Genomic DNA, 121,896 nt, shown 5'->3' with positions numbered 1-121,896 from the left:
AGAGGTGAGGTCACTATGAGGTATATATATATAGAGGTGAGATCACTATGAGGTATATACATATAGAGGTGAGGTCAGTATGAGGTATATACATATAGGGGTGAGGTCACTATGAGGTATATATATATAGAGGTGAGATCACTATGAGGTATATACATATACAGGTGAGGTCAGTATGAGGTATATATATATAGAGGTGAGGTCAGTATGAGGTATATATACATATAGAGGTGAGGTCAGTATGAGGTATATACATATAGAGGTGAGGTCACTATGAGGTATATATATATAGAGGTGAGGTCACTATGAGGTATATATATATAGAGGTGAGGTCACTATGAGGTATATACATATAGGGGTGAGGTCACTATGAGGTATATACATATACAGGTGAGGTCAGTATGAGGTATATATATATATAGAGGTGAGGTCACTATGAGGTATATACATATAGAGGTGAGGTCACTATGAGGTATATACATATAGAGGTGAGGTCAGTATGAGGTATATACATATAGGGGTGAGGTCACTATGAGGTATATATATATAGAGGTGAGATCACTATGAGGTATATATATATAGAGGTGAGGTCAGTATGAGGTATATATATATAGAGGTGAGGTCACTATGAGGTATATATATATATAGGGGTGAGGTCAGTATGAGGTATATATATATAGGGGTGAGGTCACTATGAGGTATATATACATATAGGGGTGAGGTCACTATGAGGTATATATATATATAGAGGTGAGGTCAGTATGAGGTATATACATATAGGGGTGAGGTCAGTATGAGGTATATATATATAGGGGTGAGGTCACTATGAGGTATATATACATATAGGGGTGAGGTCACTATGAGGTATATATATATATAGAGGTGAGGTCAGTATGAGGTATATACATATAGAGGTGAGGTCACTATGAGGTATATACATATATAGGGGTGAGATCACTATGAGGTATATATATATAGGGGTGAGGTCAGTATGAGGTATATATATATAGAGGTGAGGTCACTATGAGGTATATACATATAGGGGTGAGGTCAGTATGAGGTATATACATATAGAAGTGAGGTCAGTATGAGGTATATACATATAGGGGTGAGGTCACTATGAGGTATATACATATAGGGGTGAGGTCACTATGAGGTATATATACATATAGAGGTGAGGTCACTATGAGGTATATACATATACAGGTGAGGTCAGTATGAGGTATATATATATATAGAGGTGAGGTCACTATGAGGTATATACATATAGAGGTGAGGTCACTATGAGGTATATACATATAGAGGTGAGGTCAGTATGAGGTATATACATATAGGGGTGAGGTCACTATGAGGTATATATATATAGAGGTGAGATCACTATGAGGTATATATATATATAGGGGTGAGGTCAGTATGAGGTATATATATATAGGAGTGAGGTCAGTATGAGGTATATATATATATAGAGGTGAGGTCAGTATGAGGTATATACATATAGGGGTGAGGTCAGTATGAGGTATATATATATAGGGGTGAGGTCACTATGAGGTATATATATATATAGAGGTGAGGTCAGTATGAGGTATATACATATAGGGGTGAGGTCAGTATGAGGTATATATATATAGGGGTGAGGTCACTATGAGGTATATACATATAGAGGTGAGGTCACTATGAGGTATATACATATAGGGGTGAGGTCAGTATGAGGTATATATATATAGGGGTGAGGTCACTATGAGGTATATATATATATAGAGGTGAGGTCAGTATGAGGTATATACATATAGAGGTGAGGTCACTATGAGGTATATACATATATAGGGGTGAGATCACTATGAGGTATATACATATAGAGGTGAGGTCACTATGAGGTATATATATATATATAGAGGTGAGGTCACTATGAGGTATATACATATAGAGGTGAGGTCAGTATGAGGTATATACATATAGAGGTGAGGTCACTATGAGGTATATATATATATATAGAGGTGAGGTCAGTATGAGGTATATACATATAGAGGTGAGGTCACTATGAGGTATATATATATATAGAGGTGAGGTCACTATGAGGTATATACATATAGAGGTGAGATCACTATGAGGTATATACATATAGAGGTGAGGTCACTATGAGGTATATACATATATAGGGGTGAGATCACTATGAGGTATATACATATAGAGGTGAGGTCACTATGAGGTATATACATATAGAGGTGAGGTCACTATGAGGTATATACATATAGAGGTGAGGTCAGTATGAGGTATATATATATAGAGGTGAGGTCACTATGAGGTATATATATATAGAGGTGAGGTCAGTATGAGGTATATACATATAGGGGTGAGGTCACTATGAGGTATATACATATAGGGGTGAGGTCACTATGAGGTATATATATATAGGGGTGAGGTCAGTATGAGGTATATACATATAGGGGTGAGGTCACTATGAGGTATATACATATAGGGGTGAGGTCAGTATGAGGTATATATATATAGAGGTGAGGTCACTATGAGGTATATACATATAGAGGTGAGGTCAGTATGAGGTATATATATATAGAGGTGAGGTCACTATGAGGTATATATATATAGAGGTGAGGTCACTATGAGGTATATATATATAGAGGTGAGGTCACTATGAGGTATATATATATATAGAGGTGAGGTCACTATGAGGTATATACATATAGAGGTGAGGTCAGTATGAGGTATATATATATAGGGGTGAGGTCAGTATGAGGTATATATATATAGAGGTGAGGTCACTATGAGGTATATATATATAGGGGTGAGGTCAGTATGAGGTATATACATATAGGGGTGAGGTCAGTATGAGGTATATATATATATATATATATATATATATACATATAGGGGTGAGGTCACTATGAGGTATATACATAGATATCTATAGATATATAAGGGTACAGTGTGTGTATATATAGGTCTATATTGCCGTACATACATGAAGCGGTGACAGTATACAGGTGTGCACAGGGCCCTGCGGTCACCAAGCGTTATGTACCCTTAGAGGGGGCGGGGCAGGCGCACAGCTCCAGCCTACATTTCCCTGCATGCTTCATGCGCGGTGACGTAGTTGTCCCCGCCCTTTCTGAAAAGCGCGGTATCTCCGCCCCCGTCGCCATTTTGCCCTGGGAACGCCGGCTCAGCCCCGCTCACAGGAGAGGCCGCCCCCTCCCGGTGCCGGCGCCCATAGTGGGGTGTACACCCGCCCGGAGCCGCCCGCTCACCGCCCACCATCAGCCGACATATCCCTGTCCCCGCTACGGACCGATGGCGACGGATTGTGACCCGTGAGGAGCCGGAGCCGAGGAGACGCCGCCAGGTGAGAGGACAAGATGGCGGCCGCAGCCGGGGACTGTGTGCGCTGTGTGTACAGGGTTCTGTCAGAGCTCAGTGCTGCCGGGTATATACCGTGTACTGAGGGCTGTATATACTGTGTACTGCCGGGTATATACCGTGTACTGAGGGCTGTATATACTGAGGACTGTATATACCGTGTACTGAGGGCTGTATATACTGAGGACTGTATATACCGTGTACCGAGGACTGTATATACCGTGTACTGAGGGCTGTATATACCGTGTACTGAGGACTGTATATACCGTGTACTGAGGGCTGTATATACTGTGTACTGCCGGGTATATACCGTGTACTGAGGGCTGTATATACTGAGGACTGTATATACCGTGTACTGAGGGCTGTATATACCGTGTACTGAGGACTGTATATACTGTGTACTGCCGGGTATATACCGTGTACTGAGGACTGTATATACCGTGTACTGAGGACTGTATATACTGTGTACTGCCGGGTATATACCGTGTACTGAGGACTGTATATACCGTGTACTGAGGACTGTATATACCGTGTACTGAGGACTGTATATACCGTGTACTGCCGGGTATATACCGTGTACTGAGGACTGTATATACCGTGTACTGAGGACTGTATATACCGTGTACTGAGGACTGTATATACCGTGTACTGAGGACTGTATATACCGTGTACTGAGGACTGTATATACCGTGTACTGAGGGCTGTATATACCGTGTACTGAGGGCTGTATATACTGAGGACTGTATATACTGAGTGCCGAGGACTGTATATACCGTGTACCGAGGGCTGTATATACCGTGTACCGAGGACTGTATATACCGTGTACCGAGGACTGTATATACCGTGTACCGAGGACTGTATATACCGTGTACCGAGGACTGTATATACCGTGTACCGAGGACTGTATATACCGTGTACCGAGGACTGTATATACCGTGTACCGAGGACTGTATATACCGTGTACCGAGGACTGTATATACCGTGTACCGAGGACTGTATATACCGTGTACCGAGGACTGTATATACCGTGTACCGAGGACTGTATATACCGTGTACCGAGGACTGTATATACCGTGTACCGAGGACTGTATATACCGTGTACCGAGGACTGTATATACCGTGTACCGAGGACTGTATATACCGTGTACCGAGGACTGTATATACCGTGTACCGAGGACTGTATATACCGTGTACTGAGGACTGTATATACCGTGTACTGAGGACTGTATATACCGTGTACTGAGGACTGTATATACCGTGTACTGAGGACTGTATATACCGTGTACTGAGGACTGTATATACCGTGTACTGAGGACTGTATATACCGTGTACTGAGGACTGTATATACCGTGTACTGAGGACTGTATATACCGTGTACTGAGGACTGTATATACCGTGTACTGAGGACTGTATATACCGTGTACTGAGGACTGTATATACCGTGTACTGAGGACTGTATATACCGTGTACTGAGGACTGTATATACCGTGTACTGAGGACTGTATATACCGTGTACTGAGGACTGTATATACCGTGTACTGAGGACTGTATATACCGTGTACTGAGGACTGTATATACCGTGTACTGAGGACTGTATATACCGTGTACTGAGGACTGTATATACCGTGTACTGAGGACTGTATATACCGTGTACTGAGGACTGTATATACCGGGGGCCGTGTGGGATGTGTATATATAGGAGGAGGGGGCTGTATAGGATGTGTATATAGGAGGAGGGGGCCGTATAGGATGCGTGTATATACAGGAGGAGGGGGGCGTATAGGATGCGTGTATATAGGAGGAGGGGGCCGTATAGGATGCGTGTATACAGGAGGAGGGGGGCGTATAGGATGCGTGTATACAGGAGGAGGGGGCCGTATAGGATGCGTGTATATAGGAGGAGGGGGCCGTATAGGATGCGTGTATACAGGAGGAGGGGGATGTATAGGATGCGTGTATACAGGAGGAGGGGGATGTATAGGATGTGTATATAGGAGGAGGGGGCTGTATAGGATGTGTGTATATAGGAGGAGGGGGCTGTATAGGATGTGTATATAGGAGGAGGGGGCCGTATAGGATGTGTGTATATAGGAGGAGGGGGCCGTATAGGAGGAGGGGGCTGTATAGGAGGAGGGGGCTGTATAGGATGTGTGTATATAGGAGGAGGGGGCTGTATAGGATGTGTGTGTATATAGGAGGAGGGGGCTGTATAGGATGTGTGTATATAGGAGGAGGGGGCTGTATAGGATGTGTATATAGGAGGAGGGGGCTGTATAGGATGTGTGTATATAGGAGGAGGGGGCTGTATAGGATGTGTGTATATAGGAGGAGGGGGCTGTATAGGATGTGTATATAGGAGGAGGGGCTGTATAGGATGTGTATATAGGAGGAGGGGGCTGTATAGGATGTGTATATAGGAGGAGGGGGCTGTATAGGATGTGTATATAGGAGGAGGGGGCTGTATAGGATGTGTGTATATAGCAGGAGGGGGCCGTATAGGATGTGTGTATACAGGAGGAGGGGGGCGTATAGGATGTGTGTATACAGGAGGAGGGGGCCGTATAGGATGTGTGTATACAGGAGGAGGGGGCCGTATAGGATGTGTGTATATAGGAGGAGGAGGCTGTATAGGAGGAGGGGGCCGTATAGGATGTGTGTATATAGGAGGAGGGGGCTGTATAGGATGTGTGTATATAGGAGGAGGGGGCTGTATAGGATGTGTGTATATAGGAGGAGGGGGCTGTATAGGATGTGTGTATATAGGAGGAGGGGGCTGTATAGGATGTGTGTATATAGGAGGAGGGGGCTGTATAGGATGTGTGTATATAGGAGGAGGGGGCTGTATAGGAATTGTGTGTATATAGGAGGAGGGGGCTGTATAGGAATTGTGTGTATATAGGAGGAGGGGGGCTGTATAGGATGTGTGTATATAGGAGGAGGGGGCCGTGTAGGATGTGTGTATATAGGAGGAGGGGGCCGTATAGGATGTGTGTATATAGGAGGAGGGGGCCGTATAGGATGTGTGTATATAGGAGGAGGGGGCCGTATAGGAGGAGGGAGCTGTATAGGATGTGTGTATAGGAGGGGGCTGTATAGGAGGAGGGGGCTGTATAGGAGGAGGGGGCTGTATAGGATGTGTGTATATAGGAGGAGGGGGCTGTATAGGAGGAGGGGGCTGTATAGGAGGAGGGGGCTGTATAGGATGTGTGTATATAGGAGGAGGGGGCTGTATAGGATGTGTATATAGGGGGAGGGGGCTGTATAGGATGTGTATATAGGAGGAGGGGGCCGTATAGGATGTGTATATATAGGAGGAGGGGGCCGTATAGGATGTGTGTATATAGGAGGAGGGGGCCGTATAGGATGTGTATATATTGGAGGAGGGGGCTGTATAGGATGTGTGTATATAGGAGGAGGGGGCCGTATAGGAGGAGGGAGCTGTATAGGATGTGTGTATAGGAGGGGGCTGTATAGGAGGAGGGGGCTGTATAGGAGGAGGGGGCTGTATAGGATGTGTGTATATAGGAGGAGGGGGCTGTATAGGAGGAGGGGGCTGTATAGGAGGAGGGGGCTGTATAGGATGTGTGTATATAGGAGGAGGGGCTGTATAGGATGTGTATATAGGAGGAGGGGGCTGTATAGGATGTGTATATAGGAGGAGGGGGCCGTATAGGATGTGTATATATAGGAGGAGGGGGCTGTATAGGATGTGTGTATATAGGAGGAGGGGGCCGTATAGGATGTGTATATATAGGAGGAGGGGGCTGTATAGGATGTGTGTATATAGGAGGAGGGGGCCGTAAAGGATGTGTATATATAGGAGGAGGGGGCTGTATAGGATGTGTGTATATAGGAGGAGGGGGCCGTATAGGATGTGTATATATAGGAGGAGGGGGCTGTATAGGATGTGTGTATATAGGAGGAGGGGGCCGTATAGGATGTGTGTATAGGATGTGTATATATAGGAGGAGGGGGCTGTATAGGATGTGTGTATATAGGAGGAGGGGGCTGTATAGGATGTGTGTATAGGATGTGTATATATAGGAGGAGGGGGCTGTATAGGATGTGTGTATATAGGAGGAGGGGGCTGTATAGGATGTGTGTATATAGGAGGAGGGGGCTGTATAGGATGTGTATATAGGAGGAGGGGGCTGTATAGGATGTGTGTATATAGCAGGAGGGGGCTGTATAGGATGTGTGTATATAGGAGGAGGGGGCCGTATATGATGTGTATATAGGAGGAGGGGGCTGTATAGGATGTGTATATAGGAGGAGGGGGCCGTATAGGATGTGTATATAGGAGGAGGGGGCTGTATAGGATGTGTGTATATAGGAGGAGGGGGCTGTATAGGATGTGTATATAGGAGGAGGGGGCTGTATAGGATGTGTGTATATAGGAGGAGGGGGCTGTATAGGATGTGTGTATATAGGAGGAGGGGGCTGTATAGGATGTGTGTATATAGGAGGAGGGGGCTGTATAGGAGGAGGGGGCTGTATAGGATGTGTATATATAGGAGGAGGGGGCTGTATAGGATGTGTGTGTATATAGGAGGAGGGGGCCGTATAGGATGTGTGTATATACAGGAGGAGGGGGCTGTATAGGATGTGTATATAGGAGGAGGGGTCTGTATAGGATGTGTATATAGGAGGAGGGGGCTGTATAGGATGTGTGTATATAGGAGGAGGGGGCCGTATAGGATGTGTATATAGGAGGAGGGGGCTGTATAGGATGTGTATATAGCAGGAGGGGGCTGTATAGGATGCGTGTATATAAGAGGAGGGGGCTGTATAGGATGTGTATATAGCAGGAGGGGGCTGTATAGGATGTGTATATAGGAGGAGGGGGCTGTATAGGAGGAGGGGGCTGTATAGGATGTGTATATAGGAGGAGGGGGCTGTATAGGAGGAGGAGGCTGTATAGGATGTGTATATAGGAGGAGGGGGCTGTATAGGATGTGTATATAGGAGGAGGGGGCTGTATAGGATGTGTGTATATAGGAGGAGGGGGCTGTATAGCAGGAGGGGGCTGTATAGGATGTGTATATAGGAGGAGGGGGCTGTATAGGAGGAGGGGGCTGTATAGGATGTGTATATAGGAGGAGGGGCTGTATAGGATGTGTATATAGGAGGAGGGGGCTGTATAGGATGTGTATATAGGAGGAGGGGGCTGTATAGGATGTGTATATAGGAGGAGGGAGCTGTATAGGATGTGTATATAGGAGGAGGGGGCTGTATAGGATGTGTATATAGGAGGAGGGAGCTGTATAGGATGTGTATATAGGAGGAGGGGGCTGTATAGGAGGAGGGGGCTGTATAGGAGGAGGGGGCTGTATAGGATGTGTGTGTATATAGGAGGAGGGGGCTGTATAGGATGTGTGTATAGGAGGAGGGGGCTGTATAGGATGTGTGTATAGGAGGAGGGGGCTGTATAGGATGTGTGTATATAGGAGGAGGGGGCCGTATAGGAGGAGGGGGCTGTATAGGAGGAGGGGGCTGTATAGGATGTGTGTGTATATAGCAGGAGGGGGCTGTATAGGATGTGTGTATATAGCAGGAGGGGGCTGTATAGGATGTGTGTATATAGGAGGAGGGGGCCGTATAGGATCTGTATATAGGAGGAGGGGGCTGTATAGGATGTGTATATAGGAGGAGGGGGCTGTATAGGATGTGTATATAGGAGGAGGGGGCTGTATAGGATGTGTATATAGGAGGAGGGGGCTGTATAGGATGTGTGTGTATATAGGAGGAGGGGGCTGTATAGGATGTGTATATAGGAGGAGGGGGCTGTATAGGATGTGTATATAGGAGGAGGGGGCTGTATAGGATGTGTATATAGGAGGAGGGGGCTGTATAGGAGGAGGGGGCTGTATAGGATGTGTATATAGGAGGAGGGGGCTGTATAGGAGGAGGGGGCTGTATAGGATGTGTATATAGGAGGAGGGGGCTGTATAGGAGGAGGGGGCTGTATAGGATGTGTATATAGGAGGAGGGGGCTGTATAGGATGTGTATATAAGAGGAGGGGGCTGTATAGGATGTGTATATAGCAGGAGGGGGCTGTATAGGATGTGTATATAGGAGGAGGGGGCTGTATAGGAGGAGGGGTTGTATAGGATGAGGGGTTGTATAGGATGTGTATATAGGAGGAGGGGCTGTATAGGATGTGTATATAGGAGGAGGGGGCTGTATAGGATGTGTATATAGGAGGAGGGGGCCGTATAGGATGTGTATATAAGAGGAGGGGGCTGTATAGGATGTGTGTATACAGGAGGAGGGGGCTGTATAGGATGTGTGTATATAGGAGGAGGGGGCTGTATAGGAGGAGGGGGCTGTATAGGATGTGTGTATATAGGAGGAGGGGCTGTATAGGATGTGTATATAGGAGGAGGGGGCTGTATAGGATGTGTATATAGGAGGAGGGGGCCGTATAGGATGTGTATATAAGAGGAGGGGGCTGTATAGGATGTGTGTATATAGGAGGAGGGGGCTGTATAGGATGTATATATAGGAGGAGGGGGCCGTATAGGATGTGTATATAAGAGGAGGGGGCTGTATAGGATGTGTGTATATAGGAGGAGGGGGCTGTATAGGATGTATATATAGGAGGAGGGGGCCGTATAGGATGTGTATATAAGAGGAGGGGGCTGTATAGGATGTGTGTATATAAGAGGAGGGGGCTGTATAGGATGTGTGTATATAGGAGGAGGGGGCCGTATAGGATGTGTATATAGGAGGAGGGGGCTGTATAGGATGTGTATATAGGAGGAGGGGGCTGTATAGGATGTGTATATAGGAGGAGGGGGCTGTATAGATTTTGTTTATATGTTTCTCGCCTCCCCATAATAGATTTAGGGCCCTATTCCACCGGACGATTATCGTTAAATCGAATTGAATCTAAACGATAATCGTTCGGTTGAAATGCAGTTAACGATTAACGACCGAACGAGAAATCGTTGATCGCTTTATAAGCCCTGGACCTATTTTTATCGTTGCTCGTTCGCAAATCGTTCGCATTGAATAAGACATCGTTCAGTCGTTCGCAATAGATACAAACGCAATAGCGAATAAATAGCGAAGAAAAACATTCTCAATTACGATCATAAGTAACGATTATCGTTCCATGGAAATGAGTGAATGTTTTCAGGTCTTTCACAATAGCGGTCGTTTGAGATTGTTAATCGTTAACTATTATGCAAACGATAATCGTCCAGTGGAATAGGGGCCTTACTGTTGCTCATCATCTTTTGTCTTCTCTTTGTAGCTCTTGAAGTAAGTGAAGAGGCTGGAGAGTCTGGCCCAGGATGAGGCAGAATCCCAGCATGCCCTGCAGCAAGTCTCACGCCCCCTACTGGAGTATCGAGAGAAAGACGTGTCTGTCAGACACCACACAATGGATCACTGCCCGCCCCGCAGGCACATGCCGGTGGGTTTCCTGGGGTGTGATGGGGGAAGGATTTAGTGGGTTAGCCTTCTCACTGGGGGGGGGGGGAGGGGATGGGAAGGATTTTATACATGAATTATATGATATTTATCCCTTGTCATGTCCTGGAGTTAGACAGCACCAGAATGGTAAATGTGAGAAGTATATCCGAATCCACACCTATAGCCGATGGCATAGTATCACTCATAGAATTGGGGGGGGGGTTATCACTGATCACCTATAGTGTGTGTGTCGGGGTGGGGGTAGTATCACTGATCACCTATAGTGTGTGTGTGTCGGGGTGGGGGTAGTATCACTGATCACCTATAGTGTGTGTGTGTCGGGGTGGGGGTAGTATCACTGATCACCTATAGTGTGTGTGTGTCGGGGTGGGGGTAGTATCACTGATCACCTATAGTGTGTGTGTGTCGGGGTGGGGGTAGTATCACTGATCACCTATAGTGTGTGTGTGTCGGGGTGGGGGTAGTATCACTGATCACCTATAGTGTGTGTGTGTGTCGGGGTGGGGGTAGTATCACTGATCACCTATAGTGTGTGTGTCGGGGGGGGGATAGTATCACTGATCACCTATAGTGTGTGTGTCGGGGTGGGGGTAGTATCACTGATCACCTATAGTGTGTGTGTCGGGGGGGGGGGGGGGGGGGGGGTAGTATCACTGATCACCTATAGTGTGTGTGTGTCGGGGTGGGGGTAGTATCACTGATCACCTATAGTGTGTGTGTCGGGGTGGGGGTAGTATCACTGATCACCTATAGTGTGTGTGTGGGGTGGGGGTAGTATCACTGATCACCTATAGTGTGTGTGTCGGGGGGGGGGGATAGTATCACTGATCACCTATAGTGTGTGTGTCGGGGTGGGGGTAGTATCACTGATCACCTATAGTGTGTGTGTCGGGGGGGGGGGGGGGTGGGGGTAGTATCACTGATCACCTATAGTGTGTGTGTGTGTGTCGGGGGGGGTGGTAGTATCACTGATCACCTATAGTGTGTGTGTCGGGGGGGTGGGGGTGTATCACTGATCACCTATAGTGTGTGTGTGTCGGGGTGGAGGTAGTATCACTGATCACCTATAGTGTGTGTCGGGGTGGGGGTGGTATCACTGATTACCTATAGTGTGTGTCGGGGTGGGGGTGGTATCACTGATCACCTATAGTGTGTGTGTCCGGGGGGGGGGGTGGTATCACTGATCACCTATAGTGTGTGTCGGGGTGGGGGTAGTATCACTGATCACCTATAGTGTGTGTCGGGGGGGGGGATAGTATCACTGATCACCTATAGTGTGTGTGTCGGGGTGGGGGTAGTATCACTGATCACCTATAGTGTGTGTGTCGGGGTGGGGGTAGTATCACTGATCACCTATAGTGTGTGTCGGGGGGGGGGATAGTATCACTGATCACCTATAGTGTGTGTGTCGGGGGGGGGGATAGTATCACTGATCACCTATAGTGTGTGTCGGGGGTGGGGGGGGATAGTATCACTGATCACCTATAGTGTGTGTGTGTCGGGGTGGGGGTAGTATCACTGATCACCTATAGTGTGTGTGTCGGGGTGGGGGTAGTATCACTGATCACCTATAGTGTGTGTGTGTCGGGGTGGGGGTAGTATCACTGATCACCTATAGTGTGTGTGTCGGGGGGGGGGTAGTATCACTGATCACCTATAGTGTGTGTCGGGGGGGGGGGGATAGTATCACTGATCACCTATAGTGTGTGTGTCGGGGGGGGGGGGTAGTATCACTGATCACCTATAGTGTGTGTGTGTCGGGGTGGGGGTAGTATCACTGATCATCTATAGTGTGTGTGTCGGGGTGGGGGTAGTATCACTGATCACCTATAGTGTGTGTGTCGGGGTGGGGGTAGTATCACTGATCACCTATAGTGTGTGTCGGGGTGGGGGTAGTATCACTGATCACCTATAGTGTGTGTCGGGGGGGGGGATAGTATCACTGATCACCTATAGTGTGTGTGTCGGGGGGGGGGGGTGGTAGTATCACTGATCACCTATAGTGTGTGTTTGGGGGGTTTGATAACAGTTTTCCCCCCTGACTGTAGGGGGCGTGCTCCATGTGAGATAAGTGTGTGAGTGCCCATGTTACTGACCGCTCTGTCCCTCAGGCATCGGACGTATTGACCAGCGGCCACCCCCCCATGTCTCCGGATTCCAGTGGGGAGCTGTCTCCGTTTGACCTTTCAGGTGACATTAGGGATATTTGCCCCGGCTCCCCCATAGATGAGGCACTCGAGGGGAACCAAGTGGATGGATCAGCTGGACAGAAATGGGACAATCACACAGAGATCGCAGAGCAGGCGAAACATGTGAGTGTCGTGTGCGGACTGCTGCCCTCCGCTCCGCCGCCGCCATGTCTTATTGTTCTCCTCCTCTTTATTTCTTGTGCAGGAAGCAGAGATAGAGAATAGAATAGCAGAGCTCCGTAAGGAGGGCTTCTGGACCCCGCGACGGCTTTCCAAGTTTCCAGAACCGGCTCGTCCAAAAGTTCATTGGGACTATTTGTGTGAAGAGATGCAATGGCTGTCCGCAGACTTTGGCCAAGAGCGGCGCTGGAAGAGGGGTGTAGCCAGGAAGGCGAGTACCTAAAGGGGTGTATCTGAGCTGGGCCGTGGGGGCGAGGATGTAGAGGGTCCCAGCACTGATATAACAGGTCCCTGTCTGGCTCAGTAGGCTTGGATTTGGTAGCTGGTGCTATAGAAAGTTCTCTCTGTTGTGGTGGGGTGTCCCTTGTGCAGACACTGACACATGGAGAGATGAGGACCCCCAGCCAGGACTGCCCTGTTCCATGCTGTATCCATGTATGTGTCATTTGGGTGATGCTGCTCTCTTGTCCTTATGGTCCTGCAGGTTGTAAGAATGGTGGTGCGTCACCATGAGGAGCTGAAGCAGAAGGAGGAGAGAGCTCGGAGAGAAGAGCAGGCCAAGCTCAGGCGCATTGCCACCTCTATAGCTAAGGAAGTGCGCCAATTCTGGAGTAATGTGGAGAAGGTGGGCTTCTGTTCATCACGGCATGGGGCTCCATACACTGACATGAGGCGCCAGCTCCTAGCTGTGCACCCTGCCTCCCGCTCACTATAGGAAGTCCATTGTCAGACTTATAAGGTGTGACCGATACCCGGGCTGAGACGCTTTCTGTCTCCTAGGTGGTACAGTTTAAGCAGCAGTCCCGTCTGGAGGAGAAGAGGAAGAAGGCTCTGGACTTGCAGCTGGACTTCATTGTTGGCCAGACAGAGAAATACTCTGACCTTCTAAGCCAGAGTCTAAGTGAGACCATTCCTGTCAGCAAGACTAGCTCCTCCTGTGTTGGGTCATCTCAGGGAGGTTCGCTCAGGACCAGCCCTGTCTCGTCCATCTGCCAGAGAGGTGAGCTAAGGGCCCGCTTAGGAGGCAGGGGACATTACCCAGGGTTCCTGACTAACCTTATATTCTCTGCGTTACAGTGGCAGAAGGAGATGGGGACTTCCTCCCCCATGAAGCTGAAGTTGAAGAGGAGGATGATGAGGAGACCATAGAGATAGAGGAGCAGCAGGAGGGGAATGATGCTGAGGCTCATCGCCTGGAGCTGGAACTTCTGAAACGTGAGAGCGAGCTCTCCCTGGACGAGCTGCTCCAGAACCTCCCACCTGAGATCCTGCAGGATGACTCCCCCATGACAGTACGTGCTCCCCGTGTACAGCGCTCACTGTCCCTCTGCATCACAGCTGCTCTGGGCTCACACCCAGGGGTCCTAGTACACTAAGCCATTTTTCATCTCCACCAATTAACAACTGCAAACGAGCGCTTTTAGGAAGGACCTAAAATCCTTCATTACAGTACATAGTAGGGATGTCACCAGAACAGATTTTTTAAGTTTAAAACCGATACCAGCTTTCTTATTTCGATACTCAATACTAATTTGATACTAAATAAAGTTTGAAAAAAAAAAAAACACGGAAAAATACAAATATAATTTCCCCCTTCCCAGACTGCGGATACGATGCCCCCATGTACAACATCTTTTATTTACGTGACTTTTTGATTGCTTTGTTACATTTTATAGTTCTGACAATTATGCATGCAATGGATGCCAAATACATGGATCTTCCCATATATATATATATATATATATATATATATATATATATATATATATATATATTTTTTTTTTTTTTTTTTAATGTTTTTACTTTTGAAAAAAAAGGAAAAGGGGGGATTATTAGAACCTTTATTATGTTTTTTTTTTTTTTGTTTTTTTTTTTTTAATCTTTTTTTATTTTCCCTCTACTTTGCAGCATACCTTCTTATGCACTACAACTCCCAGCATACCTTCATGTGGGAAGTTATAGTGCATAAGAAGGTATGCTGGGAGTTGTAGTGCACAAGGGGGGTAGGCTGGGATGTTGTCAGGAGGCTGCTGCTGCACAGCTGCAACTCCCAGCATACCTCTTTGTGCACTACAACTCCCAGCATACCTTTTTGCGCAATACAACTCCCCACAAGAAGGCATGCTGGGAATTGTTCCACTGTGCTGGCGGGCCCTGGGGGTGGGGGGGTGGCAACAGGATTGTGGAGGGACCCCACTACAGCGGCAGGTCCTGGAGGGTGAGGAACTGGTGGGGACCAAGCTGCACCGAATGGTTAAATGACTGCCGCCCGCGGGATCGCGGGCCACAGTCATTAGCAGTGGGGGCTGCTCCATATGTAGCAGACTTCTGCTGCATATGGAGCAGCTTGGGAGGGGTTAAATGCCGCTGTCAGGTGTGACAGCGGCATGTACAAATAGCCGACACAAGCGATCGCTGTGTGTCGGCTATTTGAATTTGGAGCCATCAGGGACCCGACAGTGCGCGGGTGGAGGAGGGGACACCAGGGGGCAGGGCGCTCAGATAGCCGCCGGCTGTGTTCTCTGCACTATACTTCATGTTAAGCTGCGCTATTATGATGCTTAACATGAAGTATCAATACCAGGAAATCCTGGTATCAAAAAGTTTTTCTTCTCGAAATATCGATAGTATCGATATTTCGGTGCATCGTGCATCACTAGTACATAGTATGATATTCCTTCTGACTGCAGTTACCATAGTTTGTATGCTCTAGTAATAAAGAACGACCAGTGTGTACAAACACCGAAGGCGAGCGATTAACAACGATTTTATGGTCAGCTCAAAGGATGCCATCAACATACAAAGCGATCATCACTGGTCTGCCTGCATACATGCCGAAAGGTTATCGATTGAATTTGAAAAGCAATAACCATTTTTGGCTCAATAATCTTTCCATGTTATAAGGCTCTAATGTTTTGCTTGTCATAGTAGATTGTCAGAAGTCCTACTGTGTCCCAGGTGTTCATGGGTAACCTTTCTCCTCCTGATGTTGCTGTGTGCACCCTCTTGTCTCACTATGTGTCCTGGAGGGGTCGTGTCTCCTCTCCTCTCTCGTCTCGCTGTGTCCCCTCTTCTCTCTCTCTCTCTCTCTCTCTCTGGTCTCGTCTCGCTGTGTCCCCTCTTCTCTCTCGTCTCGCTGTGTCCCCTCTTCTCTCTCGTCTCGCTGTGTCTCCTCTCCTCTCTCTCTGGTCTCGTCTCGCTGTGTCCCCTCTTCTCTCTCGTCTCGCTGTGTCTCCTCTCCTCTCTCTCTCTCTCTCTGGTCTCGTCTCGCTGTGTCCCCTCTTCTCTCTCGTCTCGCTGTGTCTCCTCTCCTCTCTCTCTGGTCTCGTCTCGCTTTGTGTCTCCTCTCCTCTGTCGTCTCGCTGTGTGTCTCCTCTCCTCTGTCGTCTCGCTGTGTGTCTCCTCTCCTCTGTCGTCTCGCTGTGTGTCTCCTCTCCTCTCTCGTCTCGCTGTGTGTCTCCTCTCTCTCTCTGGTCTGGTCTCGTCTCGCTGTGTGTATCTCCTCTCATCTCCTTCCCTTCCTGCTGTCATGGCTGCTGCTTGGTACCCTGGGAGGACTGTGTAACTATGTCACTCTCCGCTATTCAGCTCGGCGGCTTGGAGCTTATGGCAGATTGCTGATTTTTCTTCTGTTCTAAGGATCCTGTTTTCAGTGAGGGAGACACAGAGGAGGAGGAAGATGAGACTTCAGAAGAGAAGGTGGCGGAGGAGGACGAGGAGTTCACAGCCAATGAGGATGAGGGTGAGTGCAGCCCAGTGGCTGGGGGGTTGTGTGTGTGTGGGGGGGAATACCACTGTCACATGTCACTGTAGTTGCCATATACCCTAACTAGAACTTGGCTGAAATAGACAATAGAAATGTGACACTTGGCCCAGGACACTGACAGTGGTTCTGACAGTGTAGTGAAGGTGCATGTTCCTTACTGTATGCAGTACCTTTCTTTTAGCCATCGGTGCTGTAGTTTTTTTTATTCTTGCCTGTAACTTGTAGTGGTGAGGTGTTTGTGCCGCACTTAGGCACGCCTCACCACCGCTTCCTCCTCCCTCTTTGCTGCCAGGCCCAGCCTCCTGATGTTGCTGGCAAGGGCCTCGCGCCAACTTGCCAGTGTGCCCATGGTTGCGCCGCTCATCTGTGCTACAATGCATGCGCAATTAGGGACACAGGAGTGTGTAATACATGAGAAATCCAGGGCGCATGCGCATACTGGCAAGTCGGCGCACGGCCCTTGCTAGTTACGTCATCAGGAAGCAGGAGGCTGGGCCAGGCAGCAAAGAGGGAGGAGGAAGTGGTGGTGAGGCGTGCCTAAGTGCGGCACAAACACCTCACCACTACAAGTTACAGGCAAGAATAAAGAAAAAACTAATATAGCGATGGCTAAAAGAAAGGTACTGCATACATTAAGGAACATGCACCTTCACTACACTGTCAGCACCGGCAGTGTGCAGCACCGAGTATCTGGCCGTCTCCTCCCGGCAGTGTGCAGCACCGAGTATCTGGCCGTCTCCTCCCGGCAGTGTGCAGCACCGAGTATCTGGCCGTCTCCTCCCGGCAGTGTGCAGCACAGAGTATCTGGCCATAGCACGCCTGTGGGCCCAGAAAATAAGCCAATACACGGCCAGGGGAGGGCTTGTAGTTTTCTGCGACAGGTGCACTTAGTAATGGCGTCTGTCTACCATAAAGTAATGATGGAACCCCAAATATCACTTATAGGGTGAAATTGGGGAAAAAACTATTCCGCAAATTATGGGGGGGTTCCGTGTTTAAGTAAAGCACTTTACGGTAAAACTTAAATGATATCTTTATTGTATAGGTCAGTCTGAGTACAGCCATATGCAGGTATATAGGTCAGTGTGTATACAGGGATATGCAGGGTATATAGGTCAGTGTGTATACAGGGATATGCAGGGTATATAGGTCAGTGTGTATACAGGGATATATGGGGTATATAGGTCATTGTGTATGCAGGGTATATAGGTCAGTGTGTATACAGGGATATGCAGGGTATATAGGTCATTATGTATACAGGGATATGCAGGTATATAGGTCAGTGTGTATACAGGGATATGCGGGGTATATAGGTCAGTGTGTATACAGGGATATATGGGGTATATAGGTCATTGTGTATGCAGGGTATATAGGTCAGTGTGTATACAGGGATATGCAGGGTATATAGGTCATTATGTATACAGGGATATGCAGGTATATAGGTCAGTGTGTATACAGGGATATGCAGGGTATATAGGTCAGTGTGTATACAGGGATATGCAGGGTATATAGGTCAGTGTGTATACAGGGATATATGGGGTATATAGGTCATTGTGTATGCAGGGTATATAGGTCAGTGTGTATACAGGGATATGCAGGGTATATAGGTCATTATGTATACAGGGATATGCAGGTATATAGGTCAGTGTGTATACAGGGATATGCGGGGTATATAGGTCAGTGTGTATACAGGGATATATGGGGTATATAGGTCATTGTGTATGCAGGGTATATAGGTCAGTGTGTATACAGGGATATGCAGGGTATATAGGTCATTATGTATACAGGGATATGCAGGTATATAGGTCAGTGTGTATACAGGGATATGCAGGGTATATAGGTCAGTGTATATACAGGGATATGCAGGGTATATAGGTCAGTGTGTATACAGGGATATGCAGGGTATACAGGTCAATGTGTATACAGGGATATGCAGGGTATAGAGGGGTGGGCAGAGCGAGTGTGAAACAGTTGCTGATCTAGAGTCAAACTCCCGTGGCCAGGGCTGGATGTTCCCAAGTCTGGGAGTATCTGGAGACATTTATGTCTAGTAAGGAGCACCCGAGCACTAATCATTACATACAGCCTGCCTGTGGCCATAGCACTGATCAGTGTTATCTGTGATCATTACATACAGCCTGCCTGTGGGCATAGCACTGATCAGTGTTATCTGTGATCATTACATACAGCCTGCCTGTGGCCATAGCACTGATCAGTGTTATCTGTGATCATTACATACAGCTTGCCTGTGGCCATAGCACTGATCAGTGTTATCTGTGATCATTACATACAGCCTGCCTGTGACCATAGCACTGATCAGTGTTATCTGTGATCATTACATACAGCCTGCCTGTGGCCATAGCACTGATCAGTGTTATCTGTGATCATTACATACAGCCTGCCTGTGGTCATAGCACTGATCAGTGTTATCTGTGATCATTACATACAGCCTGCTTGTGGCCATAGCACTGATCAGTGTTATCTGTGATCATTACATACAGCCTGCCTGTGGCCATAGCACTGATCAGTGTTATCTGTGATCATTACATACAGCCTGCCTGTGGCCATAGCACTGATCAGTGTTATCTGTGATCATTACATACAGCCTGCCTGTGGCCATAGCATAGCACTGATCAGTGTTATCTGTGATCATTACATACAGCCTTCCTGTGGCCATAGCATAGCACTGATCAGTGTTATCTGTGATCATTACATACAGCTTGCCTGTGGCCATAGCACTGATCAGTGTTATCTGTGATCATTACATACAGCCTGCCTGTGACCATAGCACTGATCAGTGTTATCTGTGATCATTACATACAGCCTGCCTGTGGCCATAGCACTGATCAGTGTTATCTGTGATCATTACATACAGCCTGCCTGTGGGCATAGCACTGATCAGTGTTATCTGTGATCATTACATACAGCCTGCCTGTGGCCATAGCACTGATCAGTGTTATCTGTGATCATTACATACAGCCTGCCTGTGGCCATAGCATAGCACTGATCAGTGTTATCTGTGATCATTACATACAGCTTGCCTGTGGCCATAGCACTGATCAGTGTTATCTGTGATCATTACATACAGCCTGCCTGTGACCATAGCACTGATCAGTGTTATCTGTGATCATTACATACAGCCTGCCTGTGGCCATAGCACTGATCAGTGTTATCTGTGATCATTACATACAGCCTGCCTGTGGGCATAGCACTGATCAGTGTTATCTGTGATCATTACATACAGCCTGCCTGTGGCCATAGCACTGATCAGTGTTATCTGTGATCATTACATACAGCCTGCCTGTAATAGACTCTCTGGCTGCCGGGGAAGAGGTAGGAGACCTCCAGCAGTCAGTTACAACAATCGGGACAGAGACAGGAGCTTCAGCTATATCACACTGCCCGCTCCTCCTCACATCTCTCACACACACGCTGTGGCCCGGCTTCTCTCTCTCTCTCTCTCTCTCACACACACGCTGTGGCCCGGCTTCTCTCTCTCACACACACACACACGCTGTGGCCCGGCTTCTCTCTCTCTCTCTCACACACGCTGTGGCCCGGCTTCTCTCTCTCACACACACACACACACGCTGTGGCCCGGCTTCTCTCTCTCTCTCTCACACACGCTGTGGCCCGGCTTCTCTCTCTCACACACACACACACGCTGTGGCCCGGCTTCTCTCTCTCTCTCTCACACACGCTGTGGCCCGGCTTCTCTCTCTCTCTCTCTCACACACGCTGTGGCCCGGCTTCTCTCTCTCTCACACACGCGCTGTGGCCCGGCTTCTCTCTCTCTCACACACGCGCTGTGGCCCGGCTTCTCTCTCTCTCACACACGCTGTGGCCCGGCTTCTCTCTCTCTCTCTCTCACACACACGCTGTGGCCCGGCTTCTCCCTCTCTCTCTCACACACGCTGTGGCCCGGCTTCTCTCTCTCTCTCTCTCTCACACACGCTGTGGCCCGGCTTCTCCCTCTCTCTCTCACACACGCTGTGGCCCGGCTTCTCTCTCTCTCACACACGCTGTGGCCCGGCTTCTCTCTCTCTCTCACACACACGCTGTGGCCCGGCTTCTCTCTCTCTCTCTCACACACACGCTATGGCCCGGCTTCTCTCTCTCTCTCTCACACACACGCTGTGGCCCGGCTTCTCTCTCTCTCTCTCTCACACACACGCTGTGGCCCGGCTTCTCTCTCTCTCTCTCACACACACGCTGTGGCCCGGCTTCTCTCTCTCTCTCTCTCACACACGCTGTGGCCCGGCTTCTCTCTCTCTCTCTCTCACACACACGCTGTGGCCCGGCTTCTCTCTCTCTCTCTCTCACACACACGCTGTGGCCCGGCTTCTCTCTCTCTCTCTCTCACACACACGCTGTGGCCCGGCTTCTCTCTCTCACTCACTCACTCACTCACACACACACACACACACACGCTGTGGCCCGGCTTCTCTCTCTCACTCACTCACTCACTCTCACACACACACACACACGCTGTGGCCCGGCTTCTCTCTCTCACTCACTCACACACACACACACACACACACACGCTGTGGCCCGGCTTCTCACTCTCTCTCACACACACACGCACGCTGTGGCCCGGCTTCTCTCTCTCACACACACACACGCTGTGGCCCGGCTTCTCTCTCTCACTCACTCACTCACTCACTCACACACACACACACACGCTGTGGCCCGGCTTCTCTCTCTCACTCACTCACACACACACACACACACACACACACGCTGTGGCCCGGCTTCTCTCTCTCACTCACTCACACACACACACACACACACACACACGCTGTGGCCCGGCTTCTCACTCTCTCTCACACACACACGCACGCTGTGGCCCGGCTTCTCTCTCTCACACACACACACGCTGTGGACCGGCTTCTCACTCTCTCTCACACACACACGCACGCTGTGGCCCGGCTTCTCTCTCTCACACACACACACACACACACGCTGTGGCCCGGCTTCTCTCTCTCACACACACACGCACGCTGTGGCCCGGCTTCTCTCTCTCACACACACACACGCTGTGGACCGGCTTCTCACTCTCTCTCACACACACACGCACGCTGTGGCCCGGCTTCTCTGCTTCCATTATTGGTGTCAGTCAGTGAGCATTCGTCACCAGCTTGTGCCATCCCCCTCCTTCTCTTATACTGGTGGTATGGTTGGTATATATGCCAGTGGCCTGGTAAACATGGCTGCTGATTGCCGCCTCTAACGTTCCCATATGGGTCGGGGCGCCCTGCCTCCTCTAACGTTCCCATATGGGTCGGGGCGCCCTGCCTCCTCTAACGTTCCTGTATGTGTTCTGTTGGTGCAGCTGAGGATGAGGAGGACACCATTGCAGCAGAGGAGGAGATGGCGGGACAGCAGGATCATGCTGAAGAGCTCTCCCAGCTGGCCAGAGAAGGTAGGTGTGATACCCTCCAGGGTGGGCCAGGGGCTGTAACTCACAGTAGGCCCCTTTGTTACATGGCGTATGATAATATAGGGGCCTTGTGCTTATAGTAAAGAAGGGCTTCCCTACAAGTTAGAGCAGTGACCCCGGCTGGCAGAGGCAGCAGATACAGTGGCTGCTTTATAGGTGACTGAACAAAATGGCCACATTTCATTTTCACATTTCCTAATTATTTAATTTTCACAGGCGAGATGTCCTTAGATGAGCTGCTGCTGAAATACTCTGTGCTGTCATCAGCTCAGGAGAGTGCCAGTCTGAGTGAGCATGACAGTTTGGCCAATCTGGAGTCTTGTGGTGAGTGGCTTTGTGGAGAAGGGCTGGAGGTAGATGGCGGTGCCCCTGTCAGCTCCACCCCTGTCCTCAGGATGTGTGTGGTATTACAATTCAGCTCCATTCCCTTAAATAGAACTGATCTCCATAACCCAAACTGAGGTCAGGAGTGACGCTGTTTCTGGAAGAAGGCGGCAATGTTTGCTCATGGTTATTCTATTCTCAGACTCTTCAGATTGTGACTCATCAGACTGTGAATCTGAAGGAGTTGAGTTTCTGGTGAAACAGGATGACTGTGACCCCTGCAGTGACTGTCCGCAGCGTGAACACGCCGAGCCGAAGGAAGAGATTACGGATATCGCAGCCACGGCCGAGTCTCTGCAGCCCAAGGGATATACATTGGCCACCACTCAGGTACCGCTGTTCTGTAATACCGTAGTAAACAGTGTGCCACCACCCCTTGTGTATGCTGTGCCGCCCCCCACCACCACCACCACCATCATCTTTATAACTAATATCCTCCTCCTTCTGTAGGTGAAGACTGCGGTCCCGTTCCTTCTGCGCGGAGAGCTGCGGGAGTACCAGCACATCGGTCTGGAGTGGTTGGTCACCATGTATGAGAAGAAGCTGAATGGGATTCTGGCAGATGAGATGGGACTTGGGAAAACGATTCAGACCATCTCCCTGCTGGCCCATCTGGCGTGTGAGCGTGGTGGGTGTTGCATTGTTGCATAGCGTTGCGTTGCTCACATCAACTTTTCACCATGCACAGACATGGATTTAACCCTTCCCTGTCTCTTCTAGGGAATTGGGGCCCTCATCTGATCATCGTTCCCACCAGCGTCATCCTCAACTGGGAAATGGAGCTGAAGCGCTGGTGTCCCAGTTTTAAAATACTGACATATTATGGCTCCCAGAAAGAACGTAAACAGAAGAGACAGGTATGCGTGCGGCGACAAGGCCCGCTGGGGATTGGGTGTATGGTGACCGGGCCCGCTGAGGTGGGGATTGGGTTTATGGTGTTGTGTTGTGGGCCCGGGGGGGGAGAAGGGGAAATCAGGTTGTGCAATGACGGGGCCTGTCTGGGGGTAGCGTCTGTGCACTTTGGTACCAGCACTCACTTTTTTGGTCTCCGTATTAGGGGTGGACGAAGGCGAACGCTTTCCATGTGTGCATCACCTCTTACAAGCTTGTTTTACAAGATCATCAGGCTTTCCGCAGAAAGAACTGGAAGTATCTGATCCTGGATGAGGCTCAAAACATCAAGAACTTCAAATCCCAGCGCTGGCAGAGTCTCCTGAATTTCAACAGGTGAGCGTAGTGTGACCAGCGTCCTGTCCTGGGGCTGAGATATAACACAACAGGTGAGAGTAGTGTGACCAGCGTCCTGTCCTGGGGCTGAGATATAACACAACAGGTGAGAGTAGTGTGACCAGCGTCCTGTCCTGGGGCTGAAATATAACACAACAGATGAGAGTAGTGTGACCAGCGTCCTGTCCTGGGGCTGAGATATTACAGGTGAGAGTAGTGTGACCAGAGTCCTGTCCTGGGGCTGAGATATAACACAACAGGTGAGAGTAGTGTGACCAGCGTCCTGTCCTGGGGCTGAGATATAACACAACAGGTGAGAGTAGTGTGACCAGCGTCCTGTCCTGGGGCTGAGATATAACACAACAGGTGAGAGTAGTGTGACCAGCGTCCTGTCCTGGGGCTGAGATATAACACAACAGGTGAGAGTAGTGTGACCAGCGTCCTGTCCTGGGGCTGAAATATAACACAACAGGTGAGAGTATTGTGACCAGCGTCCTGTCCTGGGGCTGAGATATAACACAACAGGTGAGAGTAGTGTGACCAGCGTCCTGTCCTGGGGCTGAGATATAACACAACAGGTGAGAGTAGTGTGACCAGCGTCCTGTCCTGGGGCTGAGATATAACACAACAGGTGAGAGTAGTGTGACCAGCGTCCTGTCCTGGGGCTGAAATATTACAGGTGAGAGTAGTGTGACCAGCGTCCTGTCCTGGGGCTGAAATATAACACAACAGGTGAGAGTAGTGTGACCAGCGTCCTGTCCTGGGGCGGAGATATAACACAACAGGTGAGAGTAGTGTGACCAGTGTCCTGTCCTGGGGCTGAGATACAACAGGTGAGAGTAGTGTGACCAGCGTCCTGTCCTGGGGCTGAGATATAACACAACAGGTGAGAGTAGTGTGACCAGCGTCCTGTCCTGGGGCTGAGATATAACAGGTGAGAGTAGTGTGACCAGCGTCCTGTCCTGGGGCTGAGATACAACAGGTGAGAGTATTGTGACCAGCGTCCTGTCCTGGGGCTGAAATATAACACAACAGGTGAGAGTAGTGTGACCAGTGTCCTGTCCTGGGGCTGAGATACAACAGGTGAGAGTAGTGTGACCAGAGTCCTGTCCTGGGGCTGAGATATAACAGGTGAGAGTAGTGTGACCAGCGTCCTGTCCTGGGGCTGAGATATAACAGGTGAGAGTAGTGTGACCAGCGTCCTGTCCTGGGGCTGAGATACAACAGGTGAGAGTAGCGTGACCAGCGTCCTGTCCTGGGGCTGAGATACAACAGGTGAGAGTAGTGTGACCAGCGTCCTGTCCTGGGGCTGAAATATAACACAACAGGTGAGAGTAGTGTGACCAGTGTCCTGTCCTGGGGCTGAGATACAACAGGTGAGAGTAGTGTGACCAGAGTCCTGTCCTGGGGCTGAGATATAACAGGTGAGAGTAGTGTGACCAGCGTCCTGTCCTGGGGCTGAGATATTACAGGTGAGAGTAGTGTGACCAGCGTCCTGTCCTGGGGCTGAGATATAACAGGTGAGAGTAGTGTGACCAGCGTCCTGTCCTGGGGCTGAGATATAACACAACAGGTGAGAGTAGTGTGACCAGTGTCCTGTCCTGGGGCTGAGATACAACAGGTGAGAGTAGTGTGACCAGCGTCCTGTCCTGGGGCTGAGATATAACACAACAGGTGAGAGTAGTGTGACCAGCGTCCTGTCCTGGGGCTGAGATATAACAGGTGAGCGTAGTGTGACCAGCGTCCTGTCCTGGGGCTGAGATATTACAGGTGAGAGTAGTGTGACCAGCGTCCTGTCCTGGGGCTGAGATATAACACAACAGGTGAGAGTAGTGTGACCAGCGTCCTGTCCTGGGGCTGAGATATAACAGGTGAGCGTAGTGTGACCAGCGTCCTGTCCTGGGGCTGAGATATTACAGGTGAGAGTAGTGTGACCAGCGTCCTGTCCTGGGGCTGAGATATAACAGGTGAGAGTAGTGTGACCAGCGTCCTGTCCTGGGGCTGAGATACAACAGGTGAGAGTAGTGTGACCAGCCTCCTGTCCTGGGGCTGAGATATAACAGGTGAGAGTAGTGTGACCAGCGTCCTGTCCTGGGGCTGAGATATAACACAACAGGTGAGAGTAGTGTGACCAGCGTCCTGTCCTGGGGCTGAGATATTACAGGTGAGAGTAGTGTGACCAGCGTCCTGTCCTGGGGCTGAGATACAACAGGTGAGAGTAGTGTGACCAGCGTCCTGTCCTGGGGCTGAGATATAACACAACAGGTGAGAGTAGTGTGACCAGCGTCCTGTCCTGGGGCTGAGATACAACAGGTGAGAGTAGTGTGACCAGAGTCCTGTCCTGGGGCTGAGATATAACAGGTGAGAGTAGTGTGACCAGCGTCCTGTCCTGGGGCTGAGATACAACAGGTGAGAGTAGTGTGACCAGCCTCCTGTCCTGGGGCTGAAATATAACACAACAGGTGAGAGTAGTGTGACCAGCGTCCTGTCCTGGGGCGGAGATATAACACAACAGGTGAGAGTAGTGTGACCAGCGTCCTGTCCTGGGGCTGAGATATAACACAACAGGTGAGAGTAGTGTGACCAGCGTCCTGTCCTGGGGCTGAGATATAACACAACAGGTGAGAGTAGTGTGACCAGCGTCCTGTCCTGGGGCTGAGATATAACACAACAGGTGAGAGTAGTGTGACCAGCGTCCTGTCCTGGGGCTGAGATATAACACAACAGTGAGAGTAGTGTGACCAGCGTCCTGTCCTGGGGCTGAGATACAACAGGTGAGAGTAGTGTGACCAGCGTCCTATCTGGGGCTGAGATATAACACAACAGGTGAGAGTAGTGTGACCAGCGTCCTGTCCTGGGGCTGAAATACAACAGGTGAGAGTAGTGTGACCAGCGTCCTGTCCTGGGGCTGAGATATAACAGGTGAGAGTAGTGTGACCAGTGTCCTGTCCTGGGGCTGAGATAACAACAGGTGAGAGTAGTGTGAACCAGCGTCCTGTCCTGGGGGCTGAGATATTATAACACAACAGGTGAGCGTAGTGTGCCCCAGCGTCCTGTCCCTGGTGGCTGTCGATTTTACAACAGGTGAGAGTAGGTGTGACCAGCGTTTTCCTGTCCTGGGGCCTGACGATATAACAACAACAGGTTGAGGAGTTAGTTGTGACCAGCGTCCTGTCCTGGGGCAGGAGATACCAAACAGGTGAGAGTATTTGTGAGATGTAGTGTGACCAGCCTCCTGTCCTGGGGCTGAGTATCTTACAGGTGAGGAAGTAGTCGTGACAGCGTGTCCTGTCCCTGGGGCTTGAGCATTTATAACAGGATTGAGAGTAAGTGTGGACCCCAGCGTCCTGTCCTGGGCGACTGAGGATACAACAGGTGATGAGAAGGTAGTTTGACCAGCGGCCTGTTCCTGGCTCGGAGGGTTGGGAAGGGCTGCAAATATAACCCCACCAGGTGAGAGTTAGTGGTGGACCAAGACGTTCCTGTTCCTGGGGACTGAGATATAACACACAACAGAGTTTGAGGAGTAAGTGTGACCAGCGTCCTGTCCTGGGGCTGAGATACAACAGGTGAGAGTAGTGTGACCAGCGTCCTGTCCTGGGGCTGAGATATAACACAACAGGTGAGAGTAGTGTGACCAGCGTCCTGTCCTGGGGCAGAGATACAACAGGTGAGAGTAGAGTGACCAGCGTCCTGTCCTGGGGCTGAGATACAACAGGTGAGAGTAGTGTGACCAGCGTCCTGTCCTGGGGCTGAGATATAACAGGTGAGAGTAGTGTGACCAGCGTCCTATCCTGGGGCTGAGATATAACACAACAGGTGAGAGTAGTGTGACCAGCGTCCTGTCCTGGGGCTGAGATACAACAGGTGAGAGTAGTGTGACCAGCGTCCTGTCCTGGGGCTGAGATATAACAGGTGAGAGTAGTGTGACCAGCGTCCTATCCTGGGGCTGAGATATTACAGGTGAGAGTAGTGTGACCAGCGTCCTGTCCTGGGGCTGAGATACAACAGGTGAGAGTAGTGTGACCAGCGTCCTGTCCTGGGGCTGAGATACAACAGGTGAGAGTAGTGTGACCAGCGTCCTGTCCTGGGGCTGAGATATTACAGGTGAGAGTAGTGTGACCAGCGTCCTGTCCTGGGGCTGAGATACAACAGGTGAGAGTAGTGTGACCAGCGTCCTGTCCTGGGGCTGAGATATAACACAACAGGTGAGAGTAGTGTGACCAGCGTCCTGTCCTGGGGCTGAGATATAACACAACAGGTGAGAGTAGTGTGACCAGCGTCCTATCCTGGGGCTGAGATATAACACAACAGGTGAGCGTAGTGTGACCAGCGTCCTGTCCTGGGGCTGAGATATTACAGGTGAGAGTAGTGTGACCAGCGTCCTGTCCTGGGGCTGAGATACAACAGGTGAGAGTAGTGTGACCAGAGTCCTGTCCTGGGGCTGAGATATTACAGGTGAGAGTAGTGTGACCAGCGTCCTGTCCTGGGGCTGAGATACAACAGGTGAGAGTAGTGTGACCAGCGTCCTGTCCTGGGGCTGAAATATAACACAACAGGTGAGAGTAGTGTGACCAGCGTCCTGTCCTGGGGCTGAGATATAACACAACAGGTGAGAGTAGTGTGACCAGCGTCCTGTCCTGGGGCTGAGATATAACACAACAGGTGAGAGTAGTGTGACCAGCGTCCTGTCCTGGGGCTGAGATATAACAGGTGAGAGTAGTGTGACCAGCGTCCTGTCCTGGGGCTGAGATATAACACAACAGGTGAGAGTAGTGTGACCAGCGTCCTGTCCTGGGGCTGAGATATAACACAACAGGTGAGCGTAGTGTGACCAGCGTCCTGTCCTGGGGCTGAGATATAACACAACAGGTGAGAGTAGTGTGACCAGCGTCCTGTCCTGGGGCTGAGATATAACAGGTGAGAGTAGTGTGACCAGCGTCCTGTCCTGGGGCTGAGATACAACAGGTGAGAGTAGTGTGACCAGCGTCCTGTCCTGGGGCTGAGATATAACAGGTGAGAGTAGTGTGACCAGCGTCCTATCCTGGGGCTGAGATATAACACAACAGGTGAGAGTAGTGTGACCAGCGTCCTGTCCTGGGGCTGAGATATAACAGGTGAGAGTAGTGTGACCAGCGTCCTGTCCTGGGGCTGAGATATAACACAACAGGTGAGAGTAGTGTGACCAGCGTCCTGTCCTGGGGCTGAGATATAACACAACAGGTGAGCGTAGTGTGACCAGCGTCCTGTCCTGGGGCTGAGATATAACACAACAGGTGAGAGTAGTGTGACCAGCGTCCTGTCCTGGGGCTGAGATACAACAGGTGAGAGTAGTGTGACCAGCGTCCTGTCCTGGGGCTGAGATACAACAGGTGAGAGTAGTGTGACCAGCGTCCTGTCCTGGGGCTGAGATATAACAGGTGAGAGTAGTGTGACCAGCGTCCTATCCTGGGGCTGAGATATAACACAACAGGTGAGAGTAGTGTGACCAGCGTCCTGTCCTGGGGCTGAGATATAACACAACAGGTGAGAGTAGTGTGACCAGCGTCCTGTCCTGGGGCTGAGATATAACACAACAGGTGAGAGTAGTGTGACCAGCCTCCTGTCCTGGGGCTGAGATATAACACAACAGGTGAGAGTAGTGTGACCAGCGTCCTGTCCTGGGGCTGAGATATAACACAACAGGTGAGCGTAGTGTGACCAGCGTCCTGTCCTGGGGCTGAGATATAACACAACAGGTGAGAGTAGTGTGACCAGCGTCCTGTCCTGGGGCTGAGATACAACAGGTGAGAGTAGTGTGACCAGCGTCCTGTCCTGGGGCTGAGATACAACAGGTGAGAGTAGTGTGACCAGCGTCCTGTCCTGGGGCTGAGATATAACAGGTGAGAGTAGTGTGACCAGCGTCCTATCCTGGGGCTGAGATATAACACAACAGGTGAGAGTAGTGTGACCAGCGTCCTATCCTGGGGCTGAGATATAACACAACAGGTGAGAGTAGTGTGACCAGCGTCCTGTCCTGGGGCTGAGATATAACACAACAGGTGAGAGTAGTGTGACCAGCGTCCTGTCCTGGGGCTGAGATACAACACAACAGGAGAGAGTAGTGTGACCAGCGTCCTGTCCTGGGGCTGAGATATAACACAACAGGTGAGAGTAGTGTGACCAGCGTCCTATCCTGGGGCTGAGATACAACACAACAGGTGAGAGTAGTGTGACCAGCGTCCTGTCCTGGGGCTGAGATATAACACAACAGGTGAGAGTAGTGTGACCAGCGTCCTGTCCTGGGGCTGAGATATAACACAACAGGTGAGAGTAGTGTGACCAGCGTCCTGTCCTGGGGCTGAGATATAACACAACAGGTGAGAGTAGTGTGACCAGCGTCCTGTCCTGGGGCTGAGATATAACACAACAGGTGAGAGTAGTGTGACCAGCGTCCTGTCCTGGGGCTGAAATATAACACAACAGGTGAGAGTAGTGTGACCAGCGTCCTGTCCTGGGGCGGAGATATAACACAACAGGTGAGAGTAGTGTGACCAGCGTCCTGTCCTGGGGCTGAGATATAACACAACAGGTGAGAGTAGTGTGACCAGCGTCCTGTCCTGGGGCTGAGATATAACACAACAGGTGAGAGTAGTGTGACCAGCGTCCTGTCCTGGGGCTGAGATATAACACAACAGGTGAGAGTAGTGTGACCAGCGTCCTGTCCTGGGGCTGAGATATAACACAACAGGTGAGAGTAGTGTGACCAGCGTCCTGTCCTGGGGCTGAGATACAACAGGTGAGAGTAGTGTGACCAGCGTCCTATCCTGGGGCTGAGATATAACACAACAGGTGAGAGTAGTGTGACCAGCGTCCTGTCCTGGGGCTGAAATACAACAGGTGAGAGTAGTGTGACCAGCGTCCTGTCCTGGGGCTGAGATATAACAGGTGAGAGTAGTGTGACCAGTGTCCTGTCCTGGGGCTGAGATACAACAGGTGAGAGTAGTGTGACCAGCGTCCTGTCCTGGGGCTGAGATATAACACAACAGGTGAGCGTAGTGTGACCAGCGTCCTGTCCTGGGGCTGAGATACAACAGGTGAGAGTAGTGTGACCAGCGTCCTGTCCTGGGGCTGAGATATAACACAACAGGTGAGAGTAGTGTGACCAGCCTCCTGTCCTGGGGCTGAGATATTACAGGTGAGAGTAGTGTGACCAGCGTCCTGTCCTGGGGCTGAGATATAACAGGTGAGAGTAGTGTGACCAGCGTCCTGTCCTGGGGCTGAGATACAACAGGTGAGAGTAGTGTGACCAGCGTCCTGTCCTGGGGCTGAGATATAACACAACAGGTGAGAGTAGTGTGACCAGCGTCCTGTCCTGGGGCTGAGATATAACACAACAGGTGAGAGTAGTGTGACCAGCGTCCTGTCCTGGGGCTGAGATACAACAGGTGAGAGTAGTGTGACCAGCGTCCTGTCCTGGGGCTGAGATATAACACAACAGGTGAGAGTAGTGTGACCAGCGTCCTGTCCTGGGGCTGAGATACAACAGGTGAGAGTAGTGTGACCAGCGTCCTGTCCTGGGGCTGAGATACAACAGGTGAGAGTAGTGTGACCAGCGTCCTGTCCTGGGGCTGAGATATAACAGGTGAGAGTAGTGTGACCAGCGTCCTATCCTGGGGCTGAGATATAACACAACAGGTGAGAGTAGTGTGACCAGCGTCCTGTCCTGGGGCTGAGATACAACAGGTGAGAGTAGTGTGACCAGCGTCCTGTCCTGGGGCTGAGATATAACAGGTGAGAGTAGTGTGACCAGCGTCCTATCCTGGGGCTGAGATATTACAGGTGAGAGTAGTGTGACCAGCGTCCTGTCCTGGGGCTGAGATACAACAGGTGAGAGTAGTGTGACCAGCGTCCTGTCCTGGGGCTGAGATACAACAGGTGAGAGTTGTGTGACCAGCGTCCTGTCCTGGGGCTGAGATATTACAGGTGAGAGTAGTGTGACCAGCGTCCTGTCCTGGGGCTGAGATACAACAGGTGAGAGTAGTGTGACCAGCGTCCTGTCCTGGGGCTGAGATATAACACAACAGGTGAGAGTAGTGTGACCAGTGTCCTGTCCTGGGGCTGAGATATAACACAACAGGTGAGAGTAGTGTGACCAGCGTCCTATCCTGGGGCTGAGATATAACACAACAGGTGAGCGTAGTGTGACCAGCGTCCTGTCCTGGGGCTGAGATATTACAGGTGAGAGTAGTGTGACCAGCGTCCTGTCCTGGGGCTGAAATATAACACAACAGGTGAGAGTAGTGTGACCAGCGTCCTGTCCTGGGGCTGAGATACAACAGGTGAGAGTAGTGTGACCAGAGTCCTGTCCTGGGGCTGAGATATTACAGGTGAGAGTAGTGTGACCAGCGTCCTGTCCTGGGGCTGAGATACAACAGGTGAGAGTAGTGTGACCAGCGTCCTGTCCTGGGGCTGAAATATAACACAACAGGTGAGAGTAGTGTGACCAGCGTCCTGTCCTGGGGCTGAGATATAACACAACAGGTGAGAGTAGTGTGACCAGCGTCCTGTCCTGGGGCTGAGATATAACACAACAGGTGAGAGTAGTGTGACCAGCGTCCTGTCCTGGGGCTGAGATATAACAGGTGAGAGTAGTGTGACCAGCGTCCTGTCCTGGGGCTGAGATATAACACAACAGGTGAGAGTAGTGTGACCAGCGTCCTGTCCTGGGGCTGAGATATAACACAACAGGTGAGCGTAGTGTGACCAGCGTCCTGTCCTGGGGCTGAGATATAACACAACAGGTGAGAGTAGTGTGACCAGCGTCCTGTCCTGGGGCTGAGATACAACAGGTGAGAGTAGTGTGACCAGCGTCCTGTCCTGGGGCTGAGATACAACAGGTGAGAGTAGTGTGACCAGCGTCCTGTCCTGGGGCTGAGATATAACAGGTGAGAGTAGTGTGACCAGCGTCCTATCCTGGGGCTGAGATATAACACAACAGGTGAGAGTAGTGTGACCAGCGTCCTGTCCTGGGGCTGAGATATAACAGGTGAGAGTAGTGTGACCAGCGTCCTGTCCTGGGGCTGAGATATAACACAACAGGTGAGAGTAGTGTGACCAGGTCCTGTCCTGGGGCTGAGATATAACACAACAGTGGAGCGTAGTGTGACCAGCGTCCTGTCCCTGGGGCTGAGATATAACACAAACAGGTGAGCAGTAGTGTGACCAGCGTCCTGTCCTGGGGCTGAGATACAACAGGTGAGAGTAGTGTGACCAGCGTCCTGTCCTGGGGCTGAGAATTACAACAGGTGAGAGTAGTGTGACCAGCGTCCTTTCCTGGGGCTGAGATATTACAGGTGAGAGTAGTGTGACCAGCGTCCTGTCCTGGGGCTGATGAATAAACAGGTGAGAGTAGTTGTGACCAGCGTCCTATCCTGGGGCTGAGATATAACACAACAGGTGAGAGTAGTGTGGACCAGCGTCCTGTCCTGGGGCTGAGATATAACACAACAGGTGAGAGTAGTGTGACCAGCGTCCTGTCCTGGGGCTGAGATATAACACAACAGGTGAGAGTAGTGTGACCAGCGTCCTGTCCTGGGGCTGAGATACTAACACAGGTGAGAGTAGTGTGACCAGCGTCCTGTCCTGGGGCTGAGATATAACACAACAGGTGAGAGTAGTGTGACCAGCGTCCTGTCCTGGGGCTGAGATACAAACAGGTGAGAGTAGTGTGACCAGCGTCCTGTCCTGGGGCTGAGATATAACACAACAGGTGAGAGTAGTGTGACCAGCGTCCTGTCCTGGGGCTGAGATATAACAACAGGTGAGAGTAGTGTGACCAGCGTCCTGTCCTGGGGCTGAGAATAACACAACAGGTGAGAGTAGTGTGACCAGCGTCCTGCTCCTGGGGCTGAGATATAACACAACAGGTGAGAGTTAGTGTGACCAGCGTCCTGTCCTGGGGCTGAGAATAACACAACAGGTGAGAGTAGTGTGACCCAGCGTCCTGTCCTGGGGCTGAGATACAACAGGTGAGAGTAGTGTGACCAGCGTCCTGTCCTGGGTCTGAGATATAACAACAGGTGAGAGTAGTGTGACCAGCGTTCCTGTCCTGGGGCTGAAATATAACACAACAGGTGAGAGTAGTGTGACCAGCGTCCTGTCCTGGGGCTGAAATATAACACAACAGGTGAGAGTAGTGTGACCAGCGTCCTGTCCTGGGGCTGAAATATAACACAACAGGTGAGAGTAGTGTGACCAGCGTCCCTGTCCTGGGGCTGAAGATATAACAAACAGGTGAGAGTAGTGTGACCAGCGTCCTGTCCTGGGGCTGAGATATAACACAACAGGTGAGAGTAGTGTGACCAGCGTCCTATCCTGGGGCTGAGATATAACACAACAGGTGAGCGTAGTGTGACCAGCGTCCTGTCCTGGGGCTGAAATATAACACAACAGGAGAGAGTAGTGTGACCAGAGTCCTGTCCTGGGGCTGAGATATAACACAACAGGTGAGAGTAGTGTGACCAGCGTCCTGTCCTGGGGCTGAGATATTACAGGTGAGAGTAGTGTGACCAGCGTCCTGTCCTGGGGCTGAGATATAACAGGTGAGAGTAGTGTGACCAGCGTCCTGTCCTGGGGCTGAAATATAACACAACAGGTGAGAGTAGTGTGACCAGCGTCCTGTCCTGGGGCTGAGATACAACAGGAGAGAGTAGTGTGACCAGCGTCCTGTCCTGGGGCTGAGATATTACAGGTGAGAGTAGTGTGACCAGCGTCCTGTCCTGGGGCTGAAATATAACACAACAGGAGAGAGTAGTGTGACCAGCGTCCTGTCCTGGGGCTGAGATATAACACAACAGGTGAGCGTAGTGTGACCAGCGTCCTGTCCTGGGGCTGAGATACAACAGGTGAGAGTAGTGTGACCAGCGTCCTGTCCTGGGGCTGAGATACAACACAACAGGAGAGAGTAGTGTGACCAGCGTCCTGTCCTGGGGCTGAGATATAACACAACAGGTGAGAGTAGTGTGACCAGCGTCCTGTCCTGGGGCTGAAATATAACACAACAGGTGAGAGTAGTGTGACCAGCGTCCTGTCCTGGGGCTGAAATATAACACAACAGGTGAGAGTAGTGTGACCAGCGTCCTGTCCTGGGGCTGAGATATAACACAACAGGTGAGAGTAGTGTGACCAGCGTCCTGTCCTGGGGCTGAGATATAACACAACAGGTGAGAGTAGTGTGACCAGCGTCCTGTCCTGGGGCTGAGATACAACAGGTGAGAGTAGTGTGACCAGCCTCCTGTCCTGGGGCTGAGATATAACACAACAGGTGAGCGTAGTGTGACCAGCGTCCTGTCCTGGGGCTGAGATATAACAGGTGAGAGTAGTGTGACCAGCGTCCTGTCCTGGGGCTGAGATATAACACAACAGGTGAGAGTAGTGTGACCAGAGTCCTGTCCTGGGGCTGAGATATAACACAACAGGTGAGAGTAGTGTGACCAGTGTCCTGTCCTGGGGCTGAGATACAACAGGTGAGAGTAGTGTGACCAGCGTCCTGTCCTGGGGCTGAGATATAACACAACAGGTGAGAGTAGTGTGACCAGCGTCCTGTCCTGGGGCTGAGATATTACAGGTGAGAGTAGTGTGACCAGCGTCCTGTCCTGGGGCTGAGATACAACAGGTGAGAGTAGTGTGACCAGCGTCCTGTCCTGGGGCTGAGATATTACAGGTGAGAGTAGTGTGACCAGCGTCCTGTCCTGGGGCTGAGATATAACAGGTGAGAGTAGTGTGACCAGCGTCCTGTCCTGGGGCTGAGATACAACAGGTGAGAGTATTGTGACCAGCGTCCTGTCCTGGGGCTGAAATATAACACAACAGGTGAGAGTAGTGTGACCAGCGTCCTGTCCTGGGGCTGAGATATAACACAACAGGTGAGAGTAGTGTGACCAGCGTCCTGTCCTGGGGCTGAGATACAACAGGTGAGAGTAGTGTGACCAGAGTCCTGTCCTGGGGCTGAGATATTACAGGTGAGAGTAGTGTGACCAGCGTCCTGTCCTGGGGCTGAGATATAACACAACAGGTGAGAGTAGTGTGACCAGCGTCCTGTCCTGGGGCTGAGATACAACAGGTGAGAGTAGTGTGACCAGAGTCCTGTCCTGGGGCTGAGATATAACACAACAGGTGAGAGTAGTGTGACCAGCGTCCTGTCTTGGGGCTGAGATACAACAGGTGAGAGTAGTGTGACCAGCGCCCTGTCCTGGGGCTGAGATATAACACAACAGGTGAGAGTAGTGTGACCAGCGTCCTGTCCTGGGGCTGAGATATTACAGGTGAGAGTAGTGTGACCAGCGTCCTGTCCTGGGGCTGAGATATTACAGGTGAGAGTAGTGTGACCAGCGTCCTGTCCTGGGGCTGAGATATAACAGGTGAGAGTAGTGTGACCAGCGTCCTGTCCTGGGGCTGAGATATAACACAACAGGTGAGAGTAGTGTGACCAGCGTCCTGTCCTGGGGCTGAGATACAACAGGTGAGAGTAGTGTGACCAGAGTCCTGTCCTGGGGCTGAGATATAACAGGTGAGAGTAGTGTGACCAGAGTCCTGTCCTGGGGCTGAGATACAACAGGTGAGAGTAGTGTGACCAGCGTCCTGTCCTGGGGCTGAGATATAACACAACAGGTGAGAGTAGTGTGACCAGCGTCCTGTCCTGGGGCTGAGATATAACACAACAGGTGAGCGTAGTGTGACCAGCGTCCTGTCCTGGGGCTGAGATATAACACAACAGGTGAGCAAAGGTATCCGATTGGTAGGGGATCTCTTGGACTAGTCTGTTGGGGAAATTATTCTATGGGAGAAATTCGTTCATCAGTGGGATCTTCCTCCATCTCAGGTTCTCCAGTATCATCAGTCAGAAGCTACTGGAATGCTCTAGTGAAAGATTTTGCCTCAGTTGAAAAGAACAATAAGGCCCCATTCACACCACCGTGTCAGTTTACACTGTAAGGAATTCCTGATCAGGAGGCCTCAAAAGGCTTCAGGAAGGGAAGCATCAGGATTTCCTGACAGTGATCAGTTTTTACCTTCAGGAAACCATCTGAAATTGTCTTCAGGATTTCTTGATCCTCTTATAGAGTATTATGCCGCCCTCTCCCTCCCGTGTACCGTGCCACCTTTTAAGACTTGTTTGACAACAAAAGAGACAGCCATCGGAGCAGCCCCTAACCAACGTTGATAAGAAGACACTCTTGATACAATTTTCAGAATATCTGAATAGGACACCCCATGTAACAGTAATTCAGAGAAAACCATTTAACATTTACCGGTGTTGCAGAAAACGATGACAACACCCGCTCATGACAAAATTTACACCATCTAAGCCAGGCAGTCGCATACGACGTCCAAGTAGCAACGGAGAGAGCCTTCCTAAGGATCTCACATATTAGTCCCATATCAAAGTCCACAGTTCTGGTGGACAGGTTGGCCCCTCTTGAGCCGCATCTGGCACCAGCGACTGGAACCAGAAAAACTGTAGGAGAGACAATGCATCCGCAATTACATTACATTCACCAGGAACATATTTTGCTTTCAACCAAATGTCCAACTGAAAATCTAGCAAAACTAAATGTCTCAACAACTTAACCCCCATAACAAATTTGGATGAAAGACAGTTAATAGCAAACATAGCTCCGCGGTTGTCCACATTCACCAGAATATGTTTGTTACGAAAAAACTCACCCCAAAGTTCAAGAGCTACCACCACAGGAAACCATTCCAAGAGCACTATATTAGTCACCACACCAGCCTCAACCCATGTGTCATGCCATCTGGACGCACACCAGTGTGTGTTCCAATACAATCCAATTCCCAAAACCACAGCTACCTGCCGCGTCCGTGCAAAGACCCAAAGCATCAGCCTCCACAAAATCCTCTTGCCAAACTGCACGCCCATTAAACTGTGACAAACTTTTGCCACAACCTTAAATCGTCTTTAAAGGGGTAGTGCGGCGGTAAACAATTATTGACAGAATAACACACATTACAAAGTTGTACAACTTTGTAATGTATGTTATGTCTGTGAATGGCCCCCTTCCCCGTGTCCCACCAACCCCAGCCGTGTACCCGGAAGTGTGGTGCGCTATACATACCTGTCACATGCCGACTCGTCTCCGATCTTCAGTCTGCGATGTCGTCTTCGGCCGAATCCCTCCGTCCGTCCTGAGTGCCGGCCGCTCTCTGCCGCGTCATTGGCTGCTCAGCCGCGATTGGCTGAGCCAAACTGTGCTCAGCCAATCGCGGCTGAGCATCTGATGACGCTGAAGAGGGCGTCCGGCACTCAGGACGGACGGAGGGATTCGGCCCGGCCGTCCGAAGACGACATCGCTGACTGAAGATCGGAGACGAGTCGGCACGTGACAGGTATGTATAGCGCACCACACTTCCGGGTACACGGGTGGGGGTGGGGGACACGGGGAAGGGGGCCATTCACAGACACAACATACATTACAAAGTTTTATAACTTTGTAATGTGTGTTATTCTGTCAATAATTGTTTACTGCCGCACTACCCCTTTAACCCCTTAGCGACCCATGATGTATCTGATACCTCATGGTGCCGCGGGGGGGGGAGTTCAGAGAGGGGTCCCGCTGGGACCCTGCTCTGAAAGCCGCTGCTCCCGGCTGATATCTGCAGCCGAGGAGCGCCTCTCTTAGCCGGCACGGGTCCTGTTGCTGCGGCGGCTAATTAAGCCTCTAAATGCAGCTGTCAAACCTGACAGCTGCATTTAGAGGCATTGCTCTGCATATCCCTGGTGTCTAGTGGATCCGTCCTTCCTGTGTCGGGCCTCAGCGTCGCAATTACACTGATCCCAGCTCGGCAATAGATTGCTGTGGCCTGCAGTAAAGTAAAAAATGTTTTTTTATTAATAAAAAATCCCCTCCCGTAATAAAGGTCTAAATCGCCCTCCTTTTCCCATTTTATAAATATAAATAAACATGTTTGGTATCGCCACGTGCGTAATCGCCCAAACTATTTTATCACATTCCTGTTCTTGCACAGTAAACGGCGGCAAAATTGCGCATTTTTGGTCGCATCAAATCCAGAAAAAATTTTATAAGTGATCAAAAAGTTGTATATTGGCAATCAAGGTACCGATAGAAAGAACACATCATGGCGCAAAAAATGACACCTGACACAGCCACATAGACCAAAGGATAAAAGCGCTATAAGCCGGGGAATGGAGCAATTTTTTACTCACCGTAAAATCTTTCTCGTAGTCTTCATTGGGGGACACAGATACCATGGGTATAGGCTGCTGCCACTAGGAGGCGCTGACGCTAAGAAAGAAACAAAGGAAGTGACGACTCCTGAGCAGGATATACCCGCCCACAGGCACTGAGGTAAATCAGTTTGTACCAGAGCAGTAGGAGAACTCAAGAACAGGTAAAGTAGGAATAAAACCAAAATGGAGTAAACTACCATACCGAGGAAAAACCCAAAAGAAAATGGGTGGGTGCTGTGTCCCCCAATGAAGACTACGAGAAAGAGATTTTACGGTGAGTAAAAAATCCTCTTTTCTCATGCGTCTTATTGGGGGACACAGATACCATGGGACGTCCAAAAGCAGTCCATGTGGTTGGAAAGATAACTGCTAGACAAGGAGCTTGGTGAGAAGGCTCAGAATAGCCCAACACAACCATCAACTAGGAATAGAGCAAGGGATGATGCTGAATGCATCAGAGAAAACCCCTACAGGTCTGCGGCAAAGGAAAGCGGGTCTAGTCCCTGGAACAACGTGCTGCACAGCAGACAGTGGGTTGTGGCAATCCTGGAAGCCAGCAACATGATGTAACATTGAGTTCAACAGAACTAGTAGGCTAGATGTGGGGGAAAAAAGGAGACGCCCAGCCAAGTAGGCGACTACAGGCGGCAGGGACTTACTCTGAGGTAGAACAGAAAAAAGGCAAATACAACCATGACGGGAGAGACTGGAAAGTGTTTTATGGCGCATAGAGGCCTAAGGTGTCAAATGAAGGAGAAAAAGACTGAGCGTCTTCTCATAGAGACAAGATAAGGGAGGGAGACCGGGAGTCCCGTCTGGAGAGCATGGCCGGTCAACAAGCAGACCAAGGGCAAGCAAGTCAAGCAGGAGTGCTCGTAGAGGCTAATGAGGGCCGAAAACCCACACTCGCCTGTCGGAAGAAGCAATTTCGGAATAACAGTCCTCTGGAGGACTGTAAGATACTTATTATACTAAATATTCCATCCTCACAGAGGAGGAAAGGACTGCTTGAAGAATTCCTGACTGAGTGGTAAAAAACCAAACCTAGGATAGGGGGTCATGCACAACAGTGTGCTACTCCAGAGCGTAGGAGTAACTGTGTATGCGGGAGCACTGCAAATCCCTGAACTGAGAACAATGCTTCATAGTCCATATGGCCAAGCAAGGACACTTGGAAAAGGTATACCACAAAGTGACCATCCACCTATGCTTAGGACTGTAGAGAATCCTTACCCTGTGAGACTGCAGCTGCCTAAGAGAGAGAAGACTAAATACTTGCCATGTTGGCCATAGGCAGATGCAGAAGTCCTAAGGAGAAGTCCTAAAGCAGCACTGAGAGTCATGTAGGCAGTCGATGTCCTACATACACCAGGGGTAGAAGAAACCCTTTACTGTTTCACCTGAGGAACTGAGAGGCCTCACTTCACCCAGATCAAAGAGAAGAGGCAATGTGGCTGGTGCTGACCAAGGACAGCTTCCTGAAGTAGAGCACCATGCGAAGATAAGACCAAACCTCGCTGAGGACCATCCACAGTATAGCAGAGGGGGCGGGTCTAAGCAATACAACACTACTACTGTTACTAAGCCATACTACTGGGGAACAGCCAGCGAGACAAATGCCAAAACATGGTAGTTATGCCAGATGAAGGACAGAAAAACCACCCTGACAGTACCAGGATGAAATAGTGACTGAACCTGTATGCTGCCGGCCACTCAGAGGACCAGAGTATGACAGTCCGGGGGCAGGTAAAGCAGGGGGTTCTGCACCTTGTGTAGTGGGACACGTAGCAGGATGCTCGGGCTTTAGAAAGGATACCGGCCGAGAGGAATACACCAAGGTTACACTGCCCGAGAGCAGGTAATGAGACTTGCTAGTGGAAACATACAGAAGACAACATGGTGTAGTAACAAGTTACCCTATGATGATCCCCTGATGCGACAGGCACAGATCATGGGCGTCCTATGAGGATGAAAGGTAATATAGGGTAACACGAGCATACTAGCTGCAAGCAGTAAGTAACTGAGGACCGGCATTTAAGAGATACATATACCTGGACTGGAAACAGGTTCTGTGCCTGGTAGACATGTAAACAGAAGCCGGTGTGTGCTCTGGGAGCAGGGAAGAGATCAGGACTGTGTCCCAATGTAAACAAGAATTGGCTATGAGAAATGCCTAGCATCACCAGTATAGTGAGTGGACCTGAAGGTGGTGTATTACATTGTGTAACAGAATACCACAATCTGTGCACACCGAACTACAGGTAATGTAGTTGGAGCCATATCATGCAGCAAAGGGCAGAGCTCTGAATAACCTTGTACCACCACCTGGGAGGGGGGTAACGTGTCCAGTTCTATGTCTGTGACATCATGTAGTAAAGGAATCTGTCATGAAGATGAGAGGCAGGTCTGAAGCACTGCCTGCTAATTGGTGATGTGAATGACAGGACATGTGTTGTGCTTGTGACATCCTGTAGCAGAGGGGGAAGCTCTGAGTAACACAGGAACAACGACTGGCAATGGGTGATGTCTGGTCCCATGACCTGTATGACCAACCATGTAGCAGAGGGTTCTCCTGGTTGTGAAACCATGTACCAAAGGGTTCTGCTCAGAGCACAGATACACCGCCTTGTTGACAGCTGTCTGGTTCCGTGTACTTACCGTGACACCGTGTAGCAGAGGGTTCTGCTCAGAGCCCAGATACACTGCCTGGAAAGAGGTAACGTGTCTGGTCCCGTGTCCTGCTCCTGACACCATGTAGCAGAGGGTTCTGCTCAGAGTACTACACTGCCTGATAGCGGGTAACGTGTCTGGTTCCATGTACTTCTCGATTTTTTTTTTTTTTTTTGATTTTTTTATTTGACAGCGCAAATAATTTTTTTTACGGTTTCGCAGCATATTTTATGGGAAAATAAAGTCTCATTGCGAAGTACAATTGGTGTCGCAAAGAATAAGGGCTCATATGGGTCTCTAGGTGAAAAAATGTAAGTGCTCTGGCCTTATAAATAAAGTGGCAAAAGCAAAAGCGCAAACACGAAATTTGGCTTTGACCTTAAAGGGTTAAGAGAGGAAGTAAGACATATATGGGAATATTGTGACAATTACCCTTTGTGTACAAAGATTTTTCCCATCAAAATAACCCGAATGGCAAAAACCAGGTTATCAAGCAACCTCTGCCATTGTCTCAATGTAACTTTTCTTCAGTAGAAAGGATGACAACAAGCCACAAATTTTTGTAATCTTAGCTTCCGGTAAAACAAAATCTTAACACCATCTTTCACGATACCTAAATATTCGGTCTTCGTGCAAGGCAAACTAGTAGCCAATGGAACCCCAAAATCACAAATCTGCATAAAAGGAAACAAACTGTTCGTATTTATCCGTGTGAGCCCATCCTACAAACAGAAAATCATCAAGATAATGACAGCAAGTAGAAAAACCAGTATACTCTAAGTGCCCATTCCAAGAAACAAGAAAAAGATCCGAAATAAAAACATGACATGCTAAAACCCATTGGCAGCACTTTATCAAAATAAATTCGACCTTCATCTCTCCGCTCCTCACACGCCTTAATAAAGCCGGACATTTACACTGCATAGCCGGGTGAGTGCAATCCGTTTTTTTCTACCTTTGATACTACTTTATCAAAATAAGATTGGTCACGCCATACGAATCCCAAAGAATTGTAACCATTAGGACATATCCGCAAAAGGCGGATAGCTGATTCTATACCAGTTTTGGATAACCAGGTATTGCGACCGCAAGAGCGCACCAAATCCAGGGCATCCTCAAAGGAATTACAACGAACTGACACCAACGACTTATCGATAGAATCATTTAGGGAACCACCCTTGGGATAAGACGGATTATAAATCGGTCTAAACTTATAAGGCTCCTTTTTTGGTATCAAACATAAGAGAGAAACCTTAAAAAAATAAAATGCTCCCAAACCTAGCTGATCGTACTCACCAAGTCCCCCTGAGAATTTTGAGCCGTCTCCCATCTTTCTAGCGGCTTCCGTTCTATAGTGAGTTTTTTGAAAAGCCGATCTATATCCAACATGGCGCTGGCCAGAATACTACATCTCCCATCATGCAATGCTTATGCCTGATTGGTCCATGATGTAGCAGAGCTGATATCCACAAGATTTAGCACAGTTGAATGAGCGGCGTGGCAGAGGTGAATGAGCGGCGTGGTAGAGTTGATTGCTGTGATTGAGCATGTGATTCGCGGGGGTCTTGCCAATTGTCAGTTGCAAGGGGTGCTGTCTGGGATAATGGGGCAAGGGGGGGATTCCATTCGAGATGAGGGGGGGGGGTATGCCGTCCGAGATGCGGGATATTGGGGGGGAGGAGGGGTTTGCCGTCTGAAACTGGGGGGGGGGGGGGGGGGGGGTTAGCCGTCCGAGTTGCGGGGGGGGTGGGGGTGCGGGGGAGGGGTTTTATGTCCGAGATGCGCCGGGGGTGGGGATGGGGGCGGCGTGGTGTGCTGTCTCAGATGCGGGGGGGGGGGGTTTGCCGTCCGAGATGCGGGGAGTTGTGGCCATCGGACACGATGCAAAGCGGGCGAAGGAAGGGAGCCCGCAGTGCAGCTGGCATATCTGCACCCCGACTTCTGCACAACTATAATGCCCAGCATGAACGGAGGTTGAGCATGCTGGGAGAAGGGAGGTGCTGTCGGAGATGGGGGGGCATCCGTGATGGGGGGAGGGGGTTGCCGTCCGAAATTGGGGGATTGCGGGGGGCTGTGGGCGGAATGCGGGGCTGGCAAAGGAAGGGAGCCCGCAGTGCTGCTGGCATATCTGCACCCCGGCTCGTGCACAACTATAATTCCCAGCATGCATGGATGCTGAGCATGCTGGGAGCTCTAGTTGTGCCCCAGCTGTCATGGGGGAGGGGCGGGTTGCGATGGAGGGTGGCTGCGGCCTGTACTGGGGAGAGCTGCATTCACAGCAGCTGCTATCGGGTGAGCTGCGGGGGGGGGGGGGGGGGGGGGGGGGGGGGGGTGTGACGGACACAGGGTACGGGGCGGTAAAGCTCCGGGGGGAGCACACAGTGGGGGTGGGGGGGCTTGCTGTCAGAGAGGGAGACAGTGAACAACAACAGCAGCAGCTGTCACTGTGTCCTCCCTCACTTCAGATTGGCCGGGTTAGAAGCGCTAACCCGGCCCATTGAAGAGATGTAGGACACGTGATGCCGTCTCGGAGGGTGGGGGCCAGGAGCAGGGTGGACTGAGAGCTGATGATTCTATGCAATTCGTGGCGGTGAACGCATCTGGATAACAGCAAAACTGTGCAGAATCCATAACTTTATATTTGAAAGACGGAAAGCTACGGGTGGGCAACGTATTAATGCAAAAAATTTTGGGGGGGGAATACCACTTTAAAATTAGGGAACGGCGGACAGGAAAAGGGCCCTCAATCCGACCCTCCCTAAGTTCAAACAACAACTTATTATTAACTTACAACGGTTTAAACATAACCGAACTAAGATTGCCAACCAATGTGCAACCCGCAGACTCAGGCACAGGAAAGCCATAATCAAAGCCCAACATTAACAGTTCAGCCGTCTGTCAATTTGGAAAGGCTTCTAACCTTCTTTCCATTTTCACCAGTGTCCGAGCCTTTGGATATCGCTTTCCTAAGAGCGCCTATGGGCTGCATTTTCTGACCAAGTTTTTTAAAGCATCTGGGTGATGTACGGCAAAATGTGCGCGTTCATGGTAGTACACCATACCATACCCCCTCACTACACCATACCATACCCCCTCACTACACCATACCATACCCCCTCACTACACCACACCATACCCCCCTCACTACACCATACCATACCCCCGTCACTACACCATACCATACCCCCTCACTACACCATACCATACCCCCTCACTACACCACACCATACCCCCCTCACTACACCATACCATACCCCCGTCACTACACCATACCCCCTCACTACACCATACCATACCCCCGTCACTACACCATACCATACCCCATCACTACACCATACCATACCCCGTCACTACACCATACCCCGTCACTACACCATACCCCCTCACTACACCATACCATACCCCCTCACTACACCATACCATACCCCCTCACTACACCATACCATACCCCCTCACTACACCATACCATACCCCCTCACTACACCATACCATACCCCCTCACTACACCATACCATACCCCCTCACTACACCATACCATACCCCCTCACTACACCATACCATACCCCCTCACTACACCATACCATACCCCCTCACTACACCATACCATACCCCTTCACTACACCATACCATACCCCCTCACTACACCATACCATACCCCTTCACTACACCATACCATACCCCCTCACTACACCATACCATACCCCCTCACTACACCATACCATACCCCCTCACTACACCATACCATACCCCCTCACTACACCATACCATACCCCCTCACTACACCATACCATACCCCCTCACTACACCATACCATACCCCCTCACTACACCATACCATACCCCCTCACTACACCATACCATACCCCCTCACTACACCATACCATACCCCCTCACTACACCATACCATACCCCCTCACTACACCATACCATACCCCCTCACTACACCATACCATACCCCCTCACTACACCATACCATACCCCCCTCACTACACCATACCATACCCCTTCACTACACCATACCATACCCCCTCACTACACCATACCATACCCCTTCACTACACCATACCATACCCCCTCACTACACCACACCATACCCCCCTCACTACACCACACCATACCCCCGTCACTACACCATACCATACCCCCTCACTACACCATACCATACCCCCGTCACTACACCACACCATACCCCCGTCACTACACCACACCATACCCCCTCACTACACCATACCATACCCCCTCACTACACCACACCATACCCCCTCACTACACCATACCATACCCCTTCACTACACCATACCATACCCCCTCACTACACCATACCATACCCCCTCACTACACCATACCATACCCCCTCACTACACCACACCATACCCCCCTCACTACACCACACCATACCCCCGTCACTACACCATACCCCCTCACTACACCATACCATACCCCCGTCACTACACCATACCATACCCCATCACTACACCATACCATACCCCGTCACTACACCATACCCCGTCACTACACCATACCCCGTCACTACACCATACCCCCTCACTACACCATACCATACCCCCTCACTACACCATACCATACCCCCTCACTACACCATACCATACCCCCTCACTACACCATACCATACCCCCTCACTACACCATACCATACCCCCTCACTACACCATACCATACCCCCTCACTACACCATACCATACCCCCTCACTACACCATACCATACCCCCTCACTACACCATACCATACCCCCTCACTACACCATACCATACCCCCTCACTACACCATACCATACCCCTTCACTACACCATACCATACCCCCTCACTACACCATACCATACCCCTTCACTACACCATACCATACCCCCTCACTACACCATACCATACCCCCTCACTACACCATACCATACCCCCTCACTACACCATACCATACCCCCTCACTACACCATACCATACCCCCTCACTACACCATACCATACCCCCTCACTACACCATACCATACCCCCTCACTACACCATACCATACCCCCTCACTACACCATACCATACCCCCTCACTACACCATACCATACCCCCTCACTACACCATACCATACCCCCTCACTACACCATACCATACCCCCTCACTACACCATACCATACCCCCTCACTACACCATACCATACCCCCTCACTACACCATACCATACCCCTTCACTACACCATACCATACCCCCTCACTACACCATACCATACCCCCTCACTACACCATACCCCCTTCACTACACCATACCATACCCCCTCACTACACCATACCATACCCCCTCACTACACCATACCATACCCCCTCACTACACCATACCATACCCCCTCACTACACCATACCATACCCCCTCACTACACCATACCATACCCCCTCACTACACCATACCATACCCCCTCACTACACCATACCATACCCCCTCACTACACCATACCATACCCCCTCACTACACCATACCATACCCCTTCACTACACCATACCATACCCCCTCACTACACCATACCATACCCCCTCACTACACCATACCATACCCCCTCACTACACCATACCCCCTCACTACACCATACCCCTCTCCTTGGCTGTGCCCGCTCCTCACCTCTCTCCTAAGGACTACCGTGAGAGGGATTATGTTTTCCTTATATGACCATTGATTAAGACGACAAAATGAGACGTTATATGGCTGCCATACACTACATATACCATACCTCTATATAGTAATACATTACACGGCTGCCATACACTACATATACCATACCTCTATATAGTAATACATTACACGGCTGCCATACACTACATATACCATGCTCCTCTATATAGTAATACATTACACGGCTGCCATACACTACATATACCATACCTCTATATAGTAATACATTACACGGCTGCCATACACTACATATACCATACCTCTATATAGTAATACATTACACGGCTGCCATACGCTACATATACCATACCTCTATATAGTAATACATTACACGGCTGCCATACGCTACATATACCATGCTCCTCTATATAGTAATACATTACACGGCTGCCATACACTACATATACCATACCTCTATATAGTAATACATTACACGGCTGCCATACACTACATATACCATACCTCTATATAGTAATACATTACACGGCTGCCATACGCTACATATACCATGCTCCTCTATATAGTAATACATTACACGGCTGCCATACACTACATATACCATACCTCTATATAGTAATACATTACACGGCTGCCATACGCTACATATACCATACCTCTATATAGTAATACATTACACGGCTGCCATACGCTACATATACCATACCTCTATATAGTAATACATTACACGGCTGCCATACGCTACATATACCATACCTCTATATAGTAATACATTACACGGCTGCCATACACTACATATACCATACCTCTATATAGTAATACATTACACGGCTGCCATACACTACATATACCATGCCTCTATATAGTAGTACACTACATGGTGATGTAACTACCTCTGCCGCCCTTTTCATTGTATAATTCTTTTTGTTTTTTTCCTTCTGACAAGCGATGTACTTGTTTGTTTTTTCTTTACTTTACCCTTATACGTATATGGGAGATCCGATACGATCTATATGCATCAGTTGTGTATACTAATGGAAATATATGCTCCAGTATCAATTACTTTATCAATATCTAATTGTTTATTTATGCTATCAGGATACTCTGTATTGTTTTTAGGCCAATTATTGAAACTTTATGTATTTTATTCTGGAAACTACAATAAAATATTTTTGGGAAAAAAATTAGGCGAGCATTGTGTGACCAGCGTCCTTGTCCTGTGCCAAGCGCTAACACTGCTCTTCTCCCCAGTCAGAGGCGGCTGCTGCTCACCGGGACCCCGCTGCAGAACTCTCTGATGGAGCTCTGGTCGCTCATGCATTTCCTGATGCCGCACGTCTTCCAGTCTCACCGAGAGTTTAAAGAATGGTTCTCAAATCCCTTGACCGGCATGATTGAGGGGAGCCAGGAGTATAATGAGGGTCTGGTGCGCCGGCTGCACAAGGTCTGAGAGGCGGAGGTTTGGGGTCACATTTAGTGTTCTCTGGTTATGGTAGAGAACACTGACAGTTTCTGTGTCATCCTCAGGTGTTACGGCCGTTCCTCCTTCGCAGGATTAAGCTGGATGTCGAAAAGCAGATGCCCAAAAAATACGAGCATGTTATCTACTGTCGCCTGTCGAAACGGCAGCGTTTCCTGTACGATGACTTCATGTCACAAGCAGCGTAAGTTCCACAAGGCTTCGGGGGTGGCGCGAGGGCCGGCCGGGGGTGGGATATGAGGGCCGGATGGGCTCCGGGGGTTGGGATGAGGGCTGGCTGGGCGGGCTCCGCACCTTTTTATAGCGTCACCTCTGTCCTCCACATTATGGCTTCTCTCTCTACAGGACACGTGAGACTCTAGCCAGCGGCCATTTTATGAGTGTGATTAACATCCTCATGCAGCTCCGCAAGGTGTGTAACCATCCCAACCTGTTTGACCCGCGTCCGATCCATTCACCCTTCATTACCAGCGGCATCTGTTACACGGTCCCCTCCTTGGTTCTTCATGCTCTGCAGCGCCATCCGCTCGAGGCAGGTACAGGGCCCAGAGGGGTGGGGAGTAATGTCATAAGGGTGTGGGGAGATTTCATCAGGGGTGTCACATGTTCTTTCTTCCTCTGTGTCCCCAGCATATAGACATGTCTTTGTTTGACCTCATCAACATGGAGGGGCGAGTAAGTCGATACGAGTGTGATGTTTTCCTACCGCAGTATAAGCAGTCACGTTCCCTGATCCAGGAAATTGCAGAATCCCCAGAGCCTCCCCCCAGACCTCGGCCCCTGAAGATGAAGGTGAACAGGTGCGTGCAGCTCCTCACATCACCGTGGTCTCTACCTGCAGCTCCTCGCCGGCGCTATAGTCTGTAGTAATATTTATTTGTATAGTGCCAGCAGATTCTGCAGCGATGGAAGCACAGCTTCTCACCACGGTCTCTGCTTGTGTCTCCTTGTTATTGCAGTGGTCTTTACCCGCAGCTCATTGCCATAGTCTGTACGCACAGCTTCTTGCTGTGGTCTTTACATGTCTCCTTGCCATCACTGTATACGTGTGCCATCACCGCTGTCTATACGCGTGTGTCCGCTCCATCACCGCTGTCTATACGCGTGTGTCCGCTCCATCACCGCTGTCTATATGCGTGTGTCCGCTCCATCACCGCTGTCTATACGCGCTGTCTATATGCGTGTGTCCGCTCCGTCACCGCGGGCTATACGCGTGTCTCCGCTCCGTCACCGCTGTCTATAAGCGTGTCTCCGCTCCGTCACCGCTGTCTATACGCGTGTCTCCGCTCCGTCACCGCTGTCTATACGCGTGTCTCCGCTCCATCACCGCTGTCTATACGCGTGTGTCCACTCCGTCACCGCTGTCTATACGCGTGTCTCCGCTCCGTCACCATTGTGTCTTCTCGCCATCACTGTGGTCTTTGTCTCCTCTCTGAGGTCTGTACATGTGTGAATATAATACACAGCAAATTTAATAAGCTTCCCAACTGTTTTGACGTGGTTAAGGTCTGCAGGTCGACACTATTACACTGATACCAGGTTATGGAAATTTTATTTTACTACTTGAAATAGTTTAACATTTTTTTAAATAAAACTCTGGCTCCTGCGCTGCCTCTGACCTTTCATCATTTGCCCTGTATGGCTGTGGTGTGTGGGATTGTTTGCACTGTGATCTGCAGTTTTATTCGGTATTACATTTTGTATATATGTGACCTTTTAATCCTATTTTTTTAATGAATTTTTTGCGGGCATGTGACCAAAAATCAGCAAATTTTGTAATTTTTTTAGCGATTACATTGTTTACTGTGCGAGATCAGGAATGTGATCATTTTATAGTTGGGGTAATAACACTTTAGCTACCAGGCTAAGCTGGGGGCTGTAGTCAATTAGTATTTCAGCTATCAGGCCATGCTGGGTGTTGTAGTCTTGTGATATTTCAGCTATCAGACTATGCTAAAGGTTGTAGACACAGCTAGATGCGCCCTGAGTGTATGACGGCCCACAGCTAGATGCGCCCTGAGTGTATGACGGCCCACAGCTAGATGCGCCCTGAGTGTATGACGGCCCACAGCTAGATGCGTCCTCAGTGTATGACGGCCCACTGCTAGATGCGTCCTCAGTGTATGACGGCCCACAGCTAGATGCGTTCTCAGTGTATGACGGCCCACAGCTAGATGCGTCCTCAGTGTATGACGGCCCACAGCTAGATGCGCCCTGAGTGTATGACGGCCCACAGCTAGATGCGCCCTGAGTGTATGACGGCCCACAGCTAGATGCGCCCTGAGTGTATGACGGCCCACAGCTAGATGCGCCCTGAGTGTATGACGGCCCACAGCTAGATGCTCCCTGAGTGTATGACGGCCCACAGCTAGATGCGCCCTGAGTGTATGACGGCCCACTGCTAGATGCGCCCTGAGTGTATGACGGCCCACTGCTAGATGCCTCCTTAGTGTATGACGGCCCACAGCTAGATGCGTCCTCAGTGTATGACGGCCCACAGCTAGATGCGCCCTGAGTGTATGACGGCCCACAGCTAGATGCGCCCTGAGTGTATGACGGCCCACAGCTAGATGCGTCCTCAGTGTATGACGGCCCACAGCTAGATGCGTCCTCAGTGTATGACGGCCCACAGCTAGATGCGTCCTCAATGTATGACGGCCCACAGCTAGATGCGTCCTCAATGTATGACGGCCCACAGCTAGATGCGTCCTCAGTGTATGACGGCCCACAGCTAGATGCGTCCTCAGTGTATGACGGTCCTCAGTGTATGACGGTCCTCAGTGTATGACTGCCCACAGCTAGATGCGTCCTCAGTGTATGACGGCCCACAGCTAGATGCGTCCTCAGTGTATGACGGCCCACAGCTAGATGCGCCCTGAGTGTATGACGGCCCACAGCTAGATGCGCCCTCAGTGTATGACGGCCCACAGCTAGATGCGCCCTCAGTGTATGACGGCCCACAGCTAGATGCGCCCTCAGTGTATGACGGCCCACAGCTAGATGCGCCCTCAGTGTATGGCCTTATGCACACGTTCCGTAATTTTTTCGGGTCCGGAAACCACCCGCTAAAAATTTCGGGTTGGACATCTGTCCTCAGTGTATGACGGCCCACAGCTAGATGCGTCCTCAATGTATGACGGCCCACAGCTAGATGCGTCCTCAGTGTATGACGGCCCACAGCTAGATGCGTCCTCAGTGTATGACGGCCCACAGCTAGATGCGTCCTCAGTGTATGACGGCCCACAGCTAGATGCGTCCTCAGTGTATGACGGCCCACAGCTAGATGCGCCCTGAGTGTATGACGGTCCTCAGTGTATGACGGCCCACAGCTAGATGCGTCCTCAGTGTATGACGGCCCACAGCTAGATGCGCCCTGAGTGTATGACGGCACACAGCTAGATGCGCCCTCAGTGTATGACGGCCCACAGCTAGATGCGCCCTCAGTGTATGACGGCCCACAGCTAGATGCGCCCTCAGTGTATGACGGCCCACAGCTAGATGCGCCCTCAGTGTATGGCCTTATGCACACGTTCCGTAATTTTTTCGGGTCCGGAAACCACCCGCTAAAAATTTCGGGTTGGACATCCGTATTGCTTCCGTATTGCATCCGGAAGCACGGAAGTCACGGAGGACACTTCTGTGCTTGGTCTTTATAGGCATCATGAGACCCCTCCTGCGATCACCATGGCAACCGGGGACGCTTCCGTGCTCGGCCGGCATCAGACCCCCTCTGCGGCATCAGACCCCCTCCTGCGGCATCAGACCCCCTCCTGCGGCATCAGACCCCCTCCTGCGGCATCAGACCCCCTCCTGCGGCATCAGACCCCCTCCTGCGGCATCAGACCCCCTCCTGCGGCATCAGACCCCCTCCTGCGGCATCAGACCCCCTCCTGCGGCATCAGACCCCCTCCTGCGGCATCAGACCCCCTCCTGCGGCATCAGACCCCCTCCTGCGGCATCAGACCCCCTCCTGCGGCATCAGACCCCCTCCTGCGGCATCAGACCCCCTCCTGCGGCATCAGACCCCCTCCTGCGGCATCAGACCCCCTCCTGCGGCATCAGACCCCCTCCTGCGGCATCAGACCCCCTCCTGCGGCATCAGACCCCCTCCTGCGGCATCAGACCCCCTCCTGCGGCATCAGACCCCCTCCTGCGGCATCAGACCCCCCTCCTGCGGCATCAGACCCCCCTCCTGCGGCATCAGACCCCCTCCTGCGGCAAGGATGCGATCTCCTATGCGATCCTCCTGTGCCGTTCTGCCTTCAGTGCTCTTAATTGATTCATTGATACTTTCCTAACTACATTGTAAACACCCCAATTTATTGAGGTAATTGGTACTTGTACCTTTGTAGCCCAGCTGCCAATCATCATTACCAATTAGCACAATTAATTGGTGTTTACTATGTGGTTAGGAAAGTATCAATGAATCAAGAGACTGTGAGCAGTGAATGAATGGCCTGTCAGCTAAATTCGGCACAATATAAAGTATGCAATGTTCCGAGCAGGCACCCTTCTGTATGGTCTTCACCTTGTGGAGTACTACAGATCCCAGCTCTCTGATATACCATCACCAACACTGCCTCAATACATTCGTCTACTGATTCTGCTATAATCGGCACACAATAGGATTCTGCTACAATCGGCACACGGTGTGCAGCAACAGAGATCCGGAGAACTATAGATCCCAGCACTTCTATATACTGCTGTGCAAATAGGAGCATGAGTTATCTACGGAAATACGGATGCCAAACATGTTGCAATCCGCAAACAATCCGTAGACAATTGATGTCAATGAGAGCATCCGTGTCCTTTTTTTTTACGGATTGATTTTCATCCATTTCTGCTACTGATCGTGTGAATAGCCCAATAGACTTCAATGTGCACTAACTCGGATACGGAAATACGGAAATTACGGAACGTGTGAATAAGGCCTATGACTGCCCACAGCTAGATCCGTCCTCAGTGTATGACGGCCCACAGCTAGATGCGTCCTCAGTGTATGACGGCCCACAGCTAGATGCGTCCTCAGTGTATGACGGCCCACAGCTAGATGCGTCCTCAGTGTATGACTGCCCACAGCTAGATGCGTCCTCAGTGTATGACGGCCCACAGCTAGATGCGTCCTCAGTGTATGACGGCCCACAGCTAGATGCGTCCTCAGTGTATGACGGCCCACAGCTAGATGCGTCCTCAGTGTATGACGGCCCACAGCTAGATGCGTCCTCAGTGTATGACGGCCCACAGCTAGATGCGTCCTCAGTGTATGACGGCCCACAGCTAGATGCGTCCTCAGTGTATGACGGCCCACAGCTAGATGTGTCCTCAGTGTATGACGGCCCACTGCTAGATGCGCCCTGAGTGTATGACGGCCCACAGCTAGATGCGTCCTCAGTGTATGACGGCCCACAGCTAGATGCGTCCTCAGTGTATGACGGCCCACAGCTAGATGCGTCCTCGGTGTATGACGGCCCACAGTTAGATGCGTCCTCGGTGTATGACGGCCCACAGCTAGATGCGTCCTCAGTGTATGACGGCCCACAGCTAGATGCCTCCTCAGTGTACCGCTTCTGGAGCGACAGTGTGACATCTACACTGTTACATAGCAGACACAAGCCATTGCTGTGTGCCGGCTATTAGAACTTATCGCTGCAGTGAGCGGAGGAAGGGGCGGGGCAAGGAGGTGACGCTAGAGGGCAGGGGTCAGCACCCAGAGAACATGGCCGACACTCAGCTAGCTGCCTGCTCTGTTCTCTGGTATATACTTTGTTAGGCTGCGTAATTAGGCAGCTTAACATAAAGTATCAATACCAGGAAATCCTGGTACCGAACCGTATTTTTGCCTGAAATATTAATAGTAGTATCGAAATTTTGGTGCATTATGCATCACTACCCCTCATTTCCATCGCATTTCCATCACTGTGATCTGTATGTGTCTCCTCGCCATCACCGTGGTCTGTACGCGTGTGTCCTCGCCATCACCGTGGTCTGTACGCGTGTCCTCGCCATCACCATGGTCTGTACGCGTGTCCTCGCCATCGCCGTGGTCTGTACGCGTGTCCTCGCCATCACCGTGGTCTGTACGCGTGTCTCCTCGCCATCACAGTGGTCTGTACGAGTCTCCTCGCCATCACTGTGATCTGTACGTGTCTCCTCGCCATCACTGTGATCTGTACGTGTCTCCTCGCCATCACTGTGATCTGTACGTGTCTCCTCGCCATCACTGTGATCTGTACGTGTCTCCTCGCCATCACTGTGATCTGTACGTGTCTCCTCGCCATCACTGTGATCTGTACGTGTCTCCTCGCCATCACTGTGATCTGTACGTGTCTCCTCGCCATCACTGTGATCTGTACGTGTCTCCTCGCCATCACTGTGATCTGTACACGTGTGTCCTCGCCATCACTGTGATCTGTACGTGTCTCCTCGCCATCACTGTAATCTGTACGCGTGTCTCCTCGCCATCACTGTGATCTGTACGTGTCTCCTCGCCATCACTGTGATCTGTACGTGTCTCCTCGCCATCACCGTGATCTGTACGTGTCTCCTCGCCATCACCGTGGTCTGTACGTGTCTCCTCGCCATCACCGTGGTCTGTACGTGTCTCCTCGCCATCACCGTGGTCTGTACGTGTCTCCTCGCCATCACCGTGGTCTGTACGTGTCTCCTCGCCATCACCGTGGTCTGTACGTGTCTCCTCGCCATCACCGTGGTCTGTACGTGTCTCCTCGCCATCACCGTGGTCTGTACGTGTCTCCTCGCCATCACCGTGGTCTGTACGTGTCTCCTCGCCATCACCGTGGTCTGTACGTGTCTCCTCGCCATCACCGTGGTCTGTACGTGTCTCCTCGCCATCACCGTGGTCTGTACGTGTCTCCTCGCCATTACCGTGGTCTTTGTGTTTGTCTTCTTGCTGTTGCCGTGGTCTTTGTGTGTGTCTCCTCTCCATCACCGTGGTCTATACAGTGCCTACAAGTAGTATTCAACCCCCTGCAGGTTTACACATTCGGAATTAACTTGGCATTGTGACATTTGGACTGTTGATCAGCCTGGAAGTGTGAAATGCTCTGCAGCAAAAATGAATATTTCTTTGTTTATTGTTTTTTAAAATTGAGAAGTTTATTCAGAGGGTCAATTATTATTCAACCCCTCAAACCACCAGAATTATTTTTGCTTCCCCTAAAGTATTAAGTAGTAGTCCAGGCACAAAGAACAATGATCTTCACATGTTTGGATTAATTATCTGTTTTTCCTGCCTTTCCCTGACTATTTAAGACCCTCCCCAAACTTGTGAACAGCGCTCATACATGGTCAACATGGGAAAGACAAAGGAGCATTCCAAGGCCATCAGAGACAAGATGGTGGAGGGTCACAAGGCTGGCAAGGGGTACAAAACCCTTTCCAAGGAGTTGGGCCTACCTGTCTCCACTGTTGGGAGCGTCATCCGGAAGTGGAAGGCTTATGGAACTACTGTTAGCCTTCCATGGCCTGGACAGCCTTTGAAAGTTTCCTCCCGTGCCGAGGCCAGGCTTGTCCGAAGAGTCAAGGCTGACCCAAGGACAACAAGAAAGGAGCTCCGGGAAGATCTCAGGCAGTGGGGACATTGGTTTCAGTCAATACCATAAGTAACATACTCCACCGCAATGGTCTCCGTTCCAGATGAGCCCGTAAGGTACCTTTACTTTCAAAGCGTCATGTCAAGGCTCGTCTACAGTTTGCTCATGTTCACTTGGAGGACTCTGAGACAGACTGGTTCAAGGTTCTCTGGTCTGATGAGACAAAGATCGAGATCTTTGGTGCCAACCACACACGTGACGTTTGGCGACTGGATGGCACTGCATAAGGCCCTTAAGAATACCATCCCTACAGTCAAGAAAGGTGGTGGCAGCATCATGCTGTGGGGCTGCTTCTCAGCCAATGGGCCTGGCCATCTGGTCCGCATCCATGGGAAGATGGATAGCACGGCCTACCTGGAGATTTTGGCCAAGAACCTCCACTCCCCCATCAAGGATCTTAAGATGGGTCGTCATTTCATCTTCCAACAAGACAACGACCCAAAGCACACAGCCAAGAAAACCAAGGCCTGGTTCAAGAGGGAAAAAATCAAGGTGTTGGCAGTGGCCTAGTCAGTCTCCTGACCTTAAAGTGTCACTGTCGTGAAATTTTGTTTTGCAAAAATCAATAGTCCAGGCGATTTTAAGAAACTTTGTAATTGGGTTTATTATCCGAAAAATGCATTTTTATCATGAAAAAGCAGTTTGAAGCTCTCCCCCCTGTCTTCATTGTTCTCCTATGGAAAGAGCTAAAGAAAAGACCAAAACAGGACAACAAAGAGTTAATCTACAAATCCCCTCACGGGATATCATCTCCTGTGACCTGTCTGAGCTCGGATTACAGCTGTCACCCAGCTCTGTGCCTGTAATCCTCTGTTATCTGCTTTCTGCTGCCGGCTAACTCCCTCCTTCCTCCTCCCCCCTCCCCTCTCCATAGAACAGACAGGGGACGACTCCTGCAACAAGTCACATTTTTCAGATTTTTCAGAGTGGATGAAAAAGAGGAAGGAGGGGGGGACCTGGGAAAAGGCTTTTTACATGCAGATAATGGCAGATTTGGCTAATAAACCCAATTACAAAGTTTCTTAAAATCGCCTGGACTATTGATTTCTGCAAAAAAAAAAAAAAAAATACGACAGTGACTCTTTAACCCAATTGATAACTTCTGGAAGGAGCTCAAGATTAAAGTCCACATGAGACACCCAAAGAACCTAGATAACTTGGAGAAGATCTGCATGGAGGAGTGGGCCAAGATAACTCCAGAGACCTGTGCCGGCCTCATCAGGTCTTATAAAAGACGATTATTAGCTGTAATTGCAAACAAGGGTTTTTCCACAAAATATTAAACCTATGAGTTGAATAATAATTGACCCACACTTTTATGTTTCAAATTTATTATAATTTAACTGAGCAACATAACTTTTTGGTTTGTAATATTTATGCATCGGTTAACAAATCCTGCTCTTGTTTGAAGTTTGAAGGCTCTAACTTATTTGCATCTTATCAAATCTGTTAAATCTGCAGGGGGTTGAATACACTGTACGTGTGTCTCCTCTCCATCACCGTGATCTTTGTGTTTGTCTCCTTGCCGTTGCTGTGGTCTTTGTGTCTCCTCTCATCACTGTGGTCTATACGTGTGTCTCCTCTCCATCACTGTGGTCTATACGTGTCTCCTCTCCATTACTGTGGTCTATATGTGTGTCTCCTCTCCATCACCGTGGTCTATACGTGTGTCTCTTCTCCATCACTGTGGTCTATACGTGTCTCCTCTCCATCACCGTGGTCTATATGTGTCTCTTCTCCATCACCGTGGTCTATACGTGTGTCTCTTCTCCATCACTGTGGTCTATACGTGTCTCTTCTCCATCACCGTGGTCTATACGTGTGTCTCTTCTCCATCACCGTGGTCTATACGCGTGTCTCCTCTCCATCACCGTGGTCTATATGTGTCTCTTCTCCATCACTGTGGTCTATACGTGTGTCTCTTCTCCATCACTGTGGTCTATACGTGTCTCCTCTCCATCACCGTGGTCTATACGTGTGTCTCTTCTCCATCACCGTGGTATATACGTGTCTCCTCTCCATCACCGTGGTCTATATGTGTCTCTTCTCCATCACCGTGGTCTATACGTGTGTCTCTTCTCCATCACCGTGGTCTATACGCGTGTCTCCTCTCCATCACCGTGGTCTATATGTGTGTCTCCTCTCCATCACCGTGGTCTATATGTGTGTCTCCTCTCCATCACCGTGGTCTATATGTGTGTCTCCTCTCCATCACCGTGGTCTATACGTGTGTCTCCTCTCCATCACCGTGGTCTATGTGATTGTCTCTTCTCCATCACCGTGGTCTAAACGTGTCTCTCTTCTCCATCACCGTGGTCTATACGTGTCTCCTCTCCATCACCGTGATCTGTATGTGTTTCTCCTCTCCATCACCGTGGTCTTTGCGCGTGTCTCCTCGCGGTCTTTACGTGTGTCTCCTCTCCATCACCGTGATCTGTATGTGTTTCTCCTCTCCATCACCGTGGTCTTTGCGCGTGTCTCCTCGCGGTCTTTACGTTTGTCTCCTTGGTCAGCTGACAATGCTTGTTCTTCCTCCAGAATGTTGCAGCCTGTGAAGCCGGATCCACGCTCTGTGGTTGTAGTGAACAATGCTCGGCCCGTTCAGAAGCCCGCGGACCTGCCTCCCACCCCGGCTGCTCCCTCACCATTGGCGTTTGCTAGCTGTCCCCTCCCGACTCCAGCTGTGCCCGTTGTGAACGGTGAGAGGAGTTTAACGCTGTCCGTGTGTTTACGGTGGCTCTTACGTTACTGACCCCTGGTTCACGTTGACAGCTCCGGCCCCCGTGCAGTCGTGTCCAGCTACAAACGCTTTGACTCCTGTGTCTAATGGGATGGGAAAGTGTGTTCCAGTGCAGAGCGCCCAGTCTGTGTGCAGCGCCCCCCAAAGGCTCATCCTGACTCCTGACATGCAGGCACGGCTGCCCTGTAAGTAGTGGTGGTAAGACTTTGCTTTAGCCATCTTGTCCTCTTGATGACCCTTGACTTGTTTGTTTCTTAGCTGGAGAAGTGATCAGCCTGGGACAGCTGGCATCTCTTGGTGGACGTCCTCTACAGAATCAGACAGTCACCAAGCCTCTGACTCTGCAGCTGCAGGGCACCAAGCTAACGTTAAGTGGGGCCCCGGTGCGGCCTCTGGCTCAGCCCCGGCCAGTGCAGGGTAAGCGTCCATGTGTCTCTGGCTATGGCCGCTTTGTGGTGTCGCTGTGCAGGTGGCTGACTTTGTTGTGTCACAGGTAATGTGCTTCACCTGGTCTCTTCTGGTGGACAGCATCATCTGCTCAGCCAGCCAGCACAGCTGGCTCTCATCCAGGCATTGGCTCAGCAGACCGCCTCGCCCGCCCCACCGGTGCCACAATTGGTGCAGAGTAACTCTCAGGGGCAAATTGGTGTCCAGGCCCTGTCGGTCCAGTCTCTCCAGCACACGCTGATGAACAGCGCCAACCTTCCGTCAGCTTCTCCTGGACAGGGTGAGTGCTTCGAGGCTTATGGCTGCCTACTGGCACCTATTAGCGTAGCTGTATCCCATTTATGCTTCTGTGTCTCCTCTAGCACCGTCCTCTGGCGTGGTGAAGATTGTGGTAAGGCAGTCTGCCAGAGAGGTTCCGGCATCTTTTCAGCGGCATCCTGTGGCCCCTCCTGTGCGCCCTCTTCTTAGAGTTGTTCCAGGTCCACCTGCAGAACAGTCTTCTGTCCGAGAAGGGACTGTAGAGCAGCGAGTGGGTATGTGCCAGCCTTACCCTCTGTGTCCACTCCACATGTGACCAGGCCTGACCAGGACTTGTATCTCTCTGCAGCTCCGGTCGTGTCCACGTCCACCTTGAGTCTGGCTACCAGCCCTCTGCTGATGATGTCCAGCCCTACACTGACTGCAAGGCTCCCGACTACCAGTATTGCTCAGCCTGGAATAGAGGAGTCCCCAGGCCCCCCGGTGTCTGGTGTGGCCCTGCGGCTCCTGACCACCTCTGCGGCTGTGCAGCTGACCAATCACCACTCATCTCCTCCACGACACACACTGAGTCCTGCTCTCTCCAACTGCGCTCCTGCCCCCAGCATCTCCAACTGCACCAGCAGAGTGTCTCCATGCCCGGACCCTGCCCTGTCTCCGGCACCGCTAAAATCAAACCCTGATGGCAGCACTGTTGTGGAGCTACAGTCTGTACAGAATGGCAATGGTACCGCTGTCCAGGTGTCACAAGCTGCCCCCCCCACAGCTGCTGACAGTGCCCTGTATGTTAATCTAATCCCAAACCCTCCTTCTCCTACCACCTCCAGCATCCCCAAAATTGCCCCTGCTGCACCCACGTACAACTTGAGCTTAGTTCCTGCTCTTCTAGCAAACTCTGCTCCCAGCACAGTGCCCAGCTCCTATCCTATCCCGGCCCGTTTCTTGACCAGTCCTGTGTCTCTTCTGACTCTCTCCCCTCTAGCGTCAAGCACCAGTGGCCCCAGCCCTGTCCTGTACACCCACCCTAGTGCTAGCGCCTTCCCCGCAGCCCCGGTGGCCGCCTCTCTGCCCTTACTGGCAGCACCTGTTTCATTTACAGCTCCGCTGCCTATATCTTCCACCACCCAAAGCTCATTGTCTGCACCCCTGTCTTTTATCGAGACTCCATCCCAGCAACCGCGGCCAGTCGCGTCTGCTCAGTCCCAGATACTGCCTGGTAACCTGTCCATTCCTACAGGGCCCCCTCTACCTCTGTTATCTGCTCCAGCACCTGCCTCCCTCCCAGTGCTCTCTGCCGCGTCACCTGCTCCCCTCTCTGTGCTGTCTGCTCCTGCCCCGTCATCTGACCACCTCTCAGTGCGGTCTGCTCCTGCCCCCCTTTCATCGCGGTCTGCTCCTGCCCCCCTCTCAGTGCGGACTGCTCCTGCCCCCTTCTCTGTGCTGTCTTCTCCTGCCCCGTCACCTGCCCCCCTCTCTGTGCTGTCTTCACCTGCCCCCCTCTCTGTGCTGTCTTCTCCTGCCCCGTCACCTGCCCCCCTCTCTGTGCTGTCTTCTCCTGCCCAGTCACCTGCCCCCCTCTCTGTGCTCTCTTCTCCTGCCCCGTCACCTGCCCCCCTCTCTGTGCTCTCTTCTCCTGCCCCGTCACCTGCCCCCCTCTCTGTGCTATCTACCCCGGCTCCAGCTACCCTGGTAGCAGCTACTGCTTCTATACTGGAGGGGCCCGGTAACCAGCCTCTCATATTGTCCTCCGATTCTGCCTCTGTGCCTCTGCTAGAAGCTTCTGCATCTCTTCAATCAGCTCTTAAGTTGCCCTCTGTGGCCACCTCATCTCCTGTGCTGCCTGCCACTGGCAACGTTCCTCTTTTGGCAGCAGCAGCATCTGGGAAGATGCCCATCCCTATAGTTAGTGCTGCGTCTGCCCCGTCTCAGTCCTTGCCACGGGTTTTCTCGGTTTCTCAGGCGTCTCCTCTTCCTTTGTTGGCGTCTGCCGGCTCATCCTCTGCGTCTCCTCTTCCTTTGTTGGCGTCTGCCGGCTCATCCTCTGCGTCTCCTCTTCCTTTGTTGGCGTCTGCCGGCTCATCCTCTGCGTCTCCTCTTCCTTTGTTGGCGTCTGCCGGCTCATCCTCTGCGTCTCCTCTTCCTTTGTTGGCGTCTGCCGGCTCATCCTCTGCGTCTCCTCTTCCTTTGTTGGCGTCTGCCGGCTCATCCTCTGCGTCTCCTCTTCCTTTGTTGGCGTCTGCCGGCTCATCCTCTGCGTCTCCTCTTCCTTTGTTGGCGTCTGCCGGCTCATCCTCTGCGTCTCCTCTTCCTTTGTTGGCGTCTGCCGGCTCATCCTCTGCGTCTCCTCTTCCTTTGTTGGCGCCTGACGGCTCATCCTCTGCGTCTCCTCTTCCTTTGTTGGCGTCTGCCGGCTCATCCTCTGCGTCTCCTCTTCCTTTGTTGGCGTCTGCCGGCTCATCCTCTGCTTCTCCTCTTCCTTTGTTGGCGTCTGCCGGCTCATCCTCTGCGTCTCCTCTTCCTTTGTTGGCGTCTGCCGGCTCATCCTCTGCGTCTCCTCTTCCTTTGTTGGCGCCTGTCGGCTTTGTTCCCGGTGAGTCGGTCTCCTCACATTCCATATTGATCCCCGCTCCTTTAGCTTTGGCATCATTGAGACATTCTGCGCCGGTGACCTCGCTGACCTATTCCACCTCTGGTTCAGTAAGTTCAGTAGCGTCATCTCCTCTGATATCCACCTCTACTCCTATGGTTACCAAGATTGGCAGAGCCCTGCCCTGTGTAGCTGCTGATGCCCATACCTCGCTGCCAGCAGATGCCCACGCTCTCCTGCCTTCTGCAGCAGCTGATGCCTGCCTGGTTCCGCCTTTGGAAGCGGCTGATGTCCCTCCATTGTCCGTGGATCCAGTCATGTCTGGCGTATCTCCGTCTCCTCTGGCTTGTTTATCTCTCAGGATTCCTGCTCCTCAGCCCTCCCTGCCGGTGTCCACACAGTCCCCATCAATGCCAGCCTCTGCGCCTGCCCCCATGCCCTCATTGCCAGCTTCCACCCCTATTCCTTTGCCTTTGTTGCCAGCTTCCACCCCTGCTCCTGTGTCATCACTGCCGGCATCGTCCTTAGATCCGTCCTCGTTGTTACTGGTGCCTGCTCCAGACCCTGACTTGTCTTCTGTGTCCCCCTGTGTCCATCCACCTCATTCTGCCTCCACCTCCTCCCTGCTGTCACCTTCTTCGGCTTCCCATCCCCTGGTCATCTCCTTTTCTGCTCCCCTGACACCGACTGCTGCTTCCCCTGCTCCTTCTCACGTTCCTCTAGTCCCTGCCTCAATGCCACCCCCACAGTCCTCTGCATCTGCTCAGCCCCCTACTGCTGCACCTCCGCCTGTCCCATTGGCATCCTGTCTGGTGCCCCCCACCACAGCAGAAAGTAGTGTTACCCTCTCCCCCGCAGCAATCACTACAGACACTAAGCCCCCCACACTTCATAATCCGGCCTGTGCACAAGAACCATCTTTGTCTCTGTCGGAGGCTGATACACCAACAGTTAGTGTAAACTTAGGCGGCACCGCAGAGCCTGACTGCACAACAGAAGGAGATCGGCCATCGCAGAATGCTGCAAACTCCACCTGTGTGCGGCCTCGCCGTCAGCTGCCTCCTCCACCTCGCTCTCCTTTCTACTTGGTAAGTAAACCCTGACTGATTGTAGTGGAGGGGCAGCGGCGTGCCATCATGGTGGGTGTACTGACAGGATGCTTTCTGAGCAGGAACCTCTAGAGGAACGACGTAGAAAACAGAAATTGGAGCGTCTGGATCGGATTTTCCTTCTGAATGAGAGGAGAAGCGGCTTGGCCCCGGTCTATGGTTCGGAGGTGCTGCGCTTCTGCACCATGCAGCCAGTTGTCCAGCAGACTGACACGTTCCATACATGTAGCTTTACCGCTGCGCAGCGCCTTGAACAGCTGGCCCCCATCATTGAGAGGTGAGCTGTGAGATGCAATAAGGGAAGGCAAGGCTTCATACAGATGGGGCATCATCCTCATAGGCACTTGTTTTGTCTTCATAGGTTTATATTCGCAATGCCTCCTGTGGAGGCCCCACAGATAACTCTTCACACCTCTCACCCTCCACCCTCCATGGTTCTGGAAAAGTCCATCTTCAAAGATAGGCTGTCCCAAGAGCTGACCCCACACACCCGCTGCCTCCACCGCATCATCTCTAATATGAGGACCCAGTTCCCCGATCTCCGCCTCATACAGTATGACTGTGGTAAGTGTGTATACCAGGGCTGGAGCCTGCTGTGGAAAAATGGAAGCACTAACCCCATCACAGGTTCTCCACTACTCTTAGTCACATGACTTGTGCACAGGTTGTGTGTCCACTGCTCCATTACATCTGTTAACGAGATTCTCACCTGTCACATGACCGGTGCACAGGTTGTGTGTGGTGTAACACCACTGCTTCATTACATCAGTGAATATCAGACGTGTCTGTCACATTATCTTGGTCACATGACCAGTGCACAGGTTGTCTGTGGTATGAGACCACTGTTCCATTACATTGGCAGCCATGGTTTCCGATCTCATACAGCCTCTATTCCCCGAGTTCCTTGGCAGCCATACTTCACACAGGTCCAGGTCATGTTTTCTGAAAAGGTTTTTCCTATGTGGGGATAAAGAATTATTTTCTTGTTTGCAGGAAAGCTCCAGACCTTGGATCGTCTCCTGCGTCAGCTAAAGTCTGGCGGCCATCGTGTTCTGATATTCACTCAGATGACACGAATGTTGGATATCCTTGAGCAGTTCCTGAATTATCACGGACATATTTATCTGCGCCTTGATGGCTCTACGCGTGTGGAGCAGAGACAGGTGACTGTCATGGCTGTAGCATGGGCTGGGAAGGATGAGGCCATGGCTGACATTATTCTTCTCTCATCTCTAGGTGCTGATGGAACGGTTTAACATGGACAAGCGTATCTTCTGCTTTATTTTGTCCACCCGCAGCGGAGGTGTGGGGGTGAACCTGACTGGGGCAGACACTGTTATCTTTTATGACAGTGACTGGAATCCCACCATGGATGCGCAGGCTCAGGACCGCTGTCACCGCATCGGACAGACACGGGACGTGCACATATACAGGTCTCTTGTTTTCCCAGGTTTTTCCTCCTATTCCTTTTCCAAACTGACCACCCACAGTATAGGGATAAACCGTGATGAATTTGGGGGGGGGGGGGGGGGGGGGGGCGGCATTGGACCCCCGGGGGATAGGTTGTTGCCTTTTGGAAAAAAAACTTATATGTTGCTACTTGCACATCACCTGTGTCGTCATCTTGCAGGTTGGTCAGTGAGCGAACAGTGGAAGAGAACATTCTGAAGAAAGCCCAGCAGAAGCGTTTGTTGGGAGACATGGCCATTGAGGGTGGAAACTTCACCACAGCTTACTTCAAGCAGGTAAGGCACGCTCGCTGCTCCTGAGCCCGCTCACAGCCACAGAAACTAGACTGCAGCCCGTGGGCATCATCACCACTTTCCTCTCTATGCTCTGTGATATAGACTGTTGCCTTCTGTTATGGCTTCCTCCTGCTCATCTATCCTGTGTTCATACAGACTATACAGAACGTTCACTGCTGTGCCGAAAGCTTGGATTACTCATGACATATTTCTTTATTTTTAGCAAACTATCAGGGAGTTGTTTGACATGGAGGATTCAAGCCGCAAAGAAGCTGAAGTCCGAAATGCCTCCCCAGACCACAGTACAGAAGACGGGGGAACATCTCGTGAAGCCCATATACTGGAGCAGGTAAGAAGAAGCGCCATGTCGTTCCTAATTAAGCAGATATTCAGGTCCTTTACACAGATTTAACCCCTTCGGGACAAGACTGATTTTCATTTTTGCGTTTTCGTTTTTCCCTCTGTAAAAGGCCATAGCACTTGCATTTTTACACCTACAGACCCACATGAGCCCTTATTTTTTGCGTCACTAATTGTACTTTGCAATGACAGGCTGAATTTTTGCATAAAGTATACTACAAACCCAGAAAAAAAATTAAAGTGTGGTGAAATTGAAAAAAAAAACGCCTTTCTTTTATTTGGGGGGAATGTGTTTTTACGCCATTCGCCCTGGTAAAACTGACTTGTTATATATGTTCCTCAAGTCGTTACGATTAAAACGATATATAACATGTATAACTTTTCTTGTATCTGATGGCCTGTAAAAAATTCAAACCATTGTTAACAAATATACGTTCCTTAAAATCGCTCCATTCCCGGGTTATAGCGCTTTTATCCTTTGGTCTATGTGGCTGTGTCAGGTGTCATTTTTTGCGCATGTTTACTTTCTATCGATACCTTGATTGCTCATATACGACTTTTTGATCACTTTTTATTACATTTTTTCTGGATTTGATGCGACCAAAAATGCGCAATTTTGCACTTTGGGATTTTTTTGCGCTGACGCCGTTTACCGTGCGAGATCAGTAATGTGATTAATAGTTTGGGCGATTACGCACGCAGCGATAGCAAACATGTTTATTTGTTTACTTTTATTTATAGCCTGGGAAAAGGGGGGTGATTCAGACTTTTATTAGGGGAGGGGGCTTTTTACTAATAACAATACTTTTTTTTTTTTTTTACACATATACTCGAAGCCCCTCTGGGGTTAGTGTTCTTCCCCCTGGGGTTAGGGTTATTCCATCTAATTTCCATGTAATTGTGTGCTAAAAGCGAAAAAAAAAATTGAAAAAATCCTAGACATCAGGATTTGCCACAAAATGCTAAATTCTCTTCAAATTTAGAAAAATGTTCAATTTTTTTGTATTTTTTTATCTTGGCGTTTAAAACCAAATTTAAAGTCAAATTGACTCTTAATTTACATCAGTGCATTCTACAGTGCCGGTAACTTTCCGAGTGAGCCAATGAAAGCCGCCCCAAACGTGTGGCACACTGAGCAGTGTGCCGGCTCTGACACACCCGAGCTGGATTTTCTTGTCTTTTCTTGGTTCTCACCTGTTCACACTTCCATCTCGTTTCATGTTAGCTGGCCATTATTCCTCCGTGTTTCCCATACTTGGCGCTCTGGTTCAGCGGCGGTGTAATAACCTGAGTCTGTTACATTTGTGGTGGAGCAGCCGCATGGTATTCTAGTACACACTTGCCTATAAATAAAAACACTCAACAACCAAATTAACATTGGCAATATTATGGCCGCTATGTTTATTAATGTTTATAATTCCAATAACATTTTGTAAAACTAATTCATAAGTTTTCCACACATAAAACCATATTTAATAATAAAACATATCCTCTCATTAGAGAGATTAACCCCCCACAAAATAAACATCGCGACAAGAGAGTCCATTCAGAGAAGGGAAGGCGGGCGGGAAACTCCGTGGCAGCTGCTAAACTGAAGATCACGCTCTCCCTGCTGGTTATATATCTTGATTTCTCCTCGAGCTTCAGGTCAACAGTAATGTCCCGCGCTGGGTGCTTGACCTCGTAGCCTCTTTAGACGTTGGGATATACCATATTTTATTCGTCTGTGCACAGAATACCATGTGTCCCCCTTCTTTTAGTCACTCTGCTCCTGTCGCGGGGGGCACTTACATGGTATTCTAGTACACACTTGCCTATAAATAAAAACACTCAACAACCAAATTAACATTGGCAATATTATGGCCGCAATGTTTATTAATGTTTATAATTCCAATAACATTTTGTAAAACCAATTCATAAGCATTCCACACACAAAACCATATTTAATAATAATAATAATAAAAGGAGGAGTTTTTTACTCACCGTAAACTCTTTCACGTAGTCTTCATTGGGGGACACAGACACCATGGGTATAGGCTGCTGCCACTAGGAGGCTGACACTAAAACTAAGTCGGCCCCTCCCAGCAGGCTATACCCGCCCACTGGCACTGAGCTAATTCAGTAGTGAAAAAGCAGTAGGAGGAGCTGAAACAAACAGAAAGAAAACAGTCCACACTCAAAATCTGAAAACACAGGCCAACAGGCAACCTTAAAACAGACAACAGAGGGTGGGTGCTGTGTCCCCCAATGAAGACTACGAGAAAGAGTTTCTGGTGAGTAAAAAACTCCTTTCTCGTGCGTCTTATTGGGGGACACAGACACCATGGGACGTCCAAAAGCAGTCCCTTGGGTGGGAAGAGACAGAGTGGAGCTAAGAAGAGGAAGAAGCCACTGCCGCCTGCAAGACCTTGCGGCCCAGACTCGCATCGGCCGATGCAAAAGTGTCCACACGGTAAAACCTCGAAAAAGTGTGCAGCGAGGACCACGTGGCGGCCTTGCAGATTTGAAGAGCTGAGGCCCCATGACGGATGGTCCAGGAAGCCCCAACCGAACGAGTCGAGTGAGCTGCAATCCGGAACGGGGGCGACTTACCCTTACTCCGGTAAGCCTGAGCGATGGCGGAGCGGACCCAGCGGGCCAGGGTCGCCTTAGACGCCGCTGACCCCTTTTGAGGACCTTCAGGGATGACGAAGAGTGAGTCCGAGTGCCGAAGAGACTTTGTCCTGGAGAGATAGATGCGCAGGGCGCGAACCACATCCAGCTTGTGGAGCGCACGCTCCCTTGGATGAGAGGGGGCCGGGCAGAAAGAGGGAAGAACAATATCTTCGTTGAGGTGGAAAGGGGAAACCACCTTGGGCTGGAAGGAAGCCACGGGCCTAAGAACCGCCTTGTCCTGGTGCAACACCAGCAGGGGAGGACGGCAGGAAAGAGCTGCCAATTCCGAAATCCGCCGGACAGACGTAACCGCCACCAGGAAAACCACTTTAAAGGACAAGATGGCCAAAGGTACATCTCGGAGGGGCTCAAACGGAGGAGACTGCAGAGCATCCAGGACAAGGTTCAGATCCCACGGGGGAACTGGGTGCCGATAAGGAGGTGCAATGTGCGCCACCCCCTGGAGAAAAGTCCTGACTTGGGGAACTGACGCCAAGGGTCTCTGGAAAAAAACTGAAAGGGCAGAGACCTGGCCCTTAAGAGAGCTCAGGGATAAGCCAGCGTCCAGGCCTGCCTGGAGGAAGGCAAGGAGTCGTGCCAGAGAAAAGGGAAGTGGTGGCGCAGAACAGGCCTCACAATGACGGAGGTAGGCCCTCCAACAACGATAATAAATCTTCGCCGATGCAGGCTTCCGGGCCCTGATCATGGTCCTGATGACCGCATCAGAGAAACCGCGTGATTTCAGAATCCAGGTTTCAATAGCCACGCCGTCAAACGTAGCGTGGCTAAACGCGGGTGGCAGAGTGGTCCTTGAGTGAGAAGATCTGGCCGGTCTGGTAGACGCCAGGGGACGTAGGCGGCGAGGTTCACGAGATCCGTGTACCAGGCGCTCCGTGGCCAGTCCGGGGCCACGAGGATTACCGGAACTCCTTCCGACTTTATTTTTCTCACCACCCGCGGCAGAAGCGGGAGAGGAGGAAAGATGTAAGGGAGGCTGAACCGATGCCAGGGAATCACCAAGGCGTCCGAGGCCAGAGCCAGAGGGTCCCGCGTCCGGCAGACGAACTTCGGCAGTCTGTGGTTGAAGCGAGACGCCATCAGATCCACATCCGGTGTCCCCCACCTGCGACAGATCTGGGAGAACACCTCGGGATGCAGGGTCCATTCCCCTGGATCCACACGTGCACGACTCAGATAGTCGGCCATCCAATTGTCCACACCCGGGATGTGAACAGCGGACAAGGCAAGCACGGTTTCCTCCGCCCAGGAGAGGATCAGCGCCACTTCCATCATGGCGGCCTTGCTGCGGGTTCCGCCCTGATGATTCACATAAGCCACTGCAGTGGCGTTGTCTGTCTGCACCCGAACGGGGAGACCGCGGAGCTGTGTCTGCCAGTGCAGAAGGGAGAGACGAATCGCCCGCAGCTCGAGGATGTTGATGGGGAGGCAAGCTTCCTTGGACGACCAGGTTCCCTGAACCGTCAGATCGTTCCAAACCCCTCCCCAGCCCCGCAGGCTGGCATCGGTGGTCACGATCTGCCAATGAATGGGAAGAAAGGAGCGACCCAGAGAGAGGCTCGGAGACCGCAGCCACCACTGAAGGTCTCGACGGAGGCGAGCCGGTAGTTTCACCCTCCGATCTAGAGAGGGGAGTGACTTGTCCCACCGTGACAGCAGGAAGAGCTGCAGGGGACGGGAATGAAACTGGGCAAAAGGGATCGCCTCCATAGACGCCACCATCTTCCCCAGAACCCTCATACAGGAACGTATGGACACAGGGCGGTGGCTGCAAAGAGCTCTGATGTCGACCTGAAGGGACTGCAACTTTTCCTCTGGAAGGAAAACGCGGGCCTGCACTGAATCCAAACGCATTCCCAGAAAAACAATGGACTGGGCAGGGATCAGGGAGGACTTGGGGCGGTTGAGCAGCCAACCGAAGCGTGAGAGCGTATCCACGGTGATCTGGAGGCTCTCTAAATTCTGGTCCTCGGATGGGGCTTTGACGAGTATGTCGTCCAAGTAAGGGGTTACTGAGACACCTCGAGCCCGAAGAAGAGCCATGACAGCCGCCATGGTCTTCGTGAAAACCCGCGGAGCCGAAGCCAGGCCGAACGGGAGAGCCACGAAATGATAATGCTCTTCCCCTACTGCAAAACGCAGGAAACGTTGATGAGGAGGAAAAATCGGCACGTGAAGATACGCGTCCTGAATATCCACTGAAGAGAGAAACTCGCCCGGCTCCACAGATGCGATCACAGAGCGCAGGGACTCCATCCGGAAATGAGATAGTCGGACATGACGATTCAGACGCTTGAGGTCTAAAATCGGACGTACCGAACCGTCCTTCGGAACCATGAATAGGTTCGAATAGAACCCGCGGAACCGTTGAAGAGGAGGGACGCAAACAATCACTCCCTTTGAGAGGAGCGAAAGGATGGCCTGGAAAAAACCGGCCGCCAGGACAGGGGACCTGGGGGGACGAGAAAGGAAAAAACTATCGCGGGGAACGGAAACAAACTCGATCTTGTAACCCTGTGAGATCAGTTCTCGCACCCAGGCGTCCTGAACATGCGCAAGCCAGACCTCCTGGAACAACAGGAGGCGGACGCCCACCTGAGGAGATCCGGGTGGGGGAAAACCTTCAGGAGGAGGAGGGCTTGGAGGTGCCAGGCTTAAAGGGGGGGCGGGAGGCGGCAGATCGCGCCTGCCAGGAAGAACGGTTCTTGGAGAAACCGGACCTTTTATTCTGAGGGGCCGCAGTTTTCCCGGAGCGAGACGGCGGAAGCGACCGAAAGGAATGAAAGGAGCCTGGTTTGCGACGGGAATCCTGACGCTTGGGGCGCTGCTGGGGAAGATTGGTACTCTTCCCCCCCGTGGCATCGGAAATTATGTCATCCAGACGTTTCCCGAAGAGACGAGAGCCCGCAAAAGGAAGACTGGTGAGAGAACGCTTGGAAGCGTTGTCAGCCCGCCACTCACGAAGCCACAGAGACCGGCGAATGGCTACAATATTGGCCGACGCAAAAGCCGAGCAGGCTGCAGCGTCCAGAGAAGCCGAGCAGAGGTACTGAGCCGCGTCCTGAATCTGTTGGGCGAGGTCGGCTAAGTCCTCGGCCGATACGCCAGAAGTAAGGCCGTCCCTCAGTTGCTTAGCCCACACTGAAATGGACTTAGACACCCAAGTGGAAGCAAGTGTGGGCAGGAGAGAGGAGCCGGAGGCCTCAAAAGCTGACCTAGCTAAGGACTCGGTGCGTCTGTCAGTGGAATCCTTAAGGGACGACGCATTGTCCAGCGGAAGAGTCGTGACCTTGGTCAACCGAGAGATCGGGGGATCCACTGAAGGTGGACCTGACCAGCGAGACACAAGGTCTTCAGGGAAAGGATAAAGAACCGACAAGTGTTTAGGCTTTGAGAAACGCTTGTCTGGGGTCTTCCAAAATTTGGAAAACAGGTCATCAAATTCCTTGTGACTGGGGAAAGTGCTGCGGACACGGTGGCCGCTTTTATGGAAAAAGACCTCATCAGAGGGCGATGGGTCCGGTGAATCCTTCAACTGGAAAGTATCGCGGACTGCGGCGGAAACATCCTCAGGATCAGAGTTGGAAGCCAACTCAGAATCCGACAGATCTCCAGGCGAATGGGATCGCCTGTTAGGAGAGAGATGCGTAGGGGCCAGGCTAGTTCCAGGGGAGCCAGAGGAAGAGCGAGAAGAGGCACGGCGAGGACGCTTGTGGGAGCGGCTCCTGCCGGGGCGGACTCTACTGGCCGCCGGGCGGGACTGGGCAGGCGCTGAAGAAGAAGCAGACAGGCGATCAAGGGCGGCCGCCACAGACTGAGACAACTGAGCCATCTGCGACACTGACTGGCAGAGGGAGCGCGCCCAGGCCGGGGCAGACTCCTCAGACTCCGGTGGGGGGTCCTGAGCAGGGGACAGAGACTAACAGGACTGCATGGAACAAGCAGCGCAGAGAGGCTGAGAGTGGCCAGAAGCAGATTTAGTGTTACAAGACGTACAGAAATAGTAGGTAACAGAGGAAGGAGGAGAATGCTGGCGGCGTGTGGATTCAGATCTTGAGTCAGACATAATGAAAAAAATTAAGAGAAACTAAATATATATATATTAGTAAGAAAAAACACAGCCAGCTAGTGTATTCCTTCAGGCAGGCAGCTGTTGGAGGCTGAGAAGTAACCAAAGCCTGCAGAATAACAGAATACACACAGTGAGAACTCAGAACAGTAACAGAAGAAAACAGGCATATAGTCCCAGAGAGACCTTACCAGGAAACAAATCCGGAAAATGGCAGAGGTCCGGTCAGGGCACAGGACGGCTGCTGAGGGCAGGATGGGCAGAAGAATCTGGCCAGGAAAACAGGCTGGGGGTTGTAGTCCCACGGACTGAGGTCTCTTGCCGACCGTGGAGCTGCGCAGTCTGCAGGCTGCTGTACCGACCGGGCCGCACAGAAGCCGCGTCACGTGCGGAGTGACGTCAGACGTTGGCCCGCGCGGAAGAAGACGACCGCGCGCGGGAAATACAAAAAAAACAGGAGGAGAGGAAGGAGCGGCGCGCTTGGAGAAGAGGCCGCGAACCGGAAGTCACGGGCCGGACCCCGGAAGTCGCGGTCCGTAGGAAAAAAGGAGGCCCCGCACCCGGCACCTAAAAACCGGCATCCCAGTTCCCGACCCCCCGCATGCGGTGACGGCAGGAGGACCGGAACGCAGCAGGGGAGGAAAAAGCGCGGGCTGGAGGTGCATGGGGAAGGGGCGGCGGGCGGAAGATAGACAGGCCGCAGGAGGGGACCGGGGGACCCGAATAGCCCATGGGAGGGGGAGAGAGAGAGAGAGCAGGGGAGGCATATACTTACCCCTGATGCTGACTGACCTGTCCCACGGATCTTCTGCCGGCACTGTGCCGCTCTGCCGCGCTCAACTTTGGGAGGCTGGGCGGGCAGGGGCTGGCGGAGCAAGTCCACATGAAGGAGCAAACAGACAGCAGGGCTAGTCTGTGTCCTGGGCGCTGGGTCCGGCCGGTGGCAACCTAGGGTAAACAGCCCCTTTCCAGTTAGGTTCTGTGCCCTGGTTGCATAAGGGGGGGATCAGGGCGAGTCTTTAGTGACCCACCGTGCCCCAACCTGTTAGGAAGAAAAATTAAACAATTCAAAGAAAAAACAAGCAGAAACTGGTCTGGAGTAACCAGACCTGCGTCTGCCTCCTACTGACACTAAGCTAAACTGAATTAGCTCAGTGCCAGTGGGCGGGTATAGCCTGCTGGGAGGGGCCGACTTAGTTTGTTTTTTCTTAGTGTCAGCCTCCTAGTGGCAGCAGCCTATACCCATGGTGTCTGTGTCCCCCAATAAGACGCACGAGAAACATATCCTCTTATTAGAGAGATTAACCCCCACACAGGCCATGAGAACCTCATGGCCTCACCCCAAAACAGCACAGCCACAACTCAACTATATTCTGAAAACCAACCAGAAGAATGTCATTTCCAATAGCAGACAGGTGGACTTCATCCGACCAATACAAGCCAGGTATCTTATCCTCCAATTCAATGTGTCTATACAAGGAACTCCCCAGGACAGGCAGGAACCTCTCCATATTTCTGTTAATTCTCTTACGATTTTTTTGCAAAAATGTATTTCCTGGCGCATACCAGGCCCATCGTGGAACTATTTCTGAAAACACCAAGTGAGTGCCCGGAAACAAATCACGCAATAAAAAGAACTTTTTTTCATGTTAAATAAAAAATCCAACGTACGGACCTTACCTAAATCGTTACCCGCCGCATGAACAATTAATACATGCGGAGCGGGCCAAATTGTTTGTAACTTACAAATTTTTGCTAATAATTCGGACCAAAGAAGCCCCTAAACCCAAACCAAAAAACATTAACTAGATCAGTGTCAAACCCCAAATTACTCATCCCGGCTCTAATCTTAGCTCTGTTTTCAGCCCAATAAAATATGAATGTCCAATAATCCATATGATCGGAGAATCTGAAAGGAAATCAAATTATTAAATTAGGTCGAATATATACTTTAAAACGCTGAGAGCGCCATCTGCCCAGCCGCTTGATACTCTCAGAAAAGCCTGCAGCCGTAGCGGCGCCCACCCGAAACTAATGTGAGGAAAATTTCTCTCCCGCTAACCCCAAGTGAGATAAAGACTTAAGTACACCCCCGAAACTGTGCTCGTCTCAGTGGCGTCAGGTTAGCATGTAATAACAGAGCGCCGGGAACCTCAGGTCTTAGTGCACATTAGTCAGCCAAAATGGACACTGGACACAAAAGTGGAGATGAAAAAGAACGCAACACCAACACCTCGCCTTTACTAGATTGGTCAGTCTTAGGGTGCGTTTACACAGAAAGATTTATCTGACAGATTTTGGAAGCCAAAGCCAGGAATGGATTTAAAAAGAGGATGGATCCCAGTCTTTCCTTTACGACCTGTTCCCTGTTTATAGTCTGTTCCTGGTTTTGGCTTCAAAGATCTGTCAGATAAATCTGTCTGTGTAAACGCAGCATTAGAATGTCTAATAAAAGTCGATAACAATACCTAAAAAAACGAATAACCTGACAAGGAGGCACAGTTTTTTTCAAGCGCCAACGGGACACCAAAATCAGAACACATCAATTGAAATGAGGAAAGCAAACCCGAGCAAATATCACTAGAACAAGGGCTGACAAACAGGAAATCTAAATAATGAACTGTACAACTCAAACCCGTACGATCAAACATAACCCACTCCAAAAAAGAAGAAAACTTCTCGAAATAAGAACACGACATAGAATATCCCATAGGTAAACACTTATCGTAATAAAAACTCTCAAACTTAAAACCCAAAGAATTATACCCCCCTGGACAGACAGGTAATAACCTAAATGCGGCTTTAATATCAGCCTTAGCCATCAGTGCTCCAGGCCCTACTTTCCGCAATAGCGACAGCGCAACGTCAAATGAAGCATAGGTAACAGAGGTTTCCGCAGGATCTATCATTTAGAGAAGAATCTTCCAGAAATGATAAATGGTGTATTAAGCGGAAGCTACCAACCTCTTTTTTTGGGGACAACACCAAGCGGAGACACGCGAAAACAAGGAAACTGGGTAGAAGAAAATGGACCAGCAACACGGCCAGCAGCCAATTCTTTAGAAATCTTATCACGTACAACGTCAGCATAAACAGACCGAAATTAAATTATCACAACAAACACAACCCACTTCTGCAAAAGCCGGTACCGGAAAACCAGTAGTAAAACCTGCCAAGAAGAGCTTAGCCGTTGCTTGATCGGGGTAACGCTCGAGGTAGGGTCACATTTTTGAAACCTTCACCGGGGTCACCAACCTTTCCCGATCCGTCCTTAGCCTGCAGCTGTTGTCTCAGCTGGTTGGCACGCTTAAAACATCGCAACATGGAGTGGGTACCGCCACAAAAGGAACAGTCATGGCGGTACCTACAATTTGCCTGCCATTTACAGTTGCCTTCATTGAAGGCAAAACAGTAACCCTTTCTCACAGCCCCACCACCCGCACCAACTGGTGGTTTAGCCACAGTTTGTCTATGCAGGATCATTAGTATAACCCACAATCAGACATCGCGAGTACCAAATTTAACAGGGATAAATCACCAACTTTTGCCTAAAGATCGTATCATAATGAAACCACACTAGGCCACCAAAATTGCGATAAGCCTCAATGATAGTGTCCAAATGCTGGAACAGACCTGGACACATGGGGATGCTTTTCGCCCAAAATCGCTGAATATACACAAAAAGCCTGTAACCATTGTTGAAACCGAGGAGGGGCACTCTTTTTATCGTCCTCCTTATCATCTTTTTTCTATCACGTACAAGTTCTCTATTAGAGGGCAACAATGATAAAATGTCCACAAACTCCAGCTTCCAGATACGTTCCTTTACAGTGGCCGACAAATGATATCCTAAGGGGGACACCTCACATAACGTCGGCTCTTTCACCGCAGTTTCCTTCACACCAGATCCCCTATCCAATCGTGGAAAGGATGATACAATTTGGTCATCAACCTGAACATCCATGCTAGGGACCCTAACCGGACGTTGTCTAGAAAGTACTGGGGGGGAGCGCAACTCACAGCCCTGTCCCCAAACACCGGCTACAGAGTCAGTACGCAGTGATTTCCCAGCTACAGCAGCATTGATAAGACACTTAAGCTGCTCCAGCTGAGAAGCACTGAAAACCACACAATCTACAGTCCACAAACTGCCAGTAACATTGTGTGTCATGTGACCTCGTCCGTCAGGTAGAGAAGCAGAGTTGAGTCATGTGACTGTCAGGCTGAACTGCCCCGTAACTGTCACTAACTGTCTGTGTGGTGAGATGTACATACTCCCCAACGGGACCTGCATCAGCTTGTGTCGCTGGTGTAATATCAGCTGCGACATCAACTGCTGGCGGTGCAATGGAAGCCGATCGCCAGGCCCCTCAATGACTGCTTCCATGTCTGGGAGGCGGAGTATAGGCTCTGCGACGACTGCTTGCCTTCTTGCCAGTATCCCTCACCGCAGCACGGCGAGTCCCTGTTCCAGCTTCACTGCTCTCAACCGTCAGATCCGGATTCTGCATCACAGGCTCGCCCTCTGCTGACCCCGGTAACTGGATCATCTCTACACAGCGACGCAGCCATTCCACGCCCCCTACTGAGCCGGCTCTTGACATGAGAAGCTGAACCATCTCATCAATTGCAGGCTGCGCCTCCTGCCGGCTTCCTGACGGGACCTCCTCATCAATCTCAGCGTCATCAACATGCAACTCCTCCGACGAAGCTTCTCCACATTCCAAGCTGAGCAAAGCTGCTGTCTTGCTTCTGGTAGGAGATAACCTGCGTTGTAAATGACGGAGGTCAGAGACGAGGAGTCACTCCACTGTAGTCCAGACGAGTCGGCTAACTCCGTGGCAGCTGCTAAACTGAAGTTCACGCTCTCCCTGCTGGTTATATATCTTGATTTCTCCTCGAGCTTCAGGTCAACAGTAATGACCCGCGCTGGGTGCTTGACCTCGTAGCCTCTTTAGACGTTGGGATATACCATATTTTATTCGCCTGTGCACAGAATACCAAGTGTCCCCCCCCCCCCCCCCCACACACCCTCTTTTTTAGTCGCTCTGCTCCTGTTGCAGGGGGCACTTACAGGATATTACAAGCTTTGTGATAATTTGCATACTTCAGACTAAATCTTGGAGATCACAATATAGCTTAGGCGCCTCATAAAGTGTGCAGACCGTGTCTTGAACACCTCTGAAATTGGTTCAACACCAACATGGCCGCTCATAAGCCTCAAGAATAAGAGGGGTGACTGCACGCTACGGCCGCTCATAAGCCTCAGGAATAAGAGGGGTCACTGCACTGTGCGGACACTCATAAGCCTCAGGAATAAGAGGGATCACTGGACACTACGGCCGCTCATAAGCCTCAGGAATGAGAGGTCACTGGACGCTGCGGCCGCTCATAAGCCTCAAGAATAAGAGGGGTGACTGCACGCTACGGCCGCTCATAAGCCTCAGGAATAAGAGGGGTGACTGCACTGTGCGGACACTCATAAACCTCAGGAATAAGAGGGGTCACTGGCTGCTGCAGCCGCTCATAAGCCTCAGGAATAAGAGGGGTCACTGGACACTACGGCCGCTCATAAGCCTCAGGAATGAGAGGTCACTGGACGGTGCGGCCGCTAATAAGCCTCAAGAATAAGAGGAGTGACTGCACACTACGGCCGCTCATAAGCCTCAGGAATAAGAGGGGTCACTGCACTGTGCGGACACTCATAAGCCTCAGGAATAAGAGGGGTCACTGGATGCTACGGCCGCTCATAAGCCTCAGGAATAAGAGGGGTCACTGGATGCTGAAGCCGCTCATAAGCCTCAGGAATAAGAGGGGTCACTGCACGCTGCGGCCGCTCATAAGCCTCAGGAATAAGAGGGGTCACTGGATGCTGCAGCCGCTCATAAGCCTCAGGAATAAGAGGGGTCACTGGATGCTGAAGCCGCTCATAAGCCTCAGGAATAAGAGGGGTCACTGGATGCTGCAGCCGCTCATAAGCCTTAGGAATAAGAGGGGTCACTGGACGCTGCGGCCGCTCATAAGCCTCAGGAATAAGAGGGGTCACTGGATGCTGCAGCCGCTCATAAGCCTCAGGAATAAGAGGGGTCACTGGATGCTGCAGCCGCTCATAAGCCTCAGGAATAAGAGGGGTCACTGGACGCTGCGGCTGCTCATAAGCCTCAGGAATAAGAGGGGTCACTGGATGCTGAAGCCGCTCATAAGCCTCAGGAATAAGAGGGGTCACTGGATGCTGCAGCCGCTCATAAGCCTCAGGAATAAGAGGGGTCACTGGATGCTGCAGCCGCTCATAAGCCTCAGGAATAAGAGGGGTCACTGGACGCTGCGGCTGCTCATAAGCCTCAGGAATAAGAGGGGTCACTGGATGCTGCAGCCGCTCATAAGCCTCAGGAATAAGAGGGGTCACTGGATGCTGCAGCCGCTCATAAGCCCCAGGAATAAGAGGGGTCACTGGACCAGCGGACACTGAACATGATGGAAACCTGTATATATGTTACAGGAGGAAGAAGGGAAAGGGGGATATGATGGAAACCTGTATATATGTTACAGGAGGAAGAAGGGAAAGGGGGGACATGATGGAAACCTGTATATATGTTACAGGAGGAAGAAGGGAAAGGGGCGACATGATAGAAACCTTTATATATTACAGGAGGAAGTGACTTAGCTGGTCTTACTCGCCAAGTCACCCTGGGTATTTTGAGCCGTCTCCGCTGTGTATGCTGCAGGCTGGCCACCTGGGGAGTGGGGGGGGGGGAGGGGGGGGGGAGGGGGGGGAGGGGGGGGGGGGGGGGGGGGGGGGGGACTACACTGTAAGGAGCGTGCGGACGCCGGGTGAGCTGGTGTGCAATCACTGTGGGTATGCTTTGGCTGGCGGGGATACACAGTACTGGTGAGCTCCAAGGGGGGTGGGGGGATACTCAGTGGATCAGGGGGGTTTGGGGGCTGCTGAATGGGGTTACACAGTGGGGGGGCGGGGGGGGGCTGCTGTCAGAGAGGCAGGCTGCTGCAGCCGTCAGCGTCTCACTGTCCTCCCTCATTTCAGTGGACTGGGTTAGAAGCGCTAACCCAGCCCAGGACACGTGATGCCATCTTGGAGAGTCAGGGTCAGGAGCAAGGAGTGGAGACAGGTTTTACTGAGATTTGATGATTCTCTGCATTTGGTGGGGGTGAGTGCATCTAGATAACAGCTAAACTGTGCAGAATCCATAATAAATTGATATTGGAAAGATGGAAAGCTACGGGTGGGCAATGTATTAATGCAAAAATAATTTTGGGGGGAATACCCCTTTAAATGTGTGTTCACACGTAACTGATTTCACTCAGCACATATTGCAGCAAATCTGCTGCCATTCTAGTTTCCATTAGAATCTGCATTCTTGCAGCAGATTGTAAGGGCCCTATTACACGGAGCGATAATCGGCCGAATCTGAATGTAAAAGAATAGGCTTGTTCCTTAAGCTCCGATCCGACCAGATATGTAAAGCCACAAGAACAAGGGATGCTGTGCTTACCCACCTCCGCTTTTCTGCTTCACCTTTTAAACAATGTTTTTAACCCATGATCCTCCAGGCAGTCAATCAGGTAACAGTCCAACTCTGGGTCCTTGACCACATAGATCCATTATATGGTTGAATATATCGCCTAAAACTCAGGTGGACGGAATGCCATGTGCCGACCACCCTCCATAGGTCTTCCGCCCCACAGCCGAGTATACCTACATGCTTTGTACAGATGACACCAGGATCAGCTTCTACCAGAATGATGGAAATAAAGTATGGTGAAGGCGCGGTACAGCTTGTGATCCAAAGCCTAGCACATCATCTGTAAGGGCCCTATTACACAGAGCGATAATCGGGCGATTGTTGCAGACAACAATCAGCCAATGAAACAATCATCGGCTAATCATTGGGTTTAGGATTGGACCTAAAATCGTCAGGCGCCGGCCGTGCATTGCTACGTGTAATAGCTACGTGTAAAATCGATGTGCGGCTGACGATTGACCACTCCTGACCTTCTTTCCTGTGTTCTTCAGCTTCCCGGTGGCTGAAGTGTCTTGAGTGTCCTGTCAGCTGACTGGCCGCTTAGCTAATCACAGGCTGTGGTGGCCGCTCAGATGCTGCTGCTGACGCCGCCCACTGTGTGCTTGTCCAGCCAAACTGATCATAATATAGATGGACCATGACCCAAAACATCAAGCCAAAGCAACCCAGGAGTTAAAGGGGTTATCCAGCGCTACAAAAACATGGCCACTTTTCCCCCTACTGTGGTCTCCAGGTTAGGTGTGTTTTTCTATTAAGCTCCATTTACTTCAGTGGAACTAGGTTTCAAAATCACACCTAATCTGGAGACAACAGTAGGGGGAAAGTGGCCATGTTTTTGTAGCGCTGGATAACCCCTTTAACCCCTTAAGGACCGGGCCTGAAATGGCCTTAAGGACTGGAGCAAATTTTATGAATTTGACCAGTGTCACTTTATTCATTAATAACTTCGGGATGCTTTTACCTATCCGGCTGATTCTGAGACTGTTTTCTTGTGACATATTGTACTTCACAAACCCAAAATAGCGTGAAAAATTGTGAAAAAATGCATTTTTCCAACTTTAAAACTTTTTTGCTTATACAGAAAGTGGTTATACCACATAAATTATATATTAAATAGCATTAGCAACATGTCTACTTTATGTTGCCGGCATTTATTAAACTATATTTCATTTTTTTTAGACAATAGGAAGCTTAAAACATTAGCAGCAAATTTCCAAATTTTCTGTAAAATTTCAAAATCAGATATTTTTAGGGAACTGTTCAGGTTTAAAGTGTATTTGAGGGGACTGTGTGTTAGAAAGCCCCACGAAGCACCCCATTTCAGAAACTGCACCCCCTAAACTCTGCAAAAGCACATCCAGAAAGTGTTTTAACCCTTTAGAGGAGTCACAGAAATAAAAGCTAAGTGTGTAAGAAATTTGAAAATTTTAATTTTCTGTGCAGAGATTTTATTGTAATCCAATATTTTTCATAATTATAAACCTATTACCAGAGAAATGCACCCCAATATTGATTGCCCCGTTTCTGCAGTTTATAGAAATACCCCATATGTGGCCCTATTGCGCTATTTGACGCAACCACAAGCCTCAGATATAAGGGAGCGCCTAGTGAATTTCAATGGCTCCGTTATTTTTGGTCATTTTTGACTGTACCACTTCAGGTTGGCAGAGGCTCTGGGGTGCCAAAACCTAAAAAACACCCCTAAAGGGACACCATTTAGAAAACTACACCCCTCAAGGAATGTAACAAGGGGTGCGGTGAGCATCTGGACCCCACAGGTGCTTCACAGATTTTCCAAACAATATGGCTTGAAAAAAGACTAAAGTATTTTTTACACTAAAATGTTGTTCTAGCCTTCAATTTTTCATTTTCACAAAGGGATAAAAGGAAAAAAAAAACACAAACATGTAGCGCAGTTTCTCCCGAGTACGGAAATACCCCACATGTGGACATAAAGTGCCAAGGGGGCGCAGGACGAGCCTCCAAAGGGAAGGAGCGCCAATTGGCTTTTGGAAGCTGGATTTCACTGGAATGGATTTCAAGGGCCATGTCGCATTTACAGAGCCCTCGTGCTGCCAAGACACTGGAAACCCCCCACAAGTGACCCCATTCTGGAAACTACACCCCTCAAGGAATCTAACAAGGGGTGCAGTGAGCATATGGACCCCACTGGTGACGGGCACAAATGTGGAAAAATGTGACGTGAAAGTGAAAATTTTCATTTTTTCACTTTCATGGCACAAATGTGCCCGTCATCCAGGGGTCCATATCCTCACTGCACCCCTTGTTAGATTCCTTGAGGGGTGTAGTTTCCAGAATGGGGTCACTTGTGGGGGGTTTACAGTGTTTTGGCAGCACAAGGGCTCTGTAAATGCGACATGGCGTTCATCATCCATTCTAGCCAAATCCAACCTCTAAAATCCAAATGGCGCTCCTTCCCTTCGGAGGCTTGCCCTACACCCACATGGCGCTTTATGTCCACATGTGGGGTATTTACAGACTCGGGGGAAATTGCTCTACACATTTTGTGTTTTTTTTTCTCTTTAAACCCCTTGTGAAAATGATAAATTCAAGGCTAGACCAACATTATAGTGTAAAAAATTTAATATTTCATTTTCACGCCACATTGTTCCACATTTGTGCCCGTCACTAGTGGGGTCCATATGCTGACTACACTCCTTGTTACATTCATTGAGGGGTGTAGTTTCCATAATGGGGTCACTTGTCGGGGGTTTAACTGTCTTGGCAACACAGGGGCCTTTTGAATGCAACATGGCCCCTCGAAATCCATTCCATCCAAATCCAGCCTTCAAAAACCAAATGGCGCACCTTCCCTTTGGAGGCTTACCCTGCACCCGCATGGCGCTTTATGTCCACATGTGGGGTATTTCCGTACTCAGGGGAAATTGCTCTACACATTGTAGTTTTTTTTATCTTTTAACTCCTTGTGAAAATGAAAAAATCAAGACAAGATCAATGATTTAGAGTAAAAATTAAAAAAAAATTACACTAAGTGTTGGTCTAGCCTTGATTTTTTTCCATTTCCACAAGGGGTTAAAAAAGAAAATGAACACAAAACGTGTAGGGTAGTTTCCCCTGAGTACGAAAATACCCCACATGTGGACATAATTTGCCATATGGGCACAGGGCAAGTCACCAAAAGGACAGAGCGCCATTTAGAGGCTGGAATGGGGGATGGAGGCCATGTCGCAATTACAAAGCTCCTGTGCTGCCAGAACAGTAGAAACCCCCCACAAGTGACCCAATTCTGGAAACTACACCCCATAAGGAATCTAACAAGGGGTGCAGTGAGCATATGGACCCCACTAGTGATGGGCACATGTGTAGAACATGTGCCGTGAAAATAAAAAATACCATTTTCACGTCCCAAATGTGGCCGTCACCAGGGGGCCATATACCCGCTGCCCCACTTGTTAGATTCCTTATGGGGTGTAGTTTCCAGAATGGGGTCACTTGTGGGGGGTTTCTACTGTCCTGGCCGCACAGAGGCTTTGTAATTGCATCATGGCCTCCTCTAATGGGAATGGCGGCCATACCTACTTAGCTGGGGAAAAGGGACAATTCTAATTTATTTGGGGGTATTGGGCCAATTATTGGTTTATAAGGTTGGAAATGACAGGTGTCCATCAAATTCAACCTGTGTTGATCCAGAGGAAGGCAAAAACCCCTCGTGAGGCAGACGACAGTAGCCTCATCACAGGGGAAAAATTCCTTCCCGACTCCATAATGGCGATCAGAATAATCCCTGGACCAACGTGACCCCTGAAATAGGAATAACGGACAGAATTTAGATAATGTAGAACCCCAATGACGTGTGGTACGCCTTGGAGCGATCCAGTATGCAGAGGCCGGGGTGATCAGGACAGGTGGCACACTGGAAAATGGTGTCCTTCCTGATCCCCCTGTTACGCCACACTCTGCACTTCTTCTGGGGTCTCCTGTTTTCCAGTGTGGGGGACGTCACCTGGAAAATGTTGTCCTGGTGCGATACGGGGTCCTTCATATCCAGAAGTGCTGGGTCCGCTCCATGGCTGCTAAATATTAGGGCGCTATTACTACTTCTGATATGTTCGGATCGTGCCGCAAGCTACAGTAGCTCAGGCAGCGAGGGACCAGAAGAGGGGGTGCTGGTATAAAAGTTATCCCCGTACAGGTGGTAACCTTTATCCAGCAGTGGGAAGATCAGTTCCCGGACGATGTCCCCACTAACTCCGAGGATGGGGGGGGGGGGGGAGTGGGCATCTGGGGGCTGGATTCGAGTGTCCCTTCCTTCATACACTCTAAGGGTACGTGCACACTGCGGAATCGCGAAGGATAACCCTTTGTGCATTCCGCAGTTGGCACCCGCCGGCGGACTGATGCAGGCGCACGTCTCCGTCCGTGTCGTAGACTCCATTCTATGCACGGGCGGATTCCGCTCTGCGTCCAACGTGTTGATGGAATGACGGATGATGGAATCCGCCCGTGCATAGGATAGAGTCTATGACACGGGCGGAGACGCGCCCCTGCATCAGTCCGCCGGCGGGTGCCAGCTGCGGAATGCACGAAGGGTTATCCTTCGCCATTCCGCAGTGTGCACGTACCCTAAATCTGTAAGTGTACCCTGAGGTACTCTCACAGAGTTTGTAGAATTTCACACCATACCGTGATCTCTTATTGGGACGGTACTGGCGGAAAAGACGTGTCTGGGGGGCAGCGTACGCTACGCTACCCCCAGACACGTCACTGGATGATGAGGAGGATAAGGGTGAATGGAGGAACAAAGGACCCCCCATTCATCCTCACTGGCTGTTTCGGTGTCGGAGGCAATAATAACGTATGCGTCCGATACCGAAAACACCCTGGGGGCCATCTTTATATGGGGATTGGTATATAGGGTATGTAGTGGTGTAGTGTAAAACTTTATTCAATGTAGTGTGGTGTAATGTAGTGTTTTTTTACGTGTTTTTTACAGTAAGTATACAAAAAAAACCTACGCCAAAAATGGTGTTGCTGATAAATGCCGCACTTATGTTCGGCACTTATCAGCAGACCGTGGCAGTAGAATATAGAAAAAAAACACCCTACGCCAAAAAGGAGGAGTTGCTGATTAGCAGCGCACTTTCGTGCGATGCTGATCAACACTCAGCGGCGATAGGGTGCGGAAAATAGAAAAAAAAAAAATTGGGAAAAAAAAATTTTTTTTTACTACATTCTGAACATCCCTGTAGTGGCTGATACGTGTATTACACTTATCAGCCGCTAGGGGGCAGCAGAGCCAAGATCCGAAAATAGACGACGCTGGAGCCGGAAAAATACGAAAAAAGACGACGCTGGAGCCGGAAAAAGCCAATCGGGACTCACGGAAGAAGCCGAAGTCCCGACAAGATGAAGAGGACGCCGGGAACCCGGAAGACGCCAATCAGGACCCCGGGACAGGTGAGTAATGTACAAATACCTGCTCTGGACCCCTCAGCTAGCTAGCTGAGGGGTCCGGAGCAGGTATTTATTACTTGTGGGGACTTTGATCGCCGTGAACGGCCGGCCGGCGGGCCGGCCGTTCACGGCGATCGGGACGGTGGTACCGTGACCACCATTACTTTTTACAGTAACCGACCGCCATTTTTTTCCGGGTCATCGGGCCAATAGCGGCGATCGTCGGCATGGGGGGGGGGGGTTAACAACCCTCCATGCCGACAGGGAGAGATGGCCTGCTATGTATTATAGCAGGCTATCTCCCCCGATCGGGACCCGGCCGGCCGCGGCGCCCGTTTAAAGGGCGGACGTACCGGTACGTCATGGGTCCTTAAGTGACAGTGATCCATGACGTGCCGGTACGTCATGGGTCCTTAAGAGGTTAAAGCAAAGACTGCAAATATTCCTGAATGTCAGTCACCTGATCTTCACCAAACTCAAGAAGCATTTTAACTTGATATAGGGTACAAAGGCCAAAAACGGCCAGCAAGCGAAGACCGCTACAGTAAGGGCCAAAACCAGCCAGCAAGGAAGAACCGCTAAAGTTCTAAAAGCGTCCAGCAAGGTAGAGAAGCTAAAGTAAGGGCCAAAAACGGCCAGTAAAGGCCAAAAACAGCCAGCAAAGGCCAAAAACAGCCAGCAAGGTAGAACCGCTACAGTAAGGGCCAAAAAGAGCCAGCAAGGGAGAACCGCTACAGTAAGGGCCAAAAACAGCCAACAAGGTAGAACCGCTACAGTAAGGGCCAAAAAGAGCCAGCAAGGGAGAACCGCTACAGTAAGGGCCAAGAACCGCCAGCAAGGAAGAACCGCTAAAGTAAGGGCCAGAAACAGCCAGCAAGGGAGAACCGCTAAAGTAAGGGCCAAAAACAGCCAGCAAGGGAGAACCGCTACAGTAAGGGGCAAAAACAGCCAGCAAGGGAGAACTGCTACAGTAAGGGCCAAAAACAGCCAGCAAGGGAGAACTGCTACAGTAAGGGCCAAAAACAGCCAGCAAGGGAGAACTGCTACAGTAAAGGCCAAAAACATTAAGACCTGGCCGAGCATTAATAGAAGGAAACGTGGCGTCTGGTATTGGCCATGACATCAAGACTGCAGGCAACAAAGGGTTTTAACCAAGTATTAGAAAAGATTTTATTTACAATGATATAATGTGTCTGGTTACTCTAGAACAGTGCTTCTCAAACTGTGAGGCGGGCCTCACCAGTGAGACGCCTCCTAGTTGCTGGTGAGGCGCGGCTTGGGAGGCAGTTCTCACAAAAGTGACCATATGTTGCACGTCCTTTCACTGACTGCAACAATTTCTGCTTTAGGAACATTATTGACTCATTTTGTACTTATTTTATGTTATACAGAGATTAGGAGACAAATGGAGGGTAAACTGAGCAATAGTTTTTATATAGTTTCATGGACTTCTATCACAGATGGTGAGGCCCCAGCATTATCTTGGTCAGTCTGGTGAGGCCCAGGCATCATTTTGTCTGTTTGGTGAGGCTCCAGTAGAAAAAGTTTGAGAAGCGCTGCTCTAGAAGGATTGTGTATAGGAAATGCTTTAGTTCCTGGCATTTATATGAAATGGTTTAATGTCTGAACGTCACCTGTGGTAATGTACTAAACCCAGCAGAATGTTCTCTCTCCAAATATTTCTGGACCTAACTGTATACGTCATATAGTAGTAACTTGCTGATACATCTCTGATCACATTGTTTATTGTGGGCCCATACATTGTAGCGGTCAGTAGCCACCCTTTCTGTCATTACCTCTTGCAGGCGCTGTGTGGTGCGGAGGACGAGGAGGACACCCTTGCCGCCTCTTTGGTTCGGGCAGAGCAGGTTGCTGATCTTGCAGAGTTTAACGAAAATGTTCCATTAGAGCCAGAAGAAGAGGAACAAAGCCGTGCAGAGCAGGAGATATCCGCATTGGTTGAACAGGTAAGACGGCAATGACTGCATGATGATGATACGGCTGCCATATGATGATCATTAACACACTGATATCTTCCCTCAGCTTACGCCTATTGAGAGGTATGCCATGTACTTTCTGGAAGCTTCGTTAGAAGAAGTCAGTAAGGAGGAGTTGAAGCAGGCAGAGGTAAGTGACTGCACACTTCCCCACCCAGCAGGCCTATTGGTAACCCTCCTAATCTTCCTAATGGGGTCTCCTCTTTCTCTCCTCAGGAGCAAGTAGAAGCTGCTCGTAAAGACCTTTTTCTTGCTAAAGATGAGGTAGGACTGATGACTGAAGAGAAATGGGATGAAGAATCAAGGAGAAGTCGTAAAGTGAAAACTCCAGTTCCCAGCCGGCCCCAAGAGCGGGTTGGTGTTCGCATGAGTGAAAGGCTCAGAGGGAGCAGACACTCTGAAAATGTGGAGCACACAGAGCCTATTCCAGACCCTGCACCTCCATCCCTCGAAGAGGAGGCCTTGTGTGCCACTACACCCTCCACCCGCAGCAGACCAGCCACTCCAGAACCAGAGGCTGCCTGTCTTAGCACAGAAACCATAGTCAGCCTCACTCCTACTGTGGAGCCACTTTCTGCTGCGCTTCCTCCCAGTGGCCCCTCTGAGAATGACAGTGTTGCTGAAATTAAACTTGAGACTGAGGATGTGAAGGTTCTTGCAACAGAAGATGTTGCAGATACAGGATCTGTTCCAGGCAGCCCTGTGGGTGTGGTGCCTGGCAGCCCTGTGGGTGTGGTGCCTGGCAGCCCTGTGTGTTCATTGCCAGGCAGCCCTCTAAGTGCGGTGCCAGTTAGCCCAGTGGTTGTGGTGCTAGGCAGCCTTGTGAGTACTGAACCAGAAGAACCTGCACCACCCCGCACACCTCGCAGGAAAGTATATGCAGACTCTGAGATTACACTTGCTGGAGCTACAGAGGCCTCACCCACTGCTAAAGTGCTGAGACGGCTGCCAGGACGACTTGTTACTGTGGTACAAGAACGGCTTCCCACTCCCCGCCGCCAAAACAGAGGGAGGGGGCACCAGACGCTTAGTGAGAGTGAGTGTCAGAGTCCCATCAGGCCTGGTCCTCACAGCCCTCCACGTGATCGCTTATCTGAAGAGACTTCAGAAACGGGGAGCCCGCCACCAAAGAGAAAGAGAGGAAGGCCCCCCAAAACAAGAGCTGACATGTCACCGACCAGTGTCCCTATCGATATGCCCTCTGTCGACCCCTCTCACCAAATTTCTCCTGACCCTGGCACTGTTCAAGGAGTCAAAATAGACTTGGTTACTACTCCTGTCTTAGTCCCGACCCCAGCAAGTCCACCTTGCTCCTTTAAAGTGACCTCAGAAAGTGAGAGTGGGTCCCCTATAGAGAAAAGGAAGAGAGGACGACCTCCTAAAAGACGTGAACTTTCTCCTATTGTTGCTACTCCTATGTTACCCAAAACACTTGAAGCACCTCCTAATGTTGTGTCACCAGCATCCCCCAAAGCAAATGAAGAGCCTGTATTTGTTGCTTCCTCCAGAAAATGTGAAGAGCCTGTAGCTGTTGCTTTGCCCATATCGCACAGAGACTCTGCGCCGGGGGTTCAAGCTCTGGATACTAAACTGGCAGATGGCTCTTCGGTCTCTGGCCCCGGTAAAGCTGATGACACACAGAGACGCTCTGCTGACTCCATCATTCCCAGTGTATCTTCCAACATTCCTGTGGTGCCTGCTGAGGGTACGAGCAGCAGTGTAGAGGAGTCTGCATCCCCACCAAAGCGTAAGCGTGGCCGCCCACCCAAGCCTCGTCCTCTGCTCAAAATTAACTCTAGTCCTGTGTTGCTGAATGACACGTTAGACAGTTCTCCGGAAAGATCCTCCAGTCCCCAAGTCACAAGGACTTCTCTACAGAGAAAATGCAAACCACTTAAGACTGGAGCCCACGATACGAGGGAGCAGAACTCCTCCCTAGCAGAAACTGATGACTCCTCTGATGAGGAGGTGACTGTACGGACCCCTCTGACACGTAGTGCCAGGACTAGACTACCGACCACAATCCCCATGCCTTCTGCTGTATCTTCCAAATCCCCCCGTGGACGTTCTGCCCGTGCTGCCCCTGTCCAGGATAAACCTCCCACAAAGAAACGAAAGCCTCCTAGTGTGAGCTCCCCTAGCCCATCCTCTTCCTCTCCACATGGCAGCTCCGGTGAGGGCAGGAAGCGTCCTTGTCCCCCGACAGAGCGCATCCTGCGCAGCTCCCTTACTGCCAATCCCGCCAGTAATACTCGCTCCTCACGCTCCCCCCTCCTTAATTCTCCCAATAGCCACAGAGGCAGAAAGGCCAAAACGTGAGTTACAGCACTTGGGAGCGGCCATTGTGTTTTCTTTGGTGAGAAGACTCCTTGATGGATAACTTGGGGAACAGGAAAAGGGCCCCAGATTGATCCCCGATTGTTTTGAGACTGGCTGAGCGTTGTCTGTGTAAGTGCGGCGCTGGCACAGAGAATCTCAATCTATGCAAGTGGACAGGACAGAAGGGACTCCATAGCAGGGGAATCAGGCACCCTCACCCGGGCTATGTAGTATTAGGTGTCACCCAGGGCCGGGCATGTCATGGCCACTCGCAGCCTCAAGGCTCTGGACTTGTTTCTACAGAAGTTCCTGTATTTCTTTCATGAAAATAAAGTGTTGAGTAAAAGTGTGGTGTTTGTACTGCGGCCCCTCTGTCAGAGCGACGTGACTGGGTGGCATCCGCCTCTTCTGAAGGGAGTCCATCACAACCAGTTTGGTTTTACTGTTATTTTTAGCACAGTCTGGTTTGATTCCTACACTAGCAATGCACATAAAAGTCTATATTTTTGTCTGTTGTATCATTGGAATAAAGTAGTGTCGCCTTCCGGTCCCTTATGTCCCTGCTGCCTTCTTTCCTCTGGTCCCTTATGTCCCTGCTGCCGCCTTTGCTCCGGTCCTATCACACTCCAGCTCCTCCATAACTGGCCCATCCTACCCTGGGGAGTTATTATCACACTGGCTCCTCCATAACTGGCCGGTCACACCCCGGGGAGTTATCACACTCCGGCTCCTCCATAACTGGCCGCTCACACCCCGAGGAGTTATTATCACACTCCGGCTCCTCCATAACTGGCCGCTCACACCCCGGGAGTTATTATCACAATCCGGCTCCTCCATAACTGGCCGCTCACATCCCGGGGAGTTATCACACTCCAGCTCCTCCATAAGTGGCCGCTCACACCCCAGGGAGTTATCACACTCCGGTTCCTCCATAACTGGCCGCTTACACCTCCGGGAGTTATCACACCCCGGGGAGTTATCACACTCCGGCTCCTCCATAACTGCCCGGTCACACTCCGGTTCCTCCATAACTGGCCACTCACACCCCGGGGAGTTATCACAGTCCAGCTGCTCAATAACTGTCCGGTCACACCTCGGGGGGGTTATTACAATGTGGTATAGGAGATCGGGCTCAGCAGCTTCTGTGTACTGCCCTACATGATCCGGGGCGACTTCTGAGGGAATAAGGAAAGATATAAAGCAGCTTCTCCCGTCTGTGCAGTGGATGCAGCCAGTCTCCAGCCTCCATGTCCTGAACTACTCACAACTAGACTAGATGGATCAGGTGATCTCCTGCTGACAATCTTCTATGTTTCTAACAAATATTCACCGTACACACAGAAACACTGCCAGATACCTGTAATATAGAGGTCAGCCATAGTGATATAGAGGGGGGTCAAACATAGTGATATAAATAGAGGTCACACACAGTGATTAGTGATGCGCGAGTACTAAAATGCTCGTTACTTGACACGAATATCTCTCGAGTGGCTCGTTTCGAGTAACGAACCTCATTGAAGTCAATGGGAAACTCGAGCATTTCTGCAGGGGACCCAAGTTCGGTAGAGGCAAGGTCGTGTGAAAACCTGTCAACCTCAAAAAATGATGGAAACAATAGAAATGGGCAGGAAACAGCAGGGGCAGCATGTATGCATGCCTCTGGGGCTGCCTAATTGCACCATTATGCCTAATTCTTGGCAACAGCCTGGTTAAAACAGGTAGGCATATGACGTAGTGACATCAGAGCATGGCAGTCAGGACACAGGGAACCATTAAAAGTGAGTGAGGAAGCAAGTGAGCCTCCCAAAAATTAGGCCAGACACAGCATGGCGGAAGAAGACTTGGCAGTTGGTTGAGAATTAAAGTAAGAGGAGGAGGAGAGGAGATACCAAGAATCTTCATGTTGGCTGCTTTCCCTGGGTGGACAGTTGAATTCAGGTGAAATCCAGGCTTTGTTCATTTTTATAAACGTCAGCGCTGTCAGTTGACAGGCGGGTGCACTTATCAGTGATGGCACCAGCTGCACTGAAGACCCGATCTGACAACACGCTAGCGGCAGGGCAGCACAGCACCTCCAAAGCGTAAAACGCCAGTTCGGGCCACGTATTTAGCTTTGCAACCCAGTAGTTGTAGGTAGCAGAGTGATTGGGAAGGATGGTGGTATGGTCAGCAAGGTACTCCCTCGCCATCTGCCTAAAGTCTTCCCCCCAAATCTGTCTAGACTGGGGACGGTTGACATAGTCTTGCTGGGGTGCCATGAAACTGTCACAGGCCTTGGAGAGTGTTCCCCTGCACCTTGACAAGCTGCCTGCTCCACCACTCCTCTCCCCCGCTCTTTGACCCACAGAACTACGTCCTCTGGCGCTAGTGGAGTCAGATGGGAAGTACATTTTCAGCTTCTGCACCAGGGCCTGTTGATATTGATTAACTCTCATACTGCGTTCCTCGGCAGGAATAAGAGTGGAAAAGTTTGTACCGAGGGTCCAGGAGGGGGAACACCCAGTAATCTGTGTTGTCAATAAAATTTTTAACCTGAGGGTCAAGGGAAAGACAGCCTAACATGAAGTCACCCATGTGCGTCAGGGTCCCAACACGCAAGAACTCCCTCTCCTCACTAGCCTCAATTTCCTCCTCCGCCAATGCCTCCTCTTCAGGCCATACACGCTCAACAACTAAGGATTGAGCATGGGTACCCTCTTCAGTCGCGGCAGCAGTCTGCTCCTCTTCTCTTCTTCATCCTCTACTCCGTGGGGAGAAATTGACGTCAGGGTGGGCTGGCTATCTAGCAGCGTCTCCTGAACTGAAGGCAAAGTGTCAGACTTCAGGCTGAGCAGGGAGGTTTGAAGCAGACACAGCAGCGGGATGGTGAGGCTGATGATGGCGTCATCTCCGCTGACCATCTGTGTTGACTCAAAGGGGCCCAGTACCTGACAGATAGCAGACATCCACGTCCACTCCTCATTGAAGATTTGAGGAAGCTGACTAACCTGACTACCGCGTCGCACAGAAATTGACATCTGGCATTCCACAATGGCTCTGCGTTGCTGGTAAACCCTGACTACCATCTGAAAGGTGGAATTCCACCTTGTGGCCACGTCTGCACAGCAGTCTGTGAGCCGGCAGTTACAAGCACTTTTGCACTGCCCTAAGGGTAGCAGCATCCGTCGTTGACGGAAATGCGCAGAGAGGCGCCACACCTTGGTGAGCAAGTCAGTGTCCCTGCCCGCCAGCACTTGTCCACGTGTCGTGGTTAGGTGGACCTTGTCGCTGACCGCGTTGGTCAGGGCACGGATGATGTTATCCGACACGTGCTGGTGTAGGGCTGGGACGGCACACCGTGAAAAGTAGTGGCGGCTGGGGACAGAGAACCGAGGGACAGCCACCGCCATGAGGTTCCTAAAAGCCTCTGTCTCTACCAGCCGATAGGGCAGCATCTCCAAGCTCAGCAGTTTGCCTATGTGCACATTGAGGGCTTGTGCATGCGCTTCTGTTCAAAGGTCTGTTGCAGGTACAGATGAATGCTTCGCTTGGACACCTTGCTGGAGGGTGTGAAGCATAGTGCAGGTGAAGGGGTGCGTGTAGGGTGGGAGGCCCTCGTGCCTGGGGCCTGGGCGGGGGCACTGACAGAGCAGCACCTGACACAGGGGAAGGAGCAGGGGTGCGACTTGCAGTCACTGAACGGCCTTGGTTCCGCTGAGTGGGGTGTTTAGCACTCATATGCCTGCGCATGCTGGTAGTGGTTAGGCTGGTAGTGGTGGCTCCCCTGCTGATCCTGGCGTGGCACAGGCACACGTTGCACACTACAGTCCGTCGGTCATCCGCACTTTCTTTTTTTAAAACATGTTTTTATTGGATTTTCATATTCAACTTTGGATAGGGTAGGGAATGGGAGGGGTGGGGTGGACGGTTAAGAGGGAGAGGAGAGGGAATGGGTGGGGGACGTGGCAGAGGTTGTCAAAAAGAGTAGATACATCGGCCAATGACAGTTATACAGTGCACAGTCATGAGACAGTAACAGTACAATATCAATTACATGAATCAGGCTTCTCACATTGCACTTAAATGTGAGGAGGTGTAGTGAATACGGCAGCTTAAGATAGTTTACCTTGAGTGTATCTCTGCCACCTCTAGGGGAGCAAACAATAAGTATTGTGAACTGTCAACCAAACAAAAACAGAAAACCAAGAAAATGCAGGCAAAGCAGTGCGGGAGCAACAGCAAGGGCGCGAGCCGCCCTCCAAGAGGTTGAGAACAAAAGAAGGGAGTAGTGGGTAAAAGCAGTCGAGCACCAACCAGCTCATATCAAACAGGGGGATTGGACGAGAGTGATTTCTCCAAGAACCAAGTGGTATGTTGGAACGTGGTCCATAATTTCTGTTGTATTCTGGTGGGCATAATTTGGATAAAGGAATCCCAGAGTAGGAAAAAGGCCTCGACTTTAGACTCTTTGTGTAGGGCGGCCTCGACCCAATCCATTCTTAAAAGAAAGGTTAGTTTCTGTAGAAAAAGCCGTAGGGATGGGGGGGTCGGGGAGAGCCACTCCTGCAATATTGACTTCCTGGCAGCTGCAGATAACATGAAGAGAAGTTTTTTAGCTTCCCTTAAGCAGAGGTGGGTGGTATAATCTATGTGGCCGAAGATGGCCCATTCGGGGGTTAAAGGTACGTGGATCAGCAGATTAGCGCATGCAAAGTCTTTAATTTGCTTCCAGAAGACCTGGATTTCCGAGCAGTCCTAAAAGCAATGATAAAGGTCGGCATTGGGGGCCTGACATCTGGGGCACGCGGACGATGGAATACGTCCCATTAAGTAGTTTCGGTGTGGAGATATATACGCCCTATGTGTGATTTTCACCGCCATATCCCAATAGGATGCGGCAGGGAGGAATTTTTGTGCCCTGTATCCACCAAATCCGAGGAAGTGGGATGGGGCATATGTTGCAGCCATTTAGAGAGGCCGTGAGGGGAGGTGGAGTAGTCAAGGTTTGAACGTAAAAAAGTATAGTAGCGAGAGATAATCTTCTGATAAAAACCAAAAACGCTTCACATCTTGACTGTGAGGCTTTACTATGTGTAGTATTTTCCTTGCATAACTAGAAGCCTGCAAGAACGGAAAGAAAGCAGAAGAGGGAAGAGCAAATTTAGATTGTGCCTCAGAAAAGGACAGAGTGGAGGTTAGTGTAGGAGAGAGTATGTCCAAGACTGTAGTTATGTTATGGTGGGATTGCCAGGCGGAAAAGACGTGTGCAGGTTTTCCATCTTGGAAATTGGGATTTCCCAGGAAGGGGAGCAGCAGGGACACATGTACAGGTAAGTCTGAGAGCCTACGGACAGCCTGTCAGGCTTTTATGGGCGGGGAAAGCAATGGATTGCGCCTAATATTGTCGGGGAGTTGATCAGGGGATGCATGTAAGGCGTAGAGTAATGAGTGTGGGCCCACAAAATTACCGTCTGTCATGAGATGTGTAACAGGAGAGGCCATGGGTCCAATCTCTGACTATGCGTAAAAGGGCGGCCAGGTTGTAGTTTCTAAGATTAGGGAAATTAAGGCCACCATTATATTTAGTTTGTTCTAGGTATCGCATGGCTATTCTAGGAGGAGCATTATTCCATATGAAGCGCCTGTACGTCGCTGTAATTAGTTTATTGTCAGACTGTTTGAGGTACAACGAAAGGGACTGCATGATGTAAAGGAGCTTGGGGAAGGCGATCATTTTGATTAGGTTGGCTCTTCCTGAGAAGGATAAGGTGAAAGATTTCCAGGGTTGTAATAAAGTTTTAAGATGAGTGTGATAGTGTTTGAGGTTAGTGGAATACAGGCTGTAGGGATTTCTAGTGATAAGGACTCCTAGGTATTTTATGTGGGAGCATGCCCATTTTATGTCATGTTCCGCAGCCCAGATTGGGGTTGAGGGACCTTTTAGAATCAGAGCCTCAGATTTATCTAGGTTTAAAGTAAAACCTGAAATTATCCCATATTGGGTTATGAGCTGCAGGACGTGACCTAGTGTGTGCCTAGGATTGCGGATAAATAATAGGTCATCCGCAAAGGCCGATACTCTTATTTCCCTAGAACCCACTTGAATACCCTGTTAAGAAGAGTCTGTGTGTAATAAGCAAAGAAGGGGGTCTATAGAAAGGTTAAACAAAAGAGAGTACAGGGGACAGCCCTGACGAGTACCACGGTGTAGAGAGATCTGTGTGGAGTTGAGTCCATTTATTGTAAAGCATGTTTGGGCATTCGTCTGGAGACAGCGCAGAAAGGAGAGGAAAACAGCTCCGCAGTTGCGATATCCAAGTGATATCTCCAAGAACTTCCAGGAGACCATGTCGAATGCCTTTTCGGCATCAAGACTTAGAAGAAGAGTTTGTGGAGAGTCTCGGGATTGTGCTGCAACAGTTGCCGCCATCGCCAGACGCATACCCTTTGTAGAGTGCCTAGTGTGCATAAATCCTATTTGAGAGTCAGGAGGGAGGGGAGAATTAGTTGTAGACGGTTAGCTATGATTTTGGTAAGGATTTTATAGTCCTGGTTGAGCAACGAGATAGGCCGATAAGACTGTACTAGCAGGGGGTCTCTGTTTGGTTTAGGGATGAGGACTGTACGGGATTCATGGAAGTGGGGGACATGCAGGTTTTCCATATATATTGCATTTTATAAGGAAAGGAGGGTGGGTTTAATATGTGGGAGTAAAATTTTATAGTACTCTCCTGGAAGACCGTCCGGGCCGGGGGATTTCTGGGAAGGAAGGCTACTTATCACGGATGATAATTCTAATTCGGTGATGGGAGTGGATAGGGCCTCCCGTTGGTCTGAAGTCAGTTTAGGGGGGTCAACTTTGTGTAAAAGGGACCATGCTGCTTCGGAGTCATGGGCTGACGCTGTATACAATGTGGAATAGTAGTCGGTGAATGCCCTGTGGATGTCTTCAGGACTCGTGGCACATGTACCTGAAGCTGTAGACCTTATCTTAAGAATGGTATGTTTCGATTTCTGGGGTCTAGTGAGGTTGGCCAGGAGTCTCCCTGCCCTGTTCCCAAAATGGTGGAATTAGTTTTTGTAGGAATCTACGGACCATTGAGCCTGACCCAGAAGGTAGGCGTCAAGGAGACGTCTGGTCTCTAGATAACGCTCCTTTGATTCTGGGGTGTTAGTGAGAAGATGGGTGGTATGGGCAGCAACTAACCCCGCGTTCAAAGTGTTACATTTTTCCAACTGTTTCTTTTTCCTGTGAGACATATGCTATAATCTGCCCTCGCAGGACAGGCTTGGAGGCCCTCCACAGGAGACTAGGGTCGTCCGCGTGCTCCAGATTGTCATCCACATAGTTCGCCCACCCCTGAGTTAAGAAGGTCCTAAAGTCATCAGAGTCTGAAAGGTAGGCGGGAAAGCGCCAATTTCTACTGGTGCGGGTGACTATACCAAGGTTTAAGGTTACAGTTATTGGTGCATGATCTGATACTATGATAGGATGTATCCTAGCATCCAGTATGAGAGGGAATAGAGAGGAAGAAACCAAGAAGTTGTCTATTCTGGAGAAAGAGTTATGGACGTGTGAAAAAAGGTATATTCTTTGGAGGAGCCATTTTTTAGGCGCTATGGGTCACATAGAGAAGATTGGGCCAAGACGGAGAGTAATGTTTGGTTGGCCTGCGGTGGCTGCGTCATATGTGATGATCTGCCTAACTGGGGTTCCAAGGCAACATTAAAGTCTCCCCCCCACACTAGGGGATGATGTTGTTTTGTGGTTAGGAGCTGCAAAATGTTGGAGTAAAAGGCTGCGTTCGAGGCATTTGGGGCATATGTGTTCAGGATAGCGTATCTAGTGTCATGGAAAGTAATGTCTAAAAGTATGTATCTAGCCTCTGGGTCTATGATTTAATCATGAATCGTGTGGGGGAGATCTCTATGTATGAGGATGGCCACACCTCGGGATTTAGTGGAGTGGGGGGCCGAGATACAAGTGCCTATCCATGGAGCTGTAAGAGATTTGTCCCCAGATCGCCAGTGGGTTTCCTGGAGTAGCACTAGTTGCGGTTTAAAGCGATGGAGATGTGTCAGGACCCTCTTACGTTTGACCGGGGAATTAAGTCCCGCTACATTCCACGAGAGTAATTTCAAGGTGGGAGTATGAGTGAGTGTTGGTGCATTGGGTGCTGCTGCTGTCATCCTATACCTGATCTGAAGAGGCGGTGGAACAAAGGACATAAATCAGTGGCTCCCTGACACCCGTCCCAGCGAGCAGGAACTGTAGGAACAAAAAGGGAGGAGGGCAACTCGCGCGGCTCACCGCACACTGCATGAGGAGAAATAGGAAAGAGTATGGTTATCAGCCTGCAAAGAACATAACTTGCATAACGATAAACAAAGAGCAACATGTACGTATATAGTAATACGCTCAACATTTAAAGAGGCGGAAGAAATAGCAAACAAAAAAAAACAAAACAAAACAAATTGTCATCATGGGATCAGCTATAAGTGAATGTCATTAATCATTCGGAATGAAGTGACGTTTGGCCGCCGCAGGGTCATCGAAGATGAGGGTTCGGCCTTCTGAGGTAGCTCTCAGGCGAGCCGGATACTGCAGTTGGAAGCGAATGCCATTGTCTACCAGATGCTTGCAGACTTCTAACAAGACTTTGCATCGCTGGGTGACTGAGGAAGAAAAATCTTGAAAAATTAGAATCCGGTGTCCTCGGATGGTGGGTGGGCCCTTTTGCTTGTAGGTACGTAGGATTCGTTCCTTGGTAAAATAGTGAAAAAATTTTGCAATGACCGGTCTCGGATTATTACGGCGCTCAGCAGATTCTCTGCCTAGACGATGGGCTCTCTCGATGGGAGGCATAATATGTTCCGTTGGTAGGTCCAGGGCCTCCATCAGGTCTTGCGATAGGACCGTGAATAGTTCTTCCCCTTTAATTGACTCAGGAATACCTATGAAACGGAGATTATTTCTCCGATTCCTGTTTTCCAGGTCCTCGAGGCGATCCAGGAGTTGTTTTGTCTGAGCTTGTTGGGTGGAAAGAGAGGATTGGACAGAGCCTATATTATCTTCTGCGGCGCCAACTCTTGTTTCCAGCTCTCCTATACGTTGTGAATTGGATGTAATTTGGGATAACGCATTGTTAATTAAGTGTGCACGACTTCTAGGCGTTTGTCAAATAGTGGTAAAAGGAGCCTGGATACTGCTTGGGCGACTGCTGTAGCCTGCGCAGGGTCAGCATTGGTGAGGTCCTCATCGTCAGGAGGGAGAGAGTTAGGGGAGGAAGAGGGCGGTGTGGTAGGTGATTTTTTTTTTTAGAGGACATGGTGTCTGGAGGCAGGGGCGTAGCTAAAGGCTGATGGGCCCTGGTGCAAAATGTTAGCTTGGGGCCCCCCATCTCACCCGATCAGGCAAAGTCCTATCTAACGTTATATCCAATTACTTTAATGTGCCACCATGTTCTAATGCACTGTCACTGCCTCCACCTCATGTACTGCACTACTGCCCCCTATAATTAATGGACTGTACTGTACCATTGTCTAATCAGTGTATTCCAATCTTTGACTCTCCAGCTGAAAAACTACAACTCTCATCATGAACTGCCAGTTGGAAACAATGGGGGTTGTAGTGCTGCAACCTGAAGAGCCACATGCTGCAAAACTACAACTCCCATAATAAACTGTCAGCAGGGCACGATGAAGTTTGAACTTCTGCAACCTGGAGAAGTCACCTATCACCTGCAGTTCTATTTAACACCACATAACGCAGTGGTATCTCTGAGTACAGATAATGTAGATGTCACCTGCAGTCCTATGTAACAGCACAGATAACACAGTGATATCCCTCTGAGTACAGATAATGTAGATGTCACCTGCAGTCCTATGTAACACCACAGATAACACAATGATATCTCTGAGTACAGATAATGTAGTAGCTGTCACCTGCAGTCCTATGTAACACCACAGATAACAGTGATATCCCTCTGAGTACAGATAATGTAGTAGATGTCACCTGCAGTCCTATGTAACACCACAGATAACACAGTGATATCTCTGAGTACAGATCATGTAGTAGATGTCACCTGCAGTCCTATGTAACAGCACAGATAAAAGTGATATCCCTCTGAGTACAGATAATGTAGTAGCTGTCACCTGCAGTCCTATGTAACACCACAGATAAAAGTGATATCCCTCTGAGTACAGATAATGTAGTAGATGTCACCTGCAGTCCTATGTAACACCACAGATAACACAGTGATATGCCTGAGTACAGATAATGTAGTAGGTGTCACCTGCAGTCCTATGTAACAGCACAGATAAAACAGTGATATCTCTGAGTACAGATAATGTAGTAGTCACCTGCAGTCCTATGTAACACCACAGATAACACAGTGATATCTCTGAGTACAGATAATGTAGTAGCTGTCACCTGCAGTCCTATGTAACACCACAGATAACACAGTGATATCTCTGAGTACAGATAATGTAGTAGTCACCTGCAGTCCTATGTAACACCACAGATAACACAGTGATATCTCTGAGTACAGATAATGTAGTAGCTGTCACCTGCAGTCCTATGTAACACCACAGATAACAGTGATATCCCTCTGAGTACAGATAATGTAGTAGATGTCACCTGCAGTCCTATGTAACACCACAGATAACACAGTGATATGCCTGAGTACAGATAATGTAGTAGATGTCACCTGCAGTCCTATGTAACAGCACAGATAACACAGCGATATCTCTGAGTACAGATAATGTAGATGTCCCCTGCAGTCCTATGTAACACCACAGATAACACAGCGATATCTCTGAGTACAGATAATGTAGTAGTCACCTGCAGTCCTATGTAACCCCACAGATAACACAGTGATATCTCTGAGTACAGATAATGTAGTACCTGTCACCTCGGGGCGCCCCTACTAAATGATGTTCTACAAAATAAGAAAAGTGTCATACAGTGACTGACAGGTGACGTCTTCTTTGATCTGAGGCGTCACTTTCCCTTTTCCTCTCCATCCGGCCCAGACCTCCAGGATGATTCCTTCCAGATATGTTTCATCCCCTTAGAACCTGCGAGACAAACAATTTAGGCTCCGCACATTTCTAGCAACTTCCTTTCCTTTCTCCCTCCTGTCGGCTCCCATAGTAACTGCGCTGTGTGGGATGCCCCCTGTATGTAGGATCCCCTGCTGTGCCCCCTGTATGTAGGATCCCCTGCTGTGCCCCCTGTATGTAGGATCCCCTGCTGTGCCCCCTGTATGTAGGATCCCCTGCTGTGCCCCCCTGTATGTAGGATTCCCAGCTGTGCCCCCATGAGCTAATAATGCCCCCAGAGGTGCCCCTGTGAACTAATAATGCCCCCAGAGGTGCCCCTGTGAACTAATAATGCCCCCAGAGGTGCCCCTGTGAACTAATCATGCCCCCAGAGGTGCCCCCATATACTAATAATGCCCCCAGAGGTGGCCCCTATGAACTAATAATGCCCCCAGAGGTGCTTCCTATGAACTAATAATGCCCCCAGAGGTGGTCCCCATGAACTAATAATGCCCCCAGAGGTGCCCCCATGAACTAATAATGCCCCCAGAGGTGCCCCCATGAACTAATAATGCCCCCAGAGGTGCCCCCATATACTAATAATGCCCCCAGAGGTGCCCCCATATACTAATAATGCCCCCAGAGGTGCCCCCATATACTAATAATGCCCCCAGAGGTGCCCCCATACACTAATAATGCCCCCAGAGGTGCCCCCATGAGCTAATAATGCCCCTAGAGGTACCCCCATACACTAATAATGCCCCCAGAGGTGCCCCCATATACTAATAATGCCCCCAGAGGTACCCCCATACACTAATAATGCCCCCAGAGGTGCCCCCATATACTAATAATGCCCCCAGAGGTGCCCCCATGAGCTAATAATGCCCCCAGAGGTGCCCCCATATACTGGTTGTCGGGCTGCTCCGGAGCAACACCGCCCCCCTCAGTGGCGGGTCCGGCGGGAGGGTGATACGACGACCAGTCCCCCCTGGTACCTCCCTGTGTCCCCGTGGTGGCGTATGGTGAGGTGCTGCGTCAGCCCTGGTGAGTCTGGAGGAGCAGGAGCTGTAAGACTGCGGCCACTGGGCCCGGCGGTATGCCGTTTAATTTTAGTCGGGAGCCCTGTGGTACGGTTCGGACGGTGCCCCTTTCCTTCCTGAGTTCTGGGTGGGCAATTTCAGGCTGGGGTAGGGGTTTTTAGGGCAGAAAGCCCTTTTTTTGGGCGCCTTTCAGGACGGAGCTCCAGCTCAAGCCCATGCGCAGTTTCTTTAAAAAACCTCCAGACTTGGGAACATCTAGGCCTGGCCACGGGAGTTTGACTCCGTGAAACAGTTGCTGATCTACTCCCTCTGCCCCTGCCTCTCCCTCTGCCCACCCCTCTTCCTCTTCCAACCGGTCCTGTGGGTGAACTTGCCTCCCCTCAGAAGCACGGTCTTCACTAGGCTTATCCACCCAGCTCGGGTCAGTCACCTCGTCCTCATCCACCAGCTCCTCACTCTCCTCCTCACTTAGAGTTACATCCATGACAACAACCTCACTGTCTGACAACCGGGTCTCATCGTCATCATCAGACACCTCTTCCAACCCCGCTTGCAAGTCCCCACTCTCATCACCCACTGACTGCCTGAGCTGCATAGTTTGGGCATCAGGACAGATCGACTGCTCCGGTTGCTCAGACTCAGGGAAGGGTCCAGAGAAGGGTGCCTGGGAGCCTGGTGGTGGTGGTGGATGGAGGGGCCAGGCTGTGGGGAAGGAGGCGGAGCTAATGGAGCAAGGGTTCCTCTCCCTTGGGTAGCGTGGGTGGACTGTGTTGAAGACAGGGTGGTGGATAAGTTACTGGACACATTATCTGCTATCCACGTGATCACCTGTTCACACTGCTGCGGTTTCAATATCGGTCTACCATAAGACCCTGTAAGTTGGGCAAAGATGCTAGGGAGTGGACGTCTGCTGTGTTCCACTGCTCCCTCCTCAACAGGTGCTGCTGTGTCACCCTGCCCTCAACCACGGCCTCCAGCAACGGCATCACTTAGAAGCTTACGCCCTCGTCCCTTACCCCTAGGGGTCACCATTTTATGGACACTGCACAGTATGGAACTGAGATAGACCTTGAGTAAGAAATACAGAAATAAAAAAATATAGTAGTGGTCCCACTAGTTTTTGGGGGGCTGTGGGATACAATGGCTGCTCCTATACACACACTCTGTGACACCCCCTTACACTGTGGAAGCAGAAACGAACTTAGATAGGCCTTGTGTAAGAAAGAAAAAAATCAGGAAATATAGTAGAGGGCCCAATATAATAGTACTGAGCACTTCATAGGAAACACACATAGTGATATAGAGAGAGGTCACACATAGTGATATAGAGAGGGGTCACACATAGTGATATAGAGAGGGGTCACACATAGTGATATAGAGGGGTCACACATAGTGATATAGAGGGGTCACACATAGTGATATAGAGAGGTCACACATAGTGATATAGAGGGGGGTCACACATAGTGATATAGAGAGGGGTCACACATAGTGATATAGAGAGAGGTCACACATAGTGATATAGAGAGGGGTCACACATAGTGATATAGAGAGGGGTCACACATAGTGATATAGAGGGGTCACACATAGTGATATAGAGAGGGGTCACACATAGTGATATAGAGAGGGGTCACACATAGTGATATAGAGGGGTCACACATAGTGATATAGAGAGGGGTCACACAGTGATATAGAGAGGGGTCACACATAGTGATATAGAGAGGGGTCACACATAGTGATATAGAGAGGGGTCACACATAGTGATATAGAGAGGGGTCACACATAGTGATATAGAGAGGGGTCACACATAGTGATATAGAGAGAGGTCACACATAGTGATATAGAGAGGGGTCACACATAGTGATATAGAGAGGGGTCACACATAGTGATATAGAGAGGTCACACATAGTGATATACAGGGGGTCACACATAGTGATATAGAGGGGTCACACATAGTGATATAGAGAGAGGTCACATATAGTGATATAGAGAGGGGTCACACATAGTGATATAGAGAGGTCACACATAGTGATATACAGGGGGTCACACATAGTGATATAGAGGGGTCACACATAGTGATATAGAGAGGGGTCACACATAGTGATATAGAGAGGGGTCACACATAGTGATATAGAGAGGTCACACATAGTGATATACAGGGGGTCACACATAGTGATATAGAGGGGTCACACACAGTGATATAGAGAGGTCACACATAGTGATATAGAGAGGGGTCACACATAGTGATATAGAGAGGGGTCACACATAGTGATATAGAGAGGGGTCACACATAGTGATATAGAGAGGGGTCACACATAGTGATATAGAGAGAGGTCACACATAGTGATATAGAGAGGGGTCACACATAGTGATATAGAGAGGGGTCACACATAGTGATATAGAGAGGGGTCACACATAGTGATATAGAGAGGTCACACATAGTGATATAGAGAGGGGTCACACATAGTGATATAGAGAGGGGTCACACATAGTGATATAGAGAGGTCACACATAGTGATATAGAGGGGTCACACATAGTGATATATAGAGGGAGGTCACACATAGTGATATAGAGGGGTCACACATGGTGATATAGAGGGGTCACACATAGTGATATAGAGAGGGGTCACACATAGTGATATAGAGAGGGGTCACACATAGTGATATAGAGAGAGGTCACACATAGTGATATAGAGAGAGGTCACACATAGTGATATAGAGAGGTCACACATAGTGATATACAGGGGTCACACATAGTGATATAGAGAGGGGTCACACATAGTGATATAGAGAGGGGTCACACATAGTGATATAGAGAGGTCACACATAGTGATATAGAGAGGGGTCACACATAGTGATATATAGAGGGGTCACACATAGTGATATAGAGAGGGGTCACACATAGTGATATAGAGAGGTCACACATAGTGATATAGAGAGGGGTCACACATAGTGATATATAGAGGGGTCACACATAGTGATATAGAGAGGGGTCACACATAGTGATATAGAGGGGGGTCACACATAGTGATATAGAGAGGGGTCACACATAGTGATATAGAGAGGGGTCACACATAGTGATATAGAGGGGGGTCACACATAGTGATATAGAGAGGGGTCACACACAGTGATATAGAGAGGTCACACATAGTGATATAGAGAGGGGTCACACATAGTGATATAGAGAGGGGTCACACATAGTGATATAGAGAGAGGTCACACACAGTGATATAGAGAGGTCACACATAGTGATATAGAGAGGTAACACATAGTGATATAGAGGGGTCACACATAGTGATATAGAGAAGGGTCACACATAGTGATATAGAGAGGTCACACATAGTGATATAGAGAGGGGTCACACATAGTGATATAGAGAGGGGTCACACATAGTGATATAGAGAGAGGTCACACATAGTGATATAGAGGGGTCACACATAGTGATATACAGGGGTCACACATAGTGATATAGAGAGAGGTCACACATAGTGATATAGAGAGGGGTCACACATAGTGATATAGAGAGGGGTCACACATAGTGATATAGAGAGGTCACACATAGTGATATATAGAGAGGTCACACATAGTGATATATAGAGAGGTCACACATAGTGATATAGAGAGGGGTCACACATAGTGATATAGAGAGAGGTCACACATAGTGATATAGAGGGGTCACACAGTGATATATAGAGGGGTCACACATAGTGATATAGAGGGGTCACACAGTGATATATAGAGGGGTCACACATAGTGATATAGAGGGGTCACACATAGTGATATAGAGAGGGGTCACACATAGTGATATAGAGAGGGGTCACACATAGTGATATAGAGGGGTCACACATAGTGATATAGAGAGGGGTCACACATAGTGATATAGAGAGAGGTCACACATAGTGATATAGAGGGGGGTCACACATAGTGATATAGAGAGAGGGGTCACACATAGTGATATAGAGAGGGGTCACACATAGTGATATAGAGAGGTCACACATAGTGATATAGAGAGGTCACACAGTGATATAGAGAGGGGTCACACAGTGATATAGAGGGGTCACACATAGTGATATAGAGAGAGGTCACACATAGTGATATAGAGAGGGGTCACACATAGTGATATAGAGGGGTCACACATAGTGATATAGAGAGAGGTCACACATAGTGATATAGAGAGAGGTCACACATAGTGATATAGAGGGGTCACACATAGTGATATAGAGAGGTCACACATAGTGATATAGAGAGGTCACACATAGTGATATAGAGAGGGGTCACACATAGTGATATAGAGAGAGGTCACACATAGTGATATAGAGAGGGGTCACACATAGTGATATAGAGAGGGGTCACACATAGTGATATAGAGAGGGGTCACACATAGTGATATAGAGAGGGGTCACACATAGTGATATAGAGAGGGGTCACACATAGTGATATAGAGAGGTCACACATAGTGATATAGAGAGGGGTCACACATAGTGATATAGAGAGGGGTCACACATAGTGATATAGAGGGGTCACACATAGTGATATACAGAGGGGCACACATAGTGATATAGAGAGAGGTCACACATAGTGATATAGAGAGGGGGGGTCACACATAGTGATATAGAGAGGGGTCACACATAGTGATATAGAGAGAGGTCACACATAGTGATATAGAGAGAGGTCACACATAGTGATATAGAGAGGGGTCACACATAGTGATATAGAGAGAGGTCACACATAGTGATATAGAGAGAGGTCACACATAGTGATATAGAGAGGGGTCACACATAGTGATATAGAGAGGGGTCACACATAGTGATATAGAGAGGTCACACATAGTGATATAGAGAGGTCACACAGTGATATAGAGAGGGGTCACACAGTGATATAGAGGGGTCACACATAGTGATATAGAGAGAGGTCACACATAGTGATATAGAGAGGGGTCACACATAGTGATATAGAGGGGTCACACATAGTGATATAGAGAGGGGTCACACATAGTGATATAGAGAGAGGTCACACATAGTGATATAGAGAGGGGTCACACATAGTGATATAGAGAGGGGTCACACATAGTGATATAGAGAGGGGTCACACATAGTGATATAGAGAGGGGTCACACATAGTGATATAGAGAGGGGTCACACATAGTGATATAGAGAGGTCACACATAGTGATATAGAGAGGGGTCACACATAGTGATATAGAGAGGGGTCACACATAGTGATATAGAGGGGTCACACATAGTGATATACAGAGGGGCACACATAGTGATATAGAGAGAGGTCACACATAGTGATATAGAGAGGGGGGGTCACACATAGTGATATAGAGAGGGGTCACACATAGTGATATAGAGAGAGGTCACACATAGTGATATAGAGAGAGGTCACACATAGTGATATAGAGAGGGGTCACACATAGTGATATAGAGAGAGGTCACACATAGTGATATAGAGAGAGGTCACACATAGTGATATAGAGAGGGGTCACACATAGTGATATAGAGAGAGGTCACACACATAGTGATATAGAGGGGTCACACATAGTGATATAGAGGGGTCACACATAGTGATATAGAGAGGTCACACGTAGTGATATAGAGAGGGGTCACACATAGTGATATAGAGAGGGGTCACACATAGTGATATAGAGAGAGGGGTCACACATAGTGATATAGAGAGGGGTCACACATAGTGATATAGAGAGAGGTCACACATAGTGATATAGAGGGGGGTCACACATAGTGATATAGAGAGGGGTCACACATAGTGATATAGAGGGGTCACACATAGTGATATAGAGAGAGGTCACACATAGTGATATAGAGGGGGGTCACACATAGTGATATAGAGGGGTCACACATAGTGATAGAGAGAGGTCACACATAGTGATATAGAGAGGGGTCACACATAGTGATATAGAGGGATCACACATAGTGATATAGAGAGGGGTCACACATAGTGATATAGAGAGGTCACACATAGTGATATAGAGAGGGGTCACACATAGTGATATAGAGAGGGGTCACACATAGTGATATAGAGAGGTCACACATAGTGATATAGAGAGGTCACACATAGTGATATAGAGAGGGATCACACATAGTGATATAGAGAGGGGTCACACATAGTGATATAGAGAGGTCACACATAGTGATATAGAGAGGTCACACATAGTGATATAGAGAGGTCACACATAGTGATATAGAGAGGTCACACATAGTGATATAGAGAGGGGTCACACATAGTGATATAGAGAGGGATCACACATAGTGATATAGAGAGGGGTCACACATAGTGATATAGAGAGAGGTCACACATAATGATATAGAGAGGGGTCACACATAGTGATATAGAGAGAGGTCACACATAGTGATATAGAGAGAGGTCACACATAGTGATATAGAGGGGTCACACATAGTGATATAGAGAGAGGTCACACATAGTGATATAGAGAGGGGTCACACATAGTGATATAGAGAGGGGTCACACATAGTGATATAGAGAGGTCACACATAGTGATATAGAGAGGGGTCACACATAGTGATATAGAGAGAGGTCACACATAGTGATATAGAGGGGTCACACATAGTGATATAGAGAGGGATCACACATAGTGATATAGAGAGGGATCACACATAGTGATATAGAGAGGGGTCACACATAGTGATATAGAGGGGTCACACATAGTGATATAGAGAGGGGTCACACATAGTGATATAGAGAGGGGTCACACATAGTGATATATAGAGGTCACACATAGTGATATAGAGAGGGGTCACACATAGTGATATATAGAGGTCACACATAGTGATATAGAGAGAGGTCACACATAGTGATATAGAGAGAGAGGTCACACATAGTGATATAGAGAGGTCACACATAGTGATATAGAGAGGGATCACACATAGTGATATAGAGAGGGGTCACACATAGTGATATAGAGAGGGGTCACACATAGTGATATAGAGAGGTCACACATAGTGATATAGAGGGGTCACACATAGTGATATAGAGGGGTCACACATAGTGATATAGAGAGGGGTCACACATAGTGATATATAGAGGGGTCACACATAGTGATATAGAGAGGTCACACATAGTGATATAGAGGGGTCACACATAGTGATATAGAGAGGGGTCACACATAGCGATATAGAGAGGGGTCACACATAGTGATATAGAGAGGTCACACATAGTGATATAGAGAGGTCACACATAGTGATATAGAGAGGTCACACATAGTGATATACAGGGGTCACACATAGTGATATAGAGAGGGGTCACACATAGTGATATACAGGGGTCACACATAGTGATATAGAGAGGGGTCACACATAGTGATATACAGGGGTCACACATAGTGATATAGAGAGGGGTCACACATAGTGATATAGAGAGGGGTCACACATAGTGATATAGAGAGAGGTCACACATAGTGATATAGAGGGGTCACACATAGTGATATAGAGAGGGGTCACACATAGTGATATAGAGAGGTCACACATAGTGATATAGAGAGGTCACACATAGTGATATAGAGAGGTCACACATAGTGATATAGAGAGGTCACACATAGTGATATACAGGGGTCACACATAGTGATATAGAGAGGGGTCACACATAGTGATATAGAGAGGTCACACATAGTGATATAGAGGGGTCACACATAGTGATATAGAGAGGGGTCACACATAGTGATATAGAGAGGGGTCACACATAGTGATATAGAGAGGTCACACATAGTGATATAGAGAGGGGTCACACATAGTGATATAGAGAGAGGTCACACATAGTGATATAGAGAGGGGTCACACATAGTGATATAAAGGGGGGTCACACATAGTGATATAGAGAGAGGTCACACATAGTGATATAGAGGGGTCACACATAGTGATATAGAGAGGGGTCACACATAGTGATATAGAGAGGTCACACATAGTGATATAGAGAGGTCACACATAGTGATATACAGGGGTCACACATAGTGATATAGAGAGGGGTCACACATAGTGATATAGAGGGGTCACACATAGTGATATAGAGAGGGGTCACACATAGTGATATAGAGAGGTCACACATAGTGATATAGAGAGGTCACACATAGTGATATAGAGAGGTCACACATAGTGATATAGAGAGGTCACACATAGTGATATACAGGGGTCACACATAGTGATATAGAGAGGGGTCACACATAGTGATATAGAGAGGTCACACATAGTGATATAGAGGGGTCACACATAGTGATATAGAGAGGGGTCACACATAGTGATATAGAGAGGGGTCACACATAGTGATATAGAGAGGTCACACATAGTGATATAGAGAGGGGTCACACATAGTGATATAGAGAGAGGTCACACATAGTGATATAGAGGGGTCACACATAGTGATATAGAGAGGGGTCACACATAGTGATATAGAGAGGGGTCACACATAGTGATATAGAGAGGTCACACATAGTGATATAGAGGGGTCATACATAGTGATATAGAGGGGTCACACATAGTGATATAGAGGGGTCACACATAGTGATATAGAGAGGGGTCACACATAGTGATATAGAGAGGGGTCACACATAGTGATATAGAGAGGGGTCACACACAGTGATATAGAGAGGTCACACATAGTGATATAGAGAGGGGTCACACATAGTGATATAGAGAGAGGTCACACATAGTGATATAGAGAGGGGTCACACATAGTGATATAGAGAGGGGTCACACATAGTGATATAGAGAGGGGTCACACACAGTGATATAGAGGGGGGTCACACATAGTGATATAGAGAGGGGTCACACACAGTGATATAGAGAGGTCACACATAGTGATATAGAGAGGGGTCACACATAGTGATATAGAGAGGGGTCACACATAGTGATATAGAGAGAGGTCACACACAGTGATATAGAGAGGTCACACATAGTGATATAGAGAGGTAACACATAGTGATATAGAGGGGTCACACATAGTGATATAGAGAAGGGTCACACATAGTGATATAGAGAGGTCACACATAGTGATATAGAGAGGGGTCACACATAGTGATATAGAGAGGGGTCACACATAGTGATATAGAGAGAGGTCACACATAGTGATATAGAGAGGGGTCACACATAGTGATATAGAGGGGTCACACATAGTGATATAGAGAGGTCACACATAGTGATATAGAGGGGGATCACACACAGTGATATAGAGAGGGGTCACACATAGTGATATAGAGAGGGGTCACACATAGTGATATAGAGAGGTCACACATAGTGATATAGAGAGGGGTCACACATAGTGATATAGAGAGGGGTCACACATAGTGATATAGAGAGGGGTCACACATAGTGATATAGAGAGGTCACACATAGTGATATAGAGAGGGGTCACACATAGTGATATAGAGAGGGGTCACACATAGTGATATAGAGAGGTCACACATAGTGATATAGAGAGGTCACACATAGTGATATAGAGAGGGGTCACACACAGTGATATAGAGAGGGGTCACACACAGTGATATAGAGAGGGGTCACACATAGTGATATAGAGAGGTCACACATAGTGATATAGAGAGAGGTCACACATAGTGATATAGAGAGAGGTCACACATAGTGATATAGAGAGGGGTCACACATAGTGATATAGAGGGGTCACACATAGTGATATAGAGAGGGGTCACACATAGTGATATAGAGAGGGGTCACACATAGTGATATAGAGAGGGGTCACACATAGTGATATAGAGAGGGGTCACACATAGTGATATAGAGAGGTCACACACAGTGATATACAGAGGTCACACATAGTGATATTGAGAGGGGTCACACATAGTGATATAGAGAGGGGTCACACATAGTGATATAGAGAGGGGTCACACATAGTGATATAGAGAGGGGTCACATATAGTGATATAGAGAGGGGTCACACACAGTGATATAGAGAGAGGGGTCACACATAGTGATATAGAGAGGTCACACATAGTGATATAGAGAGGGGTCACACATAGTGATATAGAGAGGGGTCACATATAGTGATATAGAGAGGGGTCACACACAGTGATATAGAGAGAGGGGTCACACATAGTGATATAGAGAGGTCACACATAGTGATATAGAGAGGGGTCACACATAGTGATATAGAGAGGGGTCACACATAGTGATATAGAGAGGGTCACACATAGTGATATAGAGAGGGGTCACACATAGTGATATAGAGAGGGGTCACACATAGTGATATAGAGAGGGGTCACACATAGTGATATAGAGAGGTCACACATAGTGATATAGAGAGGGGTCACACATAGTGATATAGAGAGGGGTCACACATAGTGATATAGAGAGGTCACACATAGTGATATAGAGGGGTCACACATAGTGATATAGAGAGGGGTCACACATAGTGATATAGAGAGGGGTCACACATAGTGATATAGAGAGGGGTCACACATAGTGATATAGAGAGGGGTCACACATAGTGATATAGAGAGGGGTCACACATAGTGATATAGAGAGGTCACACATAGTGATATAGAGAGGTCACACATAGTGATATAGAGGGGGGTCACACATAGTGATATAGAGGGGTCACACATAGTGATATAGAGAGGGGTCACACATAGTGATATAGAGAGGTCACACATAGTGATATAGAGAGGGGTCACACATAGTGATATAGAGAGGGGGTCACACATAGTGATATAGAGAGAGGTCACACATAGTGATATAGAGAGGTCACACATAGTGATATAGAGGGGTCACACATAGTGATATAGAGAGAGGTCACACATAGTGATATAGAGAGGGTCACACAGTGATATAGAGAGGGTCACACATAGTGATATAGAGAGGGGTCACACACAGTGATATAGAGGGGTCACACATAGTGATATAGAGAGGGTCACACACAGTGATATAGAGGGGTCACACATAGTGATATAGAGAGGGGTCACACATAGTGATATAGAGAGGGGTCACACACAGTGATATAGAGAGGTCACACATAGTGATATAGAGAGGTCACACACAGTGATATAGAGGGGTCACACATAGTGATATAGAGAGGGGTCACACACAGTGATATAGAGAGGGGTCACACACAGTGATATAGAGGGGTCACACATAGTGATATAGAGGGGGTCACACATAGTGATATAGAGAGGTCACACATAGTGATATAGAGAGGTCACACATAGTGATATAGAGAGGTCACACATAGTGATATAGAGAGGGTCACACAAAGTGATATAGAGGGGTCACACATAGTGATATAGAGAGGGTCACACATAGTGATATAGAGAGAGGTCACACATAGTGATATAGAGAGGGTCACACATAGTGATATAGAGAGAGGTCACACATAGTGATATAGAGAGGGATCACACATAGTGATATAGAGAGGTCACACATAGTGATATAGAGAGGGGTCACACATAGTGATATAGAGAGGTCACACATAGTGATATAGAGAGAGGTCACACATAGTGATATAGAGGGGTCACACATAGTGATATAGAGAGAGAGGTCACACATAGTGATATAGAGAGGTCACACATAGTGATATAGAGAGGGATCACACATAGTGATATAGAGAGGGGTCACACATAGTGATATAGAGGGGTCACACATAGTGATATAGAGGGGTCACACATAGTGATATATAGAGGGGGTCACACATAGTGATATAGAGAGGTCACACATAGTGATATAGAGAGGGTCACACATAGTGATATAGAGAGGGGTCACACATAGTGATATAGAGAGGTCACACATAGTGATATAGAGGGGTCACACATAGTGATATAGAGGGTCACACATAGTGATATAGAGAGGGGTCACACATAGTGATATAGAGAGGGGTCACACATAGTGATATAGAGAGGGTCACACATAGTGATATAGAGGGGTCACACATAGTGATATAGAGAGGGGTCACACATAGTGATATAGAGAGGGTCACACATAGTGATATAGAGAGGGGTCACACATAGTGATATAGAGAGGGGTCACACATAGTGATATAGAGAGGTCACACATAGTGATATAGAGGGGTCACACATAGTGATATAGAGAGGGTCACACATAGTGATATAGAGAGGGGTCACACATAGTGATATAGAGAGGGGTCACACATAGTGATATAGAGAGGGGTCACACACAGTGATATAGAGAGGTCACACATAGTGATATAGAGAGGGGTCACACATAGTGATATAGAGAGAGGTCACACATAGTGATATAGAGAGGGGTCACACATAGTGATATAGAGAGGGGTCACACATAGTGATATAGAGAGGGGTCACACACTAGTGATATAGAGAGGGTCACACATAGTGATATAGACAGGGGTCACACATAGTGATATAGAGAGGTCACACATAGTGATATAGAGAGAGGTCACACATAGTGATATAGAGAGGGTCACACATAGTGATATAGAGAGAGGTCACACATAGTGATATAGAGGGGGGTCACACATAGTGATATAGAGAGAGGTCACACATAGTGATATAGAGAGGTCACACATAGTGATATAGAGGGGTCACACATAGTGATATAGAGAGGGGTCACACATAGTGATATAGAGGGGTCACACATAGTGATATAGAGAGGGGTCACACATAGTGATATAGAGAGAGGGGTCACACATAGTGATATAGAGAGGTCACACATAGTGATATAGAGGGGGATCACACACAGTGATATAGAGAGGGGTCACACATAGTGATATAGAGAGGGGTCACACATAGTGATATAGAGAGGTCACACATAGTGATATAGAGAGGGGTCACACATAGTGATATAGAGAGGGGTCACACATAGTGATATAGAGAGGGGTCACACATAGTGATATAGAGAGGTCACACATAGTGATATAGAGAGGTCACACATAGTGATATAGAGAGGGGTCACACACAGTGATATAGAGAGGGGTCACACACAGTGATATAGAGAGGGGTCACACATAGTGATATAGAGAGGTCACACATAGTGATATAGAGAGAGGTCACACATAGTGATATACAGGGGTCACACATAGTGATATAGAGAGGTCACACATAGTGATATAGAGAGGGGTCACACATAGTGATATAGAGAGAGGTCACACATAGTGATATAGAGAGGGGTCACACATAGTGATATAGAGGGGTCACACATAGTGATATAGAGAGAGGTCACACATAGTGATATAGAGAGGGGTCACACATAGTGATATAGAGAGAGGTCACACATAGTGATATAGAGAGGGGTCACACATAGTGATATAGAGAGGTCACACATAGTGATATAGAGGGGTCACACATAGTGATATAGAGAGGGGTCACACATAGTGATATAGAGAGGGGTCACACATAGTGATATAGAGAGGGGTCACACATAGTGATATAGAGAGGGGTCACACATAGTGATATAGAGAGGTCACACACAGTGATATACAGAGGTCACACATAGTGATATTGAGAGGGGTCACACATAGTGATATAGAGGGGTCACACATAGTGATATAGAGGGGTCACACATAGTGATATAGAGAGAGGTCACACATAGTGATATAGAGAGGGTCACACATAGTGATATAGAGGGGTCACACATAGTGTTATATAGAGAGGGGTCACACATAGTGATATAGAGAGGGGTCACACATAGTGATATAGAGAGGGGTCACACATAGTGATATAGAGAGGTCACACATAGTGATATAGAGAGGGGTCACACATAGTGATATAGAGAGGGGTCACATATAGTGATATAGAGAGGGGTCACACACAGTGATATAGAGAGAGGGGTCACACATAGTGATATAGAGAGGTCACACATAGTGATATAGAGAGGGGTCACACATAGTGATATAGAGAGGGGTCACACATAGTGATATAGAGAGGTAACACATAGTGATATAGAGGGGTCACACATAGTGATATAGAGAAGGGTCACACATAGTGATATAGAGGGGTCACACATAGTGATATAGAGAGGGGTCACACATAGTGATATAGAGAGGGGTCACACATAGTGATATAGAGAGGGGTCACACATAGTGATATAGAGAGGGGTCACACATAGTGATATAGAGAGGGGTCACACATAGTGATATAGAGAGGGGTCACACATAGTGATATAGAGAGGTCACACATAGTGATATAGAGAGGTCACACATAGTGATATAGAGGGGGGTCACACATAGTGATATAGAGGGGTCACACATAGTGATATAGAGAGGGGTCACACATAGTGATATAGAGAGGTCACACATAGTGATATAGAGGGGGGTCACACATAGTGATATAGAGGGGTCACACATAGTGATATAGAGAGAGGTCACACATAGTGATATAGAGGGGTCACACATAGTGATATAGAGAGGTCACACACAGTGATATAGAGGGGTCACACATAGTGATATAGAGAGGTCACACACAGTGATATAGAGGGGTCACACATAGTGATATAGAGAGGGGTCACACACAGTGATATAGAGAGGGGTCACACACAGTGATATAGAGGGGTCACACATAGTGATACAGAGAGGTCACACACAGTGATATAGAGGGGTCACACATAGTGATATAGAGAGGGGTCACACACAGTGATATAGAGAGGGGTCACACACAGTGATATAGAGGGGTCACACATAGTGATATAGAGAGAGGTCACACATAGTGATATAGAGAGAGGTCACACATAGTGATATAGAGAGGGGTCACACATAGTGATATAGAGAGGGGTCACACATAGTGATATAGAGGGGTCACACATAGTGATATAGAGAGGGGTCACACATAGTGATATAGAGAAGGGTCACACATAGTGATATAGAGGGGTCACACATAGTGATATAGAGGGGTCACACATAGTGATATAGAGAGGGGTCACACATAGTGATATAGAGAGGGGTCACACATAGTGATATAGAGAAGGGTCACACATAGTGATATAGAGGGGTCACACATAGTGATATAGAGAGGGGTCACACATAGTGATATAGAGGGGTCATACATAGTGATATAGAGGGGTCACACATAGTGATATAGAGGGGTCACACATAGTGATATAGAGGGGGTCACACATAGTGATATAGAGAGGGGTCACACATAGTGATATAGAGAGAGGTCACACATAGTGATATAGAGAGGGGTCACACATAGTGATATAGAGAGGGGTCACACATAGTGATATAGAGAGAGGTCACACATAGTGATATAGAGAGGGGTCACACAGTGATATAGAGAGAGGTCACACATAGTGATATAGAGAGGGGTCACACATAGTGATATAGAGGGGTCACACATAGTGATATAGAGAGGGGTCACACATAGTGATATAGAGGGGTCACACATAGTGATATAGAGAGGGGTCATACATAGTGATATAGAGGGGTCACACATAGTGATATAGAGGGGTCACACATAGTGATATAGAGAGGGGTCACACATAGTGATATAGAGAGGGGTCACACATAGTGATATAGAGAGGTCACACATAGTGATATAGAGAGGGGGTCACACATAGTGATATACAGGGGTCACACATAGTGATATAGAGGGGTCACACATAGTGATATAGAGGGGTCAAACATAGTGATATAGAGGGGTCACACATAGTGATATAGAGAGGGGTCACACATAGTGATATAGAGAGGGGTCACACATAGTGATATAGAGAGAGGGGTCACACATAGTGATATAGAGAGAGGGGTCACACATAGTGATATAGAGAGAGGTCACACAAAGTGATATAGGGAGGGGTCACACATAGTGATATAGAGAGGTCACACATAGTGATATAGAGGGGGGTCACACATAGTGATATAGAGAGAGGTCACACATAATGATATAGAGAGGGGTCACACATAGTGATATAGAGAGGGGTCACACACAGTGATATAGAGAGAGGTCACACATAGTGATATAGAGAGAGGTCACACATAGTGATATAGAGAGGGGTCACACACAGTGATATAGAGGGGTCACACATAGTGATATAGAGAGGTCACACAGTGATATAGAGAGGTCACACATAGTGATATAGAGAGGTCACACAGTGATATAGAGAGGTCACACATAGTGATATAGAGAGGGGTCACCCATAGTGATATAGAGAGGGGTCACCCATAGTGATATAGAGAGGTCACACATAGTGATATAGAGAGGGGTCACACATAGTGATATAGAGAGGTCACACATAGTGATATAGAGAGGTCACACATAGTGATATAGAGAGAGGTCACACATAGTGATATAGAGAGAGGTCACACATAGTGATATAGAGAGAGGGGTCACACATAGTGATATAGAGAGAGGGGTCACACATAGTGATATAGAGAGAGGTCACACATAGTGATATAGAGGGGGGTCACACATAGTGATATAGAGAGAGGTCACACATAATGATATAGAGAGGGGTCACACATAGTGATATAGAGAGGGGTCACACATAGTGATATAGAGAGGTCACACATAGTGATATAGAGGGGTCACACATAGTGATATAGAGAGGGGTCACACATAGTGATATAGAGAGAGGTCACACATAGTGATATAGAGAGGTCACACATAGTGATATAGAGAGGGGTCACACATAGTGATATAGAGAGGTCACACATAGTGATATAGAGAGGGGTCACACATAGTGATATAGAGAGGGGTCACACATAGTGATATAGAGAGGGGTCACACATAGTGATATAGAGAGGTCACACATAGTGATATAGAGGGGTCACACATAGTGATATAGAGAGGGGTCACACATAGTGATATAGAGAGGTCACACATAGTGATATAGAGAGGTCACACATAGTGATATAGAGAGGTCACACATAGTGATATAGAGAGGTCACACATAGTGATATAGAGAGGTCACACATAGTGATATAGAGAGGGGTCACACATAGTGATATAGAGAGGTCACACATAGTGATAGAGGGGTCACACATAGTGATATAGAGAGGGGTCACACATAGTGATATAGAGAGGTCACACATAGTGATATAGAGAGAGGTCACACATAGTGATATAGAGAGAGGTCACACATAGTGATATAGAGAGGGGTCACACATAGTGATATAGAGAGAGGTCACACATAGTGATATAGAGAGGTCACACATAGTGATATAGAGAGAGGTCACACATAGTGATATAGAGAGAGGTCACACATAGTGATATAGAGAGGGGTCACACATAGTGATATAGAGAGGTCACACATAGTGATATAGAGAGGTCACACATAGTGATATAGAGAGGTCACACATAGTGATATAGAGAGGTCACACATAGTGATATAGAGAGGGGTCACACATAGTGATATAGAGAGGTCACACATAGTGATATAGAGAGGTCACACATAGTGATATAGAGAGGGGTCACACATAGTGATATAGAGAGGGGTCACACATAGTGATATAGAGGGGTCACACATAGTGATATAGAGAGAGGTCACACACAGTGATATAGAGAGGGGTCACACAGTGATATAGAGAGGTCACACATAGTGATATAGAGAGGGGTCACACATAGTGATATAGAGAGAGGTCACACATAGTGATATAGAGAGGGGTCACACATAGTGATATAGAGAGAGGTCACACATAATGATATAGAGAGGGGTCACACATAGTGATATAGAGAGAGGTCACACATAGTGATATAGAGAGGGGTCACACATAGTGATATAGAGAGGGGTCACACATAGTGATATAGAGAGGTCACACATAGTGATATAGAGGGGTCACACACAGTGATATAGAGAGGTCACACATAGTGATATAGAGAAGGGTCACACATAGTGATATAGAGAGGGGTCACACATAGTGATATAGAGAGGTCACACATAGTGATATAGAGAGGGGTCACACATAGTGATATAGAGAGGGGTCACACACAGTGATATAGAGAGAGGTCACATATAGTGATATAGAGAGGGGTCACACATAGTGATATAGAGAGGGGTCACACATAGTGATATAGAGAGGTCACACATAGTGATATAGAGAGGGGTCACACATAGTGATATAGAGAGGGGTCACACATAGTGATATAGAGAGGGGTCACACATAGTGATATAGAGGGGTCACACATAGTGATATAGAGAGGGGGGTCACACATAGTGATATAGAGAGGTCACACATAGTGATATAGAGAGGTCACACATAGTGATATAGAGGGGTCACACATAGTGATATAGAGAGGGGTCACACATAGTGATATAGAGAGAGGTCACACATAGTGATATAGAGAGAGGTCACACATAGTGATATAGAGAGAGGTCACACATAGTGATATAGAGAGGGGTCACACATAGTGATATAGAGAGAGGTCACACATAGTGATATAGAGAGAGGTCACACATAATGATATAGAGAGGGGTCACACACAGTGATATAGAGAGGTCACACATAGTGATATAGAGAGGTCACACATAGTGATATAGAGAGGTCACACATAGTGATATAGAGAGAGGTCACACATAGTGATATAGAGAGGGGTCACACATAGTGATATAGAAGGGTCACACATAGTGATATAGAGAGGTCACACGTAGTGATATAGAGAGGGGTCACACATAGCGATATAGAGAGGGGTCACACATAGTGATATAGAGAGGGGTCACACATAGTGATATAGAGAGGTCACACATAGTGATATAGAGGGGTCACACATAGTGATATAGAGAGGGGTCACACATAGTGATATAGAGAGGTCACACATAGTGATATAGAGAGGGGTCACACATAGTGATATGGAGAGGGGTCACACATAGTGATATAGAGAGGGGTCACACATAGTGATATAGAGGGGTCACACATAGTGATATACAGGGGTCACACATAGTGATATAGAGAGGGGTCACACATAGTGATATAGAGGGGTCACACATAGTGATATAGAGAGGGGTCACACATAGTGATATAGAGAGGGGTCACACATAGTGATATAGAGAGGGGTCACACATAGTGATATAGAGAGGTCACACATAGTGATATAGAGAGAGAGGTCACACATAGTGATATAGAGAGGTCACACATAGTGATATAGAGGGGTCACACATAGTGATATAGAGGGGTCACATATAGTGATATAGAGAGGGGTCACACATAGTGATATAGAGGGGTCACACATAGTGATATAGAGAGGGGTCACACATAGTGATATAGAGGGGTCACACATAGTGATATAGAGAGGGGTCACACATAGTGATATAGAGGGGTCACACATAGTGATATAGAGAGAGGTCACACATAGTGATATAGAGGGGTCACACATAGTGATATAGAGGGGTCACACATAGTGATATAGAGAGGGGTCACACATAGTGATATAGAGAGGGGTCACACACAGTGATATAGAGAGAGGTCACACATAGTGATATAGAGGGGTCACACATAGTGATATAGAGAGGTCACACATAGTGATATATAGAGGGGTCACACATAGTGATATAGAGAGGTCACACATAGTGATATAGAGAGGGGTCACACATAGTGATATAGAGAGAGGTCACACATAGTGATATAGAGAGAGGTCACACATAGTGATATAGGGAGGGGTCACACATAGTGATATAGAGAGAGGGGTCACACATAGTGATATAGAGAGAGGGGTCACACATAGTGATATAGAGAGAGGTCACACATAGTGATATAGGGAGGGGTCACACATAGTGATATAGAGAGGTCACACATAGTGATATAGAGGGGGGTCACACATAGTGATATAGAGAGAGGTCACACATAGTGATATAGAGGGGTCACACATAGTGATATAGAGAGGGGTCACACATAGTGATATAGAGAGGTCACACATAGTGATATAGAGGGGTCACACATAGTGATATAGAGAGAGGTCACACATAGTGATATAGAGAGGTCACACATAGTGATATAGAGAGGGGTCACACATAGTGATATAGAGAGGTCACACATAGTGATATAGAGGGG

At 49.2% G+C, this 121,896-nt stretch overlaps 1 protein-coding gene across 1 annotated transcript; it reads left to right on the top strand.

Annotated features, from left to right (window-relative positions):
* Positions 1-3,105: 3,105 nt before the first annotated feature.
* Positions 3,106-90,261, top strand: SRCAP (Snf2 related CREBBP activator protein). The gene is made up of 33 exons (XM_069984765.1): positions 3,106-3,358; positions 10,632-10,793; positions 12,925-13,125; positions 13,208-13,393; positions 13,667-13,807; positions 13,963-14,182; positions 14,260-14,474; positions 16,822-16,924; positions 22,281-22,370; positions 22,605-22,712; positions 22,915-23,102; positions 23,223-23,400; positions 23,493-23,629; positions 23,830-23,999; positions 48,793-48,985; positions 49,069-49,205; positions 49,367-49,553; positions 49,652-49,821; positions 59,173-59,333; positions 59,407-59,559; positions 59,633-59,791; positions 59,868-60,101; positions 60,184-60,354; positions 60,429-63,754; positions 63,838-64,052; positions 64,137-64,339; positions 64,769-64,938; positions 65,012-65,208; positions 65,406-65,520; positions 65,744-65,869; positions 87,405-87,566; positions 87,643-87,726; positions 87,813-90,261. The coding sequence occupies exons 2-33, from the start codon at positions 10,761-10,763 to the stop codon at positions 89,913-89,915; spliced, it is 10,236 nt and encodes a 3,411-aa protein (XP_069840866.1). The 5' UTR covers positions 3,106-3,358; positions 10,632-10,760; the 3' UTR covers positions 89,916-90,261.
* Positions 90,262-121,896: the final 31,635 nt, after the last annotated feature.

The sequence above is a fragment of the Dendropsophus ebraccatus genome, chromosome 9 (assembly GCF_027789765.1).
Source record: "Dendropsophus ebraccatus isolate aDenEbr1 chromosome 9, aDenEbr1.pat, whole genome shotgun sequence".
NCBI classification, from domain to species: domain Eukaryota; kingdom Metazoa; phylum Chordata; class Amphibia; order Anura; family Hylidae; genus Dendropsophus; species Dendropsophus ebraccatus.
The sequence above is the reverse complement of the archived record's forward strand: the minus strand, read 5'-3'. Positions and strand labels throughout refer to the sequence as shown.

Coding starts and splice junctions, on each gene's coding strand:
- SRCAP (XM_069984765.1), top strand. CDS start 10,761: ATGGATCACTGCCCGCCCCGCAGGCACATGCCG. Junction 24,000..48,792: donor AGTCTCCTGAATTTCAACAG/GTGAGCGTAGTG, acceptor TCTTCTCCCCAG/TCAGAGGCGGCTGCTGCTCA. Junction 49,822..59,172: donor CTGAAGATGAAGGTGAACAG/GTGCGTGCAGCT, acceptor TTCTTCCTCCAG/AATGTTGCAGCCTGTGAAGC.